Source organism: Amphiura filiformis, chromosome 13, assembly GCF_039555335.1.
Source record: "Amphiura filiformis chromosome 13, Afil_fr2py, whole genome shotgun sequence".
Lineage (NCBI taxonomy): Eukaryota > Metazoa > Echinodermata > Ophiuroidea > Amphilepidida > Amphiuridae > Amphiura > Amphiura filiformis.
In genome coordinates, this window is record NC_092640.1 from 29,870,115 (window position 1) to 29,997,742 (window position 127,628).

At 36.8% G+C, this 127,628-nt stretch overlaps 3 protein-coding genes and 1 long non-coding RNA gene across 6 annotated transcripts; 3 read left to right on the forward strand and 1 right to left on the reverse strand.

Moving 5' to 3' along the window:
• Nucleotides 1–780: 780 nt before the first annotated feature.
• Nucleotides 781–13,759, forward strand: LOC140168217 (transcription factor ETV6-like). Its single transcript, XM_072191555.1, has 6 exons — nucleotides 781–1,000; nucleotides 3,845–4,054; nucleotides 6,304–6,600; nucleotides 7,423–8,088; nucleotides 8,870–9,112; nucleotides 10,731–13,759. The coding sequence occupies exons 1-5, from the start codon at nucleotides 796–798 to the stop codon at nucleotides 9,025–9,027; spliced, it is 1,536 nt and encodes a 511-aa protein (XP_072047656.1). The 5' UTR covers nucleotides 781–795; the 3' UTR covers nucleotides 9,028–9,112; nucleotides 10,731–13,759.
• Nucleotides 13,760–47,316: 33,557 nt separating this feature from the next.
• On the reverse strand, nucleotides 47,317–87,844 carry LOC140168218 (very long chain fatty acid elongase 4-like). Its single transcript, XM_072191556.1, has 7 exons — nucleotides 87,826–87,844; nucleotides 71,560–71,639; nucleotides 64,947–65,134; nucleotides 59,292–59,372; nucleotides 51,268–51,439; nucleotides 49,015–49,142; nucleotides 47,317–48,449 (listed from the first exon to the last, which is right to left on the reverse strand). The coding sequence occupies exons 2-7, from the start codon at nucleotides 71,624–71,626 to the stop codon at nucleotides 48,174–48,176; spliced, it is 912 nt and encodes a 303-aa protein (XP_072047657.1). The 5' UTR covers nucleotides 71,627–71,639; nucleotides 87,826–87,844; the 3' UTR covers nucleotides 47,317–48,173.
• Nucleotides 87,845–87,892: 48 nt separating this feature from the next.
• On the forward strand, nucleotides 87,893–92,003 carry LOC140168219 (uncharacterized). The gene is made up of 4 exons (XR_011861159.1): nucleotides 87,893–88,148; nucleotides 89,981–90,072; nucleotides 90,474–90,919; nucleotides 91,724–92,003. It is a non-coding gene; the product is annotated as an uncharacterized lncRNA (long non-coding RNA).
• A 6,274-nt stretch (nucleotides 92,004–98,277) lies between these two features.
• Nucleotides 98,278–118,686, forward strand: LOC140168220 (very long chain fatty acid elongase 4-like). Of its 3 annotated transcripts, none has more exons than XM_072191558.1 (8): nucleotides 98,278–98,363; nucleotides 106,624–106,724; nucleotides 107,004–107,191; nucleotides 107,946–108,029; nucleotides 108,833–108,889; nucleotides 109,484–109,598; nucleotides 113,721–113,848; nucleotides 117,859–118,686. In XM_072191558.1, the coding sequence occupies exons 2-8, from the start codon at nucleotides 106,658–106,660 to the stop codon at nucleotides 118,060–118,062; spliced, it is 843 nt and encodes a 280-aa protein (XP_072047659.1). In that variant the 5' UTR covers nucleotides 98,278–98,363; nucleotides 106,624–106,657; the 3' UTR covers nucleotides 118,063–118,686. The 3 variants fall into 3 exon arrangements, with proteins under 3 accessions (XP_072047659.1, XP_072047661.1, XP_072047660.1); XM_072191560.1 differs by lacking the exon at nucleotides 113,721–113,848 and adding an exon at nucleotides 116,745–116,872; XM_072191559.1 differs by lacking the exon at nucleotides 98,278–98,363 and adding an exon at nucleotides 98,367–98,388.
• Nucleotides 118,687–127,628: the final 8,942 nt, after the last annotated feature.

Sequence of the window (127,628 nt, forward strand, 5' to 3'; positions counted from 1 at the left end):
AGCCTATGTACGTATGGCATGGTATAGTCATAGGCCTACATTCATTGTAAATGTATGTATAGCATGGCATAGTCATACATTCATTGCAAATGTATGTATAGCATGGTATAGTCATACATTCATTGCAAATGTATGTATAGTACGGTATACAAATATTGACTGCTATGAGGGGCATGGTTAAAATTATAGGCCCAAGGTGATCTCAAAACCATGACTATGCCCCGAGGCGTATAAAAAGCAGTCAATATTTGTTTTATATACCAAATCTTAAGATTCTTGTCATCTGTTTGGTTAAAAGCATCGATTTTGGGAAGAGAAATTAATAGTTTCAATGCGAACGGCACACAGATTACAATCTGCGATTTTTGCGTAATTATAACGCGTGAAAACATTAACGCGTGCGTAATATCGTTTTACGCTGGGAAAAACGCGCAGTTTGATCGTGACGCACCACGACGCACGTGACCGGTCCATAGTTCATTTCCATGGACCGGTCCATAGTTCATTTTGCGGGCATAGTTAATTCAATGACTGCACTTTCAACCAATCAGATGACAGGAATCTATATATGAGGTATATAACATGGTATAGGCCTAGTCATACATTCATTGCAAATGTATTAGCATGATATAGTCACACATTCATTGCAAATGTATGTTTTTGTATAGCATATAGTCACACATTCATTGCAAATGTAAAATATACTAGTGTTCATGTATGATCGACCATATTCGTTATACTTATATTTTGCGTTTTTCCATCCCATGCACAGATTTTCAACTTATTCAAGAAAACATGGATCCTACCTCTCCATTTTATCCGTTGAGCCCCGGTCCGGGGGCTTTTAGTATCCCATCAGCGAGTGCCTTCCCTTGGGATTTCAACCACGTAACTGCAGGGCGTGACATAGTGCCTATGCCAACGAGGGTGTCACCAAATCAGGGGCAGGTTGCACCATATCCACTGCCTATACTAAGTGCTTGCTCGCCTCTTCCAGTGCGTAAGTATACAATAATGTCATAAAAATTGAAAAGACTAATTTGCGTATGACGTCCTGTCAACCAGACCAAAAATGCCGTACTGCGCAGGTCAGCAACCAATCACACCGCGCCGTTGCCCTGACGTCAGACGCAAACTAGTCTTTTTAAATCGGTCTTCGATTATAAACATTGGTCTCGATTTTAAAAAAATGGTCAAAAACTGTAAAATCGGCTGTTTTAGGTAAAAATCCTAAACATGGGTAGGGGTTTCGGAGTTCCATCGGCACACTCCCGATCCCGTCTAAATGCAAAACTCGAGTACACCCCGGTATTGTTCTTGATCAAGGCGACCAAGAAACGTAACAGAGGTCCAATCTTTTGGAACAATTTGGATGAAACTATTCAAAAACTTTTCAAAACTAAGCGTAGGCCTATATAACCTTTGCTTAGATCTATTTAAAGATAATTTTATGTAAATCATAATTGTCTTGTATGTACTTTATGTTTTGTATGTTGTATTTTCATAATGTCCACGGCCCCAAGGAAGAACAACTTTGTTGATTTGGGCCGCCGTGGTGAAATAAAGCTTCCTATCCTCCTCTATCCTCCTATATCCTATCCTATCCTATCCTGCCCTATCCTATCCTATCCTATCCTGCCCTATCCTATCCTATCCTATCCTGTCCTGTCCTGTCCTGTCCTGTCCTATCTTGTCTTATCTTATCCTATCCTATCCTTTCCTGTAATGCGTATTAAAATTTGCGAAGTTGCGATTCTTACTCCTTGGTCTTACGCCCGTCTATAACTGGATAAACAGACTTTTTATTCGACGTAAAATATTCGATGTAACATATCTACGTTATATAAGAAGAAAGAAAAGGAACGAATGAATGAATGAATGAATGAATGAATGAATGAATGAATGAGTGAATGAATGAATGAATGAATGAATGAATGAATGAATGAATGAATGAATGAATGAATGAATGAATGAATAAAATGAACGAAAGAAAGAAAGAAAGAACATCAAAACAAGTGTAGATTTTCTGTTGATAAGGTGTTTATTAGTTAATATGTTGGGGATTCCCCACTGCAATCCCACTTTTGTTACAAACATCCGTTGAGTTATAAATGGTTTCAATCATTGAAGAACTGACCACGAGCAAATTGAGATAAATCCATAATGGCACGATCAATATTATTTTTTTGATTTCTGTTTGCTAAAACGTATCAAATATAGTCTTGGTTTGTCGATGCGGGATAAACTTGCATGCAATTGGCCGTCTTTTACCCTTGTAAAAAAGTAGAGGATAATTTAAGTGATTGCTTATTTTGGCGCCTAATTAACCTGGTAAAATCATTTATGCTGGTTTCATATTTTCCTGCCGCTTGCCGCTTTGCCGCTCTGAAGATGATTAAAGCTGGTTTCATACTTTCTGCCGTTGGCCGCTGAGCGGCATGACGCTTCATCATGCCGCTTGTACTTTTCTGCAAGCGGAGCGGCACACCGCTGAGCGGCAGCGGCATGACTCTGAAAGCCACTCTTGCCGCTCAGCACCGCTCCAAAATCGTATTTTGTTCTCATACGTCAGAGCGGCACCGCTCCGAGTTGACTTGAATTCAACTCCCAGCGATGCTGCCGCCGCGGCAAAGCGGTGGAGTGATCGATATATCGGCTTGCCGCTGGTCACCGCTAGCGTTTTTGGCGAGATTGCGCAGTGAAGTAAAACCATCTTCATAGCGGCAAAGCGGCAAGCGGCAGGAAAGTATGAAACCAGCATTAGCTTCACTTCGCAGTCGCACCAGAAACGCTAGCGGTGACAAGCGGCAAGCCGATATATCGATTACTCCACCACTTTGCCCAATCGACAGCATCGCTGGGAGTTGAATTTAATACTGGTTTCATACTTTCCGCCGCTTGCCGCTGAGCGGTGTAACGCTTCATCATGCCACTTGCACTTGTCTGCAAGCGTAGCGGCACACCGCTGAGCGGCATGACTCATGAAAGCCATTGTTGCCGTTCAGGACCGCCAAAAAGTCGAATTTTGTTGTCAGCGGCACCGCTTGGGGAAAGCGGTGGAATGATCGATATATCGGCTTGCCGCTGGTCATCGCTAGCGTTTCTGGTGCGACTGCGCAGTGAAGCAAAATCCTCTTCAGAGCGGCAAAGCGGCAAGCGGCAGGAAAGTATGAAACCAGCATTAGTAAATTCGGAGCGGTGCCGCTCTGACGTATGAGAACAAAATACGATTTTTGAGCGGTGCTGAGCGGCAAGAGTGCATGACTTTCATAGTCACGCCGCTGCCGCTCAGCGGTGTGCCGCTCCGCTTGCAAGTGATAAAATGCACTGAATTATTTTACATGTAATTATAGTTTTAAGTAAACGGAATAACATATTTGCTTTACAAAACTAAGTGAATTTTACTCACTGCAATATTTCGTCCTTCACATCGGAGGACTTCATTAGATATGACTGACATGGTCATCAGATCCACTTTCCCGGGACACTGGTTTCCGGTGTTGCTTAAACTCATTCCCAGTCTTTAAAAGTGGGGGAAGGGGGGTAAGACCTTGAACAGAGAGGAGGGCACATACTTTCTAAGCCACGTATACGGCCCACTTTTAAAGACTGGAATTGAGTCTAATCAACACCGGAAATCAGTCTCCCGGGAAAGTGGATCAGATGACCATATCATTCATACCTAAAAGTCCTCCGATGTGAAGAACGAAATATTGTAGTGAGTAAAAATTCACTTGGTTTTGTCAAGCAAAAATGTCATTTCGTTTATTTAACCAACAAACCTGGTGAACTTATTCAACGATAGTTTTTAAGCATTTAAAATTTGACTATTTTTGTTTTGCAGCTACTGATCCCCTGTTATGGACCAAGGAAGACGTGGAATGCTGGCTGCGATGGTGCAGCGACGAGTTTTCCTTGAGTAATCTGGACCCAAAAGGTTTCAGTATGAATGGCAAAGCCTTATGTCTGCTTCCCAAAGATTCCTTCAGACTTCGAGCAACTGAATCCGGTGATGTGCTCTACGAGATTCTTCAAAAACTTATTTATTACAACAGTAAGTTACTATGGTGGGTGTGTGGGTGTGTGGTGATAGGCGAAGGGTGTGTGGTGGTAGGGAAGGGGTGTGTTAGGTGGGAGTGTATGGGTAGGAGAGCTGTGTTTTGTTGTATATATCGTCATAATCTGCTTATTTATAGGCCTAGTAGCAGCAGAATATTACTCATTGGTAAAACAGAATACAGTAAAACTACTTTGCTATGAAGTTTGTACAAAGAATCGCGCCGATCAAACGTATTATACATTAAAGGATGGGGTGTGGGTATATGGTGTAATGTGCCCCAGGGCTGTGTTCGCGTTTTTATGTGTGAGCAATAAATTGCCGAGCATGTATCTTTTTTTTAATCCTTCGACAGCCGCGGTGTTACTGTCTATGGTTTATTAACAAATAATATACGGTAATATAAAAGATGGCTGATTTTATGATATAAATTTTTAAACATCAACAAGGACAAAACAAAACGAACACAAACAACACATTGACACAGACAAAAGGACAAGTTGACCATGTTGTTTTCATCAGGTGCAGAATGAGAAAAAAAAAAGTTTAAAGAAAGAGGAAAATGCAAATAAAACCAGATTGGCAGGCAAAAAAACGTAAATTTCTTGAAATGTTTGCCCAATTTACCTTTACCTTCGGCAAGCCTATATTCTGTATTTAGTTTCATTCTCCCAAAGTTCAAAAAGCTTGGAAACTGGGAGAAGTCTTTTGAAATTTACATCTATGAATATAAAACTTCAAACATAATAACAAGAAAGTTGATTACAATTCTGTGCTCAGAGTCATAGACGTTAATCCCAAACATTTTTTGGTAGGTAGAAATTACAATATTATCACCAGTTTATGTATCTTTTCTTTACGTGTCTGCGTGATTTCCCCTAGTAAACATCTCAAAAAAAGTAACTAACCCCCCTTAAACGATGGCCATTATTCAAAGAGGGGCTATTGTATTACAAATATGTAAAATGCGTTGGAAGCAGAATTTAATTCTGCGCATTTTGACACCTCGTTTGATACGATAGCCCAGAAAACAATAAACACCGGTCAATTTAATGTAGTGAGGTCCAGATTTGAAAGTTGCACTTACATACAAATTTTAACAATACTAAAGCACTCAGATATCATTACACAGATTTCCTTTCATTACACCGAGTATAAAATCAATACAATTTACTGCAACTTTCAAATCTTGGGTTACATTTATTTAAATGCACGATGTGATGTCAATATTTAGTCAATTGCTACAAATGAGGTGTCAAATTGTGCAGAAATAAATTATGCTTCCAACGCATTTTACAAATTTCCAATACAATCACCCGGTTTTGAATAATGGTCATTATTTAAGGGGATCAGTTACTTTTTTTGAGATGTTTATATAAAGCCACACAATACTCCCGACAATATACTATACACAGTGGTAATGCGGCAAGTGGTAAATCTACATTGTTCTGAAAGTTTTGAAAAAAAAAAGATTTCGTCCGCTTCCGTCAGCAACATCTTGTTCAAAGTTATGTTATTAATGCATTTGTACATTTATCAATTCCCTTGATTGATATTAGGCCTAGATACAATGGATTTTTTTCAAAAATATGATGCGTTATGCACCATAGGCCGTGGATATTCAATGGTGTTCTATAGTTGTTGTTGTTGTAAGGTAAAGTAAAGTGTCTGTTACGAGCAGTCGATTTTACATTAAACACACGGTTGTTTGATGGCATGTAAAACTGAGTCATTTTAAAGAAAAGTTGAACAATGATGGCGATATTTATCTAAAATCTTGTTTGTATCTTTACAAGAGGGAGACACTTCTATGGTATTCTAATATATGACAAGGCAACTTTCAAAGAACCTTTTATCATGAAACGTAACTTATAATTCATATTATTTGGCTAATTTAAATTTAGAAAACATGTAAATAGCGCCCTCAATGTACAGTTTATAGCATTAAAACTAAAAGTACCACAACAAAAGCAGAAAAATATGAATAATTGGATATAGAAACGAAAATCTATGTTAAAAATTGCTGCAAAATATATGTTTTTACACAGTTTATTATTGTGATAGCTGTTGGTATTATTCAGGTCTGGAATTGAACATTATAATAATGTATTGTTAGAAAAAATTAATAAATGATCCAATCAAACAACCGTGAACGTTCCATACAACGGGTGGAGCGGACGAATTTTGATGACCAATTTCAGTCTTATCAGAGGAGTCTAGTGACATTTTAATTCGTTTTCTCGCAGACTATCTCAATCGACAGACGAACAATGACGGACCTCGGTACCACGGCTCAAATTCAGTCATTCAACCAACCAAACGGGTATCTCCCAACCCGACGACACATCCGTCGGCACCGCCGACGACAATTTTTCACCCAGCATACCACCACATGTATGCCAACGATGTCGGGAGCCGACAATCATTCAGCCAAGATGGTACAGGGATGACGGGGTCTAGTCACGACGGCAAAGACAGGAAGGCATATGTAGGTCATGGTGTTATTCCGACGACGACACTTCCTTTGAATTTAAAAACAACAGGTAGGCATTACACTATAGACCACAATGGCCTCATCCCAATGGCATAATCCAATAACTTCAATTAATCTATCAAAGTGCAAAATTTGACTTCAAGTTGCAGAGGATGAGTTTTTGTACCCATATTTTCTAAGGTCGTTCAATGAATGTACAAATATATTGGGGTTAAAGAACTGTGCCCTGATAGATGAACATGTTATGGATCTAGTATTATAACCATCGTATTTTTAGGATAAACCATAAAATTCTTATTTGAAGTTCGTGTTAGATGTTTTGTAACAACCTTGCAACCCTGCTGAGGCTACAAGAAAACTTATACAAGATAGTTTAGCCAGATTACAGAATCGGCTAAGAAGTATACTAATAATAGTTTCATATTATCTTAAGCCTTGCATTCAAAGTTCTTAACACCAGTGATTGACGGATGTGCGTTCACTTCAAAATGAAATAGCAATGGTTTATAGATATAGTTGAGCGACTCTGCCTCGCTGACCGGGTTCGAGCCCCGACCGTTCCCGACGTCATTATTTGTAGTTGGTTTCCAGTCCATACTAGCTGGAGCAGGTTAAGTTCTCCAGTTTCCCAATCTTGCTTCTAAAATTGCACTTTTTCGATGATTGTAAAGGTTTGAATTGAAGGTACATTGTACAGGCTAGGTATAGATAATGGCGCAAATAGCTATCATGGGTAACTGAAAGCGTCAACAAACAAACAAATATACACGTCACACCCAACAAACACACACACCAAAACAAACAAACAAACAATATAGATAGTTGCTTTCCACAGTAATTCATCCGAGTATTATTATTCTTTTCTTTATAGAATCCCAATCCCGTACACCTTGTAGTGACTCTGGCAACAGTTCGCCAGGAATGGTAGAAGAGGACCATCAACATCAACATCAACATCCCATGGCGGCGCATCCCTTGTCTCGTCACATGAAGGAAGCAAACATTTTCCAATCACGCAATGGACATAATAAATATAATAGTTGTGGTCAAGTCGACTCCAAATTCCGAAATGCCCCAAAACGACACAGGAGTGTGTCTGATTTGGAAGAAAGTGATCTTGCCGAGAGAGTACCAAAAAGGCTAAATAATAACTCTGTTGAAGACATAAGACTAGAGCCAAGTATGCATCATGTTCAGTATTTAATGCAGCAACGAATTGCTGCAATGCACGGAGGTAGTGTTAAAACCGCATCGGCTGAAACGCAACAAAGATTACCCGATAGAGACCTGTCTCAATTTATCTTCCATCATCAAACCCGTCAACCCGCTGATTTGCTTGTTCGCAGACACAATGAGAATCCCTTGCAAACTCGAATCACGCCTCAATACCCTGTTCCAAGCCCATTGCCGTTCTTAGATGCCGCGGGACGCTCTCACGGGTTGTATTTCGGTACTGATATCAACGGAGGCATGTATCATGAAGATGACGACGAGACGGTGGAAGATGAAATATTTGCCAGTGGAGAAAAGGCTTCAGGTAAGCTTCCTTTGCCATTATATTGTTATGTGATTTTTACTTTGTAGTTTTTGGTATCCATTCTGCTGAAGACCGGTAGCTTCATTGGCTTCGTTCAAAACATTCGTATTATCATTTTAATCCCTATTTCCGGACGTACTTGCTAGACAGAGCCAATGCTTTGATGCGCTCGTGAAACATGCCAACATAGTTCATTTAGTTAAATTCCAGATTGGTGATTATTTTGGTAACCGTATCAGGTTTTTCAATGATTATGAAATATTTGGGAAAAGGGGGTGACAAACTAACACTATGCCGGATTCTCCACCACTTGTTGTGAATGAAACCTACGAGTTTCTGCAATCAGTTATTGGTTAAAGAAATCATACCATAATAGCAGGCCGACGTATCTCAAAGTTGCAAGGGGAATGACTCGCTGACTACACTAAGAGAAATAGACAGATAACAAGATATAACTTCACTATATGCCTAATCTTTAATTCCGCATAATATAAACAAAATCTCACAACGTAAATTATGATTTCCCGTACGCTTGTGATGTTTCTCCTTCAGTAGCTGGCTGCCGACTACAAAGAATCGTAGGGAAGAATGCATGAGAGAAAGACCGCGGAGCGATATATCTAAATAATTGATAAATCGAAAGAAAATAGCGCCATAACATATATCAATCCCATGCACGTATATTTTGGTATAACTAGAGTTGGTAGGAAGAACCCCATCCTAAAACTTTGTAAAGGAAATCTTATTTATTCATGATATTCTCTTTATCAACATTCTCCAGACTGTCGACTTCTTTGGGAGTTCCTGAGTCAGCTTTTGAAGCAAGAGAAGTACTCACCCTACATAAAATGGGAGGATGAAGAAAAACGTGTATTCCGCATACAGGATCCAACAGCCATCGCTAACTTGTGGGAAGACAGAAAAACCGTACTAATATGACCTACGAAAAGCTGTCTAGAGCGCTGCGGTATTACTATAAGACGGGAATCATACAGAAGGAGCCGGGACAAAAACTCACATACAGGTGCGATATTCTGAAAAATGATCAGCTCGTAATCGGCGGGCTTTTTAACATCGCGGATTGATATCAATATGTTTTATATTGAGAATTGTCTTGTGACATCTCGCCAGAAGCATCACGAATTATTAATGCAAGTACTTTCTTTAACAAAATGTAGAGCAGACAGGTCAACTTTAGCACTCTTAATGTTGGTCTACTTTTCGGCGTAGTGGTAAAAGCCCAACATTTCCCGCCGATTACGAGCTGATCAAATTATAGTTCTATTTTAAAAGATATATATCACGGTTGTTTGATGGGATCATTTATTAGTTTTTCAAACAAAACATCATGTACAACCAAATGTGATATCATGCTAATTGTATACAGATGCTTTTGAGTCATTCTCAACTTTAATTTTCCCTCTTTTACAAAATTATTCACTTTTGTAGCATTTTTATAGCTTTTTCGGATATAAAATGTATCTATTAATGACAAAATTGGTGGAGCTGTTTAGTTACTGGAAATTACTCTTTTAAGCTTTTAATACAAACAACTCCTTTTATTGCTTGCTAAAATGTGTTTATAAAATTTCCTTGTTGCTTGTTTCACCTATTCCAGCTGTTTTAATGGCAATATTAATCACCTGCCCCTTGCAAATAAAGAAATATGATTTAGGATAAATAGCGCCATCTATAGTTTGCATTTAGTTAATAATGAAGCCAATTCTATATACATCAAACAACCGTGTGTAAGTAAGGGAAAAAATGCTCCCACATACCGGCTCTAATTGTAACACATAATAGAGGTTGTCTTTTTTATTGGCCTTGAGGGGGACTGGGGGAGGAAAGTTGCGAGATTGAAGAGGGTTAGTGGCCAAGCGGTTAAGACGTTGCGCTGTCGGCCGGGAGAATACGATCTGCGAGAGGTCGAGCCTTGGGCTTACCTTTAAGTGATAACTCTCTTTCTCATAAAATCAACCCAGAAAGTATCGAAACGATTATAGATAGTCAGATCGGGAACTGAAATATATATAGCAAAAACTTATAACGCGCAGCTTTCTCCTGTGTATTTTGATACCTCTTTTGTTGCTCTACGATATCATTTGGTCGAGTTATGGGCGCTTGAGTGGCTTCAAGTCGAATTTTGAAAGTTGCACTTAGCTCCTATTCAAGCCAAATGCGTTGTACTGTGACCAATAAATGACCATTGCTTTTGTCCGCCAAATTCAAATGAGTATGTGTGTCGCGTGTTGGATAAATTGAAACTTTCAAAATGCATATCAAGCATGAGTTGACTTTATTAATTACGGTGGTCGACTGGTTGTTGTAATTCAGTTCAAATGATACATATACAAATGATATATATCGCCCTGCACCAAATGTTAAAAAAACCCAGTTACATCGCACTTTTATTCTTCATCAACATATTCAATGTTGGATGTAAACATTGATTATATTTAAGGAAAATTTTAACTCGTTTGTGCGGTATTAAGACATGGGCAGTACTCGTGAGATGAGGATGCAGTACCGTATTTGCGCATATTGTATTTTGTACCACTTGAAATATTATAATGAATCAAAATGACTGGTCTAGTACATTTCTTGCTGTAATTTAATATATGGCTTAAATTTTATTCTCTCAGGTTCCTACAAGACCCAAAGGAAATCTCCAATATTCAGCGCAACTCCAAAAATAAATCTAAAGCATCTAACGACTCACCACGTGCAGAGCCGACGGTAAATACGGAAGACCAACAATCTAACAGTCCTCAATCGACCACAGAGGATCCATCAAGTACCAGCAAAGAAGACTATAGGCATGACCACTCAACAAATACAGTTACCAATGGAGTCAATGGAATGTTGAGAACCGACATCGACTCTGTCTCTTCTTACTCAGGTTCGGATGGTACGCAAGAAAAGATCATGGAATCCCAGCAATTCCAGACTCCGTCACAGACATGTACGCGTCAAGAGACTGATATTTGCAATCAGACACTTAGTAGGTCGGTTCTAGTGGTGCAATCTGATGAAGAGATTGAAGAATTGAAAGTACCAAACTTGTCAAATGATCACGCGGTCGTTGTTAAACAGGAGGAATGTCTTTGGTGTTAAAGGGCCAAAACAGGAACTCTCAAATGGCGCGCAATTATCACAATGCGTCCATGTCACGGTGTCGTGTGATTGTAATAATTGAAAATGTGGTAATACGACAATGACCATAATGAAGCGTAGAAGCGTGGCCACTGTAGGACACCATTCCTACCACGTCCACGATCATGGTCGTATCACCAACTTTCGTAACGTTCCGGCGTAAACGCTTTTACCTCGCGCTGCACAGCATCGTGTATACTATTTTATTTCGAGCTAGTCATCATCAGGTTACGGCAGCGGTTGCAGTCAATGTATTGGTAATGTAGTGAGCTGTTTCACCAGACCGGGCCCGGGGCCGAGATATTTAAATTGGAGGAATGAGTAACTGCTTCATAATGTCGATGTTTGAGCTGTGAACTGACTTTGAAGACAAGGACAACAAAATACAATGCCGTGTCAAAAGTGAGAATAGAAGATGAGGCTGAAATGGTTAACCCCCTGAGCACTATCTGTCGATCTAATATTGCCTCTGATTGGTCGATTACGTGACATCTTCATTTTAATCACCAATCAGTATGGAGCTTTGCAAATAATTCACCCAATTTTTTTTGCGTGGTGAAATTATTCTAACAATGTTGCTGATTGGTCCAATTGATAATGACAACTTCTTTTTGACCAATAGGCAGGTAGCTCTGATGGGGTTAAGTTAAATGGCGACAGCTAGTTGGAAACTGAACGAGTATGTGCTTTATTGCAGTGCAAAGTACTCAAAGATGAAGTCATTTAAAAGAGCTGACGTGTTTATTGCTGTACAAACAAGACAGGAATGGCTGAATGGATGGATTGTTCCTCGAAGACACTGAAATAAGAGCCATATTGCAATGCCAGATCCAAAACAATAATTATTGGAATGTTTTCGTGGGATTATTTTGTATCTTGTTTGGTGGAGTAATGTTCAAATCGTTTCAAACATTTGCGGTAATTGTATTGTTTCTTGTGTTTTTAAAAGTATAATCTTTACTCAGATATTTTACAAATTGTATGCGTATAACCAGAGAAGATATTTTACCCTTCCCAGAATCCTTTGCAACATGACACATCACCTCATTTCATCAAATGATACTCCCATTAGTTTGTACAAGTTCCCTTTGTTTTCATGTTGAGAATAGACTATCTAAACATCGGTCGATAGTCAAGAAATAAACATATTTTGTAAGATCTGGATGTGCTGTTCATTGAGGTGCATTTTGTCATTATTGAACCATATTGCACTGTATAGATAGCAAATCAGTACTGGAAATTAAAATGGGAGAAATGCATTATGGGAAGTGTAAGATACCTTCTCTGGCGTATGATATTACATAGTAAGTGTACGTATTGTGTAACATATTGAATTTCGTCCTGCCAATTAGACAGTCCGTCTGTACCCAGTAAAAAGTGCCTCGAGTCATGATACTCATGAGTTTATTCTGTCTTTCGGAGTAGAGCATCCTATGTCAACTATAATGTCGTTTATTCTATAGAAAATACATGTCAAATCGTCGGGTGCATTACATAGTGACGGATCTGCACTTTACGGTAAAATCCATAATGACGGATGTTCAGATCTCAAAATAATTGCGCAAGACATAGTGACGGATAACTTTGGCAATCTATTACATATGTGAGATGTACGATTTTACTACATTTTAATGTTTTGAAAATATCTTTCAAGGGTCCACTTGTAATAGACACATGAATTGCTGAACATTAATGGCAAGTTTATAATCTATGTCCAATACAATTTACCTACTCAACGTTTTCCCGATACCCATTTTTTGATAAATTTGCGATCAACATCCGTCACTATGTAATGCACCCGACGAAATACTTCGTCGCATATGCGACGTTGTCATCAGTGTTACAGCAGTGGTATTGCGCAATGCATTATTATATCAGTACAACAGCGAATTTTTACCATCCAGCCCGATCCACGGCCGGGACAAGTTCTTCTATTGCTGTTATCACTATGATCAGGGAGTTTGAAAACCGTAACTTTGTACGTTTATTATTTCTTATATTACAAGCTAAAAGTTCAACTACAATAACAAACATAATAGGCTGAAGTCTGAAAAGGAACAACCTTGTAGTATACCTTTTATAATCTATTCCCTATTCGTGAAAACAATTATTATACATTTCATGTGGCTTGTAAAATTTTGTCAGAAATTCATTATGTTTCACTACCTGGAGAGAATTGATCAAACATTGATATCCCTCCTGAGGTTCGTATCTGTCAATGAGTTGACCAGATCACAAGGATGTCATTATAGCTATAGAGGCAGTATATAACACAAATGGGTCAATGAGTTACATAACAATGACCTTGTGTGATATTTGGTTCCCAGGAAGTGAGTTTTGCCTGAGGTCATTTGTGGTTAAATGTTGATCCCTCTCTACAGTTATTACCGTCGATTTGGTTGAAAAAGGAGGTGAGACATGATCAAATCTCTCCAGGTAACAAAACGTAATGTTGATTTGTTTTTAAAGCTCCGAGAGTAAAATTATATTTGAGACTGTCGAAAAGCTTTTTCAGTAAGACGATAGCAATTCCGGGAGAATCAGTTTCCAAACCTAGTCCCATCAGGGTTCAAGTGTGTGTCCACCTGGACCGACTGGTTAACCCCCTGTGCACTACCTGCCGATCTAACATTGCCTCTGATTGGTCAATTACATGATATCTTTACTCAAATCACCAATCAGAATGGAGCTTTGCAAATATTCTAACAATGTTGCTGATTGGTCCAATTGAAAATGAAAACTTCTTTTTGGCCAATCGGCAGGTAGTTCTCATGGGGTTAAATAAACACACAAAGAGACCATGATATTTGGTGGTGCAGGTAAATTATATTGTACAGAAATCTATGATTCCAGTGGATTGGGGAACATTTATAACAGTTTTAGGAGTCGGTCACCGTATTTTTTGTGAGACCTGACACCAAATTGCATTCTGAATACAAGGAATGTCCTGATGATAGACTAATCATTTTGATTTTTTGAAAATCGCGATATAATACAAAAACACCTAAAAATTGTAGGTCTTTTTGGCATGCAGGTAAATAGCACTTGAGCAGTGGCGGCGCCACGTGGGGATATGCCCCTCCAGTCAGAACTCTTGCCCCCCCTGTTGCCCCCAGTAAAAACCCAAATTACGAATATTTCCACTTTTTGCGGCAATTTTGGGCAAAATTTGTTGATTTTGCCCTCCCCCCCTGAAATTCACTTTGCCCCCTCAATATCCCCCCGAGCCGCCCACATGTCAGATGAAACGAATTTCATTTGTTATTTACCTCCCTGCTTTATGGGGAAAATGTATATGTGACGTGTCATGTCAAAAGGAGACACTTTTGGGCAGGTTATCAATTTTGAGATTTTTACATATCTGAAATATAGAGATATTTTGCTCCAAAACGCCGTTTTCCCCAATGAAACCGGACATTCCTAAGCGAAGATATTGAGTTCGTAAGTTATGCATGGTATTATAAAATTGGAAATTGAGATATCGGCCTTTAAAAATAATTATTGACAATGTTGAGAGTAGGAATTACCTTGAAAAATGTCTCAAAAATACAAGATGCCAGTTATATTCTGGTCTGAAACTATCAGACAATATTTTTACCATTTATAACATCACAAATTTGCAACAAACCCAAATTGTGAAAAAATCGCCCGGCAGATTTTTGGCTATTTCTCCATTTACGATCCTGCCCAAAAGTGTCTCCTTTTGACATGACACGTCACATATATCTTCAATACGAAAGGTCAACTTTTTCATATGATGGACGACTTTTCATCCCAGCTACATACACGTTAAATACACATCATTAGATTTATAAAGTTTACCTCGAGGACTTTTAAATGAGTCAAAAATATCAATTTTTAATAATTTGTGATAATTGTTTGATATCAGAAGGACATTCCTCGTTTTCAAAATGCTATTTGGTGTGCCTGATGTGCTCCCAGGTCCCACAAAAGATACGTGAAAACGTCGCTATTCCTGGGCGTCCGGACATTCCTTTATAATGCAGTTGCTCGCAATCAATTTATTATTTCTGATGAGTGATTACTTTCCAGGCTTCTTTAGGTAATTTGGTTAGTCTTAAAGTATTGTCTTCATTATTATTATTTTGATCTTGTATTATGATAATCGAACTAGCAAGTCAATTACATGAACAGGCAGCGGTTTAAATCAAGCATATTCTTTAAATGAGCGGTGCGTGTAAATACGTGGTGTCCCACAGGGTTCCAACTTTGGCCCAATGAATTGTTTTCTCTGCCGTGGTGAATGACTCTCCCTTTGTTGGAAGTATGTGTGTGGACTCAAGTTGACTATTATGCCTCAGTGTGTCAAGTCTAAACGTAAATCTTAAAGCAATATTATAACATTATCATACAAAATAGATTAGCAATTCTTTGACATAAAATGTTAGCTTTTACTGTCAGATATATCCCCTTTCATTTTTGAGCCGAACAACTACGGCAAAGCAAAGAAAATTGGAATTTACTACCAGCGCGTATGTCGCCAATACGTACCACTCCTTCGGTCATGTTATGGTACGACCCTTTGTTGTGTAGATCACCGCCCCATACGCCGTGTAGGCCTACGTACTGTGTGTTATGAACATCGTGTATGCGTTCGACTAATAATTCCATCGTAATAATAAGACGCCGGTTCCGGCGCTTTATTCAAAATCTCGGATTTTGACAAAACTACAGCACCTAGAGTCTTGATTTTTGCAGGGTATATTGGTTTAATAAAGTACAATATAATCGTGTAAAAAAATGAATTTTAAAAAATCAGTGAGGGCGTCCTCAACAGCAAATGTTATAATATGGCTTTAACTACACATTTATCACCAACTTGGGTATTGATCCAATAAGAATGATTCACAAGTCACATCATCATGTGCCCTGGGATATACATAATAATATTTGCCTTGAACACTGTTGAAGAACAAACCTCGTCGCTGGGGTGGGGCACATCATAAAGTTTTGGTGGGTATGCTCCCCCAGAATTTTGAGGTGGTGGGTCTTTGGGAGCTGACGGCGTACCGGTAAAAGGGGGTCTTTGGGAGCTGCGAACAAATAAAAGGGGTCTTTAGGAGCTACAAACAGTCAGCATCTTGATCCGAGACCGAACAAGTTTGTTTTGGTTAGTGGGTCAAGGTCACCTGAGGTCATCCAGGGGTCTTCTGAGGTCAAATTAGTAAACACTGTTTTTCTCGGAGATTAGGGGTCACATCACACATTCCTCAAACTTGGTGGGTGGGAGCATCTTGACCCGAGACAGTACAAGTTTGTATTGGTTAGTGGGTCAATGTCACCCGAGGTCATTCAGGGGTCATCTGAGGTGAAACTTGGTGAGTACAGTCAACATTAGGGTAACATTTTTGGAAGGTCATGTCGGGGTCACCAGGGGTCATCTGAAGTCAAATTAGTAAAACCAAGGTATGGCCATGAAACTTAGCATGTATGTACGTCATCCACCAGTGGAGCTCCTGCGCCCCTCCGCAGAACTTCCGGTAGTGGATGTTCTGCGCTCGGGGGCGCAGAGAATCCACTGTCGGAGTTGCTGCGCTCGGAAGCAAAATAATAGATTTTCGTATTATAATAACAGTGGATCATTTCTGCGCTCGGGCGCAGAACATCCACTATCGGAGTTGATGCGCCCGGGCGCAGTCCCTTATATGTAACGGTGGATCATTTCTGCGCTCGGGCGCAGAACATCCACTGTCGGAGTTCATGCGCCCGGGCGCAGTCCCTTATATGTAACGGTGGATCATTGCTGCGCTCGGGCGCAGAGAATCCACTGTCGGAGTTGCTGCGCTCGGAAGTAAAATAATAGATTTTCGTATTATAATAACGGTGGATCATTTCTGCGCTCGGGCGCAGAACATCCACTGTCGGAGTTGATGCGCCCGGGCGCAGTCCCTTATATGTAACGGTGGATCATTTCTGCGCTCGGAGGGAGCAGAACATCCACTGTCGGAGTAACTGCGCTCGAAAGTAAAATAATAGATTTTCTTATTAGGCATATATTAATAAATATGCGTATAATAACTAGTATTAGGCCTATTATAATAACTATAACTCCAAATTGACAGCAAAATAATGCATTTTCTTATTGAAATTACGGCGGATCATTGCTGCGCTCGGGCGCAGAAAATCCACTGTCGGAGGGCGCAGAACATCCACTGTCGGAGTAACTGCGCTCGAAAGTAAAATAATAGATTTTCTCATTAGGCATATATTAATAAATATGCGTATAATAACTAGTATTAGGCCTATTATAATAACTATAACTCCAAATTGACAGCAAAATAATGCATTTTCTTATTGAAATTACGGCGGATCATTGCTGCGCTCGGGCGCAGAAAATCCACTGTCGGAGCTTCTGCGCTCGGAAGTCAAATAAATTGTTTTCTTATTTTATTAATAAAATACAATATGCATGCGTATAATAACTAATATTTTCTTATTATATTAATAAAAATAATCAAAATAATAGATTTTCTTATTATAATAACGGTGGATCATTGCTGCGCTCGGGCGCAGAACATCCACTGTCGGAGTTGATGCGCCCGGGCGCAGTCCCTTATATGTAACGGTGGATCATTGCTGCGCTCGGGCGCAGAACATCCACTGTTGCAGTAACTGCGCTCGGAAGTAAAAAAAAAAAAAGAGTCTAGAGTCTAATATTTTAGTTTTGCTTTGGGTTTTTTTTTTCTCATTTTACATTTATTTTCTGTTTTCTTTCATCTATATACATTCTTTTCTTCTTTTGTCTTTTTTTTCTTTCCTTTTTTTGCCGTTCACGTTTCCTTGTCGGTACTTTTCATGTAACCGCAAATGCTATTTCAGATAATTCCTATTCAAATATAATTCTGATTGACACATGACCATTTGCAATTCGGCCTTTGTTAGTCAACAGATAAGTAGGTGTAATCCATTGGATTCCCAAACAAGCGGAGGGGGTCCAAAAATTAGCATAAGCGAAGATCAATGTCAATTTTAAATCCACGGCAGAGGATAATTGTTCGCCGTCATTTTGTGGTTAGAGATTAAAGGAACCGATAAACGTGGTTTCATGTCGCCGGCATCTAGGCTACACCAAGGCCTACGATATATAGACGAATCAAGGAAATCACAAACGCTATTTTCTTATTATGTTAATAAAATATAATATGCATGCGTATAATAACTTAACTCCGAGAAGTTGATTGCTATTAGTATATTTATTTTATTTATTCATTGGAATATACACTTTTGTATCAGTGGCACACGCCTAACCAGCGGTGCGTTCAAAAACAACAAATATACATTATATATAAACAAAATTATAACACAATTGAATATAGTCCTACATACAAAATTATGGCTTTAGTACAAAAATTAAGGGGGTACTACACCCCTCGATAAATTTGTGTCTATTTTTGCATTTTTCTCAAAAACTAATAACACACTGGTAACAAAATTAATGTATATTACAGGGGCAAGGAATCCAATTACTACACCGCTTGTCTTGAGTCATTGAAATTTCAGTGTAATAATTGGATTCCTTGCCCCAATAATATACATAACAGTGTGTTATTATTTTTTGAGAAAAATGCAAAAATAGTCAAAAATTTACCACAGGGGTGTAGTACCCCCTTAAAGGAAAAGAAATTGCCTGTCTGAACCCAAGTTGACTTGCAATGGGTACTCCTTAGACAATTGTCTCCTTAGCAGGAAGAAACTGGTGGATCATTTCTGCGCTCGGGCGCAGAACATCCACTGTCGGAGTTGATGCGCCCGGGCGCAGTCCCTTATATGTAACGGTGGATCATTGCTGCGCTCGGGCGCAGAAAATCCACTGTCGGAGCTTCTGCGCTCGGAAGTCAAATAAATTATTTTCTTATTTTATTAATAAAATATAATTATGCATGCGTATAATAACTGACAGCAAAATAATAGATTTTCTTATTATAATAACGGTGGATCATTGCTGCGCTCGGGCGCAGAACATCCACTGGTGTTTTTTGGAGTAACTGCGCTCGGAAGTAAAAAAAAAAAGTCTAGAGTCTAATATAATATAATATGTTTTTTTGTTTTGTTTTAGGTTTTTTTTCTCATTTTACATTTATTTTCTGTTTTCTTTCATCTTCATTCTTTTCTTCTTTTGTCTTTTTTTTTTTTTCTTTCCTTTTTTTTCCGTTCACGTTTCCTTGTCGGTACTTTTCATGTAACCGCAAATGCTTTCTCAGATAATTCCTATTCAAATATAATTCTGATTGACATATGACCACTTGCAATTCGGCCTTTGTTAGTCAACAGATAAGTAGGTGTAATCCATTGGATTCCCAAACAAGCGGAGGGGTCCAAAAATTAGCATAAGCGAAGATCAATGTCAATTTTAAATCCACGGCAGAGGATAATTATGCGCCGTCATTTTGTGGTTAGAGATTAAAGGAACCGATAAACGTGGTTTCATGTCGCCGGCATCTCTAGGCTACACCAAGGCCTACGATATATAGACGAATAAGGAAATCATAAACGCTATTTTCTTATTATGTTAATAAAATATAATATGCATGCGTATAATAACTAAACTCCGAGAAGTGTATTGCTATTAGTATAACCGAATTGACAGCAAAATAATAGATTTTCTTTTTATAATAACGGTGGATCATTGCTGCGCTCGGGCGCAGAACATCCACTGTCGGAGTTGATGCGCTCGGAAGCAAAATAATAGATTTTCTTATTATAATAACGGTGGATCATTGCTGCGCTCGGGCGCAGAACATCCACTGTTGGAGTAACTGCGCTCGGAAGTAAAAATAAATAATATATACGCATGCCTATATATTATTTTGTTTTATTATAATCTGAGCTTCCAAACGCAGCAACTCCGACAGTGGATGTTCTGCACCCGAGCGCAGCAATGATCCACCGAATTTAGTTACTGCGCCCAGGCGCAGCAACTCCGGCAGTGGATTCTCTGCGCTCGAGCGCAAAAATAACTGATTTTATAAAACACTGATATTATAATATTAAGAAAATATGTAATTTTGTTTCCGAGCGCAGTTATTTTGGTTATTTCCAAAAAAAAATAAAAAAAATGGCCGACCCTACTTGAAAGGTCCGTCCGCCCGTAGAACATGGTTTCTTTTTTCGTCGCGGCCTTATCGGTTCCTTTTATCTATTAACCACAAAATGACACCTACTTATCTGGTGACTAACAAAGGCCGAATTGCAAGTGGTCATGTGTCAATCAGAATTATATTTGAATAGGAATTATTTGCGGTTACATGAGAAGTACCGACAAGGAAACGTGAACGAAAAAAAAGATGAAGAAAAAAGAATGAAGAAGAAAGACAACAGTAAAGAAATGAAACTTGTAAGACCTATAGACCTAATAGTAATAAACTTCTCCGTAGCGCTAATATAATAAGTTTTATTATAATCTGAGCTTGCGAGCGCATTATATAGACCTAAAATAATAGTAAATATCAATAAACTTCTCGGAGTTATAGTTATTATTATACGCATGCATAGGCCTAATAGAAAAAAACTTCTCCGTAGAGCTATTACAATAAAAAAAATATTATTAATATAATAAGAAAATAATGTATTTTGCTTCCGACAGTGGATTCTCTGCGCTCGAACGCAGAAATGATCCACCGTTATTTTAATAAGAAAATCCATTATTTTGCTTCCGAGCGCAGTTACTCCAACAGTGGATGTTCTGCGCCCGCGCGCAGCAATGATCCACCGTTAAATATAAGGGACTGCGCCCGGGCGCATCAACTCCGACAGTGGATGTTCTGCGCCCGAGCGCAGCAATGATCCACCGTTATTATAATAAGAAAATCTATTATTTTGATTATTTTTATTAATATAATAAGAAAATATTAGTTATTATACGCATGCATATTGTATTTTATTAATAAAATAAGAAAATAATTTATTTGACTTCCGAGCGCAGAAGCTCCGACAGTGGATTTTCTGCGCCCGAGCGCAGCAATGATCCGCCGTAATTTCAATAAGAAAATGCATTATTTTGCTGTCAATTTGGAGTTATAGTTATTATACACATGCCTCTTATAAAGGCCTAATACTAGTTATTATACGCATGCATATTTATTAATATAGGCCTGATAAGAAAATGTATTATTTTGCTTCCGAGCGCATCAACTCCGACAGTGGATTCTCTGCGCCCCGAGCGCAGCAATGATCCACCGTTATTATAATAAGAAAATCTATTATTTTGCTGTCAATTCGGTTATACTAATAGCAATAAACTTCTCGGAGTTATACGCATGCATAATTATATTGTATTAATAAAATAAGAAAATAATTTATTTGACTTCCGAGCGCAATGATCCGCCGTAATTTCAATAAGAAAATGTATTATTTTGCTTTCAATTTGGAGTTATAATAGGCCTAATACTAGTTATTATACGCATGTATATTTATTAATATAGGCCTAATAAGAAAATGTATTATTTTGCGCCCGGGCGCATGAACTCCGACAGTGGATGTTCTGCGCCCGAGCGCAGAAATGATCCACCGTTATTATAATACGAAAATCTATTATTTTACTTCCGAGCGCAGCAACTCCGACAGTGGATTCTCTGCGCCCGAGCGCAGCAATGATCCACCGTTACATAAAAGGGACTGCGCCCGGGCGCATGAACTCCGACAGTGGATGTTCTGCGCCCGCGCGCAGAAATGATCCACCGTTATTATAATACGAAAATCTATTATTTTACTTCTTTCCGAGCGCAGTAACTCCGACAGTGGATTTTCTGCGCCCGAGCGCAGCAATGATCCGCCGTAATTTCAATAAGAAAATGTATTATTTTGCTTTCAATTTGGAGTTATAATAGGCCTAATACTAGTTATTATACGCATGTATATTTATTAATATAGGCCTAATAAGAAAATGTATTATTTTGCGCCCGGGCGCATGAACTCCGACAGTGGATGTTCTGCGCCCGAGCGCAGAAATGATCCACCGTTATTATAATACGAAAATCTATTATTTTACTTCCGAGCGCAGCAACTCCGACAGTGGATTCTCTGCGCCCGAGCGCAGCAATGATCCACCGTTATTATAATACGAAAATCTATTATTTTACTTCTTTCCGAGCGCAGTAACTCCGACAGTGGATGTTCTGCGCCCGAGCGCAGCAATGATCCACCGTTACATATAAGGGACTGCGCCCGGGCGCATCAACTCCGATAGTGGATGTTCTGCGCCCCCGAGCGCAGAACATCCACTACCGGAAGTTCTGCGGAGGGGCGCAGGAGCTCCACTGGTGGATGACGTACATAACTCAACTTAGTGGGAACAGTCACCATAAGCCGGGTAATCGCGACAGCCGAGAACCGCCAAATACGGGTGACCGCCTAGTGGATATAATTGAGCTCAGTGCATTGTTATTAATTGATTAATATTAATTATTTAATTAAGATAATCGCAAACCACCGTGGAGTCTTTGCATTTGTGTTAAGATTTTATTTGGCGTATACAATTTAAAAAGAAAAACATGATCTATATATTATCTTGACGAGTGGCCTTTTGCGAACTCATACGTCATACACTTGTATAGTGCATGTTATATTAAAGGTAGTAGGCCCTATAAATTGTATGTATACTCAGTGGACGGTGTACTTGCCAACTTTTGACGCTAGTTGTTATGTCCACTTCTCATTTCGTCATTTGAGTGCAAGAAGATGATTGGTATGTTGTATCTACTTCCCATTCCAGAAAAATACAGCGCTAATTTTTTGGGATTAAAAAATATTACCAAGTTCTGCCAAATAAAACATAGCTCAATCCTAATCATTCATTCAGTACTAACTGGAGATAAAAGAAAAGATCACTATTTTACTAAATTTCTTGAAAAAAGAGCCAAAACATGCATGTTTTCTGACAATCGATTCACAAAAATCAAAACTATAGGAACAAGTCTAAGCATTCAAAATCTTGAGTATATGCTGCAATTTTACTCTAATTTTCACTTTTATGCGTTACTTTAATAGAATGATTGGTTATTTGAATGAAACATGCCTTTTCCAAAAATAACAATGCATAAATTGAAATTAGACTTCGTATAAATCTTTTAGACTTGATTGTCACAGCATGTGAAGAACACCCTAAAAATGCACGTTTTTGACACTTAAGGGGGTACTACACCAGTACACCCCTGTGGTAAATTTGTGACTATTTTTGCATTTTTCTCAAAAAAATAATAACACACTGGTAACAAAAGTTATGTATATTATTGGGCAGGGTATCCAATTACTACACTGAAATTTCAGTGACTCAAGACAAGCGGTTCAGTATATATGATAGGAAATGAGGTACATCCTAGCGGTACCTTATTTCTTGTCATAAATAACGAACCGCTTGTCTTGGGTCACTGAAATTCCAGTGTAGTAATTGGATTCCTTGCCCCTATAATATACATAACTTTTGTTACCACTGTGTTATTAGTTTTGAGAAAAATGCAAAAATAGACACAAATTTATCGAGGGTGTAAATACCCCTTAATTCATAAATTTGGCAAAATAGTGAAATCTATTATAAACCTTTATTGCCAGTTAGAACTAAATGAATAATTAGGATTGAGCTGTGTTTCATTTGGCAGATGATAACAAAAATTAGTGTATTGTATATCAAAATTATTTACACGATAGTCCACCCAGACACACACTCTAATTAATTTCGCACTATTCATATTTCTGAATAGAATCCCTACTCATTAATCCATACCATCGGAATAGGCTCCTGTCAAATTTGACAAGTTTCTGTCCAAAAATGAGTAGATCGTTAAAGAGTGCATGTGACTCAGTGAGTAAACGTTAGACAATTTCAACAAAAGACAATACCCTTCCTTTAAATTGGCGGTTTTATTAACTCTACCCAAATGTTCATGATTTCAAATAATCTAAATTGTATCCCGGGAATTGTATGTTGACGATTGGGTCTCGAAAATATGTCAATGTTGTATGTTGCACTGAACATGCTTGCCTTTGTGTTGTGTTTTATTCTTTTTAACATTTCTGATATGATAATGTTGAATGAAGATTAATAAAATGATTTTAAAATGATTATTGTTTTTAATCTGCACTTCTTTCTCATAAGTTGTTTTTCTTGTGTGTGCGTATACGAAGGGTGGGTGGTGGGTGTGGGTGGGTGCCTATAGGTGTGGGTGTTTGTATGTTTCATCTGCAAGCATAATCCTCTAAATGAGTGTGTTTTGTTTTGTTTTTGACGAAAGAGGCAAAAGGAAGACATCCTCCACAAAAAACAAACAAAAAAACAAACAAACAAAAACAAACAAACAAACAAAAAACATTACAATAGATTGGTCCTAATAATATACTGCTCCAAGAAAGTATCCTTACACTTGGAAAAATAATCGCACTTTCAAAACTGAACCATATTGGGGTAAATTTGTTTTTGTGATAAATGCACTATCTAATCCTGCACATTATGCCACCACATTGAATTCAATGTGACCTCCAGAAGTAAAGTTACAAGCAATTGAATAGACGAAGGTCCTGTTTTAAAAGTGACAAATGGCCTATACAAGGCACAAAAAGATTCCAACAAGCGCAACAAAGAGACTATACAGTCTCTTCAATGAAACTTTATTTAAAGCAGTTTTTATTTATGTTTTGACTTCTTTGTACTTTTGCATTTTATTTGTCAGCTCTTTTGTTTCAGTTTCCTTTTCTTCCTTTTGTTTTAAATTAAAGGCACACACAAATTAGCCATTTACCACTCTCAAACCAAATGTCTATAGTCCGTGGAGTTTTGAATAGGCCAGTGTGTCACTTTTAAAACTGGACCTTCGTCTAATCAAATACTTGTAACTTTGCTTCTTGAAGTCACATTGGATTCAATGGGGTGATAGTGCATCTATTAAAAAAACAAATTTACCCCAATAAGGTTCAATTTTGAAATTGTGATTATTTTTCCAAGTGTAAGGATACTTTCTTGGAGCAGTATAGTATCAGTATAGTTGCTTAAGGGGGTACTACACCCCTGTGGTAAATTTGTGACTATTTTTGCATTTTCTCAAAAATTAATAACACACTGGTAACAAAAGTTATGTATATTATTGGGGCAAGGAATGCAATTACTACACTGAAATTTCAGTGAACCAAGACAAGCGGTTCAGTAAATATGATAGGAAATGAGGTACATCCTAGCGGGACCTCATTTTCTATCACAAGTATCGAACCGCTTGTCTTGGGTCACTGAAATTCAAGTGTAGTAATTGGATTCCTTGCCCCTATAATATACATAACTTTTGTTACCAGGATGTTATTAGTTTTTGAGAAAAATGCAAAAATAGTCACAAATTTATTGAGGGGTGTAGTACCCCCTTAAACTCTTAATATTGTTTTTGTATAGGGTGTCTGCCTTTCGTCTCTTTCGGCATATGCTTGCAGATGGAATTCTACGGTATATAATCAAGTCCATTTATAACTTATGATATTGCCGCTGCAGCTGTCGCAACGGCAAAACGACGATCTAATTATTCCAGCCCTTTCTAGTCATCAATAGAAAACAAACATATTTATCCAGAATGTTACACTAAAGCTCCCAAGTAAAACACGTTATTTTCGTTCATCAATATCAATTTATCTAGCGGAGGCGCCAGGTGTTTTTTAGGGGGGGGGGGGAACTTCGGGGGGGGGCAAAATAAACAAATTTTGCGTAAAATTGCCGCAAAATGCAAAAAGTTTCGTAATGTTAGGTTTCTAGTGGGGAGGGGGCAATACTGATATGTAAAATACAATACAAATAGCATATGTGCCATTTCCAGAAGGCTCAGAGGAGTCAGAGCACTTACAAAATAAAAACTAAATTTGATGGCGCATCTTCTAAAAATAATACAAAGTGCAATACAAATACAAATAAGTTTTTTAAAAGAGCTTTTTTGAACATATTTGTATGAAGATACAGACAGCTTACTCCACCTTTTTTTATGCAGAAACTGCTTTTATTAAACTTAAAAGTTCTATCACCAGCTAATACTCCAGTGATGGGTACTGTCAACAGTGGTGATGGGATAGTCAAGACGAAGATAATCATTGCAATTCAAGGTCGGATACAAATGAGATATCAAACTGTGCGGAAACAATTTATATGTAACATACTTTTAGTAGGTTTTGATTTAAGGCCACATCTGTGACTTATGGAATAAAATCAAACTGGATACTTTCTTTTTGGGAAGATCAAATAGATGGAAAATATGTGATGTGATCAAGCAAAATCAGTCTGAAGTCAGTCATATACAATTTTCAGTTTCTTATTGGATTGTAACAGGCATTTGCGAAGCTACATTAGGGACCGTGCACAAACACTTGTAAAGGGGGGGGGCTGATGCAAAAAAGTGGAGGGGCTGAAAATGTTTATCCTTCTGAAGGGGGGGCTTTAAAAATGTCACCTTAATTTTTCTCGTAGACTTATGAGTTTACACTATTTTCTATGGGGTTGACGTTCATTTCCCATGGCCAAAAAAGGGGGCCCTGAAAATAACTTTTAAGTTATACATGTACCTTAAAAGGTCCGAAGGGGGGGGGGGCTGAAAAAATAAGTGAATTTGTTTTGCATCAAGCCCCTCTGTTACAAGTGTTTGTGAACGGTCCCTTATTTGACAGAAGTCAAAGTAAATATATAAAATCAGATACAGTAAAGTCGAAAAAGGTCGATCGCTCCTGGCGATGTTCATCGAATTATAAATTTCAGATGTTCTTTGGTGATATTTTTAATAAATCGATGACGACATAAATGCAAGGGAAAACCCCGTAAGCTTCCCGCTGTATTGATAAATATTTATGTAAGGCCAAAAAAAAAAGGTTTGTCTCAAAGCTCACGAGAAATTTAAAAGCAAATGCGAAATGCGATTTTTTTTTCTTTATTTTTTTTATTCCCGACTTTTTTCATGGTATTTTGAGAAAAAAGTCTGATTTTCGCCCGATTTTTTCTGGAAAAAACTAAAAAAATTTTTTTTTGAAATAAAAAAATTTCCGCATTTCTTTTTTGTCAAATCGTGCGATTTTACAAACGCGCGCGCAAGCTTTGAGACAAACCTTTTTTTTTTGGCCTAACAATACAGGGTGGTTAAAAGAAAATCACTTTTGACAGTTATTTTATCGTTTCCCAGAATTATTTATGATTTTTATTTATATAAGTATCACCTTTAAGGGAAGGGTTATGAACGTTTGGACAGTATTTATTGTGGGACATTAGAGCACATCAGACATATCGAATTGTATTCTGAATACGAAGAATGTCCTTCTGATATCAAATAATTTTGATTTTTTGAAATTCGCAATGTAATACACATTTTATGGCAAATCATTAATTTTTTTTGGATATTTAACAGTACTTGAAGTAAACTTTATAAATCTAATGATTTATACTTAAAGTGTATGTAGGTGGGATGAAAAGCCGACGATCAATTGAAAATTTTGACCTTTCGTATTGAAGATATGGATATGAAAATCCATATCTTCAATATAAAAGGTCAAAATTTTCAATTGATCGTCGGCTTTTCCGCCCAGCTACATACACTTTAAGAATATATCATTAGATTTATAAAATTTACTTCGAGGACTGTTATATATCAAAAATTTGAAAAATATCAAATTTTTATAATTGTCATAAAATTTGTATTATATTGTGATTTTCAAAAATATCAAAAATGAAAATTATTTGATATCAGAAAGACATGCTTCGTATTCAGAATGCAATTCGATAGGTCTGAGGTGCTCTCATGTCCCACAAAAATACTGTCGAAACGCAATAAACGCTCATTTTAGATCCCTTAAGAGCAAGTGACAAAATTGACATACGAGGGTCATTCAAAAAGTTCTACCTCCATCATCACATCTCTGTTATCTTACGTGTCAGGATATTGAAATACGTGGATTTAGGAGCTTTTAGGGTTTCTCTACCGGAAGTCAACTTGTGCCGAAATTCCTTCCCACAATGAAATAGGCGTAGGCCTATCGCATAACAAAGGAGACGAATTAACCTTCAAGCTGTATCTATATTGTTATGCAATACGCCTATTTCATTGTGGGAAGGAATTTCGGCACAAGTTGACTTCCGGTGGAGAAACCCTAAATCCGCGTATTACTCCTGACTATACTCCTAAACATGCTAAATCTCGGCTACAAAATAAAAGTTATTTGATGGAAATGTGAAAGCGAAATACAGATTTGGTACGTCGGAAACGGTTAAAAACTGAAGCCAAAAGTTAAGCATCATATTGTAGCTTTGGATAATCTCCATACAAATATTTTGGATAATCTCCATACAAATGTTTTCAAGACGCCGTTGTCCAACTGCTTACTCAGGATAAATATTTTGTTCCTATTTTAGCTCCCTGACCACCTTGGGACTTCAAAACAAAATAAAACACGTTTTATATGAGAAGAAAACATCAAAGGGCTCAACAGACAATACATATGTTAGTGACTGAATTTGCCAGATTTCAACTAGACCACGTTCAAGGGTAATTTGTAATTACGTCCTTATTTTAAGCAATGGATGCATCTTGATGTGGAAATAAGATGAAAAACTTGTTAATAACCTTGTGTATATATTTACAAAATAATTAAAAAAATGTGCACACAACTTATTTGATTTTAACTTATGACCCAATTAATACGACTTGAACCAACAGTGCTCACCCGATCCATGGAAAAGGATAAATACAAAGCAAACTACTCGCATTTAATCGTTAACATATCTGATTCAGATATTTAGATAGCCTCCTTTTAGAAAAAGTTGGAGGGCATCTCCCTCACCAGTGTGTGGTGAATTGACTACGTAATAATCACACACTCACGTAATAATCACACACAATCGCCAACTGCACGTATCGACTCCTTTCGAAAGCCGTATAGACGAATCCAATGAGCCAAGTCATGTGGAGCCAAGTCATGGTCAGGATTTGGTCGGCCATTACTGGGTCCCCGGCACACCAAGCTGGTGTCTGACTGCCCAATTGGGTGGATTAAAGCCGCTTACAAAATCGATGTTATATTGTATTGTGTTGTAAACTTTCATAATTCCTTTGTCTACGTGTATTAAACACGGGTGATGGAATGCAGTTTAAAATTCCCGCCAAGGACGCATAATTTCACATTTCAGGTGAGATATACTCAGCGGGGACCCAGCCATGGCTGTCACTGAGGTGTAGGAATGCGTGAAATTAGATTCGTCTATAATGCTAAACAAATGTTTTTAATCCAAAATATCACAATTAATATTGATTTGAATATGTTATTTCATATTACATGCAATGTTTTTTTAAATTTAAAAACCAACACAGGCCCAGGGGCCTATCTATAACTTGATGTAATTTCTACCAAGTATTTCACTGTTTTGTCAGTGAATGTGCATGTGGATGGCGGCGTCCTACCATTCATACTACAGTTCATTCATAAAAATATCAAACTCACTCGATAGTATCGACCATAAGGTATATTCGAGCCAAATTTGAACGCCATCCGGGTATTTTACCTTCAGGTGTCATGCAATATTCATGAATATATCACTTTATTTGGCAAACCATTACACAAATATTATACACGAGTGCGCTAAAAATTCGGTGTCCTTTTTTGACACGGAAAATTGGGCCTAGGTAGCTTTTCTGTTGATTTTACTGTATGTTTAATGTTTTTTTATCTGGCAAATAAAATGAAATGAAATGAAACAGTGTATATGCAAAATCAAAGTATACACTGTTAGCAGTTTTAGCAATTAGAAGTTCTAACAGTGTATACTTTGAGCGATTTTACATGCTGAATAAATAACCGTACCATTTTACTATCATAATTATAGAACATGCTTGAACACTGCGATTTGAAAAGCTAGCGCTGTTCACAGTAGACTGAAAGAGAATCTTTATGTCATGCGATGCGCCTTTTTCTCTTTTCAGTTTCCGTTAGTCTATTATTCAGTGTAAAATTGTTTTTTAATCACCCTGTAGTTTAAAAAAAAACCACAGGAAGTCTGAAACCAAAGAGCAATTTGCAAAGAGGTAGACACATCGCATTTTTTTTCTGTCCCGTCATGACTTATTTGCGCCCACCTGGTTCGCCAAGTTTATCGGACACACTCTATACTAGGGTTGTTGGTGTTTTTGGATAAACTGTGCTGTAATCTCAGTTTGGGCACGTACAAAATCGGTTTTGTCAATGATTGTGCTCCCAACAAAATTAAAGGATGTGGGTACGGGTAGACAATGTTCATTGAAAGTGCAGGTCTGTGCATTGATGAAGAATTGCATTGCTTACGTCTACTGTAGATCTGGGTATTGATGAAGTATTGCATTGCTTACGTCTACTGTATATCTGTGTATTGATGAAGTAGTGCATTGCTTACGTCTCCTGTAGATCTGTGTATTGATGAAGTAGTGCACTGCTTACATCTACTCTAGATCTGTGTATTGATGAAGTATTGCACTGCTTACATCTACTCTAGATCTGTGTATTGATGAAGCAGTGCATTGCTTACATCTACTGTAGATCTGTGTATTGATGAAGTAGTGCATTGCTTACGTCTACTGTAGATCTGTGTATTGATGAAGTATTGCATTGCTTATGTCTACTTTAGATATGTGTATTGATGAAGTATTGCATTGCTTACGTCTACTGTATATCTGTGTATTGATGAAGTAGTGCATTGCTAACGTCTACTGTAGATCTGTGTATTGATGAAGTAGTGCACTGCTTACATCTACTCTAGATCTCTGTATTGATGAAGCAGTGCATTGCTTACATCTACTGTAGATCTGTGTATTGATGAAGTAGTGCATTGCTTACGTCTACTGTAGATCTGTGTATTGATGAAGTAGTACATTGCTTATGTCTACTGTATATCTGTGTATTGATGAAGTAGTGCATTGCTTACATCTACTGTAGATCTGTGTATTAATGAAGTAGTGCATTGCTTATGTCTACTGTATATCTGTGTATTGATGAAGTAGTGCATTGCTTACATCTACTATAGATCTGGGTAATGATGTAGTACATTGCTTACGTCTACTGTAGATCTGTGTATTGATGAAGTAGTATAATTATTGCTTACATCTACTGTAGATATGTGTATTGATGAAGTAGTGCATTGCTTACATCTACTGTAGATCGGTGTATTGATGAAGTAGTGCATTGCTTACTTCTACTGTAGATCTGTGCATTGATGAAGTAGTGCATTGCTTACATCTACTGTAGATCGGTGTATTGATGATGTAGTACATTGCTTACATCTGGGTATTGATGAAGTATGATGTAGTGCATTGCTTACATCTACTGTAGATCTGTGTATTGATGAAGTAGTGCATTGCTTACTTCTACTGTAGATCTGGGTATTGATGAAGTAGTGCATTGCTTACATCTACTGTAGATCTGTGCATTGATGAAGTAGTGCATTGCTTACGTCTACTGTAGATCTGTGCATTGATGAAGTAGTGCATTGCTTACATCTACTGTATTGCATTTTGCATCTGAACTCTTCACAATACAGAGAAGATATCTTCCCATAATGCATTTCTTCCATTTTAATTTCCTGTGCTGATTTGCTATCTAGTGCAACATGAGTTGATAGTGACGAAATGTACGTACCTCAGAGCACATCCAAATCTTGCAAAGTATGTTTATTTCTTGACAATCGACCCATGTTTACTCATTCTATTCTTAAAATTAAAACAAAGGGAAGCTGTGCAAAGTAAATTTTTATGGGACTGTCATTTGATGAACTGAGGTGATGTGTCATGATGCAAAGGATTATGGGAAGGGTCAGATATCTTCTCTGCTTAAAAGCCTTTGCATCGGGCTTGAGATTGGAATTCCAGTTTCCTTTATCACAAAATAAGGGCGAAGGGTAAAATTGTACAATTGTGTTTGGGAGTGGCCTTCTCTCCTTTTCCTTACTATTTTCTTCCATTTCTTGCTTTGTTTATCAAAGCTATCTGGGCCAGCAAGCATCTTATTAGCCTACACTGGCTATCCAGGCTTGTGCTTTATTGTATAAGCTTGGAACGGCAGGCCTTGCCGTTTAGATTTTAAAGGCGAGTGGCTAATCACTCGCTAGCATGAAGCAAGACGAGTGGTCGAATTTTCTCAAATACGACGTATAATAATGAAGTAGAGCTTAATACGGTATTTATTTTCAAATTGGAGAGGGCACAGACTCGATTTAATGCTGAATTGGCTGATTCAATGGCTGATTTTGGGAGATTCGCAGCGAGTGATCTGTATTGTCTATGGCGAGTGCAAAATCGGTCGCTAGAAATAGAGTTTATGGCGGTGGCGGCGAGCAATCGCTTCGCCTCAAACGGAAAGGCCTGGAATCAATGGTCCATGGATTTCCCATGGATTAGCATGTGCCCATCACGGACCAACCTGGGTAAACAAACAAACAATAAATGCATACAAATAAAGAGGAAGCAAACACAGCAGATTTCCTTCAAATTTCCTTCAATCACTTTTGGTACACTACCTGGTACACTACAACAATCTATAAAACAACATTATAGAAATAGAAATACATGCATGATAATGTTCAACTACACTACTCAAAACATCTAAAAGGATCAGAAACCGACAAAGCTGACTTGCAATCTTTTTTTATCTGTTCTCATAATATGCCGACCAGTGTTTTTTCAGTGTCGTGGGACTTTAATTGGGCTATTCCATTTAAAATCCATACTACCCTTGTAGAATATTTAGCAAAAATATTCCACAGGAGGAGTATGAGTTTTGAATAGAACAGACAGTTGGGTAACTTCCATTTGAAACTCACTCAAGTTGTGGAAGATATAGGTAAAACCATAATACAGAGGGAGTATGGATTTCAAAATGATTAACCCTGACCAATTACATTTAAAAAACATACTCCCCCATGAAAGATCTTTCCAAAATCTTCCACAGGGGTAGTGTGGATTTTAAATGGAACAGCCCATTGCAAGTGTGCTGTTGTCTGAACATTACAGACAGAATGAAACGACTACACAAAAAGTTTTCGATATTATTCGAAAGAGGTTAAAAAAGGTTCCCAGAAAACGTTTAAATTGGTATATAAGGGTATAAAACGTTTTAATAATGTTCAGAAAACATTTTTGAAACTTTCTGCAAAAATTTCAAACAAAATGTTATTCAGTGTTTTTTTAAAGATTTTTTGCAAGAATGTTTCCACAACGTATTTTGACATTTTTAAAATGTTGTTTTTTTCACACAAAATGCTTTAAAAACGCCGATATCTAAATATTATTAAAATGTTTTTACCATACCCAAAACGTGTTTATAACATTTAAAAAACCTTTTTCAACCTGCAGTCTTTCTTTGTCTGAACACTACAGAATAGAACGACAATACTAAATGAATAAGTACGACTTACAATGCTAATACTGTTTTTGTTGTTGAAAAGTTTCAATCAATCCTTTAAATTTCTTGAGTAGTGTATATAAACCTGAGACGAAAATACCAACAGGGATTGGAAGCACGACCCAATTCACCCGTGTGCAATGAGCCAGGTCTGTTACGGCTTTATGTGCATGCTCAGATCAATCAAACCAATTTTCCGCTTCAATAACTAATCATTACCTAATGCGCATGAGCAGTCCAATTAGACTGGCGCAACATTTAAAATGACCTCGCTTGGATCAAAACAAACTTGACAGGATGGACAATGTGTATGTTAATTGGGAATAAACTTGTGCTTCAAACTACATATTATTGAGACTACATCATGATTTTTAACCATTGCAATACATTAAGGATATACTACACCATGCCATGGGCAACTTTAATAGTTTTTGCATTAATATGTAATTTGAAACACAAGTTTGTCCATCCTGTCAAGTTTGTTTTGATCTGAGCATGCACATAAAGCCCTAACAGACCTGGCTCATTGTACACGGGTGAATTGGGTCAAGTTTCCGATCTCTGTTGGTAGTTTCGTCTCAGATATAAACTACCTGAAGTATCTACCAGTATAAAGGCAAAGAGTACTGATAGTACATCACATCACTACATACAATGATCACATAACACCACTAAGAACCACTAAAAACTGACGACCTTTATAGATCGTCAGTTGCATGGAACAAACTTCCTTCCAACCTTCGTATCAATTTTAAATCTATGAGCTTGGATGAATTTAAAAATGCAATTGGTCTATAGGCCTAAGTATCATTATATTTGAACTCATCATTATTGCATTCTGTTTTGTATCATGTTTGGTTCCTACATTTTGTATAATTATATCTACTATTGTTTTCATATTATCATGTATACATGTATATATCAGGTCTTCCAGGGAGACCAGTACATTTGTATTGATGGAATTTCCTGAATAAATAACGAATAAATAAAATAATAAAACATCTCAAACTTGTGAAATAGCCTGAAATATTGCATTGGGGTAAACAGTCATAAAACAGGCTCAAAGTAAATGAAAATGCGCAAATTTGGACTTCAAAATAGGCAAAAGGTGTATCCTTTGTGTAAGAGAATACAAACAAATCCCAACTCTAATCCTAACCCTTAACTTAACCTTTATCATAACCCTAACCCTATTAGTATTTCGTGCTCTCTTACACTAAGGATAAACCCAAAAGAAGGAGGCATATACAGGCTGTATCAAAAAGATTGGTACCCATCAGCTTTGCCATCACACGCCTGCTTCTTCCAAATTCAACAATAGATCCTCTTGAAATGAATACAATTTATAGTTTCATGACCTTTTATTACATAAATCTACTAAGGTGGATGTTATGCTGCATTTTGATGGGACAGTCTTGCCCATACTCACTGGATACTGATGGGTACCAATCATTTTGATACACCCTGTATGTTTGTAGATGGAATTTTACGGTATTGGAATAAATTTCATCCTATTTTCAGTGACATCAATCCTGTAAGAGGGAATAGGGGGACATCATGTCCCCCCACTTTTCAAAGCAGGGGGATGCAATATCAAATATCGCCTCACCCCTAGAATATACAATATACATACGCAATATATTTTTGCGTTTATTGGAAAATCAAAGTGCTTCTTTTGGCCTCCAAAATCGCATATTCTTAGCAGGCCTACAGCAGGCCTACGTGACATGGTGTTTGATTTTATAGTAAGCATTAAACAAATTCTGCCTCATTCATTTCCATCAGTTCATAATCATACATTTTATTTACTGAAATTTGCTAGTATAAATTAGGGAGCGATTGCCGAATAGGGTGCAACTCTACTAGTCTTATTACAAGACTGGCTTACACCACCCCTAACCCTAAACAAGGACTGGACTCAAGTCTAGCATGTTGCACCCTATTCGGTAATAGTCATTCAAGGGTGTCTTTTCATTTAGTTGGATCATATCAAGCCGATAAGGGAGCAGTCATTATTTATGCCAGGTGATGGTTTTAAGGTTTTTAAGGAAAGAGGGGGGGGGGGGGGGTTGAAATTTAAATGGAGAAATTTCATAAAGGGGGAAACACAGAATTTTTGAATGGAAGGAAAGAGGAATACAAAACCTTTTTGTAGGGAAAAAGTGAAATCCCCCATTCTCCCAGCGTAAATAGTGACCAGTCCCTAAAGTGACTTGATTTGGGACATAGCACGCAAAACAACAGTAATTAGTACACATAACACCACACTGCTAGATCAATAAATAAAAAAGAACTATATATAATAATAATTATTAGCTATAAATTAAATACTTAATTAAAATACTAGTACCAATTTAATATAAAACTATGTTGTACTGATAATATTAACAACATGACATCTGAGATGTTAGATAAAATAATTTTAAAGTGCGCCTAGTTCAATTCCACACTGGTATAATTTAGACCAAAGACAGTAGGCAAGACTAGTCTAGTAGGGCACACTGTTAACCCCATGAGAACTACCTGCCGATTGGCCAAAAAGAAGTTTTCATTATCAATTGGCCCAATCAGCAACATTGTTAGAATAATTTCACCATGCAAAAAAAATTGGGGTGAATTATTTGCAAAGCTCCATTCTGATTGGTGATTAAAGTGAAAATATCTTGTAATTGACCAATCAGATGCAATGTTAGATCGGCAGGTAGTTCTCAGGGGGTTAAGCTTGGTCCTATTGTGCATTTGGTACCCCGAGGTCTAACACTTCGACTCATAATCGTGAGGTAGCTCGAGGTAGTAGGTTCGAAACCCGGTGGAGGCAACATGTTTAGCACTTTGGCAAGGCTCAACACCTCTATTGCCTCTCCCCACCCAGGTGTACAAATGGGTACCAGCTTTATTCAATGCTGGTAAGGTAACAGACTCGCTGTGGAGGAGATGTACTCTCTAAATGTAAAAGAGTGAAAAACTCACTCCCCAAAAGAGTGATTCACTTTTAAGACCACTCAAAAAGAGTGAAATATGTTTTTTAACTTTAAAATCACTCTAAAAAGAGTGAAAACCACTCTAAAAGAGTGAATTTTAACTCTTTCAAGGAGTTAAATGAAGGACAACTCTAAAAACATGTTGTCCTTCATTTTTAATCCTTGAACGAGTTGAAATTCAATCTTTTAGAGTGGTTTTCACTCTTTTTTGAGTGGTTTTAAAGTTAAAAAAACACATTTCACTCTTTTTTGGATGGTTTCATAAGTGAATCACTCTAGCGATCCCCAGCAGCAACATTTTCATGGAGGAGTCTTGTATAATCGCCTCATCAGTAACATGGGCACTCCGGTCTGTGAACACAGGTTTGTCCCCTTTATCTTACGTACGGTACTGACGGCTCTTCTATTGTACCCTGCAGATGCCATCAATTGTATTGCGCATAGAATTTTGAAGTGCTTTCGTTGTTTATTTAAATAAAACTGATAACACTATACATATGTTCAGGGTACTAAATTGTTTTCGCCAAAAATTATCCAGCATTTTTACTTTAAGTTTCATGCCGTGAACTAATAGTTACAATACTGGATAATTTTTAGCTTAAAACAATTGAATAAATTAGCTTTACCTAGTTATAATTGGTATTGAGCACTGTGAAGCAATTATCAAGTGATTATTCATGTTATGTTCAGAGTACAATATAAAGAGCCACTGGTACCTATCAGGGCTATAAGACCAAACTTAACATGATGCCTAAGACAAGATTGAGCTCCTAGAATGACAAATGTGCCTCTGAAACCTGACGATGAAAAGTTGGTCATATGTACAGCAAATCTGAGCATGCCGACTGAACCCTAAGAAGAAGAATCTGGCGTGACACACCTTAGCTAGAAATTTAGGTTTGTCTATCATTTGATTAAATTATCCACCCTGATTTGGCCATTGAAACAGTCAAATGAGGTTAAAGAGGTCAAGATATGTGTTGCTATTACCTTGTTTTGTTAATCTGATGGAACTTCAATGTTTAACATGATTTTCTCAACAGCTTAAGGGTATGCAATATATTGTTGGTCAAAGCAGCAAAAAAAAAAAAGTAGTTTACAGCATTTGCGAATGGTAGTGAGCTTTAGCAAAAATTGCATTGCTCAATTCATAGCGAGCGTGTAGAAGAATTCAAATATCATAGATATACTTTTGTAGGTCCTGTAGTTCTTGAGTTATGTTGTAAAGAGGGCTGAAACAACAACACTTTTGTAAAACATACATTAACAACAATAAATTAAGCAAGTTTTCAAAGTATTTTTATAGAATGAACTTTTGCAAAAAACCAAAGTGTTATTTTTCAATAATATATTGATTCAGATAATGAAAATCAAATTTTTGGCTGCTTCGACCAACAATACCGTAAAATTCTGTCTACAAGCATATATATGCCTCTAAACGAGGTTTTTTTGACACAAGAGACAAGAGGCAGACACTCAACAAAAACGTTATTTGAAGTTTGAACAACTATATTACTGATAAAGGCGGCTGTACAAACATGTATATTTGTAAGACCAATCTATTGCAATGTTTTTGAGAAGGGTATTGGCCTTTCATATCTTTCGTTAAAAAAACCCCTCGTTTAGAGGCATATATGCTTCTAGACGGAATTCTACGGTACCTCATATACCCTTAAATCTGTAAAAAACATTCATTTTGTCATCCCAGGAACCAGGAGCAAACTCCTCAATATGATTTATAAGGAGACTGCTGGCCAGCCAAAACACTGGAAGAACAATCTTCTATACCAAGTATATTGGGCTATTCCAGTTGAAATCTATACACCCCCTATGGAAGACATGACCTTAATCTCCTATACAGGGGGGGGGTGTAGATTTCAAATGGAGTTATCTGAATGAGTGACTCCATTTGAAATCTACACCCCCTGTGTGAAAGATTAAGGCTATGTATTCTACAGGTGGTGTAAGGATTTCAGCTGGAAAAGCCAATTGCACCGAGAGAAAGAAATAACTTTCGTCTTTGATAAAATTATAATGACTAATATACATACTGACTACAACAGAAAATTACATGCTTTACATGCTGAAAAAACCCATCACCACAAGTCGTAAGTGTTAATTAATTTTTAAAAAATGTAACGATACAAATCTAGTAATATACATGATTCAAGATTCACATATTTGTATTAAAAAAAAAACAAACATATTTGGCAAGTTATGATCCAAAAATCATCAGGTCTATCACATAGTGATGAATAGTGATCTTTGGTAATCTTCCTGAAATTTGAACCGTATAATTTGAATAGTAGGCGTTTCAAATTTTAAAGTCCTAAAGCCTAACATGACCTAATTAACAATTAGTTAATTAATTTGGCCTATAGTGCAATTTTTTTTTCAAGTTTGTTCACTATATATCACTATGTTATGCATTTGATGATAACGACGAATTGGGTATACAAATCAAAATAATCAATTATACATTTTGAGATGTTTATATTTGGTCTTTACCTTTTAAAAGTAAAAATCAAGGGTTCAGAACCAGAAAGCCGTAACTCACTATGACCAGCTGTCACAAAATGAGCATAAAGTTGGCTCCTTGCTTTGGTCTTCAAAAAAATCAATATTTCCTTCACAATGTCTTCTGTTTTCTGTTTGAATTTTGTCAAGGTTAATGGACTGTATCTTCTATAGTGCCCTGGTGACTTAATGCTCATTTTGTGGGAGCAGGTGATTGTGAGTTGAGGCTTTCTGACTCTCAACCCTCGAAATGTAGAAGATGATGTCCTAACAATGCATATTTCCCTGAATTATTTTCCCTGTCTTTAGGATAGAGGTCAGGGGCGCACAGGGGCTACCGAGACAAGAGGGGCAACATTTCCGAAATTGTCCCCTACCCCGCTACTAAAATGACTTTAGAGGGACAAATGAGCTTGAAACGTGAAACTTGGTAATTTAAATTCTAAAATGGGTCATAAGGGGCAACTTATTCCACCTTGTCCCTCCTTGTTGGTACGCCTCTGATGAAGGGTGGTTGGTCCATGGAGGGCAGCATTAAATATTTTCAAGGCCTAATACTGTAACCCAACACAGCCTATTATTAGGTTTCTATTGTACCAACTAACAATGTGGGCTTTACTTTCCTACATAGCGATAGCGTATATTCTCTAATTAATGCCTCCACTCTTACAAAATAAATCACATTCTTGCATAAAATCGCATTTTTGCATAAAAATGCAATATTAGTTCTAATTAGGCGTTGGTATGTTGTATTCCAAAACGGAAGTCCTTTCGAAATTGTTATGCCCTGGGGGCATTTATTAGAGAATATACGATAATTATATTGCAACATAACTTTGGTATTATAAATATTGCATCCAATTTGGCCATTTGGTTAGCTGTACATACAAGATATTACAAATGAGTTTCAAATGGGGTAACCTGAATGGGTAATTCCATTTGATGTCTACACCCCCTGTGTGGAAGATTAAGATCATGTCTTCCATACGGGGTGTTTGGATTTCAAATGGAATAACCCATTATATCACACTTGACTCTATTCTTTGATCACATCATAATACACTTGACTTGACTTACTGTATAAGTGGTAGTTTTCGCGAGGGTTTATTTTTTTGCGGATTTCACGATCGGAGTGCCATCCGCGAAACTAACCCCCATTGTGAATATATGTATAATGTATTGCAAGTATAGGGCAAAACTAGGTAATTGCAAAAAAAGCAATTGCAAAAATGTCTCTCTCACTCCAATTCGTGAAAATAACTGTTCGCAAAAATTACCACTTATACAGTATTTTCCTTCTATCACAATTATCTTTACATTGATTTAACTCAATTTTCATGATCACATCACAACATTCTTATACAATCTAAATATAAAACCCCAAGGTAAAAAAACAGTATCACAAATGAAAATATCTAAGCACCAAAATATACAAGATGAGTTGCTTATTAGCAGCATTGACATAGCCACTAAGGGGGGTGGTACAATAATAATAATACATTTTGGGTTTTATAGTGCACAATGTCAACCCACAGGCCTCTGCACACTTTTCAGATTTTTGCTGACCACTGTGGCTTAAGACGCACCTTATAAACCATTTTACAAGTTCAATATACATGTAGGCCCAATCTCCTAGTCGACCTACATGTAACCATCGCAACCAGGATCAGCTCACTAAGTAACATATGGGTAAACGGAGACAATTAGGGAGCTACAGTTTTGGGCAGAGACTGAACGGCAGGTGTTTACATTTTGAGAGCGTGCAGAGCGTAAACACAAAAGTGGGTTCTGATTGGCTGAATCAATCGTTTGACAATCATAGCAACAGACCTGATTTTGTGTCAAAACGTTGGTCGGTGCAGATTTGCGCTCTTGAAGGGAACACAAAGTTCTGCATATGTCGCTCATTAGGGCGCTCGTGACAATTTGAGGAAGGGACTGCTGTTCTTCTCTGAAATCAAGTTTAGTACCATGTCCAGGGGAATTTCAAGCTAGGGCAATTATTTTCAGAAGAACATTATTTTTTACACCCTGTACTGTACTGAGGAAGATTTTGCATTTGCAATTTATGTACCATTTCCCCATCCCCCCATATCCTGGAAAGCTGGCTATACCACTGCTGATAATAAAAGGTACTACAATTATAACAAAGCATTATTGCTTAATCTTCTCTCAGACTCAGGTTAAGGTAATCATGTTGGTGGTGGTGGTGTTCTTAGTGGAAATGTGGATGCTACCAGGATGTGAAGCAGATTTGAGCTGCATTTCAGGCTTTTAGATTTTGCTACAGACACACATTTCAGAAAACCGGTTTAAGAATGGGGTGTTTTTATTCAAAAATCTGGCAAAATTGCTTTATTTCATTACTCTGGGCAAAGTTTGACAAATATAGCTTCACTTTGACCAGGAATCATTTCCAAGTTTGGAACACTGGTTACTTTTCGTCAAATTTGGTTAATTTTCAGGGTCAATTTAATCTGCAGAATCCCAAACGCACATCCCCCAATCCAAAATGAAAAAACCTCTCCCCCGGGCCAACATGATTTAAGTCCAAGGTATAATTATACCACTACAATATTAGACTCGGTTAGGATACTCACTAACACATGTAAAAATGTAAACATCATGCAATTTTATATTATAAAGACAGTGTGTAATTTTGATATTAGAATGTATTATCATGTGTATTTTCCTTAAATTTTAACAAATTCATATATAAACAAGTGCTACCACTACTTGAATTTTCTTGTTATCAGTAAACATGTAATTATACATTACATTCACAGTTTATAAAAATAATTATGTATTCAACTTTTCCGAAAACAGCCTGTAATGATTGAAGGGCCTACTGGGCTATTCCATTTTAAGTCCACATCCCCCTGTGGAAGATTTTGGAAATATCTTTCACAGAGGGAGTATGAATTTCAAATGGAATGAACACATTAAGCACCTCTATTTCAAACTCACCCGCACTACATGAAGGAGTCAGGTAATCTTTCTCAGAGGGTGTATCAAACTAAAATGGAACTGCCTAATGCATTCATTCCATTTGAAATTCATACTCCCGCTGTGGAAGATATTTCTAACATCTTTTAAAGTTGGAGTGTGGATTTAAAATCATTTTAAATGGAATTGTCCATTGCTACATATTTTCCACAACTCTAATCTAAATATTCTTTTATATCGCCTCAGTCTGTGAGTAAAACTATGTAAGAAAAGGCACAATTATGAGACTACACAATGTGAAGAGTAATGCAACTGGCATCTTTCCTATTGGGCAAAATCCATACACCCCATATGGAAGACATCACATCTCTCACACAGGGGGTGTAGATTTCAAATCGAGCTACCCATTCAGGTTACCCCATTTGAAATCTACACTCCCTATGTGGCAGATTAAGATCACATCTTCCATAGGGGGTGTATGGATTTCAACTGGAATAGCCCATTTTTCTGTCTGTATGTGAAGAGTTCAGATGCAAAATGCAATATCAGTTATTGCTGCCGTGTGTTACTTTTATCGCTATCGTTACCGATGGCATTTTTAAATTTTTTCTGATAATTGAGTGTATTGTCCTGTTAATACTGTATTCACTCTGCTTAGTATCCCCATACCATTTTCCACCCTGATGTGGCAGTGACGTCAGTGCGCATTTCAATAGTCAGTTTCAAGTAGCTAGCGGATGCTCAAAGCGCTGGTGTATGCACATACACGCTTAAAGACGCTGCATAGATAGGCACAAGAAACAGCTGCCTCAACGGAGGCAACTCATTGACGTCACTGCCACATTAGGGTGAAAAATACATTATAATTAGTGATTACATAGGTAGGCCTTAGGTATCACATTATGTAAAATAAATACACAAGGCAGCCTTTCTTGAATTGACACAAACCTTGAAACTGTATTCACCCTGATTAATACCCACCCTAATTAGTGATTACATAGGTATCTTACTATGTAAAATGAAATAAAAATATAATACTCATGGCAGCAATTTGATTAGTGATTAAGCTTGTGATATACAGAACTATGCAGCCTCTCTTAATTATTACATTTAGAAAAGTAACAGCACTGTATGGATCAGGGTTAGAATGGCTCACTGTAACAGCACGAGAACTATCAGTAGACCGGTCATGTTATAAATCTTATCTTGGTCCATAGCTATTCACTCGGTCGGACATCCGGGAACATTGTCCCCTTCGTCCCCTTTGCACAAGCGCCCATAGCAACCAGCTCGAGAAAGAGGAACTGCACATGCGCTGCACATGCGCACACTGGTTTTACAAGGCTATTTCCCCTTTGTGACGTCAGCCCGACCAAGAGAATGAGTATGTTTGCCCTACTTTCGGGCTGTTACTTTAGAACTAGTATACTCCTCACGCTCCGTCCAGCTCGTGCTTTGTGCTCACTATGTCCGTGAGAGCCACAGAATGGGGCTAGGAATACATGTTCAGCACAAGGAATACACGTTCAACCTTTAGATCAACTTTCCTCTTGATCATGTCCCTCATTTTGAAGTCATTTTTGTTAACTTCTCTAGCAATGGGAACCAATCAGAACACTCCCAAGTGCCACAGCCAATCAGAAAATTTGCCGTAGCATGAGTCATTCAATTAGAGGGCACCCTGAGCCTGTAAAACTGCTGTGCTGTTTTTTGCCAATTTTCAATGAGATTTTTCAAAATTTTTACTTCTACTTGGGGACACTGTACCCCTATACCTTACACTACACCATTGAATGAAGGGCTTCGTAAGTATGAAATAAACAACTCTAAGTTGCTTCATGCTGCCACAATTGCACTCAGTTGTAGGGGGTCAATAACTTTGAGAATTGTATTTTAGCAACTATTATAATGGAGTTTACATGCTTCAAATAAACCAAAACAAACTATAGTACAGTTCGGCGAGTTCGCATGCATCAAGTATCAGTATTCTCTTTAAATAAATTATAAGCACCTGTATTTTATGACCAAATTATCAATAATAATATTACACCAGGCACATAATGTAAATTCAAATAGTTAATGGACCATTCAAGAAACTTGCAGCTCTCCTCAAACCTCCCTCTCCAGAAGAAATAACTGAGATCTACTTGCAATGTATTAGCAAGAATTTACAATTAAGCACCTACAATAAGGACAAATATATATATGAAAGGCACTGATAAAATTGAATTAAGGTATCTCCTAGCTGTATTCCAGGAAGTCCTTCAGAAAATTGAGAGAATCGTGGCTTGAATCTGAGGGGTTCCAGTACTTCACTCAGCACTCCTGGAACAATGTTGCACTTCTTATGTGTCAGAGCCATGAACTTGACCCCAATGGTAGATGCCACAAGAATGGCTTCAAATTGCAGGGCAGACGGGAGCATGACTCTGCGGTTAAGGGGGTACTACACCCTTGCCAAATTTTGTGCCTATTTTTGCATTTTTCTCAAAAATTATAGCGTATTGGTGACAAGTAATATATGTATATTATAGGGGCAACTACTGCACTGGAAATTTTATTTCAACACAGACAACAGTTGTGGAGTTACAGTCAAAAATGAGGGAAAACCAATATTTGATCAATAAATCAATAACTACTTGACTTGAGTTGCTGAATTTTCAGTGCAGTAGTTGTTGTCCTTGCCCCTATAATATTCATATCTTACTTGTCACCAATGCGCTATAATTTTTGAGAAAAATGCAAAAATAGGCACAAAATTGGCCAGGGTGTAGTACCCCCTTAAGTGATCCAATAGCAGCAGAATTGGGACTTATTTCTCCACTTCAATTTAGAATTTGACCTAAATTCACTTGTATTCATATGTATTCTATACTTTAGGAATGCCATATACATCTTTTTCATCTTTTTTCAAGACCACATGGATATATGTGACATGATCAAAGGGAATGAGTCACATGTCGACTCTGGTCGAAAATGAGTTTTACATCTGTTTCTAAAGAGGACATTTAGAGCTTTCAGAAACTGAAAACCCCAAGTTGATACGACTTTTCTTTGCGAAGTTACGTTAATTTATCAATCTCTGAAAGCAATATAAAACAAAAAGAATTTTGACACCTTCTTTGCCAATATCTCAAAATCAATATTAGCGACATCCGACTCATTTCCCTTGATCGTGTCACATATGTCCAATCATCCATATATTGAGGAATATGTATTTTTATAGATTATCATTATTAGGCCAGTGGCCAGGTATATGAATCTTCACCAGTTTCTCACCCAGTGATAATCAATGAAGTACATGGTGAGGTGTTTACGCTGTAACAGTGGTTGAATATGTTTCTTAATGCCATATATTATAAATGCCCTAAAATTCTGTCCTTTGAAGTTCAGAAGGGTGTCCATACTGAGGAACATCAAACATGTATTGTTAAACAAAATAATCAAAAGCCTCAATACTTTATTGTTCAGTGTTAGTATAGTATGATCAGCACGTAATCGGCGGGATTGTTAAATGCTTTTACCACTACGCCGAAAAGTACATCCATGTTGAAAGTGATATAGTTGACATGTTTGGTCTAACTTGTGTGTTTTAAAGAAAGTAGATAAAGTATAGGACTTGAATTAATAATTTGTGATGTTTCTGGCGAGATTCTTGAAATAAAATATATTGATATTAATCCGCGATGTTATAAGGCCAGACGATTATGAGCTGATCAAGCTATGCTGAGCTTTCTGCACCATTACACTGGCGAATATGTTTGTTAATGCCATATTTTAGAATGCCCAAAACATTTCAAGATCATATTCATATTGAGGAATAAATAGATTTAAACAGAACATACATTATTATTACTATTTTAATAAATTTCATATGAATGAATACAGCAGAATGTGACCGTATTGCAAAGACACAATGTCGGGGGGTGAAAATATTGATCAAACCAATCAAGTGGTTGTATATGCATGCATTGATCATGCAGTGTATGTGTTCGTTCATCACACTATATTCATTCAAATGAAATTTTTACTATAGGTGAGGTTTCTGCACCATAATAACAATGGCTGATATGTTTTTGGTTAAGTGTTTTTTGGTGTGTAATTTGGTTCTGCATAATTTACCAATTTCCAGTGTTGTAGGTCTCGAGACCAGCTAAGCCTGGTCTTGGTCTCGGTCTCGGACCTGCTGGTCTCGGTCTTGTTCTCGGTCTCGGCCCTCCTGGTCTCGAGGTCTCGGTCCGAGACCGGCTTCGAGACCAGCAAAATAGCACCATTCTGGTCATTTGGCAGCCTTTAATTCATAAATTGTTTTCATAAATTGAATCATTAAAGATTAACTAAATCTCTCTAATTAACATTCTCATTCTTACTTTAGATAATTAGGCCCAATTATTAATTGTTCAAAATATCATATAAACAGACTCTATCTCAATCTCCAGAATCCTAGATTATACCGCTCCGTTTAAATCTATTTTTAGCAACACATCATATATTTCTTTGCATTTGCCTAAATAATCATACGCACATCATTCAAAAAGTAGCAACATTACAGTTAATCCCAGCAAACACAGAAACCCTTCTTGGTTTTCTTCATAACATTTCAAAGGACTCAAAGGTTACCAAATAATGTTAAAATGTCTACTCTAGATGCTAGGAAAGGTTATGAAACGTTTAAGTTTTTTTACAATAAGGTTTCAGAATTTGTTGTACATAATGATATTATAAAGTTGGCAAAACATTTATTAAATAACATTTGGCAGAAAATATTTAACAAACAGCATTTTCATACTAGGTATTTTAAAATATTTCCTAAAGTCCACATTATAAACCTTAAATTATCAAAGTGTTAAACAACCTTTTGGGAAAATGCTCTGTCACGTTTGTCCTCAAAATTATGATTTTTAAATGAATGTATTATAAGTGAATTTATTATCTTTTTTAAAAAGTAACATTAGTTTTTTTCCCGAGGATCTATTTTTTTTCAAAGTCCATTCATAGCGAATAACGCGAAATAAAACTTGCAACATTATAGTAATGATCAAAGGCGCATCATAAAGCTCTATAAGTGTATTTTTTAGCTTTTGGGCACATATATTAATTTTTTGCGCGTTTCGCGCTCACAAAAAAGTCTCAATAAAACCGACCAAAATAGGCATATGCTCGGTCCCTGACCCCCATAAATTTTAACGCTTCCGGCACCACTTTCATTTTTCAAGCCCGGTCTCGGTCTTGGTCTCGGACCTGCCGGTCTCGGTCTCGGACCAGCCGGTCTCGGTCTCGGACCAGCCGGTCTCGGTCTTGGTCTCGGACTGCCTGGTCTCGGTCTCGGTCTTGGTCTCGGATAGGCCGGTCTTGACTACAACACTGCCAATTTCCATTCAGAGGAGGTCAGTTAACATATACGTCGCAGGAAAAACCTCCTATGTGCTTGTGGCCCCTGTACATGTTTAAAACAAACCTGCCAACCAGTTACATACGGTTTTGCTTTAAAAGCATGTTCAGGGGCCAATGACACACGAGGTTTTTCCTGTCCAAAATACATGCTACAGTGAGCTATTCCAGTTGAATTCCATACACCCCCAATGGAGACATGACCTTAATCTCCCACACAGGGGGTGTAGATTTCAAATGGAGTCACCCATTCAGGTATTCATTCCAGTTGAAATCCATACACCCCGTATGAAAAACATGACCTTAATCTACCGCACAGGGAGTGTGAATTTCAAATGGGGTAACCTGAATGGGCAACTCCAATTGAATTCTACACCCCTTGTGTGAAAGATTAAGGTCAAGTCTTCCACAGTGGGTGTATGGATTTCAACTGGAATAGTCTAGTTTATGGAAAAATAGAGTGGTAACAGTATATGGAAAAATAGAGTCTACATGATAAAACAAGGTTTCTGTTAGTAGAGATGTCAAATTCAGTACATTGCACACTAAAAAAAAATAGGGACGGCGATCCCAGATAGGTCGTCCGAAGATATGGGTAGTGAACAAAAAGCCTACATAATTGTTGACTGACACACTGACGCTGACCAGACTTGTGATGCCATAAGGTCTTTTCCTTCGGACGACCTAAAAATGGTTTTCCGTTCACCAACTCATCATCTACTTTGTCTTTTTCCTCTCATTGTAATCACCGCCAGACTTGATGCCATTTTCTTTGCCAGCTGTTGAAGCGACACCATTGGAGGTCTTGTCAGCCTTGGCTACTTGACTCTTGGGCAGTCTCTTCCCACGTATGTATGCGTGGATGTAGAAATTCATGAAGAGTGAGAAGATGGTGATGCCGTACACGATGAGCGCCCACTGCATCCACAGTGGGAAGTTGCAGTTGACGTACAGAGACTGGGCGGCATGGAATAGACCGATGGCAAATTGGGCCTAGAATATAAGCAAGATATTGATACGCTCATTAAGCAAACATGATCAACTGAAGCAATGAATGGGCTTTGCAACTTAAAAAATAACAACCCAAATAAAATTGTATGTTCTTTTACAACTCAACATTTAAATCTCATTAAATCATTTTGGAAAATATAGGAAAATATTTGAAACTGATTAATATCAACCAGTAGCATTTTTGAAGTTTGTTCGGCTTATAATAGGCAAAAAAATTGAGACTCATTACATTGTGAATTGAATCTCATTTCCTTGTGAGATACAATCACAATTACTTTGACAAGTTAGCAACAATGAGTTGTATCATCAACAAACTATTATTTACCATAACAATATGCAGACTATTGTTCTCATTTGGGAAACACAGTATTGTCACTGTGCATCCATCCACTGTTTGCTTTGTAATGGTGCATCCAACTGAAATTATAATACCTACTGTAGCTCCACAAAACATTGCAATATCGCACAGGGAAATCAGAAACACGGGATAGTGGACTTAACACGGCTTGGAAATAAGCTCTTCAAATACAAGTCATAATATACTTACAAATTGGAGTTGTGTTAGATATCTTTTCCACCATAGATATTTATAGAACCTTGGTCCTGCTGCTGATAGTGTGTAGTACCCATACATGACAAAATGGATGAAGGAATTCAATGTAGCACCAAACCAAGCTGTGAACATGGAGGAAAAAAAGAGAACAATTAAACATGTCATAATTCTTTGAAAAATGCATTTATTAGATCTCATCTCAATCCTGAATACACACGTCCAAACCAAAAACACATCAAACAAATTATTTCTTAAATACGAGTGGATATTCATACGTAGTGGTAGATAAAATGAATTAAAGTTTTAACTTCAACACTACACTATTTTTCGCTCACCTGGAACGTTTTCACTAGTCCGACTAGCATCTTCAGCAGATGGTGATGCTGTGATGATATCTTGTCTACAATCAGGATATTCCTCACTGATGACGTCATATGATTGACAGAATGACGTCATAGGATGTTACGTGTAGTGTTGAAGTTCAAACTTTAATTCAAATTATTTCTTGTTCTGTTCATTTAAGTATACAGGTTTCACTCATGGTATGGGTGCAGCCACAAACGTAAACTACCGCAAAAATACTGGGTAGGCAGTTGTATTTTTCACAGCATCCAGGCCCGTAGCTAGCTATAATAGATTTTCTAAAATGTAGATCTTTTTATAGACCCTTTACTCTCTACGAATTGATCAATGTATTGTTTGCCAAAGCTCAAAACACCATGTGCAAGATGCTGTGAACTACCAAATCGCAACTGTTGACAATAGTTGCTAACCTTAAAAGTAATGATTTTAAAAGCACTCGTATTCGGCACATTTTTCGGTAAGTACTCATGAGCAATATATTGGTTTATTAATTAGCAAGACTTTAGACCAATGCTTCTTTTCCAGTAATTAGTAGTTCTGCTTGGGCCAAATAATACAAAAACAATTCATGCTTTTGCCAAAGTTTAGATTATAAATTCACTGATAACAAAACAATGTCATTTTTGAAGGGAAACTAATATGCCCTCCGTCATTTCCGAAATTGTATCAAACAAATGTTGTCACCACAATTCACATTTATGCTAGGTTACACAAAACTACTTTCTAGTTTGTTTGTACATTATTTCTGCTTTGAACATTAATAATAAACCATGAACAGGGAGTCTGAAAAGGTAGTGAACCTTTTGTTTGTGCCGCTACAATGTTTAGACAAGGGAATTTTCCACAACTTGTGATTTACAGTAAAGGGGATTCAGTGGTGTAGCACGAGTCATGCAATGGGAGGAGTACCAACCATGATTGTGGGGCTACCGGGTATGATGGGGGTGGGGGGGGGGGCACAAGCCATTTTTCAGCAAATTTTCTTATGGGATTTAGATGAGTTGACTTCTGACGTTATTGCCTGACAGTATGCGCACGCATCATCACAATTTCCTTTGTTTTTTGCCTGGCAGTATGCACGTGCATCATATTTTGTTCAGGGCCCGTGCTTTTAAACCTCCCGCCACATCACAATAAGGCTATTGAACAGTGTTGTGGTTACATGCTCTTCGCTGAAGCATATCGATATACCGGTCCCTTGCCTTTGTTGATAAACATTGAGGTCAACTCATCTATACATTTTCAAATCCCCCTCCCCTTGTGCCCTAGATGAGGCTACGCACAGACGAGAGCACTCCATGAATTCTGTCAGGTTTTGTGTAGAAATTGCTCAAAAAATAATTATAGCTTCCTTCTCTTTGATATTTACTCCTGCTCCAGGTTGTAACAGAACTTAATCAAATCAAATTGTATGGCATCATATGGTGCCCAACAGTGGCGTACCATGGCCGCCCCAACCCCGGGGGGCTGAAGAAAATTCAATTTTGCCGCCCCTTCCTCAAAAGCCCGAAAAGGTTGACCCAATTTTTTTCTCGGTCGTTTGAAAAAGTGAAAAAAAAAAAAAAAAAACGGTTTCAGGCGCTAGCGCCCTAAAAGCAGCACATTTTGATGTAGTACCATTTTTTCACAATTTTTTAGGCTTTATCAAATTTTGCCGCCCTTTTTTATTTACTAATTCTTTTTGCCGCCTTCGTTTTTGCCGCCCTGTTTTTGCCGCCTTCTTCTTCCACCGCCCTTCATTTTGGCCGCCCCTGCTTTTACCCCCCGGGTGCTGGCACCCACAAAGCCCCCCAAAAAAAATACGTGCATGCCCAATTTGTTTAGGCAAAAGGTAAATCCTGCCCTGTTTCTGTCTATGCTCAAAAGATTGAATGAATTACTCACATTGTCCACCAGCCACCCATTTCATTCCAATCCACCAGAGTGCAAACATAGAGGCATGGTGATAGACATGCAGAAAGGTCAACTGGCTGTTTTTCTTGCGTAAAATAAAGATGAGAGTGTCTAACATTTCAAAGCATTTGGAGAAGTAGAACCACCATAAAGCTTTGGCAATCTGTGAAATATTAAAACACACATTAAGATTATTAATATTGATACAAATTTATATTACTATTACTAATAATTCTGAATTAACTATTAATTTTCTATTACTGATAAACAATAATATGTAATTAAGCAACAAAAACCCAAACAAATTGCCATGAAGCTAGGGTTTGTTTGGAAGAGGCTAAATTTTGTCAAAAGCAGCCAACTTTGGCCAAAAAACAGCTGTAATTTCATACAGCTAAAAATATTTAAAATCCACAAAATGCAAAATCTGGGTTGGTTGGCCCGTAGAACAGTGTTTTTTTCTTCCCCTGATCGATTAAATTATTCTGCCGAAAGCAGTATGTATTCGAATTGGAACTTGAAACACGACTATTGGGCGAAATAATAGCCGGATTGCCATGACAAATCATTCTGTCACTCAGGTTTGGGCTCGTTTTCCATGTTGCCACGAAGTTTTTACGGTACAAAGTGCTCAATGTGTCTGCATGTCGGGCTAATGAATTATGCATTAGAAAAAAAAAAAAAAAATGGCAGGGACGGTCATAAATTCTTTATACGGGGTTGTAGTAAAATGTTTGCCTTGAAGAGTGATTTTAAATAATGTTTTACTTGATTCTGGACTTGAAAAGAATATAAAGCTGTGAATGTGTAAAGTGTTTATTGTTTTAAAGAAGTTAATCTGAAATAAGGTATCTGTGAAGGATTTTAGAGATATTTAAAGGGCCTGCACCCCCCGTCTTACAAAAATGTCGAATTTTTTTGTGAACGGTACCTAAATAGTTCAGCCTGATACGAATATTTAGGGGAGATCAGGGCAAAGTGGAACACGGGGCAAAGCAGAATCATCAGTCGGCTGCGGAGCAGGTGACTACAATCTTTGGCTGCATCCTTTTTTGTACTTTGTGTACTTCACCTCTATCTTTTTAACCAAATATCCCACAGAGTCGTGCGATATGTCAAACTTTTCCTCTGGTCATAAAGAACAAAAAAGTCAGTGGTCACATCTCTGTAGGATCATTGGTTAATGAGATATAGTCACTTTTTTGTACTTTGTGTACTTACCCTCTATCTTTTAACCAAATATCCCACAGAGTCGTGCGATATGTCAAACTTTTCCTCTGGTCATAAAGAACGAAAAAGTCAGTGGTCACATCTCTGTAGGATCATTGGTTAATGAGATATAGTGACTTTTTGTACTTTGTGTACTTAACCCTTTATCTTTTTAACCAAATATCCCACAGAGTTGTGCGATATGTCAAACTTTTCCTCTGGTCATAAGGAACAAAAAGTCAGTGGTCACATCTCTGTAGGATCATTGGTTAATGAGATATAGTCACTTTTTGTACTTTATGCACCAACCCCTCTATCTTTTTAACCAAATATCCCACAGAGTCGTGCGATATGTCAAACTTTTCCTCTGGTCATAAAGAACAAAAAGTCAGTGGTCACATCTCTGTAGGATCATTGGTTAATGAGATATAGTCACTTTGTTGTACTTTGTGTACTTACCCCTCTATCTTTTTAACCAAATATCCCACAGAGTCGTGCGATATGTCAAACTTTTCCTCTGGTCATAAAGAACGAAAAAGTCAGTGGTCACGTCTCTGTAGGATCATTGGTTAATGAGATATAGTGACTTTTTGTACTTTGTGTACTTAACCCTCTATCTTTTTAACCAAATATCCCACAGAGTTGTGCGATATGTCAAACTTTTCCTCTGGTCATAAGGAACAAAAAAGTCAGTGGTCACATCTCTGTAGGATCATTGGTTAATGAGATATAGTCACTTTTTGTACTTTATGCACCAAACCCTCTATCTTTTTAACCAAATATCCCACAGAGTCGTGCGATATGTCAAACTTTTCCTCTGGTCATAAAGAACGAAAAAGTCAGTGGTCACATCTCTGTAGGATCATTGGTTAATGAGATATAGTCACTTTTTGTACTTTGTGTACTTAACCCTCTATCTTTTTAACCAAATATCCCACAGAGTTGTGCGATATGTCAAACTTTTCCTCTGGTCATAAGGAACAAAAAAGTCAGTGGTCACATCTCTGTTGGATCATTGGTTAATGAGATATAGTCACTTTTTTGTACTTTATGCACCAAACCCTCTATCTTTTTACCCAAATATCCCACAGAGTCGTGCGATATGTCAAACTTTTCCTCTGGTCATAAAGAACAAAAAAGTTAGTGGTCACATCTCTGTAGGATCATTGGTAAATGAGATATAGTCAATTTTTTGTACTTTGTGTACTTAACAATCTATCTTTTTAACCAAATATCCCACAGAGTCGTGCGATATGTCAAACTTTTCCTCGGGTCATAAAGAACAAAAAAGTCAGTGCTCACATCTCTGTAGGATCATTGGTTAATGAGATATAGCACTTTGTGCATTTAACCCTCTATCTTGTTAACCAAATATACCACAGAGTCGTGGGATATCTGATATGTCAAACTTTACCCCTAGTACGTGAAGACGGCCTGATTGGGGCGAGGTTCATATCGGTGCGTATGCACCAAATATGTATCTTGTAAACCTTAAGTTTTGCCTTGCCTTGCTTCGTAATCATGTTTGGGCTGGACAAAAAAAAAAGTTCCACTTTTCCCCAGTTTCCCCTCGGTATTTCGTCTTTAAGCTTACTGATATACAGGGATTGAATACGGGTGTCACGGCCCTGGTTAGTGTGCATTCAAATCAGAGATCCCTGTTCAAGGCCATCTTACTTAGCCGTCGAAAATGATTGCAAATTACACATTTGTAATCATTTTGACCACAAAATATGATGTGAAAACACAGGTAAGCAATGAGAACAAGTTCTCAAACATTGAAATTTGTAGCTTACTACAACCTGATGATGTACTCATCCCAGGCAAACCTTAGTTAACACATTTGCTAGTCAGCCAAATTACCGACAATGTCAATGCATATTTACATAGAAATTTAAAACAACTGGCAAGAAGGAAACCTACATAAATATGTTTTCTATACTTCACTTGACCCAAATATATGATTTTTATGGTGATAAGACAATCGCACATGGAATTTTAGAGGGATTTTGATAGCAGTTCCAAAAAAAAAAAGCTGCTATCATAATGAGACTAAGATCTAGAAACACCCCCGAAATGCCGTTATTGGGGAATTTTGCTAGCTGAATCTTTTTGATGAAAGTCAATCTTTGACAAGATGTAACTTTGCTACGGAAAGTGCTATGAAAAAAAGATTTTCAGTTTTGGCTTTGTTTACTCAAGAGCTTTAATTTGATATATAAAATGATGCAGTTTGATGGCAAATTTGAATTCACCTAGCATACCTACATATATACCATGTACATGTCAGATGTACGGTATATTGTATTGGCAAATATCCATAAAAGCGTTCATTATAAAATTATTTTGATAAATTGTCACATTTTATGCCATGTATTAATATCCTTAAAAGTGATGCAGTTTGATTTGCGAACAATTTGTCGACATAAATGACCTTCCCGGAGAAACGGTAGCCCATGTCAGATGTACGGTATATTGTATTGGCATATATCCATAAAAGCGTTCATTATAAAATTATTTTGATAAATTGTCACATTTTATGCCATGTATTAATATCCTTAAAAGTAACCGGTGGATTTGCGAACAATTTGTCGACATAAATGACCTTCCCGGAGAAACGGTAGCCCATGTCAGATGTACGGTATATTGTATTGGCAAATATCCATAAAAGCGTTCATTATAAAATTATTTTGATAAATTGTCACATTTTATGCCATGTATTAATATCCTTAAAAGTAACCGGTGGATTTGCGAACAATTTGTCGACATAAATGACCTTCCCGGAGAAACGGTAGCCCATGTCAGATGTACGGTATATTGTATTGGCAAATATCCATAAAAGCGTTCATTATAAAATTATTTTGATAAATTGTCACATTTTATGCCATGTATTAATATCCTTAAAAGTAACCGTGGATTTGCGAACAATTTGTCGACATAAATGACCTTCCCGGAGAAACGGTAGCGCATGTCAGATGTACGGTATATTGTATTGGCAAATATCCATAAAAGCGTTCATTATAAAATTATTTTGATAAATTGTCACATTTTATGCCATGTATTAATATCCTTAAAAGTAACCGGTGGTTTTGCGAACAATTTGTCGACATAATTGACCTTCCCGGAGAAACGGTAGCCCAAAATGGGTTACATTGCATAATATGCAGACGAATGGTCAAATTAATAGAAAAATACCTGTGATAAATTTATCTGTACACATTGTCGCACTCTGAGTGACGTATAGTATATTTGCAACCCTGTGAACAATTTGTCGACATAATGATGTTCGCGGAGAAACGGTGGCCCAAAATGCGTTATTTTTGGTCATATGCAGACGAATGGCCAAATTAATAGAAATATACCTGTGATAAATTTATCTGTACAAATTGTCGCATTACGAGTGACATATGGTATATTTGCAACCCTACTGTGGATTTGTGAACAATTTGTCGACATAAATGACCTTCGCGGAAAAACGGTAGCCCAAAATGGGTTATATTTGGTAATATGCAGACGAATAGTCAAATTAATAGAAAAATACCTGTGATAAATTTATCTGTACAAATTGTCGCACTCCGAGTGACATATGGTATATTTGCAACCCTACTGTGGATTTGCAATTTGCAAACAATTTGTCGACATAAATGACGCTTGGGATAAATTATTAGAAAAATAGGGGTTTTTTGCCTAGTCCTTTTAGTACTTTTTTGGTCCTGGTGACAACCCTGCAAGTACGATATTTCACATTGAAATTGTTTTGTTTAGAAAGGTGATTATTTAATTTTTAAAAAGAGGGGTCAACCATGTCTGTAGGAAAATAATTAGCAAAGCTATGGGCAAATGTATTTTGCCAAATTCTGTGACCATCATTGACGGTACCTTACAATGAATTACTGTACAAAAAAGCAAGTACCCATTATGCAACATTTTTCAGCACAGCAATCAATTTTACAGAAAAGAGATTTTATTTGAAAAAATCATATCACTGTATGATAACATCTGTATCAAGGTGTACCAATTGACACTTTTTGACTTTCAACCTGAAGTTTCTGGTGTCCAAATTTCAATTTTATTTGTATTTCCTACACAGTTATTAAGCTATTTCTGTGGTCACAAGTTGAAGGAGGCCCTCTATTATCTATACGCATCCATGGCACATGATACGTGATTATACCCTAGTTTCCTTGTGTGTAGCCTTCTTCACTCTGTACGAAGGCTACAGCATCAATATATTGAAAAATGCAGGGTACATCGATCATGTCAGTAAATATTTTGTTTTGGGACTGATTATTCGGACTACCACCCGGCATGCAGGTATTCCTGCATTAAATACATCAGAATTATTACCATTGCAAGATGGCTTAAAGCTAGCATTTCAAGTATCTCTTAAAAGCTAATAACAAATGGTGCCTGCTGGAATCTCTTGAGGCATTGTCTTTTTTAAAGACATTTCTTGTTTGATTTATTTGAGGAGTGAAATTATCTTATTAAAACAAAGTGTGTGTAATACTTTTTACATTTAATTCACTGGTTTATTAGTATTTTCTTAAAAGATGCATTTATTTATATGTCTTTTGCATTTATTTATATAAACTTATTCATTTATCCTATACTTTTTCCCATTATGCAATGAAAATATAAACATGTTCTATGGGCGGGCTGACCTATAAAATAGGGCTAAAATTACCCAAAAATATCACCAAAATCTGACAAATCTGAAAAAAAAAAAATCTGAAAATTTTTGCAAACATATTTTCTGGAAATGTCAGCCAAAATAAATCCAATTTTGGCCCCAAAATGGCCGATGTTACATGATTTTAGCTGAATTAAAAAAAATCTCCAAAAGGCAAATTCTGGCTCAGTCGGGCTATTAGAACAGGGTTTTCCCCATTTTAAATGCCGAAATTCTGAAGATTCTGTCACTTTATATAAACCAAGTAAAAAACCAAAGTTAATTATCACAATATTGTTTGTTTGTGCCAAATAATCGACTTAGACAGTTTGTTATTCATGCCTTTTTTAAAGGAAGCTGGCAATTTTTTAGATGTTTATTATTTTCAGTTAAGGAGCTCATTTTCAAGTTCAAATCCTACTGAATTAATTACTAATTTCATACATGCATGCATCTACAATATAGCAGACCACATTCAGTGATAAGGGACCGTCCACAAACACTTGTTGGGAGGGGGCCTGATGCAAACAAATTTCATCGTGAATATTTTTCGGGGTACCCCCCTTTACAGACTTCAAAAATTTTAGGGCCCCCCTTTTTGACATGAAAATTATGGGTCAACCCCATAGAAAAGCATATAAACTAAATTTTCCCAGGAAAATTTGTGGTCATTTTTTTCAGACCCCCCCCTTAGGAGGGTCAAAATTTTGCAGGGCCCTCCCTTTTTGCATCAGGCCCCCCTAACAAGTGTTTGTGAACACTCCCTAAGTCATATATTTGAAGTTGGAAGACATTGTCATCATATTTTTCTAATCAGGGCACAACCTTTTGTTACATGCATATTAATGTTTATTAAATAAAAATATTTATTTTTCCTCTACCTTAAAAATGAAATTGGGTTGCCTTTTCAAGCTGCAAGTTTGTTCTTTTCTCGCCAGCTGAAATTATTGAATGTCTTTGCCTTGGATGTGTGCAAATTAATCTTTAGTTATGCGTGGCTTTTTAATATTTTCACATTAAAAATTACAAATTGAGTTCAGTTCATGCGTCTCAATCTGGTTTTTTATTTGAAATATGATTAAAATTTCCTTGTGATTAAGGTCAGAATCTCCAACCATAACAAAGTGGACCACCACAATTAAGATGGCAGATAGAAAGACTTCAGTACATGCCTTTAATTTATAATGTGCCCTTTAGATAGATGGAGTGCTAATTAAACAAGAACTGTCTTTAAAAAAGACAATGCCATATATGAAATTGATATAGGTCCAATAGGGACAGGGTACATTGTTCAATACTATACATGTATAAATTATGCCCATGTCACAGGCCCTAAAAACTTTATTTGTCATCCGATTTTCGCTGTTGAAAGTTTATTGCATGTACTGTAGCTAGAAACAAATTTGGGTACAATTACCAAATAGGGTGCAACTGGCTAGACTTGAGTCCAGTCCTCATTTACGGAGTTTAGGGTTAGGGTTTAGGGTTGGGGTAGGGCAGTCTTGTAATAAGACTAGTAGAGTTGCACCCTATTCGGCAATCGCTCCCAAATTTGAATATGACATAGTCAATTGTGACATGATCTGGTTCATGGAGGCCAAAAGGAGGCACTTTTGAAAATTGAGTAACAATAATTATTACCTTATAAACATTGATTATTAATTAGGCTATCGCACACTGAAAACACCAAAGTTCTAGCATACTCGGTTGTTAAGTTATGAAGTTTTGTGATGTCTATTTTCTTATGTATTTTATTGTTTTTACCCCATATTTTTGCCTTTATCTCAATTTCAAATGTGCCGCCTCCATGGACCAGATTGTGTCACAATTGATGTCAATGTGATGTAGCCTATACATGTATATGTAAGACAGATCTCAATTTCAAGTTTGCCGCCTCCATGGACCAGTTTTTGTGTCACAATTGATGTCAATGTGATGTAGCCTATATATGTAAGACAGATCTCAATTTCAAGTTTGCCGCCTCCATGGACCAGATTGTGTCACAATTGATGTCAATGTGATGTAGCCTATATATGTAAGACAGAGATCCAGTTTGATGTAAATCTTCAATATTTCCATTATACATGTAGGCTTTCAAGAAGAAAATTTTTAAATATATTTCAATTCTATTTACCCTGTACTCATGTGGATCATAGGAGTATACCACTTCTTGACAGCTTAGACTATATCCAAGTTTGTAGCCACATATTACATTCTGTAGAGACATAAAACAACAAAAACATGGTATGAATATATAATTGAGCACATAATGAGGAATTATCAGAAATATTTTGTACAAATTATATTGAATAGCTGCACTATCAGATGATCAAAGTATAGAGTTTCCTGTCACCCCACCTGTATTTTAATTCTTATTGGGATTTTTCAAAAAAAATTAAAATAAAAAAGTGTGCTTTTGCTCACCATCGCAGATTTTTCTGCGGGTGCTCCGGTTTTCCTCCTGTATCTAAAATCTGGCTTCTTCCCATATCCCTGTCCCATTATATCCGGATGGCATCCCTTAAATTTAGTAGCCTCTGAGCACTACTGTGCTTAGCCTGGCTTGGGCCGAATGTTATAAATAAATTAAAAAAAAGATCATAGTTGATTAGCTATCACTTGTATTTAAAAGAGAACAAAAAACAAACAAAAACAGAATACATGTATAGCTATAATGGGAGGTCTTTCTTCAGACTATTTAGTGGTTAATAAAGCAGGGATTTTCGGTCGAGTTTGCGGGTACTCGACCGAGATTTCACTACCCGGATATAAGAGAGCCAGCATTGAATTTGTATCCATTTTGAAATCATTAATAGAGTATGACATGAACACAAATTATGCACTTTGCATATTAAAAACACCAACATTTTTTTTGTGCAAATTATTGCAGGTACCCTGCCTTATTCATATTAGTGGATTTAAATCATTATTATATTTGTAAGTAGCAGCTAGCCTTCTGAATAAATATTATTGATGTGAACATACCATAATCAGTTTCATATAATTTGTATCACAAAACAAAAGCAGTATACATCAGGTTGTACTTTTGAATAAAATGATTGATCAATACCGTCTCTGTTTTATTTATTTTTAGCTCTGAAAAACAGATTACTATCAAAATGATAGTGACTGCAAGGCTGAGCAAGACAAAGAAAGGTCATAATTCCTGATGTGAATATTAAGGGTATACGAGGTATTGTTGGTTGAAGCAGCCAAAGAAAAATTGATTTTCATTATCTGAATCAATATATTATTGAAAAATAACACGTTGGTGTTTTGCAAAAGTTCATTCTACAAATCATATACTTTGAAAACTTGCTTAATTTATTGTTGTTAATGAGTTACGTCGTTTTACAAAAGTGTTGTTGTTTCAGGCCTCTTTACAACATAACTCAAGAACCACAGGACCTACAAAAGTATATCTGTGATATTTGAATTCTACTACACGCTCGCTATGAATTGAGCAATGCAATTTTTGCTAAAGCTCACTACCATTCGCAAGATGCTGTGAACTACCTTTTTCTGCTGCTTCACCATCTATTGGAGAAAAAGTTTCAAATATGACAGAGTACAAAATATAAATTCCACAAAAATTGGATGGTCAAACTCATGTATTAGGTAAGCATGAGGGGGGGGGGGAGTGATACTCAGGTTTGGTATAGGAAGGGAGGTGTTGATCAGAATCTGAAAATAGACCTATCAATAAATCAATTTTTCAATAAATTTGGATTAAACAACATTCCAAAAACTTTTTACACAAAATTGGGCTATTTTTCAGAAAAAAATGATACCAAAATTAGCCTAGAGAAAGGGGTCATTGTCATTTATATATCCAATGGCCCACAATGCAGTCCATGTTTGTGTCGCATCCCTGTATGGTCATTTGCACGGAGCACCCTCCCCAGGAGTAAGTAATGTCAGGTATTTTAATGTCAAATTATAGAAACACATACATGTATCCAGCTGATATTTCATGGTTTGTTCTTCTCAGTCGGAACATAGAAACATACTGTAGGCATGCCTGCTTGCTATATCATTATCAAATAAAGCTCCGATGGAAAAACATTCAGATTTGAACCTTCGTGGTAAATATCACACAAATTATGTGAGCAATTAAAAAGGTCTTTTCAACTGTTTTGGCCATTTTGAAATGACATTGTTAAAGAAAAAAAACATATGCATACAACAGGACTCTTAAGAAAAATATGAATAAAATGAAAAAAAAAAAAGAACTAACAACTCCTTTTAAAAAACAAACCATGTAGCCTACAGTACATGTAATTATAGAGGCAAGAAATGATGAGTGATGAATAGTGGTTTGAAAACAAATGCGAAATGCAATTTTTTTAAATTCCTGACTTGGTATTTTTATGTTATTTTTAGAAAAAAAACCCTGATTTTCGCCAAATTTTTCTGTTAAACTTAAAAAAAAAATTAATGAAATAAAAAAAAAATCTGCATTTCTTTTTTTTTTTTTAATCGCATAATTTACAAATGCACGCACAAGCTTTGAGACAAACCTTTTTTTTGGCCTTGTAGCAATTATAATTGCCTTTGTTATGAGCTAAACAACCAGCTGTACAATGTACTGTATATGCGATACCCATCACTGACTGCACTACCTCATTGCAGAGATGCTACACAATTATGAATAGGGTAATATTAAGGGATGGGGTATGAACGTTTGGACAGTATTTATTGTGGGACATTAGAGCACATCAGACATATCGAACTGCATTCTGAATACAAAGAATGTCCTTCTGATATCAAATAATTTTGATTTTTTGAAATTCGCAATGTAATACACATTTTATGGCAAATGATTAAAAATTGATATTTTTGATATTTAACAGTACTTGAAGTAAACTTTATAAATCTGATTCAATTTATACTTAAAGTGTATGTAGGTGGGATGAAAAGCCGACTATCAATTGAAAATTTTGACCTTTTCAGATTGAAGATATGGATTTTTTCCCAAAACACACAAAAAATAGGTCTTTTGGGAAAAAATCCATATCTTCAATATAAAAGGTCAAAATTTTCAATTGATCGTCGGCTTTTCCTCCCAGCTACATACACTTTAAGAATATATCATTAGATTTATAAAATTTATTTCGAGGACTGTTATATATCAAAATTTGAAAATATCAAATTTTAATAATTTGTCATAAAATTTGTACTACATGTATATCGTGAATTTCAAAAAATGAAAATTATTTGATATTAGAAAGACATGCTTCATATTCGATTGCAATTCGATACGTCTGAGGTGCTCTCATGTCCCACAAAAAATACTGTCGAAACGCCATAAACGCTCATTCTAGATCCCTTAACATTTGGCAAAAAGCACAGGCAATACCAAATAGTGCTTGAAGAATACTAATTTGAACTTATGTTACGAGTACCGCCTACACTAGGATCCACAACATCCTCATCTATCAGGGCACAGTTCTTTAACCCCAATACATTTAGTACATTAATTGCATGACCTTTGGAATTTTGAGTACAAAAACTCATACTCTGGAACTGAAGGTCAAATTTTGCACTGTGATAGTTTAATTGAGGTTATTGAACTATGCCATTGGGATGAGGCTATTGTGGTCCATAGTGCTAGTAGTATTACAAGCTGATCATAGGTGAGAAGGTGCAATTTACATCTGGGCATAGTACCAGGTGGTTTATTTTTACTGAAATTTGTGAATTTAAAGAAATATATTGCCAATTTCTTAATTTAGTGCCTAATTAAAATTAATAAAAATAATATTTTGTGGTGCAGTTATATGGTTTTAAGAATGAAATGGCACATAATATACATGTATGTCCTACGTTGGGGGTGTATGTTGAATCAGACCTAAAACAGGGTCTTTATAAAAAAAAAGAAAAAAAGCTGAAAATGCTCAATAAACACTGAAAATTAGGGAGAAATGGCTCAAATTGGGCTGAAAATAAAAGAAAACACATACATTTCAGGAATACAAAAGGAGGAAATAAGCTGAAAAGAGGAAAAGTTTCAGGTCAGTTTTTGGTAACCGAATGGCTGACCGAAATGAAAATATTTGGAGAGCAAGCTTAGGGACCGTTCACAAACACTTGTAAGTGGGGGCCTGATGCAAAAAAATTTCATCACAAAAAAATTTTGGGCCCCCCTTTACAGACCTCAAAAATTTCAGGGCCCCCCTTTTTGACATGAAAATTATGGGTCAACCCCATAGAAAAGCATATAAACTCAATTTTTCCAGGAAAATTTGTGGTCATTTTTTTCAGGCCCCCCCCCCTTAGGAGGGTCAACATTTTTCAGGGCCCCCTTTTTTGCATCAGGCCCCCCTTACAAGTGTTTGTGAACAGTCCCTTACTTCCATAATCTATTCAGTCAATGAGCTATTCCAGTTGAAATCCATACACCCCCTGTGGAAGACATGACCTTAATCTTTCACACAGGGAGTGTAGATTTCAAATGGGTTCACCTGAAATTGACACCCCCTGTTTGGGAGATTAAAGTCGTGTCTTCCATAGGGGGTGTATGGATTTCAACTGGAATATGCCTATATGCCTACCAGTGTCACTTTCAGTGAGGTATATGTTAATGATATGATTGATATCATCTCATAGACATCATGCAAGTTGATGCCTCGAAGTGGAACTAGCCTGCATATCAAATCACAAATTGACTCAAAACAATGATGGCTAATAATAAACTAAACTATTAAAGCAAAATGTTGCTGAGATGACAAAACCTTGTCTTTTTGGTACAATGTTTTTTCCCTTCTGATTTTGTAGCTAGCAAGTCAGTTTTCATACTATCAAAACCTTGTATGTCAATCTGCAAAAATAAACCCACAATTCCCAAATTGTTTTGATTAAACCTGGTATATCTTATAAAATACACAGCTACAAGGTTTTACCAGTACATGCACATTTTAGCCAAAAGCATAATGAACGTTATTATCAGTTATTTCATCTAAAATGAAAGTAATTTAAATTAAACTTCAACACTACTTGTTTATTTCCTCGAAAGCGCTCCCGGTAAGCGAAATAAACAAGTAGTGTTGAGATTCAATTTAAATTGCTTTCATGATATTTCTTGACTATCGACCCATGTTTAGCCGGTTTATTCTCAACATGAAAACAAAAGGAACCTGTACAAAGTAATAGCAGTGTCATTTGCAATGATGAGGTAATGCGTCATATTGCAAAGGATTCTGGGAAGGGCAAGATATCTTCTCTGATCCCAGTTTTACCCTAGCTAGTTTTACCCTAACCCACAGAAGATATCTTACCCCTTCCCAGAATGCTTTGCAACATGATCTATCACCTCATTTCATCAAATGACACTCCCATTACATTGTACCGGTTCCCTTTGTTTTAATTTTGGGAACTGGTTGAGCATGAGTCGATAGTCAAGAAATGAACATATGTGACACGATCAAGGGAAATGAGTCGGATGTCGCTAATATTGATTTTGAGATATTGGCAAAAAAGGTGTTGAAATTCTTTTGTTTTATATTGTTTTCAGCGATTGATAAATTGTTGTAACTTTGCAAAGGAAAGTCGTATCAACATGGGATTTACAGTTTCTGAAAGCTCTAAATGTCCTCTTTAGAAACATGTGTTAAACTCATTTTCGACCAGGGTCGACATGTGACATTCCCCTTGATCATGTCACATATTTTCCAAGATCTGGATGTGCTGTCACTGTCAACCCATTTACATAGCTACATCAGCACAGGAAATCAAAATGGGAGAAATGCATTGTGGGAAGTGTAAGATATCTTCTTCGAGTTCAACCTACCTCTTTAACAATATGAAATGAAAGTACCATACATAAGAAATTATACACAAGCATCGGTCTCTTTAGGTCAAATGGTTCCCGGCCTTCCATAAGCTTTGGCCCAAGCCATACCATTAAGCAATACAGGAATATGATGACTAGAGTGGGAACCGGCGACTGCAGAAATAGCCAGTTTTCTACTCTTGGATCTGTGAAATAAAAGAAGAGAAACATACATTAGTCAATTTTACTTTAAAGGCCCATTCAGTGATTTGCTCATCCGGATGATCGTAAAAATCATCAAAATTCAGATTTTGGTACTTTTGTCATTGTCATAGATGTGCTAACATAGCCTGCGAGTGGTTCAGCCGAAAGCTGTGTATTTAAGACAAAATAAGACATTTTACACAAATCTGTAATAACATGTATTTGAATGGGGCTTCAACTTCGTCAACACTGCTGTTTACTTTGTTTTTTGCCAAATTTGTCATTTCAAAAATACCAAATGACAATTTGAATGACTTATCCTTCACTTTTAAGCAATTTATAAACAATTTTAATTCTTTTTCACACTTGCGCTGGGATCACTGAATGGGTCTTTAACTTTACTTCTTGGGTCATTTGGATTCAATGTTGTGGCATAATGTGCAGGATTAGCATCTATTTAAAAAAATGAAATTTACCCAAATATGGTTTAGTTTTAAAAATTAAATTTACCCAAATATGGTTTAGTTTTAAAATTAGGATTTTTTTCTAAATATAAGGATACATTTTTGGCACCATATAGCACAAAGTCTGGTCATTTCAATTGGATCCAATGGTGCATTTGGAAAAAAAATACCAAAAAAAAAAAAAGATGGAGAATAATACACATGTCACTTGTATGACCCACCCTAGGACCCCGGGGATGTAAAGCGTCATGGTTGGGTCATTTACCAACCAATTAGTGACGCAGGGTACGGTCATTTACTCAATATGTGCGTCACAACATACCCCAAGGGGTGCGTCAGTGTCAGTCACTTTACCTAGGTGCGTCAATGGTTAGGTGCATCAGTGTCAGTCAAAATACCTAAATGGTGAGTCAAATTTGCGTCATGAGGACAGTCATTGATTGATTGATTGATTTTATTTGGTACTATAAGAATAACATACAAATTACACTACATATACAGTATTATTATAACAAAATAAAATATATTGCACATCAAAATTGTATAACGAAATTACAAATCAACACAAGTACCAAGGATAGCCCAACAAGCCTTGGGAAAAGCTTATTTCCATTGGGGTCCTTTACAAGCAAAAGAAATATAGGAACAAACTGCCATACAAAAACAAGAACAGAGACAACGTGCAAAAAGGACGGAAAAAGCAGAAATGTGAGACCAGCTCAAACTCTAAAAATCAAATGGACCCTTGATCAGCTAAAAACTGTTTGACAGATTGTTTGTACAATTTAAAATCATTGATGTTCTTGATTTCATTTGGCAGTGAGTTCCAATGATGAATTGCACTATTAAAGAAAGTGAGGCTATTTTGGCCCTTGGAGTGAGGAACCTTAAAGTTGAATGGACTACCCCTGGTACTGTAATTATGAAGAGATGATACTCTAGTAAAATGCATTTTCATATATTCAGGACAACAGTTATGGAAAATTTTAAATACATGACTAAGTTTTAATTGAACTACTCTGTCTTGACTGGATAGCATACCCACCAAATCCAATTCTTTCTGCCCAATATGAGTACGTGGCCCCACATCCAAAATAAAACGAACGATCTTGTTTTGCATAATTTGTAATTTGTTTTTGTAGTTTTAGATAACCCTGTATACCATGAAGAACATGCATAATCGAAATGACAAAGAATTAAAGCTGAACACAGTGTCTTGCGTGTTTTCATGCATAAAAAGTCTGCATGTCTGTACAAGAATTTGAGTCTCCCGTTTGCTTTTTTGATAATATTAGAAGCAATTGATTCACCGGAAAGAGTGTTATCGAGGGTGACCCCTAAATATTTCACAGACAGAGAGGTATTAATTAGCTCTCCATTGCAAGCAGCAGTAAAACTATCAACTGAATTTAGCTTCCTTTTGGTACCAAATAAGATGGTAATCATAATCCTTAACATGTGCGCCACAATTTTGACGAGGGGCTCAGTCATTGTCGGCAAATGTCCGTCATTGTTTAGACGCACATGTGGGTCTTGGAATAGTTAAATCCGATGCACCATTGTAAAGTGACGCACCACCCCCGGGGGTCGTGGTGTGGGTCATACAAGTGACACATGTATAATCATTTCAAGACAGCTTTATATTTGACTGCAGAAAAATAAATGTAGCAAATTGCACAACCAGTCATCTAAACACTGCTCTTTATTGGATTCAATTTTCCTCAAGACAAATAAGCAGTGGAAATTGTATGTACCCAATAAACAAGAATCTTCTGTGTAGTACTAAATTAGATCCAAATGACCATTTATTATTAACTTCCAAAGCTTGTCCAATTTAATTTAACAGCTAAATTGCTGGCCAACTGAATCCAATTTATACACATCACTCAAATCTACTCTAGTCACCTTGAGAATTGTGTACAAATTTGTACAACCATCATCTATTATAAGATCTTTTTACCATCTATATTCCATAGGCATGATCACACGGGAGCTTACCTCCATGTTACCGTAATACGGAGGTAGTGCAAGGTCATAACTTAACTTGTCCACATGATGGTCCTTCCTAAATGGTCTTTTAAACTCTTAAGCACTCCGTGTTATCTTTACGGCTCGGTGTTTGCTTCATGGTCCTGGAAGTTTATAGGCCGATTACCTGAATGCGTGTACGCTGTGGAAGCGATGTCTCTTAGTTTTAGGGCAATTAGACCGGGTATGTCCTACTCCTACATATGTTTTTTTAACCTGTTGTTTTCTTCTCCACTCAATTTCTTTGTCTTTCCAGACACTTATCTGCGCTTCCATAATTTCTTTTTTTGACCAGTTTATGTCATGCTTTTTCGTTTTGGAGGTGCTTCTTTCATTATCATTAAGTTCATTCTCGGTGAGAAACGGAGATAATTTATTGTGAATTTTATAGCCTATTGCGAAAGAGAATTTAAAATACTGCGAAATTGTAAGTGTTGTATCCATAAGGTCAAACTTACCACACCATCTTGTTCACACTGGCGCAAACACGGAACGGTTGCTTCGTGTTAGCACGCTACCACAGAGATTTCTCTGTGGTAAATCTTCCGGGTTAAGCTTCGTGTTAGTTAACACGTTACTTGTTCAGACGGGCGCTAAAACAAAGCTACCGGGCAAAGCTACATGTACCTTAGAGGTAGCTTCGTGTTAGCTAAACACGAACTTTAATACCTCTAAGTCCGTCTGAACACGGCTGATGATACAAAATACAAGGCTAAAGTGTGCTTGTATTTTTAAAGATACAAATTTAATATATGTGAGCTTCTATTAATTATATTAATATTCAAATCATCAAATTTTTGGTGGGTATATGCTCCCCTGGAATGTTGAGGTGTTGGGTCTTTGGGAGCTGATGATGGCGTACCATTTTGGAGCTGCTAACAGGTAGAAGGTTTTTTTAGACGCAAACAATCTAAATCAAGGTTCTTTCTTGGCTTTCTGGTTGAAAATCACCTGAAAAAACCCAGTAATGAGCATGTTAGGGTCTTTTAGAGCTAAAATCATCAAAATCATGGGTCTGTTGACTCTGTTTTGGTACAATTCAGGTTTTTTTTCGGAGCTATGTGGTCCAAAAACGGGGGTCTTTCCTGGGTACCATTTGTGTTGAGTACCCTCCCTCTGGTACACCGCTCTTGGGCAAAGTATGTACTCAGTTCTTTGAGCACTGACTTAATTATTTTGATTGTGAAATTTGTCAAACCGTTGTAAAAATAATTCTTAATGCAAACATAAATGCTACATTAGCTACTATTAAAAGCACATTCTTGTATGAAAAAAATGTTGACTAGTAATAATAAATTGGTTCTCCGATTTTGACCATGCTGACCCCACGCTGACCGTTTTCATTTTTCATGTAACATGACCTATTGATGCGTAATAGGCACGGGCCTGTGACTTCTAATATTAAAAAATAATTTTCCCCACCTCACAATTTTCGCTATTAATTATAACGCCTATTTTGTTTGGATAAAGGCAAAAGCTACATTGAGCAGGGCAGAGATGCGGGTAACCATGGCAGCTGACATTGTTAATTAGATTCTAATGATGACTGGAAGGCTCAAAGTGTTTGGTTTAATACACTTCCAGAGTGAATTTAATGGTCTGTTGAAATTTACTTTCTATTAAAATGGCAATGAAGACAGCATGTGCCATAGATACACTATGAACCACAATGGCCTCATCCTAATGGCATAGTTCAATAACCTCACATTAAACAATCATAGTGCACAATTTGACCTCAAGTTGCAGAATACAAATTTTTGTATCCCAATTTTCAAAGGTCATTCAATGAATATACAAATGTATTGGGGTTAAAGAACTGCACCCTGATAGATGAGCATGTTGTGGATCCTAAATGTAGAGTCTAGTTTGCATTAGAAGCCAGCTGGCATTATAAGACTTAGCACTGAATAACGTTGCATTGAATAATATACAGAGGGCAATTCCATGCGGTGCTGAACTTGGGGAAAATGCATTTGTCCAATTGTTTTACACAAGTTAGAGACTTGCGGAAAACCGCCCTGCTGACTAAACATTCGGAAGGTTCAGAAAGGGGTCTACAGTTTTTTGCCTTAGATCTACAAATGTAGATCCAAAGGAAAGTCTCTTACCAAAAGACCCCATAATTTGTCACATGGGACACTCCCATTTTAGATCAAGCAAAATCAGTAGGAACTGGGAAATATTGATTTTGAGATACATTGTATCAGGGATATGAGATAGGCAAACAAAGGAAATAATATTATTTCCTGTTGTTTTGGAAACTCGTTAATTGCTAATATCTTTGGAACTGGTTGTTCAATTTCGATTGGGTTTTCTGCAAAATGCAGCTTTGTAAATGACTCCCTTTTCAGGTCTCCCCAATTCCCATTCTTTGCCAAAATGTTGGTATTTTCATTTTGCCTATTTTAGGTATGCACCAAGAAGTTGAGGTTGGGGCACATTGATTTTTGTGAAAAGTCTTTATTTTAGTGATAGAGAGGCTTTCTTAACCCTAACCGCCTAAGGGCTTTTTGGCGACGGGGAAGGGAAAGAAGGAAAGAATAAAGAGAGAAAAGAAGGAAAGAAGTTGTTTGCTCTGGGTGGGATTCGAACCCGAGACCCCTCGCATGCCAAGCACTCGGTCGGCGACACTTTGCCACGGGTCTTGGGCTTCACTGGCCAGCGAAACCGTGCCTATATATCACTTATGGCGATAATGCGTCATCACACCACGCGGGATGCATGCACAAACAGCGCATATATCAAGTAGTATTTTGTAGTATTTAGGAGGGTTAGGGTTAAGGAAGCCTATACCGAGTTTCGATAGTGGTAACCTAACCCTAACCGCCTAAGGGCTTTTTGGCGATGGGAAGGGAAAGAAGGAAAGAATAAAGAGAGAAAAGAAGGAAAGAAGTTGTTTGCTCTGGGTGGGATTCAACCCGAGACCCCTCGCATGCCAAGCACTCGGTCGGCGACACTTTGCCACAGGTCTTTGGCTTCGCTGGCCAGCGAAACCGTGCGTTATATATCACTTAGGGCGATTGCGTCATCACACCACGCTTGAGATGCATGCACGAACAGCGCATATATCAAGTAGTATTTTGTAGTATTTAGGAGGGTTAGGGTTAAAGTGATATAGTGTGGAAAGTTTTTTGGCTCATAAAGGGGGGAAGTGTTTTTTTTTTCCAAAATCTTCCACCCAGGAGGTCACATGGTGCATCCCTTACTACACTCCTCAAAGTAATTAAAGGATTAAAAAATTTCATCCAGATTATCTTGACCATACATGTACTTGTACCTAATCAAAATATCTTTATATTATGTGGCCTTGCAGTGGCGTGCGCAGCACATTGAAAGTGGGGGGGGGCAGGTTGTTCAGTTCCCCCGAATGGAGTCTGATTAGGAGCAAATTTGGATGTTTTTAACGTTTTTCGTGACCAACAAAAGTGGGGGGGGGGCATGGGGCCCCCTTCCCGCACGCCACTGTGGCCATGTCCATGCTCAACTAAACACTGTAAAAAGTCTCATCATGACTGTTTCAACTGGCACTTACATCTTATTTTGTTTTTGAAAAATATTGAATGAAATTTTTTGATCCTTTAATTACTTTGTGAGGAGTGTCTTTATTACTCCTCCTGCACAATAATAAGTTCTAAATTTTTGATAATTACACAATAGGCCTACATTACACAAGCAAATCTTAATGCTCTGCGTGCTAGCCATGCGCTTCAACGGACAAAGCTGAAGTTTTGAAATATTTTCTCAAAATATCAAGAGCTATCTTAACAACTACTGAACCAATACTAGGCTTGTTTGTACTCATTTTAATACATTTTTCATGCTGATTCCAAATATGGTCATGAAAATTTATATTTCTGAAATTTTTGAATGTTTGAAAAATGTTTGAAACATGTCCTCTGCAGTCGACACCCGCGTGAAGAGAGTTAATAGCTTACCGCTGAATGTGAGTGCATGGAGGTAGAAATTGTAGGAGTCATTCACTGCATCTGTTAGCAAGTCCATTGTGATAGTTTTTCTGCAAGAAGGAAAAAATGCATTCAATTCAATACAAAAAGTAAAGGCAACTCAATTTTTAAAAGCCATAATAATAATATTATTAATTAATATGCGATTTGCTTCACAGCAACGCCCTAAATTTAATAGAATTTGTTATGAGTGTTAAAATGCAAACATTAAGGTGGTACAACGCCCTAGATAAATTTCTGACTATTTTGCATTTTTCTCAAAAAATAATAACAAACTGGAAACAAAAGTTGTATATTATAGGGGCAAGGAATTCAGTTACTACACTGAAATTTCAGTGACTCAAGACAAGCGGTACGTTATTTATGATAAGAAAAGAGGTACCACTAGAATGTACCTCATTTCATAACTTTTAAGTTATGAAATTTAAAAAGTGCAGAAACTTTTTCTCATTTTGAAGCTATGTAATTCTTCATTTCAGGATATCATACAAAGTTGGTTGAAGCATCATTTTGAAGCTTCAGGAATATGATCTTGAAAAATTAGCCTATTTTTCATTTTCCAATTTTGAACGAAATAATATAAACTTTAAAGTTAAAAAGACACCCTGTTCTCATCATCAGAAATTTTTGAAGTGAGGTTTTATTGATTTTTAGATACTTTTAAAACTTGCTAAAACATGCTAATTCCGGGCATGGGGGTGTGAGCAGCATGCGGATGGATAGAACAGCAGAGAGGGAATGACATGGTTAGGATTTAAAAATAATTTTTATGTGACACTGCTACTGTTTTTAAAATTTATGCACACCCTTGGTTTATGCACCCTCAGTTGAGTTGTTTTTTAGACATTTGTGATGCCACCAGAATCTGGACGTCGATACCAATAAAATATTGGTCCTGTCCAGTATTTCTTTAGATGTACTTCTACTTCTACTGCAATTACACTTGGCATATAGTCCATCAGCTTGGATTTCCTGCCAATGAATAAAGTTGTACATGTGCGGTAAAGGTGCCATCAGTGCAGAAAATTGTAGTATGTAGATGATGAGTGCAAGGGTGAAAATAAGAGAGCTTGTACCAGGGGCCACTTTGGCAAAAAAGTGGTCCCTGGTTCACCAAGATTTGGAGGAACCAGGGGCCATTTCCAATTACCAAGGGGCCAATAAAAATAAAGATGTGCTGGATGAATTAAATAAGCATTAGTTGCTTTGAATTATATATTTTGGGTTCACTATCCAGGGGGCAGTTTCGTGAGAAAAGTGTCCCTGGTCAACTACAATTGAGATGAAATCAGGGGCCATTTCAGAGTTTCTGGGGGGCAAACGGCTCCCGTTTCCCCGCACTCCGTGCATCTGCGGGTATTCATGCTTGTCGGTGAACTTTAAAACACCCCTTTTGCATCTCATTTCGCTTGAAGTTTGTAGGGAAAATCACCCCTTTTTAGAGATTTCACGAATTATTTGCCCTTCGAAAATACCCCCATTTTCGCTAAAACACGAACAATATTTCTAATATGCCCTTTTCTGGCAAAAACGCGTAGGCTGCTCGATGAAAATACCTTTTTTTTTCAATTTCGCGAATACGTGGTTTGAAAAACACCCTTTTTGTGTGTTTCATGAATCGCGTTTCTTCATCTGAAAACACCCCTTATTTCGCGAAATTTTCGACGAGCATGAATACCCGCGGATGCACGGAGTGCGGGGACCGGGCCTGTTTCCCACTTAATTTCACCCTTGGATGAGTGATAAAATTATCCAGGCTGCATGCGTATGCCTGTTTATTTATTTATTTATTATTTATTTGGCAAAATTGACAACAATACAGAAATATGCAATCAATCATCATCACAAGAAACACACAACCAAGTCAATGAGCCAGGATAACCCATAAAGTTGGCTAAATATGCCAACTTATTTCCAATGGGGTCCAAAATGAAAAGGTGCCTGCAAAAGGGAGATGAAAACAGAGTCACAAAAGAGGGGACAAAAGAGAAATAAGTTAAACATATTCAGCCATTTCCTGGTTCATTGAGGTTGAAGATAAATGGGTTTTGACATGGGATTTGAAGGAATTCTTGTTGGTGATAGACCTGATGTGAATAGGTAAAGAATTCCAGTCAAGGGTACCCTGATAAAAGAAGGAGTTGGAAGCAAGGCCACTGACTCTGGGGACATGGAAATTATGTGAGCTAGATCTGGTACGGTGAGTGTGAGTGACAGTGGTTTTAGTGATAAAAATCCCTTTAAAAAGGGATGCGTCTGGTCCAAAGAGAAAATTGGGTGCGTTGTGGGCATGGAAACAGACCTGAAGAATCAGGAATCAAATACGAGTATAATTATGTACTCTCATGGCGTTTTATTAGTCGACATATAAAAATAAATGTAGTTGGTGGTAATTAAATATAAAAATGATAAGAAAGTTTTGACATCTTGACAATTATAGGGGTATTAGAGATATAAGATGCACTTGAGTTATGTCTGAACAATTATAAAATGTGCAAATTGTATTTGTCTAACTGATTGTATACTGTTTGAATAGTTTAGTAAACTGTTTGAATAGTAATATGCTGGTGGAGCAGCGACAGGTGTTTTCTCTAATTTGATAGATACTTTTTGACACCATTGACCCCATATGACCTTTGACCAAGGATGACCTCTGATTGATGACCTCTGACCTTGGATGACACGTAATTAATTAATTAATTAATTAATAATAAATAAATTTAATTAATTAAGTAAGTAATTATTAATAATTAAGTAATTAAGTAATTATTAATAATTAATTAATTAATTACTTGTCATTAATTAATTAATTAATTAATTAATTTAAATTTATTTATTTATTTATTTAACTGAAAACTCTTTCTTTCTCCATTTATTAAGGGTTAATATATTCAACCAATCCCTGTCACAAAATAGGGCCACAAAAATGGTTGTGTACTTGAGGACAACACAACAATATATTTTGGCCTAGTTTCATATCGCCAGTCTATTAATGGTAATATGAGCTCTTAGCTCATATGCATGTGTGGGATGGAGAAAGTTCACTGGCATCGACCTAGGCCAGGTACGCTCTGCCGTCTCTGTCTCAGTATGTCAATTCTCACTGTATGTATATCTTCAGCTGAGTTATAACAGATAACTTCTAGAATGTGTCACTGGAACTCACTGGGGATTTAATTCCAACACTATACATGTATCAGCGTCAGGTCCCGTGGGACCAGACGCGAAAAACTGATCAAAGTAAGTGATCAAAGTAAGTGGGACCCATTGCATAGATGCCTGTCATCCATGACTATGAGTATGAGTGTCAAGTCTGCTTATCAGACATCAGATCATCAGATGGATGCATAAAAAATCATGGTCCACAAATACAAGGATCATGATTGGAATAATTCAGGCTGTATGGATAAAAAAAAGTATGATAAAAAAAAAAAAGAATCAACATGTGCAATGCATGAATGCATGCATGATGTGATGCATACACGTAGACTCGCTCACCAGTCCTATGATACGCTGTACCTACTGACTGGCTCACGCCATTTTGTCTGTCTATGGTCGCATGTCACAAATAGGTCACCCAAAAATGGAGGAGCCATAACATGAAAATGCTTTCTTCACATTTCAAGTTTGGTTTATTCTAAAAGTATAATACCTATTGTAGAAAGTTTGGTGTCATTTTGTAGATAATTATGTTCTTTGTCAAATACAAAAAACCCCAAGTCGATTGGACAACTACTTTGAGATTATACTTCAATATGTAAGATGTGTCAATGGAGGAGCCGGGGCGGGTGAGCCCAATACATGTAGGGTTGTACACAAAATTGTGAAAATAATAACCTTTGTATCTTAAAAAGTACAACTAGCATGGACCTCAAATTGCACATATATCATCCTGGATTGTAGATCTACCCCATAGTACATCAATTGTAACAAAAGATGTACGGTAACTAATTAATTGCCTAATTAAATGCTAATTAAGACAGTTTACAAAGTTTGCATGTAATGCTCCAACATTTCTAAATGGCCTAGATCTCTTGGCTGAGTCACCCTGATTATTCAAAAGTTCACATATATCTTTAAGGAAATTTGATGAGTAATTCAACTATGCTATTAGTTTATATGTAAGTGCCAGACATAGAGGAAAAAAGTTTTGATTGATAATGTCATAAAAAACGGTAAAATTATTTTACAATTTTGACCACCCTGTATGTTTAATGCAAGAGATACCAAACTCTTTCTTCCTGATTTGTTTGAAGGACCCATGCAAAGTCTTTCTGAATCCATATTTATTTTGAGCTACATAGCTTTCAGAAAAGGAAAATATGGGGTGTACCATGACAAGAAAGATGCTAATTTTGTTGATGTTTCACCCAGTATATTTCTTACCCACCCTGTATTATGATGATTTACTAAAATAATTTGGCATCCTTGTAAGTTACAAGCTTTAATGGTCTAAAATGTATTCATTAAAAGTTGCGTTGAAGTGAATCAAATTTGGTGACATTTTTATCATTTTACAATTACATTACACAAAAGATGACCAATTCATGACATGCGACCCTATGGGAAATACACACTTAATGGTTTGCGAGGTCAGATATTCAACAATTTCTTCAAAATTTAATCAATGGTATAAAATTGGTACCCACCTTATTGTGCTTACTAATTTAAGACTCGGTTGAAACAAAATTAAGGATCTATCATCTATGCATTTTAGTGTCCAAAAAGGCAAAATTATTGTCAAAGATCTTCTGAATCCTGCACCCTTGCGAAGGGTGCAGAATTGGAATTTGGGATAAAAATATCCGATCTTTGCGATCAAAAACACAAAATTACAACTTTGGACGTACTATTTTTTAGCAAAAGACATTATTGCCAAACAATATAGAATAGAACATTTGATGTCAACTTGTCAAAATATTGAAGAAATGTGCTCCCCAAACTTGTGGCGAGTTAGACGTTCGCTTTTCGGATCTCTTTCCTTGTTGAAAAGGTATAACGTTGTGAAGATAGGACATCCGGGCCCTACTCTGCCATGTTTGGCTGAGTAACGGTACATGAACACAGCCTTTTGTGCCTATGATGTAAATTTAATTTAAAATTAGTCATTGTGTAGGGGTGTGTTTATATACTCATAGGTTACTCTGAATCATTTTTGTTTACAACTGCACAAGTATGGCCGAATTGGTCAAGCTGGGAGATTCATAGCGCCCTCTGCACTTGTTGATCGAGAGACAGCCAAGGCTAATAGAAATTGGCACTACTTTCGTGGTGGTTGTTGTTGTGGATCAAATAATAATTAAAGTATTCATAAAACATGTATATGTCCGGCACTTCGACAGGGTGATTCTTTGTTGGATTATTTGATCCTATTTGTGACCTCTTCTCATAATTTATTAGTTTCTTTTTCTCACAAGTCTGAAAACATAGAGCGCTGTAAGGGCTGACAAACTATGTAAGCTTATCATGTGTGTGTACACGTTGACGCAAATTCAAGAAAGTAGAAAACTTGGAAGTATGACTATATATCTCCTTTAATTTTTTTTTAAATTGATTTTATTTTAAAGGTTTATAATGTTTTTCCTACCCTTACACAAACTCTAACCCCTTCCAAAACCTTACTACATCATACAAACCCACCCAAGCCCAATTCTAGCCTAACACCCTTGCCCCAACCCCCAAAAGGGAACCCCCTAATCGGACCTGTATTAGCATGTTTAGCACCCTGAGGGTAAGGATAAACACTTGTGCTGAACGTCAAATTGGTCACTTATCGCTCACTGTTCAAAATATGACATCTACACCAATTACAGTCCCTGAAACTGTCTACTTTTTATAATTAGCCGACCTCAATTCCGAAACATTTTTAGTGATAGTTAAAAATGCGATCCCCAACCCTTTGGTCACCTTTGGACGAATTTGTAGAAATCTCTGCGGAGTCTCCGTGTCTGAAATTCCCCGGTACAAACATCGAAAATGTCGCATTTCTCAGTTCCGGTGATGATACTATATCCGTATCCCTGTTTTCTTACATGAATATGCATATCTCTGAGTCTGACCCCTGTAAGGTCAAAAACGTGGCGTTGATTTCAACCAATCCGATCCACCGATTGTGACCACGTGGTCGGTTTCATGAATATTTAATAAGCAGCTTGATACTGACGTCATATCTGAGGTGACCAGGAGGCAGGAGATACCATTTTGGTCAACTGAACGACTCATGCGTTCTTTTGGTTGACATAAATCGAACAAAATTCTCAATAACGGGTAATAGTAGGATTTCAATTTTTTATTAATGAAGTTACTTGTAGTTTTGAGGAATGACCAAGTTGTTTTTGGAAACTTAGATGTTTGTTTCAACTGATGATGTAGGATCGCAAGGTGAGTGAATTCGTGAAGAGATTTGCTTGTTTGAGTGATAGTAGGATACAGGATGTAGGCTAGTCCTCTGTGTTTGGCCTGCTCCGATGTCTCAATTCATGCGGAATTATTCGTACCTGAGTAACCAGACAGCAATACTGCGTATTGCTGTATTGAACCAGACATACACATACAAGTAAAGTAATTAAATTTAAAACATTAATACATTCATGCATTTAAAAACAGGTCAGATTTTCAGGTGAAATCAATTTCTCCCCTAATTCCCTTTTTGGGTAAGGGCAAATAATGGTCTTGGGTTAGGTTAAAGGTTAGTTGGGCTAGGGTAGGCTTGTATACATGTAGTAAGGTTTGGGTAAGTAAAAGAGTCCAAGAGTAGAAATATTTGGTGTCAACCACATTTGTATATTAAAATATAAATTTATTTGCGTAGCAAAATTAAACACGAATTTTCGGTCATAGACCTTTGTCAAGTGATGACCTTAGTAAGGTTTGGGGGTGGGTTAGACTTTTTGTAAGGGTAGGAAAAACATTGAAAAACTTTATAAATAAAAAAAAAAAATTTTTTGCATTTAATGGGCGGTTACACGTGAAACGTTTAAACGTAGACACCCTTAAATACTACATGTATGTCAATTAATTTAGATGCCAAGACAAACTGATATCGTAAAAGTCACCGGCGCTTGCAAAAGTTATGAAAAACTCTGTACAATGGTTTATACTCATCTCATCACATGTGAGCTCATGTGTATCGCCATGGTCGGGTCATGTAGGCCTATTTGCATGCTTGTTGTGGGTCGACCTGGCTAAAAATCCTGGGCGTTTGTGGGCCGAAAGTGGCAACCAAAAATTTACGGTCGACCTGGGAGAAACCGATTTACGATAACTTAGGTGGTCTATCATGTGCGATACGTTATTTTGGGTCAACCTGGGATTTTTTTCTCCCAGCTTGTGTAATGTAAACTGAGCTCAAAAAGAAACTTATAATTTTTCACAAGGTCATATCTTGAAATCCTGTCCATCAAATTGAACCAAAATTACACACAGATTTACTTCAATACTCTACTTTTAACACATGTCAGTAACCAAGCAGTTATCCAACTGACACAACAGCAAAATGCACTGACATTAGGGTGCATCAAATGCCCCTCATGTCAACCATATTTTTTGTACCTAGTGTCAAACTGTGCCATATAACTAGAAAATCATCCCCTCCAAATTTAAATTCAATCAGAGGTCGGGAAGGTGGTCCACCGTGAGCTTAAAGTTCGGACCGAGGTAACCAGTAAAAGTCCGGCCGGCAGCTATTGAATTATATACACAGTTATACATACATATTAATAGCTGCCTTTAGTGAATGTTTTTATAGTACCTCATATCTCAGACAATACTCAATAAAATGCAAATCCATTTGAACTAAGCAAAAAGGCAGCTATTTCAGACATATTTGAAGTCATAATAATAGCTGCCATGTGCACGTTTCTCTAATTACAGCCATTTCTGCATGAAAATGGGTCCATCGTGTTCTGCGAGCTTAAAGTTCATGCATGATAGGTGCCTTTTACTAAATGACAAATCAATCAGGCAGCTATTTAGTTTTCATTACTTTATACTGAACATCACTGTGGCTGCCATATGAATAACAATTAATAAATGTACTTATCTATGTTGCTTATCAGTCCATATGATATTGGTAAATTAGGTAGCATCAGTTTACGCTCTCCGTGTCCGTTTTCTATCTTGCTCCACCACTTGCAAGACATTTTGATAATGTTCCTAACTCTGGGCAGCAGCTAGGAAATCTGCACTGAGTTTCATGCCACATTCTGCTGCATCATTTACCACATTGACAGCTCTAACATTGCTAAGCGATTGCAGATAAACTGAGGACTCTGGCCAAGTGTCAACATTGTCTGCTAGGAATTTGTCATTGATCATGTTGATCTGCAGGATGTTCAGTTGTTCACAGTGAACCTTGCCTGCAAAATCAGCTTGGATGACTGTTGACTAAGTGATATTCTCAGGGTCAGGGAACTTTGGCTTTCCAAAGCCTGCGCCAAGCGAATACATATGGCTTTAGTGCTGCTGCATCAGGTTTAAGTTCAAGTAGCCTTCTCGTTCTCGCTAAAGCTTGTCTCTATTGTACTGGTACCTTTCCACTGAAGAGAGCAAGCAGTGCCATCTCTTTGGTGAGATAACACATGTACCACAGATGTCTGTTCAGGGCTTTGTGGGTTTGCGTGCACTTGTTGCAACACCGAAATTGATATCGGCATATTGCAGGAGGCACTTGTACAACTGAAGATCGTTCCATGGCGGGTCAGAAGCAACACTGCATGTTATCCAGCAGGAACTTTAGATTATTGTTGCAAATACAACAAATTCACATATTTGGTAGCTGGTGCTTTGTTGTCACAGTGCCTTGCGGAAGATGTTCAAAGTGATTCTGCATTAGAGGGATTTTGATACTATGACAGCAGTTTGGACATGTATTATACATGACTGCTTGAATGTAATTGATTGGCCCGAGTCCTTAGCTTTACAGCTATCGCTTAGCAATGTTAGAGCCGTCAATGTGGTAAATGATGCAGCAGAAAGTGTCGTGAAACTCATACAGATTTCCAAGCTATACTGCCCAGAACATAATCAAATGTCTTGCAAGTGGTGGAGCAAGATAGAAAACAGAAACTTAATCTGAGAAAGCATATCATATAGACTGATAAATATTAAGCAATTTATTACTTTGTTATTCATATGGCAGCCACAGTGATGTGCAGTATAAAGTAATGGAAACTAAATAGCTGCCTGATTGATTTGTCATTTAGTTAAAGGCACCTATCATACACAAACTTTAAGCTTGTAGCACATGATGGGTCCATTTTCCATGCAGAAACAGCTGTAAATAGAGAAACATGCACATGGCAGCTATTATTATGACCTCAAATATGTCTGAAAATAGCTGCCTTTTTGCTTAGTTCAAATGGATTTGCATTTGATTCAGTATTGGCTGAGATATGAGGTACTTTAAAAACTTTCACTAAAGGCAGCTATTAATGTGTGTGTAGAACTGTATATAATACAATAGCTGCCGGCCGGACTTTTATTGGTTGCCTCTGTCCGAACTTTAAGCTCACGGTGGACCCCCTTCCCGACCTCGGATTGAATTTAAATTTGGAGGGGATGATTTTCTAGTTAAATGGCACAGTTTGACACTAGGTACAAAAAAATATGGTTGACATGAGGGGCTTTTGATGCACCCTAACTGACATGGGACAGCTTCCTGGACCACATTCACAGCCCAGCCCTGTTTCATGAAAAAAGTGTATGAAAAGCAGAAAGCAGCACCGTTTTATCATCTGTGCAAGGATCTTGTGTGCATTCTCACAGATGTTTTGTTCTGGGTGCCACATGTTGGGCTGTGAAAGTGAAGGAAGTCCATGAAGCTGTCCCATGACAGTGCATTTTGCTGTTGTGTCAGTTGGGCAACTGCTTGGTTACTGACATGTGTTTTGAGTAGAGTATTAAGGTAATCCTGTGTGTAATTTTGGTTTATTTTGATTGACAGTATTTTAAGATATGACCTTGTGATTCACAAGTTGTAAAAAATTATAAGTTTCTTTTTGAGCTCAGTTTATGTAAAAGTATGTGTGTAATTTTAGTGAACGTTGACCGACAAAAGCAAATGTCAAATAATAGGCCTACGTGTCGCTTTTGAAAAACAGCGAATCATGCGCATGCTCAGCATGCAAATACAACGGCGATTTAGTACACTGATCATGCGTGCAATTCAGATTTCTGCAAAAGCGATTGAGTATAAATGCATCTTTAGAAATGACCGGCGATTGTGTGTTCTCAAGTGGGCTTTATCAATATCATGTCATCGACTCATGTTTATTAGCAACATTTGTTTTGGTTCGAACAAGCATTTTGAAATACTTTCAACTTTTGTACTCAATCGTTCAAGCATGCTCAACAAATTTTTCAATGCAAGTGCCTCTGGACCTAAAACTTTTTTGTAGAAGTAAAAACGGATACTATGGCCAGAGTTCTAGCATGGCGAGTAGAAAAAATAATTCCCATTTAAACGCGGCAACAGAAACTGAAAGTGCATTTTAATTAGGGATGACCAATGAACCATCAACTTGATTAGAACACTCCCATAGACATGCAGGGAGCTCAACTGTGCACTGCTTGCACAGACATTTCTAAATTGAGCTCATTCTTTTATTTTTCATAATTTTTCTGTAAAAATTGGAGATGTTAATGCCAATTATGTTTTGTAACTATCCTGCAAATTACAGCATCATAACTTATTTGGTTTTTCTGTAAGTGTGAGTCAAAATTGGTCCATCGCCACAGTGCGCTTAATTGCCAGTGGCCCAGTTAGCTCGAGATACTCTAGCTAAAATACAGGTTTACATTTACTATCTTACATTATCTTGCTGTATTTCAGCTAGAGCTCCAAACGACAAGCTTCCGGGTTTTTTGGAGAACAATACTGTTACGTAAGATGAAGAAGAAACCCGCCTCGAGCCCGCCCTACTCATTATTTCATTGTACTTATTGCAATTTGCCTCCACACATTACGTAATCAACACAAAGCTTTTGTGAGGATTAGTGAGTGGATAAGAAATTGACAGGAGGATACGAAGTACACGCCGATTGCTAGTTGTCAATCATGAATTGCCGCAACGTTTTAATATTTTACTGCATGGCATTCCGCAAGCACCAAGACAAATTATGCCGTATTTTTTCCAAGATCATCTCATATGAAGTAAGCTGAATGCGATCTGTACTTTTGTAACATTCCGATCGCTTTTGATCACCTATTATCGGCGAATTTGCTTGAAAACATGTGAGTTCATGTTGTGTAAACATAATTAGCATAGACACAAATGAAATTACGATGCAATACAATGCAATTTGAATGCGCAGCAGATCTATAGAAATAACGCTGCCCGGTTTTATGCAGAATTAGACCCTGTCTGGGCCCAGTGCAGCACTGCTCAGAATGGCACAAAATATTCAGATGAATAAGATCAGGTGAACACCTTGACCTACTGAGCTGTAATTTGGCAGAGTTGTTGTTATTAATTACCTCTATCATACCCTCTGTAAAAAGGAAAAAAAAAAAGCGGACAAGTAGATCTCGAGTTAAAAATTAAATCACCAGCTTCCCTTTGGAATTTCCAAACACCTTTCGAATCATGTTAAAAATAGACACCTTTCTGAACATAAATGTGAAGTTTCATGCTCATTTGTTGTATTATTCACCTGATCTCAACCCTAAACATTTTCTTATATTTATCATGTTTATACCATCTGCACTGACTTGCTGCTATACACGCACAGGAGCTGTACTTTTAAAATACGCGCCTAATCAATAATGAGTCTTTCACTCCATTGTTAAAGTACTGTGCTCCCTGTAGCATATGGCGTGACCAGTCCCTGGAGTGTGATGGTTTTGTAGCACATGACAGTATTCATTCAAGCCTATCGAGGTCAGTTATTAGCCACTTGCTGAATGGCTGGGCATTATCAGCTATCAAAGAGATACCTTATGCTGCTGCCAATCACAATAGAGGTTAAACATTTTGTTAAAACCCCAGAAGTGATATCAGGACAAAGCTGTGCATGTTGGTACTTGATTGTTTGGATTCCTATGTTGAAAATCCCTTGTAGTACATTAGTATTTTTCTTACGTGTAGTGTATATTGTTGTGGAAAAAAAGTTCACCTGGACTTTTGATTTTGTGCCACTTTGGCCATTAGGCCAATGGAACTCGATTATTAGTTTCCGATTGGATGTTTGAAAAAAAAGGACGAGGTCGCTATTTCATTATTCATTATTCGGTTTCTTTTCATTATCCATTATGTCAACAAAATCAATGATTTCATGAACAGCTTTCTCCAAATTTAGGTACCCCACCAGTACCAAAGTATATTGTTGATGAAAGACTATCTCAAAACCAGTATTAATTAATGCTTAGATCATCTTTACAGACATTTTGCAACAGATTGAGAAAAGATTTGAATTTGTTTTCATTAAAATGAAAAGAAATTTGCAATTTTTGTAATCACTAGAAATATGATGAGGTAATCCTTAAATTTCCATTATTTGCTACGGTACATATATCCAAGGCATTAGCCAGGATTTGAAAGTAGGGTGTCCAAAGTACAAAAAGTAAAGTGAAGTGAGCGAAGCGAACGTGGCGCCCACCGACCGGGGTCCAGGGGGCGCTTTAGGCCCCCTGGCGGGGGATCAGGGGGGAAGCGCCCCCCGAAAGCTCCTGGATTTTAGCAATTTGAAGGGCCCAGGAGAGGCTTTTTAGACATAAAAATCCAACTATTTGTATTAAAGCAATTTGCATCAATACCATTCAAAACTTACTTTTCTTGACTTACTAAGGTAGGGACTGGTTCCTGGGAATTCGAGTCCCGCCCGGGTAGCCTAGTACCCGGGCGGAAATTCCATGCCCGGATACCCGAAATTCCAAAAAAAAAAAAAAAAAAAAAAAAAAAAAAATTTTTTTTTTAAGTTATTTTTTTTTTGGTTTTAGTAGTTTCCTGGACCTAGACCTAAATGCTAGGAACACTACAAAACAAAAAAACCAAAAATTGCATGATGTTTTGTGTTTTTAATATGAAAATTGATAGTGTGTATTCATGTCATACTATATTAATGATATCAAAATGCATTGAATTTGAATGCATTTTGATATCATTGATAGAGTATGACATGAATACAAACTATCAATTTTCATATTAAAAACACAAAACATCATGCAAATTTTTTTTTTTATTTTTTTTTTAAGGTCAACCATGAATGATCCTAGCATTTAGGTCTAGGTCCGGGGACACTACAAAACCGGAAAAAAATAACTTAAAAAAAAAAAAAAAAAAATTTTTTTTTTTTTTTTTTCGTAGGCCGTCCTAGGCCGTCCATTTTCGTGACAGGGCGTCCAAATGACGGCCGGACGGGTCTCTAGCTAAAGCCTTGCATATATCCTCTACCCCTACAACTAAGAAAAACTGTTGATTATGATCAGCAAGGGATGTCAGACATTTTGAGAGTTTCAAATTTTGATTATTTGCATTTCAATTTTCAGATAATTGACTTTTTTATGAAAATAATGAAAGTTTTTGTCAAATTGAAAAAGTGATGAGGGCGGTCAATAGGAAACTAACAATCGAGTTCCATTAGCCTTATGGATGATTTTTGGCAAATGTTTTCTAAAAGCATGATTTCAGTGCCTCGGGGGTGAAGAAATACTTAAGGTTTTACCGTCGTTACTAAACCTATCGACGAAATTTTTTTAAATTGACATATTTTGTACATTAATATGTGTAGATAATAAATCAGGAAAAAAAACAGGGGGTGCGGGACCGCACTTTTGAGCTACAGCCGTTTTAAAAGTGGTGTACATTTCCAAAAATCTCTGTATACTTCAATGGCAAAATCAGCAATTTGTCCAAAATATACCACCTTTTGCGTTGTATAAAAAAATTGTCGAGACAAAATTTTTTTAATTTTACATATGTTATGAAAAAGAAAAAGCTCTGTAAAATCGCGCAAAAAAAAATTGGGGGTACCGGACCTTGTTTTCGCGTAAATTGACCAAAATTGGTCAAAAAGCATTTTTCTGCGACACCATGCGTAGTTAATTGCGTAGATGGATATTTTGAATTAAGCGTACCAGCGCTGGTATACACGCGATCTGATGCCGGATCAGCGTTAGCTTACACGATATGGCCACATAAAAGGAATTGTCTGTTTACGCAGGAAAGTTTTCACTATAAATAAAAGTTACCTAAAATACTTCTTATAGGCTAAGAAGTGTCCATATTAAATTCAGCTTTATGATCACCTGACTCGAATGAACAAAAAGAAAATTTATTAAACATGTTACAGCGAAGCGTTTGACACCATGGGCGGAAACGTTTGACTATAATAGGCCTACAATTATTATAGGCATAGGCCTACTTAGCATGCTTAGTCCCGTTTACCGAGAGGAAATCTTTTTGGTCACAAAACTAAAGGCCCTCTGAAATTATCTCGAGGTGGATTCATAATCAATGGTTGCAGTTCAATTAAAGCGAAGTTAAACATTGTAGAAAAACGTTTGGCCAATGCTCATTTTTGTAAATGTATGACCTTTTTTGTGAAAAGTTTTGATGGTGTTGTCTATATCGCATGCATTATGAATTCAGTGCACGAGGTCTTTACCCAATAACACAAAATGCTTTAAACATTTAAATGTTGGATTATAAACTTTTAAAACATTTTTAAAATAACAATCAAAAATATGAACACTTGCTGCAAAACATATTCTAAATTGGAACAATGTTGCCAAAATAATATGTCTACAATGACATTTTTACAACATGTTTTTAATTTTGTTGTAGTGTGTTTCATTATGAAACGTTCTACTAACGTTTAACCTTTAATATAGGCCTATAATATAGTGCTTACCCAACATTTAGGCCAAAAAATTATTAAAACGTATTAACCAATTTAACCAACACTCGTTTAGGCCTAATGTTAAAAAAACACACCCTGATTCTGTATAGGTAGGCCTATAACTTCATACCATCTATTGGACACTACTGTCGTAGGCCTACTTTGGGGAGGGGTCCAGGTCCGTTATCAGTGGAAGCACGCTGGCATTTGGTTTGTACATGTTGTATTTAATATTATTAGAAGCTGCCACTTTTTATTGCGCTCAGCAAACATTGTTTTCTTTATTTTGTGGCCCTAGTTATCGCCGGTGCGCAAAAATAGCATAGACACGCACAACACGCATCGTTCTCTGCGAGTGTCTGCAACGCAACGCCGAGCACGACGCGGAGTACGCTCGCGTTGAAAACAGGCGCAATGGTCAAGTCGAATCGGGTGACGACGGTAAAACCTTAATGCTATTGATAGTCAGGCTCACATCACACACTATAGGTGGCGCTATTCGTCCATAGGGAAGTGGAATGTGCCTGTACGGTCCAAAAATGGCTTTACTGTGGGGCTCAATGGAAAAAATTACTAAAATTATTACTAAGTGATGTTGACTTATGTTGGTACTGGCATGATACTGGATTCATAAACTATCACATAGTGCAATCCATGTTCCACCAAGTCGACACTCGATTTAGCTCAAAAGCAATTTGTGTGTAAATCAAGACCATCCAAAACAGCTTTCTTACAGTAAAGAATAGGAGGTCATCTGGGGTCACATACAGTAGTGTGCATTGTACATGTGCCTGCTGTCACAATTTCACACACAAAATTTTGGGCAATTTGATGACACTATTTTTGTCTGTAACTTCAAAAGTATATGCACTAGAAATGATTGACCCCTTATTGTTTAGGTAATTTAATTCTCTTTCAAATGAAAGAACTTTCAGCTAAAAATATTGAACTTCAAAATTTTATGAACATCCCTACTATTGACTAGTAAAGTGCCATTTCATAAGAAACCCTTTGATACTTTCACAATATGCTTGTTTCATGTTTGCATATATATTAAAATAAAGAAATATAAAAAGGTAAATATATGCTTATACCAATTTTGCTCACATTGCTATATTTAGACTTTGTCAATTTATTTCGTTCCAATGACCGGTCAGAATGGGAAACTTTGAAAATTCATAATTCGAAAAGTTTTTGACCTATTTTGACCATTTAACCACCAAAATACTTCTGTTGATGAGTTCTTTCCAGAAAACAATCTTTTGTAGCAAAAGGGGCAACATGAAATTATGATTGATGGTCATCCCTATTTTAATGCTAGACATGCATGCATGCATGCCTGTTTGCAGAACGAGAATGAGAATAATAAATTATAAAGCTTGAAGCTTACATGCTTACCGATCTGTTCTGTGCAGTAGCTAAATAGAATCACGATAGAATCTAGTCTCCTACACAGCCAGTTTGCGTCGGTCTGACACTCGTCGATCCTCCTAACAAACAGTCTGCAAAAGAGCACATATAACGACTCTTCTGATTGGTTCCCCATATTTCGGGGAAACGGAAGTGACTGTTGACCTGATCAATTTGATTTGACCTTTGAACAGCTGATTGATTTCGTTCGCCGCAGCACGATCTGTCAAGCAGATTTGATTGAAAATTGAACGAATTTTCAACATCTATTTGGTAATTTTGAGCACGAAAGAAAATCTCAAGACGAGAAAGTAAGTACTTAACGAACTGATTTCTGTTGATTTTATTGATACAGCTCGACAGGCGCAGGCTAGGTCCATAGTCCCGTCTAAAATTCCTGCATGATACCTGTACATTACAATGTTTACATCATTTCACATTTGTACATGGCACACATACTATTGCTATTACACTGGAATATTATAAATATATTATAATACTAGCCATTGCATGCATGCATGCATGATACTCTACATACTGATTCTGTCTGATGGCATGGCGTTTGGAGTACATGAGTAAACCTTTGACGAGAGTGTACATCACAAAATTTACTCAGTCATTTGTTGGAACACACTTGTCTGATTGTTGTCTGCAGAGGTGATCTGCTGATGTGGAGTCAGTGGAAATTTACAAATTAACTTTGTGCCGTACATAACACATTGTTAGCTCTGACTTTGCAACATCACGGTACGTACGGGCTCATCAAAGGTTTACTACAACATATTATACTTAGGGATTCTTTGTTCGGGATGTGGTGCGAGGTGACTGCGGCCTTCAAACAGTGTTAATTTATAAACGTTTGATTGTGTGTGTAATTACACAATACACATGAACGCTTGTGCGAGAAGTCTAGCTTCGAATTTGTCACAGATAGCTTCACACTATTTAAAGACGAGTCCTGAGCTATCAAAATCTAGTACTTAGAAATCAATGGCTATGGAAGCTGTAAGTAGGCCTAAATACAGCCGATCACTGCTGGAGATCGTATCAAAAATGTTGCTAAAATTGCAGTTTGCACTTCAACTAAATATTAGACTGTTAAAAATAGGCAGCATTTCCTTAAAATACACAGTTGACTCAATCAGCAGAAATATTACACGTCAGTGCTGATTGGCAGATCCACTGAAATAATGATAGCAAATGGACTCGAGCATGATAGCATCGAATGCGTACAAAGCTGTACATGTAAAACTACTGTGTGCAAATTTGAAGCTAGAGTTCTCAAGTAAGTAGTAAGCAAACATTACTGTCTCGATTCTCGAATGGTACAAATCCTGGTCCCATGGGAGTATGGTGGGAATTTTTTTCACTTGTGAAGTCCCCGATTTTGGCATTCTGAATCTAACTCAAAATTTAACAATTTTATCTCAGTATCATTAAATCGGATATTGTACCGTGACGTCGGCCAGATATTTTTGATATTGGTATTGGATCGGATATCAGTCCAAAAAAAAATTTAATTATTTTTTTTTTTTGCAAAGTTTTCTGCAACTTTGAAGAACCACTGGACCTATTCTGAGGTGCTAGCATAGTTAATTTGAAGAAAAAAATTTGGAAAAAAATTACGAAAACATTACAGTTTGTTATCCAATATGCAAACTATCAACAAATGTTTACCTCTTAGCTCTTCATCTATTAGGCCTACATAATTATTATAAATGCATGGAAAATTGTAATTGTTTCTGATCTTAGCACCTCAGAATAGGTCCAGTGGTTCTTCAAAGTCGCTGGAAACTTTGGGAAATTTTTTTTAAAATTGAATTAAATTTTTTTTTTACTGATATCTGATCGGATCAGATATTGGCGGTATTATTTACATCGATATCCAATCGGTAGACAGTTCTGCCATATCGGTTGAGGCCTAGAGATAAATCAGGTTTAGCTAGCTCAAGTTGAGTGCCGGTTAATATACCATATCCAATTAGAGCGCCAGCTCAGGGCACAATTTTTTAGCAAACATGAGGAATTGGTAAATGGGGATATACCCCCTAAAAAGTTTTTTACTCATTTTATGATGAAAACATCATTTGTGAGAAAAAAACTGCTATTTATTAAATCATTAATTTGTGTATTTGGTTTGCAGTTGACCAAGATGACATCTGATGAACAACAGTAATGGAGATGGCTTGATGCAACACGATCTTGGGTTTCTGACAGACAGTGACCTGTTACTTTGTAAGTAAAAACATTGTTAATGTCAACTCATTTTTTCCTTTAGAATCATGCCAACAGCAAAACACCATAGAGTATAATGGTGAAATTAAGAATGGTGAAATATAAATAAGCCTAGATAAGACAAGCAACTAAAAAACTGGAAGAGGCTACATTACGCTAAACAATCACAGAAAGGCTTGAAAATGTGAAAAACATAATCTATGGCAGCACATTAAAATGGCTCTTTTTACTTGTTTTTGATTTGAAAGAAAAAATACTAAATCCCCATAATGTCACTGATTCAAATCAATGATACGTAATGAGACGTCTCAGCACTCACTTTATTGGTGAACAAATCTCCATGCAGACATTTATCAGACCCATTTAATATATTATGTTTAATTGTTATTATTGTCTTACAGGAGCATGCATGATGATTTGGAAATTGGACCTTGTGATGGCCACCTTGAACAACTGATTTTTGAATCAACAGACAGAACAGAACTATTATTGCTGATTATTCAGTGGATTATGTAGCCTACTGATTTGTCACATACTTCTCAAATAGCAATTAGATGTAAAGTTACAGCATTCAGCAATTGAGAAAAATCAGACAAAAACACTTGTTTGGCCTGTATGAAAATGAATTGTGCAGAAACACAGAACACAAAATGATTGTGTTCATGGAGAACAAAACTAAAAGGGCTCCAGTATTACTCTAAAAATTACATAAACAATGTACACATGTATAACTCTCAAAGATTATGACACAGGAATTTGATTTAATACAGGGCCTCTGAAAGAACTGCAGTCAGAAAATTTAATTTTTTAGTACCGTAATTAATTTTGCTACAAAGAAATTAAAAAGGTTATTCTGTTATGAATGAAAAGTGTATTCCTGAAAAGCGTATGAGTGATTGGAGTGATTTGGTGGATGATCTTGAAGCAAGTTGTGATTCTTGCGAGGATTGGGAAATAATTCACCTTAATAATTTTAAATGTTCTATTGACACTGTCTCCGCTCATTTTATTTCAAAATATTTCACAAGGCTATCGCCTTCAATGATTTTCTTTTTAAGATCAAAAGAAAGGATTCCCCAAATTGTTCCTTTTGTGATAAGATGTCTGAGACAACTGTTCATGTGTTCTGTGACTGTGAAGTTGTTAAACCAATTTGGAATGAGCTTATTTCTGTAATTGTTAACAAACATGATATTGATTTTTCCTGCTCAAAATTTAATAAAATGTTTGGTGTCCCAGGTGATAAATTCCTTACCCATTTATTCCTGATTTTAAAATATTATATTTATATTTGCAAATTTCAAAATAAAAAGCCAACTTTTATTGGATTTAGGGCCCATGTTAAATTTAATAGGAAACAGAATACTTTATTGCTAAGGGTAAAGACAAGCTTTCTGCCCATTTCCGTAAATGGAGATTTGATTTGTAATTTTAGCTGTATCTATTTTATAAAGTTTTGAAGGCTGCATGATCTACATTGTATGCTATGAGGTATGCTATGATTTTTCAACATTTGTTGCTGGATTGTATCATTGGTGTTAAATTTGTGTGATCTTTGTGATTGGTTTTGATTGCTTTGTAATTTTTTTTATGTGTGATATCTTGTAAAAATAAAAAACACAGAAACATAAAAAAAAAAGAAATTAAAAAGGTGTATGTTGTTACGTGGTAAAGCATCTGTCACTTACTTTTTAATTTTGAAAATCAACGGTTTGGTTCAGGAACCAAACTAGGAACAATAATTAAAGTTCAGAGAGTACAGTTCTGTATTTAAGTTTTTATTGTTTTGGTTTTGGAGTGTCCCTGTACTAGAGCTAAATGCTAGGATCAGTCTTCATTGACATTTAAAACAAAAGATAAGAAAAATAAGGCCCCAGTGTTTTTGCAAAGCTATAATTCGGTGTGTTCATGAGATATTTATTAATGATTTCAAAATGCATTTGTATCCATTTTGAAATCATTAATAGAGTATGACATGAACACATTATATATAACTATTTGCATATTAAAAACACTAGGGCCTATTATTTTTTTTCTTCTTTTTTAAATATCAACCATGAATGATCCTAGCATTTAGGCCTGAAAAATTGTTTGATTGACATTTGAAAAATTAGGGTAGGTCGGTTAGCATTTTTTCCCTTTTTTTTTTTCTTCGTTTTTGCACCCGCTTTTTAAGCTGTAAATTGCGTATGATAAAGGCCTTGGAAAAGGTTTTTTTATTATTCTTTTTTTAAGGTGTTTAAGTTTAGGGTCGCTCGGGTTACGCCAATTAAACAATTTTTTAAGGCCTTAGCTCTAGGGTCCAGGGACACTCCAAACCCGAAAAAATAAATAACTAAATAAATTAATTAAATGTTTTTTAAATAGCCCGACGGGCCACATGGAGATAAAACCCAATAGCCCAATGGAAAATATGGTAGGCATGGCTATCGGGCTATCGCTTATTCCAACCCCTTCAACTTGCAGTTTCTTGTATTCACAGTTTCAAACATTTACAGCCTACGGGACAAAAACATTTTTGCAGGCAAAAATAAAACCCATGATCTTTCATGATTTTTATTTTTGTCCCATAGGTTTGTAGGATTGTATATTAAATTGCAGACCGCGATGATGCATGAAAAGAGTACCCTTTCCTGCAGATTGTTGCTCGATGATGACAACACATTTATTCTGAGTGGTTCCCCAGGTATTAACACTGAAGCAAATTCAAACTAAAATAATTATGCTTGTAATTATTATTCTTTCTTTCCATTGTTACACATACAAAGTCATGAAATACAAAGTCATGATTGTTATTAAATGCCATCTGTAATTACCAACAGTATTACCAGTGCTTGTGTTATCAAATATAATTATAGTTTCTTTCAATAGTGTATGAAAAGTAAATCTTCAGATACCATGAAAAGAGGTTGAATAAAATGTACTTTTTATATACCATGGTCATTTATAAGTCAGATTATAGTCATTCATCTCTCATCAATGTCCTTACTAGTTCCTGACAGTGACAGACCTCAACAGCATGTACATGTGATCACAATTCACTATAAAATATTTGGCTGACCAACTGAGAGTTAATTCCAGGACCTATGTTACCAGAAACACATAAACACATTTAAAGTCTAAATGAAACAAGTGAACCTTGACCCTTTTTAAAAGAGATGAAACTAAATTTCCTATCAAGAGGTGGAAATTACACATTTCATGTAGACCTCAAGGCCATCTATTGCCACACAATGAGTTAGTGGAAGTATTTCATAGGGTATGAAAATACTTGCATTTTTCTGACAATAAGTTGAGCTGTGAACAGATGTAAGAATGGCCAGATGATTTCACTGTGAATTTTGTACCAATTACATGCTATTAAGGTGCACTGAAAGTGGTACTATGGTGTAATTTAAAGAGTTCACAGTGGTGCACTCATTGGAGATTTGAGAATCACTAAATAAACATGATTCTCAGCTTCTGTCTATCCAGTCTAACAAAGCTTCATAATATCAATCCTTATTCATTTGTTGCCACAGTTCACTGCATAAATTTAGTTTCTAAATTGGAATGTGTTAAATTAAAAGTTGTTTGTGGAGTGCTTGTTGCCACACCAGTGTACATCGGACTAATAACGCAGAATGTGGAACCTCATATTGCTGACTCCCAGGTGGCTTCTGTAAGTTTCCCAGGCTTGGTCAACCACTCGGCTTACCACCTCAACCTGTAAATTTTAAAGGAAAAAGAATAAAATATTTTTATTGTTTAAAATCAAACAATTTTTTTGGTAAATTGAAAATGATACACTGTGACTGGTCACATACTGGTTGCAGATCAGGTGGACTGTAGGTACATTTTTATAGCTAGTCAAACTTTAAAAATTGCCCTCCCAACATTTGGTTTACTCAGTGGCATTCATTTGTAAACTTAAATTGTTTCCCAATTTTGGAAAAATCTCAGTAGGTCAGCCCCCTAGAACAGGGTTTTATTTTTTCGTCACCTATTTTAAAATCAAACCTCCTTTGGCCTACCAAAAAACTTTGCCCCCCCAATTCACCACCCTGCGGTACATATAAGGGGCTGTGCAATAATTATGAGCCCTGGAGGAGGGTAAAATTGGGGGTGCTAGGAATTTTTGGCACATTCATGTGGCGCCTTTTAAATAAAACGCTCTAAAAAGGCTTAGGAAAACAGTACGGAAATACTTAAATACGCAAATATTCCTGCTTGCTGCGCTCGCAACATGTATCTTGTAAATTAGGATCCCAAAAATTTGGCATGCGGCCATGCACAAGGGGGGGCAAATAATTTTGGCAGGTTGAGAGAGGGTGGGGCAAGCAATTTTTGCGAACTGCTCGGAAATTTTACCTCCCCGGCTCATAATTATTGCACAGCCCTAATTATTAGACGGAAGGTCATCAGTTCAAATCATCCTCCAGACATGCTCCAGAAGACATGCAAATGCATTTGCATGTCTTCTGGAGCACCGGTCTGGAGGTCAGTGGAGGATGATTTGAACTAATGACCTTCCATGCAAGCACCTTACACCCATCGGATGTGTGTCATCGGCCCTCAGACTGTAGGATTCAATTCATGTAAAGCACCTAGTATAAGGGGCTGGCATTTTCTTCAGAAGGGGGGTCCCAAATATGTCAGTGACCAGAGTCAATTTTTTATGATCGTGGCCAAAACTTTTTAACAACCCCTTATCTTGGGTCAAAAATTTTATGACCAACACCACCCCACCCCCTTCCACCTACACGCACTCAAGACAAATCATTCATTGCCGGAACTAAAGCGGAGTGCGCCAAAGGCTAAGAGCGATGAAGACGCGTGAAGTGCATAAAAAATTTGCATTATATAGCTATAGATTGTATGCACATTTTGATTGTGAAGTTAAAGAATGCGCACGCAGCGCGTGAAAATTTTTAGTCGCCAGCCCTTAAGGGATCTAAAATGAGCATTTATTGCGTTTCGACAATATTTTTTGTGGGACATGAGAGAGCACCTCAGACCTATCGAATTGCATTCTGAATCGAAGCATGTCTTTCTGATATCAAATAATTTTCATTTTTGAAAATCACAATATAATACAAATTTTATGACAAATTATAAAATTTGATATTTTTCAAATTTTTGATATATAACAGTCCTCAAGTAAATTATATAAATCTAATGACATATTCTTAAAGTGTATGTAGCAGGGAGGAAAAGCCGACGGTCAATTGAAAATTTTGACCTTTCATATTGAAGATATGGATTTTTTCCCAAAAAGACCTAATTTTTTTGGTGTTTTGGGAAAAAAAATCCATATCTTCAATAATGAAAGGTCAAAATTTTCAATTGATCGTCGGCTTTTCATCCCACCTACATACACTTTAAGTATAAATCATCAGATATATAAAGTTTACTTCAAGTACTGTTAAATATCAAAAATATCAATTTTTAATGATTTGCCATAAAATGTGTATTAAATTGCGAATTTCAAAAATCAAAATTATTTGATATCAGAATGACATTCTTCGTATTCAGAATGCAATTCGATATGTGCTCTAATGTCCCACAATAAATACTGTCCAAACGTTCATACCCCAGCCCTTAATAATTCTACAAACCCCCTATTTTGGGTGTTAAAAAAATTATAACCCCCTATTTTTGGTCTAAAAATTGTATGACCCCCCCAAGTATATTTGAGACCCACCCCTTCCGAAGAAAATGCCAGCCACCCCCGCAGCCACCGTGACCTAATTATTTAATTAAATATAAATATACTCACGTCACTTTTAAGCTTTTAGACTCATCAGCACAAAACTGCCCTGTCTCTGTCGCGATCGTGCTTCAGCTGTCTGCCGTGCCGCGCCGGTCACGGTAAATCCATACAAATTGTATCCATAAAGTGTCACTCGGATCGCCACACAGCATTTTAATTATACTTTCTTTTGTTCATGTTTAGCACCTTGTTTGTTTACATAAAATCCTCGTAAACATAACCGTAAACAGTTCCCGGGAAATCCCCGTAATACACTGCAGCCAGCTGACGAACGGCTTCCGGGGTTAAATTACGTCATGGTATCTTGACCAATTGCGAACGATGTTATATCAATTGCGTGACTTGACACTCAGAATCGACTGTCCAATCACAATCACGTAGATCCTTCAGTTTCCCAGACTGTATGTTCGTGATAGCCACATACAGTCTGGCCGCGAGACTAGATAGAATCCTGTTGATGAACTTTGAACCTCAATGTTTCAGCTTGGTTCCAAATGTTGCAGCACATGCACAAATACCGGTATTTACAAAACAAACACACACACCCACGGTCCACACATGCATGCATGCATCACCATCGAATCAGATGGATGATGAAGAATGAATGGAGTCAATCAATTATCTGATCGATATCGACCATTTGCCGGTTGGGCGGAATATTTAATATAACGGTTCTGAAAAGTGTAATTTTGGGTGCTTTGTTATGCAGCCCATACATGTTGTGCACCAGCCCCGTTCCATAAACCGCGACGCCTCTCGAATAGCGAGCGGCGCCGGACGCCTCTCGAATAGCGAGCGGAGCGAGCACCGAGCGTAGTACCAACAATTAATAAGGAAATATCTGGAAAAGAGAGACCTGGGAGATACCCCACAAAATATATTATCATAATCAAGCCATTTATCTCAAGTGTGTTATCGGCATCTTCATCCCCTCCTCTAATATTATTCAGGTATCATTTTGATCAAACCATAAAAGGTAATCCAATAATAGGCCTATCACCAATTCTGAGATTTTCTCTCTCCTCCTTATTGTGAAGGGATCAAAATGTATAATCCCAAAATTATGTTAATTGGGATTATGAAACTAACGTTGGTGGCCGCAATTAGGCCCTGGGATCTTTACCCTATCGTGATTGGTCGAAAGTGATCAGGAGATGGCCTGACACACCCTGGTCTGAAAAATCAGGGGAGATCCCAGTGTCTTTGATTTGTGACCACCATCGGGAGAGGACTTGTCTTCAACCTTACTCTCCACCAACTAATCTAGACCAGACTTATCATTTCGTTTGCCATCAAGAACTTATATTATTCAGCCATTTTCATCAGCCTAAATAAATATATATTTAACCAAAAGTTATTGGTTTCCTGCTTATGTGTTTTCATCGGTGCTCCTCCAAAAGAACCTGCCCATTACTCGCTCACCATCTTCATTCAGCGGTAACATTTTCTTCGGGGGTCCCAAATATGTTGGTGACCGGAGGAATTTTTTTGTGCCCCCCCCCCCCCCCTATCGCGGGCAAAATTTTTTTACGACCCCCCTATTTTGGTTTCAAAATTTTTTATGACCCCCCCTTCCAACTACACATGCACAGACTCAAGACAAATTATTCATTGCCGGAACTAAGGTGCGAATCACACCAAAACTCAAGTCAAAGAGTGAAGAAAGTGCGTGGAGCGCGTTAAATTTTTTATTGTAAGTGTAAAGAAGGGGCGCGGAGCGTGTACAAATTCCCCAATCGATTTAATATTTTAGAAAATCTCTGGGGGGGAGGGGGTACTTTTTAAAATGGGAGACGGGATGTGCGGCCGCATCATACTCCCATTTTACACCCAATGACCCCCATTTTTCACCACGGGCACGGCCCTGCCCGTCTCACCCAATCAATGACCTCCTTCATTTTTTTGTTTTTCTGTCACCAAAAAAACCCTTATCAAGAATTTTAAACAATATTGATGACTTGTTGAAACTTTTGTATCAATGGAAAGATTTCCCCATGCATTCTCACGGTGTAGGCCTACCTACCCATTTTTCGGGCCATCTCACCGAAAGACCCCATTTTGGTGTCTAGGCTCTAAGCAGGTGGTGGCGATGGCGGATGCGATATCGCCATTTTTTACGTCGCCATTGGATTAACACATATACATGAGTTTACACTATATCCTATGGCAAAAGGGGGGAGGAGCGGCTGAAAATAATTTTAGGTCCGAAATTGGGGCCCTGAAAAAATATGTGATTTTTTTTCTTTTTGCATCAGGCCTCCCTGTTACAAGTGTTTGTGGATGGTCCCTTACTTCCCTCTGGAATCAAGCCTTGAAAAATCCGTTTGACAGTGGGAACCTGAGTAAACAAACAAACAAACAAACAAACAAAACATGGTATGTTTTTTTCAAAGACATTTCTTGTTTAGTTTAAATTAGTTGGGTGATTTTTATGTGAATTAATCCGCCCAATACTCATTTTGGGTGTTTATCGACTATCGAATCATCAATCACTTTCCTCTCCATTGACGGCGCGAAGGACCGGTGAAATTCCAAATTGGTAAGCATCTTAAACCGAATTAAAGGTATTTTCTTGCAAAATTTGAGCAAAAATGCATTTGTAGAGGTGTTGATGTAATCCTTGACCATATGATCTGCGCAGTTAATGACCTCACAAATGTGTAGACACTGAAAATTATGCATGTTTGCGTGCCGTGCTTGTGCCAAATTCAGTACGGACGCTAGCTCTGTCAGCTATTGCCTGGCATTGTAAATGTACACAGCCAGGCACACACTCACAGTACGGGGTGTACTCTCTGGAGTCTCTCTGCATGTGTGAGGGTCGGACTGGGTGCATGGGTGTGACGTGTGTACAGGTTACAGTTTACAAATTTTGAATATTTAGAGACTTCATATTCTCAAGTTGAAGAACGACACATGCAGCTGCACACTGCGATCTATTAGTACACCGTAATTAATTATTTATAAGTATTAAATTTCATCGAAAACTCAGTTTCTAAAATAATAGAATTTTATTGGAGCGCATTCATCATGTAGGTATGCTAGGTGAATTCAAATTTGCCATCAAACTGCATCATTTTATATATCAAATTAAAGCCCTTGAGTAAACAAAGCCAAAAATGAAAACCTTTTTTTCATAGCACTTTCCGTAGCAAAGTTACATCTTGTCAAAGATTGACTTTCATCAAACAATGTCAAAAAGATTCAGCTAGCAAAATTCCCCAAAACGGCATTTCGGGGGTGTTTCAAAATGATGTTGCTACCTTAGGCCTACTTTTTTCACCATACAAGTTGTGCTCAACTACCCTGGATTGTATATACCGCAGTGTTCTCGTCCGGATTATTCGTCTTGAACTTGTATTTTCCATCATCCTGCTCTCGGATTTTCGCGGGGTTGGAATACTTGGCAGCCATCTTGGACTACCTTGTTTTTGTTGACACGGAGCCTTGACGACCTTGCACTAAAGGACCACTGATACGATTGCTTCTTGCACATGCTGCATCCATCTGAAGCTTCTAGTTTTAACGGTCTTAGGACCTCTTCTTTACACAGTGTGACCCAGATGCTTGAAAATCTCCAATGGCAGTCGTTAAATGAACGCCGAGCACATTTCAAAGTCACCATGTTATACCGGATTGTTCACGGCTTAGTCGCCATTCCAAGTGGTCCACCCTACTTCATTCCAGCCACTAACACAACCAGAGGCCACCACCTGCAATTTAGACAACAACACTGCAGGATCCAGTCCTACCAGTTCTCTTTCTTCCCGAAAGCGTCATTTGCCTGTGGAACACACTACCAGCTTCAGTCGTATCTGCCCCGTCTTTGGAGACTTTCCGAAGCCGGCTGAGTCCACTGTCGCTTCGTTAGACTGGATGAGGACTTTTTTACTCGCACAACAGCACCACTTCATCTGCACTCAGCGAATCCGTGTTTCCGCTCGCACCCTTTGCACTGCACACAGTACGACTATACTCGGGAGTGAAAACTTCTAAGAGGACTGTACTTATTGGAAGATAGATAGATAGTGAACTTTAAAAGCACCTCCTTTTGCATCTCATAGCAAAGTTTTCAGAGGAAAAACATTGCTCAAGAAACACTAGACTTCTCCGTAGTCCACTTGCCATTGTGCATATTCAGAATTACCTTTGCATTTTTAAAAACTCCGATTGTGTGCACAATTGATAGATTTTCCTGATCTATTCAGTCACCGTACGCCCTCTGTTAGCTTGATACCCAAGTGGACTACTGACATTCGATTGCGGTTAAAATGCTTTACACAGGCCCCTATGGCAAGAATGTCGGATTTTTGGCCTACTAAGAATAGCATGATGTAATGCATTTCATATAAATTAACCAATTGTGATGCAGCATTTGTGTAGGCGGGCCTTACCATTTTCCCGATAGTAATCAATTTCATTTGCATTATTGTGACCTCATTTTATGCTGTTCCCGTGGTGTTTGGCTCTCTTGCGGTAAAACTTCAAAGTTTGTTTATATGTGATGAACCAGTGGAAGAAATACGTTCATGCACGTGTCATGTGTGGTACAATGTACGTGTGTGGATAAATCCTGATCGGGTAAATAACTTCAAAAGTGTGTCTCTACCGCTATAAAATATACCTAAATTAATTTATAAACATAATTATTTAGCTCCGCTGTTTAGAGACGGACCATGACATGGCCAATATCACCCGAGACTTCTTCAGGGAATTCTGCTGATGAGGCCGGGTGCGATACAAAACAAACTGCGATTCATCATGCATTCTCACTAGGATGTGAAAATTGTAAACTGGCTCAGGAAGAAGTCCTTCCTGAATTTGTTGATGACCCATTCTTTAGGTCAGAAAATTTTGCCAAAAATACCTAGTTTCCTGGATTTTAATGACATTTTTTCACTTCACCTGAAATTATTGGGGGGCGAGGGTGAAGAGTATTCTAGCCCCCCCGGTTCCTAAGCTACCAACTAGATATAATATGGGAAATATATTTTCTACCAAAGCAGCACCGTTTGCTAGGACTTTTTGTCGGGTGGGAAATCCCAGACTAGAAGAAGCACACAATTTGAGTTTACCTTGGGAAGCAAAATATGAACGCATTTATATCGATAGTTCTAGCCAGGGACAATATTGTCTTCCAAGGAAAGAAATTATTCGCGACACATGGAGAACGATTGTGCGGATTATTAAATTATTGTGGTAATCATTTTTTAAAGATAAATATTTCATAATAACGGGAAAATTAGTTCATGCCTCTCTTAATCCGTCTATATTTGTAGCTATTTTAGAATTTCGGACATGAGGCTCTTTCCGTCTTTTCGGCATGCCATTAAATATCAAAAGCACCTGAAGTAACTAGTGCTAATTAAGGGGCGCATTTTCTTCCAAATTAACAAAACATCCGCGTCAATAAAATTGCGACCCCTATTTCGGCAACAAAATTTTATGCCCCCCCACCAATACACCTTAGCCCTTAAACAAACTAAAATTGTATTGAAATCAGTCTTTTGAATTAAAAATAAACAAACTATCTCACCAAATATTTTATGACCCCCCTATTTTTCTTGCCAAAAATCTATACCCCCCTCTTCCGAAAAAAAATGCCAGCCCCCTAAAATAACAGAAAAGTCAACATTGTATTGTGATGTGATCTTGCCGGCCTATTTTAATAAACAATGTCCTGTCTCATGCCAATATTTTGCACTCAGTTGTGGGCCAAGATAGATGCTATATGCAAATTAGGGGTATTTTCTCCTGCTGATCGATTTTGGCAAATAAATTGCTGCACTTTCCCGCGGGGATGACAAATAGTTGGCGTTGTATAATTTGACTTTTCCATACAGGTATTTCTTATTTATTTGGGTTATTATTCGATATTTATCACAGTAAATACAAAATATAATCTTGATCGATTTGTACCACCGCTGATTTTTCTTTAAATAAATTGTATTATCTTTTGCCAAATGCAAGAACCCTGTACAATTATGGACCGAGACGGAAACTATTCGCTGTTTCTGATTGGTCAAGGGGTGGAGCCAATTTTATTCTCATCGTAGCGTCACTGACTTAACCGCAATCGTTTGTCCATAGTCGTATTTTTCGTGAGTAACGTGGGCAATTCTCCAAAATAAAACAGACTGCTAGAAAATCACTGGTAGGCATGAAGGAGCCCTCTTTCAAAAAAAATATTAAAAAAACAAAAGTAAGGCAGGACACAAATGATCACTTAGAATGCCTACATCTTGGGCAACTAGATTTGTTTATAGACTATTTATTACATTATAATATCGAGATTGATAACATAGGCCTATTTCTAAATTTCTCAAAATTCGACTATGGCATAGTCTAAAGAAACACTAGCAGCTAGCTACGAATTTGTTCACCCCACGGATGCCCTCGCATTCGCAAAGCAAGCTTTGCCGTTTGAGAATATTTCAAACAAGAAAAACACCCCTTTTATTAGCAATTTCGCGAATTCTTTGCCCTTCAACAAATGACACGATAACCCCTATTTCATGTTCATGATTTTCGCTAACGCGAACAATATAGTGAATATTTTTATATACCCTTTTAAGGTAGGGACTGAGTCCCGAATTCGAGTCCCGCCGGTGGCAGTACCGGGCAGGAATTCCATGCCCGGATATTTGAAATTCAAAAAAAAAATTTTTTTTTATTTTTTTTTTAAGTTTTTTTTTTTTTCGGTTTTGTAGTCCTGGACCTAGACCTAAATGCTAGGATCATTCATGGTTGACCTAAAAAAAAAAAAAATCAAGATATTTTGTATTTTAATAATGAAAATTGATACTTTGTATTCATGTCATACTCTATTAATGATATCAAAAGGAATTCAAATTCAATGCATTATGAAATCATTAATAGAGTATGACATGAATACAAAGTATCAATTTTCATATTAAAAATACAAAACATCTTGAAATTTTTTTTTTTTTTTTTTTAGGTCAACCATGAATGATCTTAGCATTTAGGTCTTTTTTTTTTTTTTAATTTTTAATTTCAGGTACCGGTACCGCCTGAAAATAAACGGGTACCGGGCACAAAATTACCCGAAAATCCCAACCCTAACCTTTTCTGGCAGAAACAAGGAAAAGGTTGGCTCACAGCCGACAGGCCCCATGGCTAAATCTATGAACTTCAATCACTTGTTGGCCGGGTACGGTGCACACCGGATGCGCCCAATGGAAAATTGTGAAACTGCGATATTTTCAGATTAAAACCACAAGATATAATTTATATTAGGCCAAGTAAAATAAATAATGTGTATATATATCTTCCCCACCCTCACCGATTTTTGGAGATTTTCAAATATTTTTGTTATTTTTCCTATTTGATTCCTTGCGTGGTTTCTAAAATTGTTGTGATAAAATGACATGTTCAGAAGGGCTTGGTTATCATTTATAAACACATTCCAAACACTTTTTCAAGCTGGGGGTATACGGTACTAGGGCTTTGGGGAAATAACAAAAATATTAGGGAGCTTCTCCGATTTTATGATGTGTTGACAAACACTTCATGCAATTGTGATTTTACACAGAAATGAATGGTGAAAAATAACACAATAACAAATAATAAGGACCTCCCTCAGCGATTTTTGAAAAAGTCTGGACGATACACATGTTATTTTTTTTACTTGGCCTTAGGGGTGTGATTTTCGGGTAATTTTGTGCCCGGGTACCCAGCGCATTTTTCGGGCGGGTAACTGAAATTGAACACCCGGTTCCCGCATTCCTTGCAGCCACGGCACGGGTCGGGTATTCAACTATTCATGCTGGATTGCTTGGGTTTTTTCGGTTTTGTAGTGTCCCAGGACCTAGACTTAAATGCTAGGATCATTCATGGTTGACCTAAAAAAAAAATTGCATGATTGTTTGCGTTTTTAATAAAAGTGATAATTTGTATTCATGTCAGTAGGCCTACTCTAATAATGATTTCAAAATGCATTGAATTTGCATGCATTTTGAAATCATTAATAGAGTATGATATGAATTCATACAAATTTAATATCACTTTTCATATTAAAAACACAAACAATCATGCAATTTTTTTTTTTTTTTTACCATGAATGATCCTAGCATTTAGGTCTAGGTCCTGGGACACGACAAAACCAAAAAAAAAAACCAAAAAACTTTTCTTATTTTGGGAAATTTTGACGAGCAAACAAGCATGAATACCCGTGGAACCCAGGCGGGCTCAATTTAAGTCTTTGGCTCTGTGCATACGTAGAATTTTGCCTGTGTATGCAAAATATTGTGTTATTTAGCTCATTATGATGGGGAAAACCAGAGTTGTGCATGTAAATTTTGCTTTCTAGATCGACCCCTCCTAATCAGACCAGTTCATCATGTTCATGATGAGATATGGAGATGGTGATTTGAAATTGCATATGACAAGGTGTTCTGTTAGCCAGTAAATTTACTGTATTACTGCGCTTAGAAGGAGGTTAGTGTTAGTGTTTAGGGTTAGGGTTGTATTAAAAACCTGACCTCCTTCTAAGCACAGGAAAACAACAAATTCCCAAATCTGCCCCCAGGAGACACGATGCATGATATCGCTTCTACTGGGGATTTATTCTGTGCTTTATCATGTCTTCTGGAGGCAGATTTGAACTAATGACCTTTTGTGAAATCGCCCTATATTAGCGTGAGACTTTGCAAACAAATTAAAGGTAAAACTCCAGGATACTTGAAATGGCCAATTCATCATATATTTACCATTTTCTGTGTGTTGCAGTGCACTAAACTGTGAATCATATTGACGGTCACTCCTATTAATTAATATATGAACCCCTAAAACTATTATGCATGTACCGTACTTTTGCCAATTGAATGGCATTTTAGGTACTTTAGTGGTGTGCTCAACTGTGAACCCATTGACTATCACCCCTAATTGGGCAATGAGTACTTACAGGTATAAATCAGTGATTACTGAACCAGAACTGTACCTCAACACTATGGACCACAATAGCCTCATCCCAATAGCATAGTTCAATAACCTCAATTAAACAATCGAGAGTGCAAAATTTGACCTCATGTTGCAGAGTATGAGTTTTTGTACTCAAATTTTCAAAACTCATTCAATGAATGTACTTGTATTGGGGTTATAGAACTAAGCCCTGATAGATGAGCATGTTGTGGATCCTAGTGCAAAATGTCAATTTTTTGTATTTTTGGAACAATGTGAACAGGTTGGTTCCCATGATTTTACCAAATTTGTTCTTTGAAATTTTCACAGGTAAATACATGTTTTGATTTTATTTTGAAATTTATACCTGATAGGATTGCACATTATGTCTAGCATTCCACTGGGCTCTTTTGACTTAATATCATGTAGTATTATAGCAGTCCTTTGAATTAAAACATCCAATGAGCACAAATTTAAAAAACTAATTGTGATAATATAAACTCAACCAATAAAGTATCGAATCGAAACGATTATAGATGGTTAGATATATCGGGAACTGAAATATATAGCAAAAACTTCTTTAATGTATATAAAGCGCGGTTTTCTCCTCGCATTTTGATACCTCTTTGTTGCTCTACGATAGCATTTAGTCGAGTTATGGGCGCTTGAGTGGCTTCAAGTCGGATTTTGAAAGTTGCACTTAGTTCCTATTCAACAGCGTTCGAAATTTTGGTTGTCCGGTTGCCCGGGACAACTAAAAAAGTCGCTGGACAACCAAAAATACTGATTTGGTTGTCCGCCGGACAACCATAAATGTGTAGCCAAAACTCACCTTTGTATGTGTATCTTTTAGCTGGTAATATACGGACAACCAAAAACTTAGACGGACAACCAGAAATTGTAACCTGGTTGTCCGTGGGACAACCAATTATTTTTCCTTAATTCGAACACTGCTATTCAAGCCAAATGCTTTCGTCGTGTACACAAACACGCACAAAATCAAGACAAAGGACACTGATGTGCTCTGTTTACTTAACCATGAACTTTACTTGATTTTACTCCTTCGACTTCCAACTTCAATACTTGCTACCCTTTACTTATTTCTGACTTATCTCATGAACTCTTTCTGCTGACATCTCAAAGTTTCTCAATACTTGGTGTGCCCACCATCAATGTCTACCACTGCCTGGATTCGTCGTCGAACGCATTAGGCTTGAATAGGAGCTAAGTGCAACTTTCAAAATCCGACTTGAAGCCACTCAAGCGCCCATAACTCGACTAAATGCTATCGTAGAGCAACAAAAGAGGTATCAAAATGCGCAGGAGAAAACCGCGCTTTATATACATTAAATAAGTTTTTGCTATATATTTCAGTTCCCGATATATCTAACCATCTACAATCGTTTCGATACTTTATTGGTTGAGTTTACTTAAATGTGTAATGATGTGGACAATGCCTACAAAATATTTCAACAACAAAAAAGATGCATTCAAATTCAATGCATTTTGATATCATTAGTAGAGTATGACATGAATACAAAATATCAATTTTCATATTAAAAACATCTTGAAATTTTTTAAAAATTTTTTTTAGGTCAACCATGAATGATCCTAGCATCTAGGTCTAGGTACAGGGACACTCCAAAACCGGAAAAAAAAAATTAAAAAAAAAAAACAACTTTTTTTTTTTTTGAAATTCGAGTATAATCCCACCCCCCAATTGTGAAAAATGTTCACCTAAAAAACGGGTGGGACTATACTCGGACCAATACGGTAATATCTGTGGTTTGAATTAACTTGGTACTATTGGTAGCCATGAATTAGTCACTTTAAGTTTTTAATGTAGTTGTTGATTGTTTTTGATAATTTTTATTTTACAGATTAACGTGGAAGACCAGTTGGTTGTGAGTCAGAATGGAGACAGTCAACAGTGTTGTTACAAAAGTCCAAGACTTTGCCACATGGGCAGACAGTGTCAAAGGTGAGATGGAGCATGGATAACCAACCTCTTCAATATAAAGTCTACACGGAAGTACAAGGCTTTATCCATGTTCAAGGGCCAAAAGTATATATATGAGGTTTTTCCCGCCCAGTGATGACATATTTAGGGTGGGAAATACAGGGCAGGAAATACTGCATTCGGCATGTATTTAGCATTACTCTGTGAAATTTCTGTTAAATGAAAAATTTATATCCAGTGTGATGATGTGAATATTGTGTGTGTATTTTTAAATGTATTGATTTTCTTTTTTATACCTAGATCCAAGAACACAAGAATGGCCGCTTGTCGCCAGTCCTTTCCCACTTCTGGCATTGGTGGCGCTGTACCTATTTGTGGTGTGGTACGGACCCAAAGTTATGAGTGGTTACAGACCTCTGAACTTGAAATACCTCATGATTTTGTACAACGCAGGATTGGTGGCGCTCTCAGCCTATATGTGTGTGGAGGTGAGTCTGAATAAAAATTCCTTTAAAAAAGGAATGGGGCGCCGAATAGGAGTTGTGGTGTGATGTGCTGAAATAGCTTGAAATCATTTCTGTAACTGTTTGTATAACATTTACTTTGTTAAAACAATTGTAACATTAGCATAGTAAACAGAGAAAGATTGAATGAAATGCAAGGCATATATACATTTATTGCAGTGGGAGAGGTGTAAAATGGCACTGCATGGGAGGCAATAGGATTGGTTTCAAATGAAGGAATAAAGCTCAGGTTACCATCCCACATGGTAAGCCTATCCCACAACTCAGGTTACCATTTCGGTTACTATTGTTAGCTAGGCAATCATGTTTTATCATGTTGTGGGGGAGGGAGGTGTAATTCTATATAGATTGTTTTCCAAACAGAATTGGTCAATTGGTCAATGCATAATATTTGAAAATATTGATCTTTCAACATCAACATTTCCTTTTTTCAGTAAATATAACAAGATAAATTGAAAACAAAACTTCAGTTGATTCTTATTTTATGTTTGCGAATTATGCGAGAAGACTACTGGCCAGCGGAGCGGGCCAGAGGCTAATTCGACCCCTGATTTTCGGGACTTTTGATATGTTTTTGTGTGAGCTTTTGGGAGATGGATACATGTGAAATGAATTCTATTGCAATTAGTGGTGGGTGATTTCATATTTTGACTGGAATCTCTAATGATTTAACTTGTGCAGTTATAATTTGTTTCTTTTGTTTGTTTGTTTGTTTCAGTTCTTCATGGTATCCTTCATGAATCCTAAATTCAACGTATACTGTGAACCAGTCGATTATTCAGATGATCCTATGGCTGTCAGGGTAAGTTGAATAGTTCAGTCAAGTTATACAACGTCACTGGGCGGGAAAAACCTCATATGTGTACATCCATATCAAAAGGATGCACTTGTCGGCTGCTACATGTGTCTCTTTTAACATAATAGCTAGAAATAAATATCAGACTCTTTTATAAGTGGAGGTCACTTCAAATCATCTCCAAGTTACATTGTTTAGGAATATAGAGAACATTCCTAAACTATGTGACTTTGAGATGATTTGAAGTGACCTCCACTTATAAAAGAGTCTGATATTTATTCCTAGCTGTTATGTAAAAAGAGCCACAGTGTAGCAGCCGACAAGTGCATCCATTTGATATGGATGTACACATATGTACTTTTTGCCCTTGAACATGGATGAAGCAAACCATTCAATATAAAGTCTACACCTACAAAGCTTTATCCATTTTCAAGGGCCAAAAGTAAATATGAGGTGTTTCCTGCATGTACTTTTGGCCCATGTACTTTTGGCCCCTCTTCTATATAAAGTCTACACCTAAGGGTTTATCCATGTTCAAGGGCCAAAAGTACATATTAGGTTTTTCTCGCCCAGTGACGACAAGCTGATTCAAAAAGAAGTAAACTCATATTTGAGGGAATGTAACTACAGATCTATAAGGAAAATGCTGTAAATGAAAATATCATTGGAAAGAGAAAATTCTAACTGTCTAAATAAAAAAAGAATTGTTGTGATTGCTCACAGCAAACCCAAGTTATACTCATTTGAATAAATCCACCCATTTATTCAAAAAGCATCCTTTTTATATATTTTCAACATTTTTTCTACAGTTAGCAGCAGTTGCCTGGTGGTTCTACATTTCCAAGATCCTTGAGTTCTTAGATACTGTAAGTATAAATATTGAGTACTTGCCATTTTCTAACTTTAATAAAAATCAATGTATACCGTGTGCAAAAAGTTTGTTCCGCCCTTACGTCCAGTTTGTTCTAAGCATATCATCTGACGGAATGACATGCATCAACTTGGCAACATCGGCGCTGGTAGTAAATTCCAATATTCTTTGCTTTACCTTAGTTGTTTGGCTTAAAATTAAAAGTGTGGACATATCTGATAATAAAAGCTAACTTTTCACGGCAAAGAAATACTAATCTATTTTGTATGGAAAAGTTACAATATGTGACACGATCAAGGGAAATGAGTCGGATGTCGCTAATATTGATTTTGAGATATTGGCAAAAAAAGTGTTAAAATTCTTTTGTTTTATATTGTTTTCAGCAATTGATAAATTGACGTAACTTCACAAAGAAAAGTCATGGGGTTTTCAGTTTCTGAAAGCTCTAAATGTCCTCTTTAGAAACATATGTAAAAGGGTCAACATGTGACTCATCCCCCTTGATCATGTCACATATGGCTTTTTAAAATATAAAGAAGTACACTGCAGATTTGAAAACAAAACAGGATGTTTGACATTAATATTGCAGGTAATCTTTGTATTGAGGAAGAAGGATGAGCAGATTAGCTTCCTGCATGTATATCACCATACTACCATGCCATGTTTGTGGTGGATTGGTGTACACTGGATTCCTGGCGGAGCAAGTAAGTAATAGTAGGGATATATGAATCATTTTGATTGGTTGCAAAGAGGGCTGTGTTGTGTATTGAGCCAATCACATTTATTGGTAAGATATAGTCAGTAGGGATGAAGGAGATTAAGCTTGAAATGGCTAAGAGATGTAAAAGCTGTATTTTGATTGGTTACTGAGATGAATATATTATGAGATTAACCAATCAGGGGAGCTATAACCTCTTTTTAACCAATCAAAGTAGTTACCAAAGAATTCAGCTAGTAGTCCCCATGTGGTTCATTTGAAAGGTGCGGTAACCATATGAGACCTGCTCCCACGAAATGAACATCAAGTTGGGAGTTTCGAGACGTTCCAACTGTTGAGTAACTTGAGTTTGATGTTCTTTGTTTGAAGACACCTGTACTGGCAGTAGTATGCCCTTTGTGAATGGGGACAGAATTGAATACAGAGTACAGCATAATATGTCCCCATTCACAAAGTACATAGCACTGATAATTGTACAGTGTCTTCAAGCAAAGAACAGCAACGTAACAATTGGAAGGTCTCGAAACCACCAACTTGCGACTTAACACACATGCGCGTATTTCATGGGTGCAGGGCACATATGGCTCTGGTTTTTTTAACATGTATCAAAAGTGTGAACTGAGAGGGTAAAAATGAAATTGACAGAAGACACTTAAAATATGTCATTTCTCAAAGCAGATGACTTGAATTTTATGAAAATACAAAACTTGGAGCTTAATTCTGTTCATTTGGTCTGTAAATTTTGTAGACCCTTTGGCCAAATGAGATTTTTTCATAAAAAAGCAACTTGTTGCAAAAGCTAGATATTGCTTACTGTAATGGACATTAGTTACCAAATTAGTTGTCATAGGAAAATAATGAGTCCAAGTTACTATTGACCAAATATGGCCATTCTGCGATCACTTTTAGGTAACTTTTCAGGCATATGAAACTGAAAAATGGGCAAAATAGCAGGTTTGGTGGTCAAAAATATGCTCTAAATGTAATTAATTTCATCCACATATATTGCTAATCCATATGTGAACAAGGTAATGATAACCAAGTACTGACATATCAAAATAAGTTTGATAATGCCTTTATAGTAAAAATGTAACTCTAGATACTCGTGGGTATCGGATGTTACATTATTTTGTTAACATGCATTATTTGCAGGTATCTGGCCCTATTTCTAAGCACATATTAGTTCAAAAATGTAAATGATAATCACTGTCAGATGATTAAACCTATCACTTGAAAATCTAATCATCATTAAATGATATTTTCATCTTACTGAAGAAATTTTTAAATTTAGATGTATATACATGTACTGATATGGCATTTATTCTTATACATTGTTACCCACATCCTTATTGTAAATGTGCACTGGACATCATAATAAAACAAATTAATTAGCTCCCTGAAGCATTAAGTTGATAATACAAAGGGCTACACCTTTCTTACAATCATAATCAGGCTTTCTTTTACGTCTTCCCAACTTAAGAGTGTTTCGGATGTTACATTACGTTAACATGCAATTGCAATCTAATTGAACTTATTGAGGGAAACATTTGGGACATTTCATTATTTTAGCATAATATCAATCACTTTGAATCAGAAAACCTGTTGAAATTATTCAAATGATTCAAAATATGTACAAATATGTGTATAATTAAAGGCAGTGATTCGGATGTTACATGATGTTAACATTTTTACAAAGTTTGATGGTTGGAAGTTGAATTTTAAAAATGAGATCATTGCATATACAACAGGTATGTTAGCATGATGGACACTCAGAAATATTTTAATGCAAGGCACAATCATTTATCATTTGCACACATATAAAATATGCAAAAACTGATCGTATTAAAACAGCTCATAAGTCTGTGTTAACAAATAATTCCCATGAAACTTGTTCTGTTGTAAGAGTATTTTTCTTAGTGGTTAATTTGTTTCCATTGATAATTTATTGTTTTATCGGACATAATGAAGCTGTATGAAGCATAGTAAGTATTTCTCCTGCTTCGGTTCTGGTATATGTGCATAGTGATTCCAATATAGGCCTAACACATGTACATACTTATATATTTATGTTAAAATGATCACTTTTTTATGAAAATGCAGCTTTTTTCAATTTTGAAATAAATGATTATGACAAAATTGCTACTTAATTATTTTCAATAAGTTTTAGATATCATCTAATGCTAAAATATTATAAAGTTTATTGAAATTACAACTTCATTTTGGACTTGTTAACAAAAATGGGTAACATCCGAAACACATTTTAAATCAAAGTATTTTGCTAGTGTAATGGAGAAATAGTCAGTGTAAGTTGCTTTTCAAATTTAAAATAAATTTCTTAGGACATGTGTATATGTCAGCAATGAAATTAATTTGAAAGGAGTGAACCAAATTAATTATGTTGCTTTTTATCTTATGTGTTATGCATAGAGACAATATATATTGTAGAGCTAACAACTTGTAATTTTTTCCACTAGCAAGGTTTACAAAGGTGAAATGGAGTCAGGAATATTAGGAAAATGAGGATGTACACCATATTTACTAGAAATTCACATTCATTTAAGTGTATATTCTAAAATCTTCTTACAATGCCCTGTTATTGGCCTCACTTTCCGTTAACATTTTGCCTTGTAACATCCGAAACAAACTTGACATGTTAACGGTTTGCACACTCAAAGAACAAACCTGGGTATGGTAAAAAAATATTTCTACTATGGCCTTCCCATGATTTCCAATCCATTTGGCCTTTTTATTTCCCCTCTAATTAAATTTCTTCAACAAAATGTCACTCTTTCTGTCTCGGATGTTACATTTGATTCGGATGTTACCATTGTTAACGGAAATGTTGTGTGGCCAACATTTTACATAAAGTCAAGAGGAAGTGAAATCATTTTTCATTTAGATACTTGTTGTCATGTCTACTTCAACTTAATAATAAAAATTCAAAGCTAGTATTGTTCTTCACATAATTATAAGACAATATGTATTCTTTCGGATGTTACAAAACTGTTAACGGAAAATGAGACCCATTTAAGTAATGCTTCACCATAATTTGAAAACATTCAACCGATACAAAATTTGCACTTGCAATTATTTATATTGCCCTGAGGCAAACATTTAAAGTATTTGTGTATGTTTTACATGATAAAACAATCACTTAGACCATGTTAAAAATAACGCAAGATTGTTAACGGAAAATGTAACGTCCGAAACAGAATTTTCAAGTGCTCAAAATTTTTTCATGTTAGAAATTATTTAGGTAAATCTTGGATTTCTTGGATCTTGTACTAACATGTGTTCATAAAATATTGAACAGAATAGTCAGAGCTGATCTGGTTTTATTTTGTAAACAAAACAAATTTGTCACTTTTGTTAGGTTGACAAATTTCCGTTAACAATTGGACATTTGGTCTTATCACAAGTAAAGAAAGAAAACTGGGACAAATTTTGTTAAGCTATGGGAGATTGGCCTAGGTCTACACTACATAAAAATATAAAAAATTATCCAGAAATAGGTCATGTGTTTCTGCTGGGGTCTCCTAAAGTGTCATTTAGCCTTTTGATACATGTTAAAAAAACCAGAGCCATATGCAAACTCTGTGTAAGAGATATTAATGCTTTTTAGCAGTGTTATGAACAGACACAGAATTTTTGTCCCTTGGAGGATAAGCCCAAATTTCCCATATACGTAGCAATATTTCTTATGTATTTCTTTATTTGAGGAGCAAAATTTCCCTCAAAATGTCTAAATTTTCCTCCAAACACCAAAATTTCCTTGGAACATTTTGTCCAGGTATGGTTATAAGGCCTGCAGGGATAGAAATCCTTTTATTTTTTTTCATTTAATACCTCAATTTACAAGAGATCTTAATTTTTTATGACTAGACATGTAAAAAAACAACAAAACAAAACGACAAAAATACAACTCAGTAGAATTTACACTAATTAGATTTGAAATATATAAAGTGTAAATTACGGTAGATTTAATTTTCCTTTGGGGAAAAAATAAGGACCAAATCATGTGTACTTTCAAAATGATATGATAATATTCAAATATTTAGTTCTTGGAATCTAATACAAGAGAATTTTTACTTCGCAATATGTATAACAGGCTACTTTGGCGGGATGATCAACAGTTTTGTACACGTGATAATGTATGGCTACTATGCGCTAACGGCGTTAGGGCCCGCTGTCCGACCATACCTATGGTGGAAGCGGTACTTGACTAGTATACAGTTGGTAAGATGTTAAACTATGGCTCCCTCCCGGTAGTGGTCTAATTTCTTCATGTAATGCTGGTTTCATACTTTCTGCCGCTTGCTACTGAGCGGTGTGACGCTTCATCATGCCGCTTGCACTTGTCTGCAAGCGGAGCGGCACACCACTGGGCGGCAGTGGCATGACTCTGAAAGCCACTCAGCACCGCTTCAAAATTGTATTTTGTTCTCATACGTCAGAGTGGCACTGCTCCGAGTTGATTTGAATTCAACTCCCAGCGGTGCTACCGCTGCGGCGCTACCGCTGCGGCATAGCGGTGGAGTGATCGATATATTGGCTTGCCGCTGGTCACCGCTAGCGTTTCTGGTGCGACTGCGCAGTGAAATAAAATCATCTTCAGAGCGGCAAGCGGCAGGAATGTATGAAACCAGCATAAGCCTACACCAAATTAGCCTATTGGCAAGACGTCATTGAGGGCTAAGTTTGTGAAGGCTTACTATGAAGGTAATACCCAGAGGTTGCCTAAATGGGCTACTCCATTTGAAATCTACACCCCTGTGCGGGAGATTAAGGTTATGTCTTCCACAGGGGTGTATGGATTTCGACTGGAATAGCCCAATATTCACCTGTCACTCATCTATATAATTTTGCTACCCATCAGCATATGATTTCATTTTGGTTTCTATTCTATTCATAACAATTTCATTTAACCATTTATATATATATATATATATATTCATTGCACTCTGGATTCCACTATTCATTATTCATGGTAAATATGTATACTGCACCAAAAAGGTATCCAAACACTTAAGACAAAAGCCCTATATGCTGAACTGTGGAACAAGATAACGTACAAGTATGAACAACATCATGGTCTTATTTTGAAGCTTAAACTTGCTGGTATAAACTGTGTAAATGGCATCAATTTATTTTGTTATATGTTTGAGATACTGCAATTCGCCAGCCAAGTGTTACGTGTAATCGATTATCACCATGTCAACTGGATCACGCTTTTGAGTTCTGCACCACGATCGAAATGATCACAACACAAAGTCTATGGCATGTACTAGAAATGTCAAATGGTGTGTGATCCAGTTGTCAAGGAGTTATGTAACCACTTTGCTGGCAAATTATATCTGGAATATCAAGGGTGGGGTGGCGGCAGTGGAGGTGGCAGCAGTGGTATGTGTCTATGGGAGTGACAAAGAAATAGACCTGTATCATTATAACTTAAATGCACAGAACTTTGGACAAAATAACCCACAAGTATGAACATGGTCTTATTTTGAAGCTTAAACTTACTGGTATTAACTGTGTAAATGGCATCAATTTATTTTGTTATATGTTTGTGATACTGAGCAATTATATCACGGGTGGTGGAGGTGGCGGCATTGGAGGTGGCGGCAGTGGTATGTGTCTAATGAAGTGACATAGAAATGCACTCATTTCATTATAACTTCACAAGACAATGAGATACCAGGTTAATTTTTTCTTGTTTTGAAGCCTAAGTTGTAAGGTGTAAAGTACACAAAATTCTCCATATATCGACTTCCGTAGGGCTTATGCGCTTAACTTTTTTAACAAATGGCCTTGTGGGCCAGTTTTATAACTTTCAGCTGGCCCGCCAGAATTTCAGCTAGCCCATAATATGAATGGCCAATCACACCAGTCAAATCTGATTAATATTCATCCTACAATGTACACTAGGCCAGTATCATGCTGAGGATACCATGATACCGCTCCTAGAATTCAATTGAACAAACAATATATAAGGGGAGGGACAAATATCCAGCATGAATTAATTAAAAATGTGTAAAATATGCAAATTGGCTCATTATAATAAAACGGCCCTTGCTTAAATCAATTTATCAGACATTTAAAAGCTGATTTAAAGAGAAAGAATTTAAGTGCATAATAGAGAATCCTGTGAAACTTAGACATGTATTGCCTACAGGGTTGTCACCAGGACCAAAAAAGACTGGTTAAAATATTGAAAGTGTAGCGTAGCGAGCGAAGTTCTCGCGCCTCGCCTTAGTGAACGCTAGGGATCGGGGAATAGGCTTTGAGGGTACCACCCCCCTAAAAAATTTTCTTGCTCTTTTATGATGAAATATCATCATCCACTTCCTTTGTTTTTATATATTTTTTTTCTTTGTGAGTGCCGTCGACCCGTCCAGCGCCGTCCCGGCGTAGTGACAACCCTGATTGCCAAAGTACTTAGCACTTTCTGACAGCACCTCACATGGGCCAGACAATACAATGTACAACAGGTCCGCTGAGTTTTTAGGTGGCAATGGCCGCCAACCCATGCCAAATGCGATCCCTGGACTACCAGTACTTAGATGAAGATGTTGCTTTTGTTTTAGTGTTGAATACTTTTAGGCGCAGTATATATATGTATCAGTTTGGGGATTTTATGACTTTGATGACTCTGTAATAACATCATAATAATACATGTTAAGCATGCTAATTATAAAGGCTGCATCATACTTTTATTTGTCTAATTTTATATATCATGGTGGAATTCATAAGGTATGATTGTAGCAAAACAATAGCAATGCCTATATTGCTGGATTCAATCCTGTCTTAGAATTATGACCAAAAGAAATCCGGCAATGTGCCGTCCTTCATGCATGGCAACACAAAGTAAGCTCATTGTCAAGACTACATTGACGGATTCAACAACTTTATTCTTATAGCTGTATAATCCATGTCTTAATACGACACTTACATGAAAGTAAAAGGTAGTCAATGCTGACAGGTAGCAGAATTCAACAGCCGAGATGTGTGGCTAGGTGACCAATTGTTTGCAGTGCTACCTTTCTGATGTGTCAAATCTTATTTCATATATTTCCGTGTGTTCCACCCCCCCCCTATCCATTCCGTCCACCCATCCCATTGATTTATTTTACAGGCTTCTTTGGGGCCATGGTCAATTCCTTCATTCATGCCGTGATGTATACTTACTACGCATTATCCGGCTTTGGGCCGTCTGTGCGTCAATACCTCTGGTGGAAGAAATATCTCACCAGTCTGCAGTTGGTAAGTTTGCATGCCTGTTAGTGATGAAACGAAAAAAAGGTTGGACGTTTTGCAATCTTTAAGAGAATCTGCATGCTGTGGGAGATGTTCTTGTTTTGGAAACAATATCAGGCATAAGAATTTTCAGGTTTTTGCCTGAATTCAGGCAGTTTTGTTGTCCAAATTTACACATTTTGATTTTTTTTCAGCCTGTTTTGGGCCTTTTAAAGTCGAATTCATGCGCTTTTTCAGGCAGCTTTCAAAAAAGCCATCTCATGCCTGAAATATTTTTGTCTTTCATAATTTTGTACATTATAATTCATAAAATCCCATCATTATTGTTCATCAAAATCATTGTCGCCCGTCAGGTCTGTAATGTACTCAATGTTAACGCTTTCACATTGTGTTCTGCTTCTGTGTTTAAATAGTTTGTGAATCATAAGTATTGTAAAATTAGGCTGAAGGAAACTAACTTTATCATCATATTTTTGGCCGCATCAGATTAACTTATAGGTACGTACTTGTTCAGAGGATTTTGGGCTGTGTTTCATTTGAAAGGCCCAATGCAAGAGCCAGGAATTTGGTTGTACACTGTTACATCTCTGACTATACAAGCTGCATCAAAATGATTGGTACCCATTAGGTTTCATTGATAATGGATGAGTCTGATACATCAAAATTCAACATAGGATCCAAAAAATTTGCAGATTAACTGTATAACAGTCATAAACTATTCATTCTGAACGTTTCAAAAGTATCCAATGTTGCATTTGGAAGAAACATGCTTTTCATTAAACATCAAAGTTAATGGGTACCAATCATTTTGATACAGCCTGTATATACGATTACAAATGTAACTTTTAATACTTTTTACTGATATTTATAACTACCATACTATTAACGTAGCATTTCCAGTAGCATCTTAACCTCTCTCATAACCAACACATTAATTTTTCACTTTATTAATCCTTAAATCCTCTAATATGAAACATGTCTTTATTCAATAGGTCCAGTTTGTAGTGGCTATGTCGCAATGCGTACTGGTCCTCTGCTTAGATTGCGGATTCCCACGTCCATTCGTGTGGGCCCTCATGGCCTACGCATTCTCTCATCTCCTCCTCTTCGGTAACTTCTTCCACAAGACATACATCGTCAACGGCGTGGACAAGAAGAGCCAGCAGAGAGGTCGGGTGGAAGAGACGCATACGTAGCACGGCAAACGGACGCTACAACTTGAGAGAAAGGAAGAGAACACCGAAGGTGTAGAAGTGGTATCTGTATGAGTGTATAGGATGGTTGAGTGAAGTCAAATTATGATGGAACTGGTATTAACTGAATCGGCATTAGCTTAACATGGTTTAACTATGAATCAGGGGTAGAGTTGCCTCAAACTCACAAAAAATATTGTACCATATTTTGTGTGAATTCAAACTTGATTCTCATAAATTTTGGACGCTACAGATATTCTGCATGCTAGAAATATTTTCTGCAAAATAGCAATTGTTCATCATGTAAATTATAACCCTCATGATAACAACATGAGTTTAACTACTTAATGTCATCATGTTAAACTATGTTAATCACATGACTTTAAACATGGTCAACACTTGAGTCTAATCCTGTTTAACCATGAAATAAAACCTGTTTAAGTCATGTTCAGTTACGAGGTTCACAACAAGTGGCTAGGTGCTTCATCCATCCTAGTGAATAGTGTGTTTTTATTAGAGGCTTTCAAATTTTGATAGTGTGTATAAATGTATTATTAGTATAGTAATGGGCTGATCCATTTGATCCATACAACCCCTATGGAAGACATGACCTTTTAAATCTCCCACACAGGGGTGTAGATTTTAAATCGAATCACCCATTCGGGTAACTCCCATTTGAAATTCACACTCCCTGTGTGGAAGATTAAGGTCATGTCTCCAATAGAGGGTGTATGGATTTCAACTGGAATAGCCCATTGCCCAAAGTACCGACAGATGGAGTGCAAACTAAAGTTTGTTCAGTTTATATAAGGTGGAAAAAATACGACTCATAACACCGTGTATTGATATAGGATGGCATGAATGCCACGCTTAGTTGTGTGTTATGTAACTGGCGCACGCTTATGTTAATTTATGTGAGCGTTAGTTGGGACTTAATTGATGCGCGCAGTAACAAAAAGCCGAATAATTTCCGCCTTATATGTTTCTAACAAACTTTAGTTTACCTCTGGAGTCTGGATGGTTTTGATTATAAAAGTGCATGGTAGTTTGTATTGTGAGTGCAATGCATTGTGTCAGCAATAATGCTGAGCATTTATGGCTTCGAAATTCAAATTTTCAAGGCACTCATTTCAAAGGGTATGAAGGCCACTATGTACTGAAGAATGCTTTGATATTGAGGGCGCCCAAGTCTAATCGGCAACAGAGGCCATGGCCTCAGTGAATTTTGAGGTCTGAAGCAATAAATGCTGCAGGTACACTTTTTTGGTCTCTATATGTGACAAGCCAATATGGCAGATTTACCATAGCATTAGGCACAGGATCTCTTTGATAATGTCAGACAAGGAGCTAAAATGCTGCACAATTACTGGTTTGGTACTTAACAAATGCTGCACAACTACCGGTTTTGTATGTACTTAACTATGAAGGCCATTTATGGTATTCCAATGTTTGTTTTATCAGGAAAGTTATGCCATACGTGTACTAGAAATATGTGATCAGATTAGTGGGTTTTATTCTGTTATAATTATGATAATCTTAAAACAACAATCTTAAAAGTTGATGTATATGTCAAAAAGGGTTTTAGCGTGAGAGAAACAAATAGAATTTAGACAGTGTCCAGGAAAGCGAAATCTCGCAATGGGCTGTTCCATGTCCAGTTGAAATCCATTGTACATGCACCCCTATGGAAATCATGTTTTGATTCTTTCACACAGTGGGTGTGAATTTCAAATGTGGTTTACCTGAATGGGTGACTCCACTTGAAACCTACACCCACAGTGTGGGATATTAAGAACATGTCTTCTACAGGGAGTGTATGGATTTCAAATTGAATAGCCCCAATGCATTGCCAGATTTGAGCAGGTAAAATCAAAATCAAATTGCACTGAAGATTAGCAAAGTGTGTGGAGTTAGTAGCTAAGTTGTGAAATTATTCAAATTCAAGGTGTGTTAAAAATTATTTGCACCAAAATTTAGTGAAGTGTACAATATGCATGGAGTTAATAGCAAAGTTTTAAAAGCATTCAGATTCAATGTGTGTTAAAACTTCATGGAGACTGTGATGTGAGATTTGCATGTCCTAATAATCAAAGTTGCTATGAATAGAAGTGACTTTTCCTTGAAATGTTGTCAAAAGAATAGAGATAACCTGGATGTATTTTAATGAGGTTTGTCCTTAAGGGTCACTGCGGGGTCATTTTGAAATGCTGGTTTCAACCTTAAACCAAGCGCCAAGATTTTGGGCGTGTATATAGATGTGAAAAACAAAAAATATCAATGATTCAGTTGATATCATGTGCTGCATTCCAAATTTTCTCAGTATTTTTATACAATTTTTTATGTTTCTTATTTTGGTACTATCAGTATTTATGTTGCAGCTGAACTTTTTTCACAAGTGTTTCTAGAAGGAAATTGCGACTACTAACCCAAAGATATTTAATAGATATGTGATTGATCTCATTTATGCCAAATTAAGTTTTGCTAGTAATATTTTTTTATTGAGCTTTTTGGATATTTTTGAAGAAAAAAATTGTGAATTGGGAGAATCATACTATATGCTTGTGCAATGAAAATCTCACCCAATTTTGGACTTTTTATACTTTTTTAAGGCACGTCACTTGAATGTCGCTATATTAATTTATCTTTGATTATATTCTGAGTGGGATTTTGGATCTAAATTGGATATCAAGCAAACCAATTATCTTTCTTTTAATCTATCAACACAGGGTTGACACTACTGCATATATCTAGCTATTATATGTATGTCAATTTAATGTCAACCATATGACATTAATTGATAATGCTTAACTTATTTACTAACTTTCACATTTTAACAGGGTAATAGTGGGCACTTAACAGTGTAGGGTGTTTGTAAAACACCATAATTTTAATTTTAACTGGGTTATATAGAGGGCACTTAGAGTGTAGGGTGTTTGTAAAATACCATTTTTGTATTATGTAGTGTAAGTATTTATTTGAAAAGCAAAACATTCATGAACTTTTTATTTAGTTGTAGAGTCAATGAAAGCAAAGTACACTTTAACTTGATATGTGGCTGGGATTTGAAGATGTGAATTGTATTGTTCTAGATTTCCAAATCAGCAATTGAATTCTCTGTAATTTCTGAGTTTGCTTTGCTTTGGACCAGGGGTGGATTTTGCTACCATTTACAATGCATCATAAGTCTTCCTTCCTTCCTTGCTATATTCATGCTATATTTACTTCGCAGATCAAGTATTATCGCAAGCGCTTAACATGCGCAATTTACTATGAACTATACATAATCCTGTAATCTTGGATTGAGTGGAGACAGAAGATATCAGAACCGGGGATGATCCCCCTTCTCCTTTCGTATAGCTCTGACACAAGTGTTGACTCCTGTACACAGGACCACCAGCTTTACACAACTGCCCAAACCACAAGATGCTGTTCATACACTACCTGCATATGCTAGGCAGTGTATGGGAATGAGAAAGAATTCTACAAGTATGTTCCGCACTGCTCCACAACCAGTGAAATTATCAAACACTGATCAACTAACAATCCATTGTAGCTCTCTTTGTGGAAGGGTTCTAGTTATAATTGGTTTGGGATTTGCGCTGGGTTTAGGACTAGTGATGCATTGTCACTCTTAGTAAAATTGATCCCTGGCATGATAATGTTGCAGGAATGTTCAGTTCAGTGGTGTAGCAATGGAGGGCATGTGAACCTGGCACCATCTCGGTGGGGAGGGCACTGAATCATCCAATTTCGGCACTCCGTAGATCGATTCTGCACTCCTAAGCAAAGATCATTTTAAGACCAAAATTTAACTTGATTATAACCAAATTAGTATTTGTACAATTTGTGCACGGAATTGTTTTGGAAATTTGGAGGGGCGTCATTTTATATCCTTGCCCCTAGGCACCTCAACCCCCTAGCTACGCCACTGGGACTGTTAACCATGATTAGACATGTGTATAAATCTTTGCATATATTAAATGTATATTGTCAATCATAAAGGTAGATAGTGTATCAAATATAGACGAACCGATGGCTGAAATTGGCTCAAAAAGTAATCGGCAATTCTCGTACAAGAATGCATATGCTGAAATATGAAATAAAAATATGAAATACATAATAAAAATCACACAAGGAAGCCTTTTGAGATACGACATGTGAAGCAGACAACGATATGCCATCATGCATTGCACCATGGGAAGATTATAATGAGCCACAATGGCCTCAATTCAAATGGCACAGTTCACTAACCTACATTAAAGCCATATTATAACATTTCTGTAAAAATAGATTAGTTTCCAGAAAATGTTAGCTTTTACTGTCAGATATGTCCCCTTTTAATTTTGAGCCGAACAAGTGAGGTAAAGCATAGAAAATTGGAATTTACTACTAGCGCCCATGCATGTTACTCCCGCAGTTGTAATATGGTACGATCCTCGGGTGTGTGAGTATGTGTAAAACAGTACTCTGTGGTATGTGTATACTGCACGCCGCCATTCACGACTGTGCATACGTGTTTGACTAATATTTCCATCGTAATAATAAAACGCCGGTTTCATCATTTTATTCAAAATCTCGGATTTTGACAAAACTACAGCACCTAAAGTCTTGATTTTTGCAGAGTATCTTTATTAAGTACATTACAATCGTGTAAAAACCAGAATTTAAAATGTTTTTGAGGGCGTTCTCCTCAGCAAATGTTATAATATGGCTTTAAGTATTGTATTGTATTCAAAGGTCATTCTGTGAATATACAAACCTATAAGGGTAATGAACTGTGCCCTGTTAGATGAGCATGTTTGAGTCAGGGCCTAGATTTTGACGAGTCGATTCTTGTAATGATTCTGATAAAATTTGGTGCGAGAATCAACTTCTCTCATTGTATCATACAGTAAATGCAGTGACTGATGGATTTTGATTTTCGCAAACAAAGACGATATCTAGACCCTGTATATTTCAGGTTATCAGGTTCATCTGTATATTAATAATGCATTATTATGTGTATCAATATTTTACGTTGGTTATGTATTCAGTCTGGGTTGTACTGTGAAATATCACCACTGCATTCATACAAGTTTTTTGACATCAATATATGTATGCGATCTGTTTCATTTTCAGTCACTGGAAACTAATGAACTATACACAATCCTCGAACCTAGGATTGAGTGGTGATATCGGAACAGATTCCGTCAGTCGTCTTTATGTGTTCTGAACATCCCGTATGCCATGTACGTACAGTAATATGAACACGGTGGATGTGTTTGACTAATATTTTGATCATATTAATGAATTAATGTTTGCAAGGTTTGTTTAGCTGATTAATGTACATTATTATTGTGTACAAATCAGAATTTTGAAAAACATTGAGGGCGTCCTTGACGACAAATGTTACAATATTGCTTGAAGTAGGCCATTCAGTAGTGCATACACTTCACATGGCTAGGACTGGATATTGTCCATGCAAAACAATACTGGGTTTCAGGCAAGTATATACAAGTACCAGGTACCTATTCAACTTGAACTTGTACCCAATTCCTTGATACTGGAGTCACTGGTGCATGTTTTGGCAACAATTGACAGCCATTGAAGCAGGTCATTCAGTTGCATCAAAAAGGATATATTATTCATGCAAAACAATGTAATTGTTTCGGGAAAAGTAACTTTACCAGGTAAATTTTCCTATTCAACTTTTATCCAATTTGTTGATACCGAGTCACTGAAACATGTTGAGCAACAAGTTAGCAATCAGTAAGCCTATCAATGGTGCTATTCCTGTTAAAATCCATACACCCCCAGGAAGTCCCTCATTCAGGTAACCCCATTTGAAATTCACACTACCTGTGTGAAAGATTAAGGTTGTGTCTACCACAGGGGTGTGTATGGATTTCAACTGGAATGAATACCAAAATGGGTGACTGCATTTGAAATTCACACTCCCTGTGTGGAAGATTAAGGTCATGTCTTCCATAGGGGATGTATGGATTTCAACTGGAATGAATACCAAAATGGGTGACTGCATTTGAAATTCACACTCCCTGTGTGATAGATTAAGGTCATGTCTTCCACAGGGGGTGTAAGGATTTCAAGTGGAATATCAAATGTAACACAAATAAATAATGGGGATATTTCACTCTACAACTGAGACTTAAGCTTTAGTATTATTTATTTTTTAACATAGAAAAATGAAATATGTACATAGCTGTATAAATTAATCATGAAGAGTTTTGTTGTTGATGTAGTGTACTGGTATGTATAAAGAAAGTGATTTGATGATTTGCTGTGATTTTTTAGTGGAAATCATTCCTTATTTGGTATTTTAGTTCATTTTATATGCTTGTTTCTGTACTCTTTAAAATCTAGAAATGAAATGTTTTTACATTTGATAATGGAGCCATAAAGTGTGCTTCGTAGCAAGTTATCGGAAAAAAAATACCTGAAGACCTAAAGATTGCTGTGAAATTTTGAAAGTCTGAAAGGACCAATTCTTTTTAGGAAACAGTGAACAAGTTGTCTTGATATAAATAAAGGGTTAACAAGTTCTTAGTTTTTTTAGAATAAATCTGAAAGTTTTTTACAAAATTAGAAAATTAAAAAAGTTATTGGTAACTTATGGTGTTTGACACAGCTGGTCCAGTTTACAATGTCACAAATTGTTGCATTCGGTCACAATGGCTTATGTAAGAGAAGATACAGTTTTAAAAGTTGCACTGCGGTCTCTTCAGTTCTCAAAACAATGCAGTAGGCCTGACTTCTTCACATGTATGTTACTGCATGCTTTGTGAATGGACCAAGATGCAACTTTCAAAACTGCACCTTTTCTTACATATTGAGCCACTGTGACTGAATGCAGCAATGTGTGACATTGTATAAAACAAATGTAGGCTATCAATCACTTCTATAAATTTCCAATTTCATATAAAACTTTCCGATTTATTTTAAAAAGTGTTAAAAGGAAACTTCATATGAACTCTTTTAAAGAGCTTTTAGTTACAAATTCAAAATATAATCAAAAGTAAATAATGAAGAATTGAACTTTTGTTCACAACACATAAAGTTGCTCACCTGAAATTTTCGGTTGTTGAGACTACAACCTTCAGCAGATTGATTCAGTTCGTTGATCGATTTGATGATTCTTGACTTCAGAACTGGATCGTAGACTCTTGCTAAGTTGTAGCACCCCCCGTCCTGGCCCGGATGTGGATGGCCTCTAGTCTTAACAACCAAAAATTTCAGGTGAGCAACTTTATGTGTTGTGAACAAAAGTTAAATTCTTCATTTATTTGATTACCAACACAGATGAAATTTCATGATAGTATAATCAAAATTGTTTATTATGGTTGCTGTGGATCTTTGATATTTGTAGATAAAACACAGATACATATTTTGGTACTTTTATAATGTTGGCAAAGTTATCACTGTCAAAATAGTTGCATAAATGCACTAAGCGTATCTACAAACCCCCAAAATATGGCGTTTATTGGAAACGGTTCTGAAGTATTGATTTTGGAAGTTGATTAATTTTATAATTATTTTTTTGAAATTATAATTGACTTGATGAGAAATAAATAATCCCAATGCAGGATGTTGGATCATATTTTGTATTTTCTGTAATTGCGTAATTTTTTAAATCCAAAATTCTGCCTTTTGAAATCAAATTTGATCACTGCCTCTGGTAGGTGTAAGGACTATAATGAATATAAGATTTAAATTTCTACCTCCACAATTTGGAAATTCAAATGTTGAAAATAATTGTAAATATCGTACAAATTTGATACATTGTCTTTTATACATGCAACCTCCCCCGTAAAAGTAGATGACTATGTGTATTTTGTGCTAACAGTGCCAAATTTAGTTAACAGTAGTTTGCCACAAATAAGGGCTGTTCCATTTTTAATCCACATCCCTACTGTGGGATCCCTACAGTCCCCACAACTGGAATTGATTTCATTGTACACAGGGGGGGTGTGGACTTTAGATGGAATAGCTTAATTGATATTTTGTAACTGTCTGTACTAAATGGGTACAATATTAAAGAGGAAGCCCCGCCAGAGTTCTTCTGGGGTGAACCAAACCTGCCTGGTTATCAAATTAATCAGTGACAAGGTTATCTCTGAATTTGACAGGTTCTATTTGATGTTTTAATGTTATTGCATCAATTAGCACCTGTCAAATTCAGAAATAACCTTGTCACTGATTAATTTGATAACCAGGCAGGTTTGGTTCACCCAGAAGAACTGCACTGATGGTCTTCCTCTGTAAGCATGGTACTGTTATGTTTACAGTGTTTTTGTAGGGTCTCATGTTGAGTCTGTCTATTTGTTATACAAATTGAAATGAACTTTTCAACATCTATGTGTATATTTTGAATTTGCTACTTAAATATTACTCGTAATGTGCTCATTGGAAGACAAACTAATGTTTATCTTTGTTCTGGTTTTGTGTATTCTGTTGGAAGTAGAAAAGCTTAGGGACAGATGGATATTTTGTATTCAACTTTCCAAGTTGCTATCGTTGATCTTATTTATACTTCACCTAAAATGTCCTTTTTAGTTGTTGTAAACATAATGTTAAAAGTTGCCCCAAAAGATCCCAATTTTGGTTTATCCTTCATGTAAAAGAACAGGGAATTAGCCTAGTGCAGAAATCTTCTATTGAAGGATTATTTTTTTGGTCCCTCAGTGGAGTCTTACTAGTCATGAATATCTTACACCAAGGATTCACCAAAATTTGTAAGAAAAATAATTCACATAGGATCCACTTTTTTGAGTGTTAAAAATAGGGACCCAAGTTTTCAGTTTACACTCAAGCGGAAGGAAAATATGTGTACATCCATATCAAAAGCGATGCACTTGTGGCTGCTACATGTGTCTCATTTCAAAAAATAGCTAGGAACAAATACCAGATTCATCCCAAGTGGAGGTCACTTCAAATCATCCCAAGTCACATGGTTTAGGAATACAGAGATACATTCCTTAACCATGTGGCTTGGGGGCTATTTGAACTGACCTCCACTTGAGTTGAGTCTGGTATTTGTTCCTAGCTATTATGTGAAATGAGACACATGTAGCAGCCGACAAGTGCATGATATGGATGTACACATATGGTCATAGATTTAAGTTAAAATTTGTCATCTTGGGTGTAATTTACCAAATGAAAGTTAAGTAATGCCTTGAACAGCAAGTAAGTTTTAAGTACTTTGCTCCCTCCAGCAATTTGCAAAGAATAGAAATGATTAATTTGTTAGAGGTCAGTACTGGTGTGAAATTTAGACAATCTGGGTTTGCAAACATTGGCTAAAGGGGGCCCTCCAAAGGTCTTCTATTCTGAATACAATGTCACTGTAGTGTCTGCTACCCTTATCTGTAGGCCACTTGACATGTGATGTCATTTGCCTGGCAGTATGTGCGTGAATTATGGCAATTTCCATTGTTCATGGCCCTGCAGTGTGAGTACGCTTTGTAGTTTGCTCATCTCATGGCACATGCATTTTAAATCGCCCACCACATTTCGTATAGTACAAGAAAGCCATTGAACAGTGTAATGATTCGTTCAAGCATATCGATAGACCA

Coding starts and splice junctions, on each gene's coding strand:
- LOC140168218 (XM_072191556.1), bottom strand. CDS start 71,626: ATGGACTTGCTAACAGATGCAGTGAATGACTCCTACAATTTCTACCTC. Junction 51,440..59,291: donor ATGATCCACATGAGTACAGG/GTAAATAGAATT, acceptor AATATTTCACAG/ATTGCCAAAGCTTTATGGTG. Junction 49,143..51,267: donor ATGGGTGGCTGGTGGACAAT/GTGAGTAATTCA, acceptor CCATGTTCACAG/CTTGGTTTGGTGCTACATTG.
- LOC140168220 (XM_072191558.1), top strand. CDS start 106,658: ATGGAGACAGTCAACAGTGTTGTTACAAAAGTCCAAGACTTTGCCACA. Junction 106,725..107,003: donor ATGGGCAGACAGTGTCAAAG/GTGAGATGGAGC, acceptor TTTTATACCTAG/ATCCAAGAACACAAGAATGG. Junction 109,599..113,720: donor CTGGATTCCTGGCGGAGCAA/GTAAGTAATAGT, acceptor TATGTATAACAG/GCTACTTTGGCGGGATGATC.
- LOC140168217 (XM_072191555.1), top strand. CDS start 796: ATGGATCCTACCTCTCCATTTTATCCGTTGAGCCCCGGTCCGGGGGCT. Junction 1,001..3,844: donor TTGCTCGCCTCTTCCAGTGC/GTAAGTATACAA, acceptor TTTGTTTTGCAG/CTACTGATCCCCTGTTATGG. Junction 4,055..6,303: donor AAAACTTATTTATTACAACA/GTAAGTTACTAT, acceptor GTTTTCTCGCAG/ACTATCTCAATCGACAGACG.